The 111,911-nt window shown below is 33.8% G+C and overlaps 11 protein-coding genes, 1 long non-coding RNA gene and 1 pseudogene across 12 annotated transcripts; 2 read left to right on the top strand and 11 right to left on the bottom strand.

The window, feature by feature from the left end:
- Nucleotides 1–19,294: 19,294 nt before the first annotated feature.
- Nucleotides 19,295–21,074, bottom strand: LOC100257959 (1-aminocyclopropane-1-carboxylate oxidase homolog 1). The gene is made up of 3 exons (XM_010651758.2): nucleotides 20,487–21,074; nucleotides 20,064–20,385; nucleotides 19,295–19,806 (listed from the first exon to the last, which is right to left on the bottom strand). The coding sequence occupies exons 1-3, from the start codon at nucleotides 21,011–21,013 to the stop codon at nucleotides 19,636–19,638; spliced, it is 1,020 nt and encodes a 339-aa protein (XP_010650060.1). The 5' UTR covers nucleotides 21,014–21,074; the 3' UTR covers nucleotides 19,295–19,635.
- Nucleotides 21,075–22,814: 1,740 nt separating this feature from the next.
- Nucleotides 22,815–24,941, bottom strand: LOC104879285 (1-aminocyclopropane-1-carboxylate oxidase homolog 1-like; annotated as a pseudogene).
- Nucleotides 24,942–27,336: 2,395 nt separating this feature from the next.
- On the bottom strand, nucleotides 27,337–29,410 carry LOC100264824 (1-aminocyclopropane-1-carboxylate oxidase homolog 1). The gene is made up of 3 exons (XM_010651757.3): nucleotides 28,731–29,410; nucleotides 28,156–28,477; nucleotides 27,337–27,766 (listed from the first exon to the last, which is right to left on the bottom strand). The coding sequence occupies exons 1-3, from the start codon at nucleotides 29,255–29,257 to the stop codon at nucleotides 27,509–27,511; spliced, it is 1,107 nt and encodes a 368-aa protein (XP_010650059.1). The 5' UTR covers nucleotides 29,258–29,410; the 3' UTR covers nucleotides 27,337–27,508.
- Nucleotides 29,411–40,595: 11,185 nt separating this feature from the next.
- On the bottom strand, nucleotides 40,596–41,553 carry LOC109122589 (probable 2-oxoacid dependent dioxygenase). Its single transcript, XM_019219825.1, has 4 exons — nucleotides 41,350–41,553; nucleotides 41,165–41,245; nucleotides 41,015–41,092; nucleotides 40,596–40,601 (listed from the first exon to the last, which is right to left on the bottom strand). The coding sequence occupies exons 1-4, from the start codon at nucleotides 41,551–41,553 to the stop codon at nucleotides 40,596–40,598; spliced, it is 369 nt and encodes a 122-aa protein (XP_019075370.1).
- A 1,161-nt stretch (nucleotides 41,554–42,714) lies between these two features.
- Nucleotides 42,715–46,046, bottom strand: LOC100256229 (1-aminocyclopropane-1-carboxylate oxidase homolog 1). Its single transcript, XM_003635501.4, has 4 exons — nucleotides 45,654–46,046; nucleotides 44,126–44,675; nucleotides 43,715–44,036; nucleotides 42,715–43,332 (listed from the first exon to the last, which is right to left on the bottom strand). Exons 2-4 carry the CDS (start codon nucleotides 44,656–44,658, stop codon nucleotides 43,081–43,083), a joined length of 1,107 nt encoding a protein of 368 aa, XP_003635549.1. The 5' UTR covers nucleotides 44,659–44,675; nucleotides 45,654–46,046; the 3' UTR covers nucleotides 42,715–43,080.
- Nucleotides 45,754–50,811, bottom strand: LOC132253750 (1-aminocyclopropane-1-carboxylate oxidase homolog). The gene is made up of 5 exons (XM_059736677.1): nucleotides 50,608–50,811; nucleotides 50,423–50,503; nucleotides 50,273–50,350; nucleotides 49,828–49,868; nucleotides 45,754–45,886 (listed from the first exon to the last, which is right to left on the bottom strand). The coding sequence occupies exons 1-5, from the start codon at nucleotides 50,809–50,811 to the stop codon at nucleotides 45,754–45,756; spliced, it is 537 nt and encodes a 178-aa protein (XP_059592660.1).
- Nucleotides 50,812–51,984: 1,173 nt separating this feature from the next.
- LOC109121508 (1-aminocyclopropane-1-carboxylate oxidase homolog 1-like) lies at nucleotides 51,985–56,357 on the bottom strand. Its single transcript, XM_019219794.1, has 4 exons — nucleotides 56,171–56,357; nucleotides 53,385–53,932; nucleotides 52,974–53,295; nucleotides 51,985–52,589 (listed from the first exon to the last, which is right to left on the bottom strand). Exons 2-4 carry the CDS (start codon nucleotides 53,915–53,917, stop codon nucleotides 52,338–52,340), a joined length of 1,107 nt encoding a protein of 368 aa, XP_019075339.1. The 5' UTR covers nucleotides 53,918–53,932; nucleotides 56,171–56,357; the 3' UTR covers nucleotides 51,985–52,337.
- Nucleotides 56,358–59,750: 3,393 nt separating this feature from the next.
- Nucleotides 59,751–63,549, bottom strand: LOC100247670 (1-aminocyclopropane-1-carboxylate oxidase homolog 1). Its single transcript, XM_059736903.1, has 4 exons — nucleotides 63,381–63,549; nucleotides 61,029–61,582; nucleotides 60,618–60,939; nucleotides 59,751–60,234 (listed from the first exon to the last, which is right to left on the bottom strand). The coding sequence occupies exons 2-4, from the start codon at nucleotides 61,559–61,561 to the stop codon at nucleotides 59,983–59,985; spliced, it is 1,107 nt and encodes a 368-aa protein (XP_059592886.1). The 5' UTR covers nucleotides 61,562–61,582; nucleotides 63,381–63,549; the 3' UTR covers nucleotides 59,751–59,982.
- Nucleotides 63,550–73,883: 10,334 nt separating this feature from the next.
- LOC109122663 (1-aminocyclopropane-1-carboxylate oxidase homolog 1) lies at nucleotides 73,884–88,636 on the top strand. The gene is given in 6 exon segments (XM_019220094.2): nucleotides 73,884–74,669; nucleotides 75,067–75,388; nucleotides 75,572–75,827; nucleotides 86,974–87,349; nucleotides 87,727–88,048; nucleotides 88,227–88,636. Coding segments are annotated over 6 exon segments (2,046 nt in total). The 5' UTR covers nucleotides 73,884–74,151; the 3' UTR covers nucleotides 88,479–88,636.
- Nucleotides 81,378–83,194, bottom strand: LOC104879284 (1-aminocyclopropane-1-carboxylate oxidase homolog 1). The gene is made up of 3 exons (XM_010651755.3): nucleotides 82,388–83,194; nucleotides 81,942–82,263; nucleotides 81,378–81,796 (listed from the first exon to the last, which is right to left on the bottom strand). Exons 1-3 carry the CDS (start codon nucleotides 82,915–82,917, stop codon nucleotides 81,545–81,547), a joined length of 1,104 nt encoding a protein of 367 aa, XP_010650057.1. The 5' UTR covers nucleotides 82,918–83,194; the 3' UTR covers nucleotides 81,378–81,544.
- LOC132253802 (uncharacterized) lies at nucleotides 85,197–86,093 on the top strand. The gene is made up of 3 exons (XR_009465666.1): nucleotides 85,197–85,361; nucleotides 85,633–85,714; nucleotides 86,020–86,093. It is a non-coding gene; the product is annotated as an uncharacterized LOC132253802 (long non-coding RNA).
- A 10,722-nt stretch (nucleotides 88,637–99,358) lies between the features above and the next one.
- Nucleotides 99,359–101,383, bottom strand: LOC100244182 (1-aminocyclopropane-1-carboxylate oxidase homolog 1). Its single transcript, XM_059736901.1, has 3 exons — nucleotides 100,620–101,383; nucleotides 99,935–100,256; nucleotides 99,359–99,756 (listed from the first exon to the last, which is right to left on the bottom strand). Exons 1-3 carry the CDS (start codon nucleotides 101,141–101,143, stop codon nucleotides 99,505–99,507), a joined length of 1,098 nt encoding a protein of 365 aa, XP_059592884.1. The 5' UTR covers nucleotides 101,144–101,383; the 3' UTR covers nucleotides 99,359–99,504.
- Nucleotides 101,384–102,649: 1,266 nt separating this feature from the next.
- LOC132253801 (1-aminocyclopropane-1-carboxylate oxidase homolog 1-like) lies at nucleotides 102,650–109,387 on the bottom strand. Its single transcript, XM_059736902.1, has 4 exons — nucleotides 108,672–109,387; nucleotides 108,080–108,274; nucleotides 103,060–103,186; nucleotides 102,650–102,876 (listed from the first exon to the last, which is right to left on the bottom strand). Exons 1-4 carry the CDS (start codon nucleotides 109,184–109,186, stop codon nucleotides 102,754–102,756), a joined length of 960 nt encoding a protein of 319 aa, XP_059592885.1. The 5' UTR covers nucleotides 109,187–109,387; the 3' UTR covers nucleotides 102,650–102,753.
- Between the last annotated feature and the right edge of the window lie 2,524 nt (nucleotides 109,388–111,911).

The following is a 111,911-nucleotide window of genomic DNA, read 5'->3' as shown; positions in this document are numbered from 1 at the left end:
CTCATAAAATTTCTTTAATTTTAATTTTTTAATCTCTAATTTCTCCATATTTATTGATTTTAATTATTTTTTTGACATATTAAACTTAAAATGATAATATATAATAAATAGTTAATATAAAAAATTAAATAAAAACAAAATATATAATGGACAAAAATGAAAATATTATCCCACAAATAATATATTCTATGATTTTAATATTAATTATAATAATACATTTTATAAATTAAGGTTTAAATTTAAAAATTCTATTTTATTATTTATAAGTTTATGATAGAAGATTTTTTATATTAATACTAAACAAAAGATTTATTTATTTTGTAAATTATATCACATGTAAAAGTAAAAATATCTTTGTAATACAATTTTATTATTTACTTTATTTTTCTTTTAATTTTCATTTTAAATTTATCATATCAAAATCACAATAAGTGATGGTGCTTTTATCATTTTTCTTATGATTTTAACTTGATTGTGGATCTAACTTTTTTTTGGTTAAAATATTTAATTTTTAATTAAAATAAAATATATAAGAAAATATATTTTTCATAAAAAAAATGTTTGTAACCTTTTATATTAATTTCATAAAAAAATAGGTATATCCTTAAAAGAAATAGGTAAATTCATGCTTAGGGGAATCGAAAAAACTGTCATACTTATCATAGTGTATATATTCCTTTAGGACACTCGATAAGAAATTAGAGGTCCTCGCCCACCCCAAAAGGAACTTTGGAACCCTAAGTATATCCATTCTTAGAGGAACCAAAACCCCTATCTCCATTCTCATGGTTCATATATTCCTTTGGGGACCCTTGAGAAGGAATTGGAGGTTGTTCCCCACCCTAGAATGTACATTGAAACCCAAGGTACATCCTAAAGACAATTTGGTACATCCTTTACAAAATTTGGTATTTATTTCATAAAATTTGGCACATCTTTAAAACAAGTTGGTGCATCCAATCCATGAGCTACCGGGACCTCTATATTACTACCCATGGTTTGTTTATTTCTTTAGGGATCTTTAGGAAGTAATTAGAGGTCGTTCCCTACTCTGAAACAAACTTTGGAACCATAGGTACATCCTTAAGGAAATTTAGTACATCGTTAAGAAATTTTGGTACATCCAATCCTCGAGTTATCGAGACCCCTATCTATATTCTCATGGTCCATATTATCCTTTGAGGACCCTCAGGTAGTGATTGAAGGTCATTCTCCACCTCGAAATGAACTTTGGCACTCTTGGCATATCCTTTACAAAATTTGATATATCATTTACAAAATTTGATACATCATTCACAAAATTTGGTACATACAATTCTTGAACTATCGAAACCTCTATCTTATTACCCATGTCCATTTATTCTTTTAGGGATCTTTGGGAAGTGATTGGAGATCGTTCCCTACTCTGAAATGGACTTTGGAACCCTAGCTACATCATTGAGAAAATTTGATACATCAAATCTTGAGCTAATGAGACAATTATCTCCATTTCCATAGTCCATTTCTTCTTTTAGAGACCATCGAGAAGTTATTGAAGGTCATTCCCCACCTCATAATGGACTTTGGCAACATTGGTACATCCTTTACAATATTTGGAACATCCTTCACAAAATTTAGTACATTATGAAGGATGTACCAAATTTTGTGAATGATGTACCAAGGGTTCCAAAGTGTGTTTCGAGGTGGGAATTGACCCCCAATCACTTCCTTATGGGTTCCAAAATGAAATCATGTACCATCCATGTTCAGATGGGGGACTCGAAACAATAGGATTGGATGTACCAAATTTTGTGAAGAATGTACCAAGCGTTCCAAAGTGCGTTTCGAGGTGGGGATCGGCCCCAAATAACTTTCTTATGGGTTCCAAAATGAAATCATGGACCATCCATGTTCAGATGGGGGTCTCGAAAACAATAGGATCGAATGTACGAAATTTGATGAAGAATGTACTAAATTTTGTGAAGGATGTACCAAGGGTTCCAAACTACGTTTCAAGGTGGGGATCGGCCCCCAATCACTTCCTTATGGGTTCCAAAATGAAATCATGGACCATCCATGTTCAGATGGGGGATCCATAAGCAATAGGATCGGATGTACAAAATTTAATGAACGATGTACCAAAATTTGTGAAGGATGTACCAAATTTTGTGAAGAATGTACCAAATTTTATGAAAGTTGTACCAAGGTCTCCAAACTGCGTTCCAAGGTGGGGATCGGCCCCCAATCACTTCCTTATGGGTTGCTAAAGGAAATCATGGACTATTCATGTTCAGATGGGGATCCCGGAAGCAATAGGGATGGAGGTACCAAATTTTGTGAATGGTGTACCAAGCGTTCTAAAGTGTGTTCCGAAGCAGGGATCGGTCCCCAATCACTTCCCTATGGGTTCCAAAATGAAATCATGGACCATCCATGTTCAAATGGAGGTCCCGGAACAATAGGATTAAATGTACCAAATTTAATTAAGGATGTACCAAATTTTGTGAAGGATGTACCAATGGTTCCAAAGTGTGTTTTGAGGTGGGGATCAACCCCCAATCACATCCTTATGGGTTCCAAAATGAAATCATGGACCATCCATGTTCAGATGAAGGACCTGGAAGCAATAAAATCAGATGTACCAAATTTAATAAAGGATGTACCAAATTTTGTGAAGAATGTACCAAATTATATGAAGGATGTACCAAGGGTTCCAAATTGCGTTCCGAGGTGGGAATCGGCCCCCAATCACTTCTTTATGGGTTGCTAAAGGAAATCATGGATCATCCATGTTCAGATGGAGGTCCCAGAAGTAATAGGATTGGATGTACCAAATTTTGTGTAGGATGAACCAAGCGTTCCAAAGTGCATTTTGAGGTGGGGATTAGCCCCTAATCACTTTCTTAAGGGTTCTAAAATGAAATCATGGACCATCCATATTCAGATGGGGGACCCGGAAGCAACAGGATCGGATGTACCAAATTTAATGAAGGATGTACCAAATTTTGTGAAGGATGTACCATGGGTTCCAAACTACGTTCCGAGGTAGGGATCGGCCTCCAATCACTTCCTTATGGGTTCCAAAATGAAATCATGGACCATCCATTTTCAGATGGGACATTCGAAAGCAATAGGATCGGATGTACTAAATTTAATGAAGGATGTACCAATATTTATGAAGGATGTATAATATTTTGAGGCGGGGATTGGCTTCGTGTTATGTGAGGAGTCAATAAAAGGAAGGTTGACCCATTAACACCATGGAAAAGCATTTGAACATTTACACAGTACCCTTAGAATCAATGGAATTTCTTTTATACAATAAAATTAGTTTTGTATGTTATGTGCAGAAGGCAATTTAGGGGCACATCTTCCATTTGAAAGGCATGCCTATGTGTGAATGACATTATATTACTATCCTATATGTAGAAAGAAAAGTAAGGGTGCACCTTTAGTTGCATAGGCATGCCCATGGGTATGATAACATTATTTTTGTATACTATATGCAGTATGCAAACTAAGGGCACATCCTTGATTTTAGAGGCATGCCATTGCTAAAACCATTATATTAGTAGGCTATGTGCACTAGTCAACCTAAGAGCACAACCTTCATGAAAGACGCATGAATATGGGTGAAAAACTTATTTTTGTTAAGCTATGTGCAATAGGAAAAAGATAGGCATGACTCTCTGTCAAAGGCATGCCTTTAGGATCACTATATTTGAGGTATGGGTTGTGTAGTAAGGCAAATGGAGACATGTTGATAGCTTGAAAGGTTGGCCCTTGACATTCATATGAAATTAGCAATTGGAGGTCATTTCCCACCTCAAAACAGACTTTGGCACCCTTGGTATATCCTTTACAAAATTTGGTACATCCGATCCTATTGCTTCTAGGTTCCCCATCTGAACATGGATGGTCCATGATTTCATTTTGGAACCCATAAGGATGTGATTGGGGGCTGATCCCTACCTCGAAACACACTTTGGAACCTGTTAGGAATTTGAGGCTAATCCAAACTATGGTAATCACCCTAGAGGGGGGGGTAAATAGGGTGATGGTCTATTTTTCACAAATTTAAACTATGCAAAAATAAGAGACAATTATGTGCAAATATATAATAAACAAAATAAACACAATTGCATATAATTTAAAAGAGTTAGGGAAGAGAGAGTGCAAACACGAGAGTTTATAGTGGTTCGACACTTCCTTGCCTACGTCCACTCTCCTCAACCTCCTAACCGAGTGAGGGTTTCACTATCTTGAAGCTTCAACCAAGCTTCCAATCTCTTTACAATTGGATTATGGTTCCAATTCACCTTCTTGGACTTTTGGCTCCAAGCACCCTTTACACTTCTCAAGAGTTATCCCACTCTTGAACAACCATTCAAGTGATACCCCTCACTTGAGAAAATTCCTCTCTAAAGATATACAAAGATTGATCTCACAAAAATCCTAGTAATAGAACTTTAGGCTCAAATGATACAAGAAAAACTAGGATTGAATGATGCACTAAAGATATGCAAGTTTTGGAATAATGGTGCACTTAAAAACACTCTTCTAAGGCTCAAATATAATCAAGAAAGATTTGGGAAGGTTTAGCTTATGAAATAATGAAGTTTGGAGCCTTTTTATAGAAGAAAAAAAGTCATACTAGCCGTTGGGGGTTCGACCGGTCGAGCTAGGGGTCGATCGGTTGACTAGCGGTTAGGAAAAGTGACCGTTGGGCCTCAACCGGACCTCGACCGGACCTCGACCGGACCTCAACCGGTTGAGGTTCAACCTTGACCGGGAAGAGGAAGCCACTGGGAGAGAAACTTTTTGGCTCCCTCAACCGGTCCTCGACCGGACGAGCACAACTGGTCGACCGGTTGAACTGGTTAAGCCATTCTTTTGGCTCAACACTCAACCTTTTTCAACTTAAGACCTTTTAACACAAGTTTGAAAATCATTTAACACAAGGTTTTAGTTGAAAACATGAAATCATCCAATTCTTAAGATATTTAAAATAATATTACTCTTGGATGATTTTGGTGCATAAATAAAGAATGAAATGCATGAAAGTCCTAGTGCACCAACAACCTTACAAAGAGATCTTAAGAAGCTTTGGTCTTGAAAAACTCTTCTCTTTGAGGTGGTCTTATTCTTCATGATTTCTCCTTGGCTTGATTTGTCTTTGGATTGCCACTTTGGAAGTTGTCTTGCTTAATCACACTTAAAATGTAGTCATTAGTTCTAAACCTTGTTTTGTTATCATCAAAATCAAGATTAACCAAACCTTGGTTTCACAGAACCTTTGGTACATCTTTCACAAAATTTGGTACATCCTTCATTAAATTTGGTACATCCGATCCTATTCTTTTCGGGACTCCCATCTGAACATAGATGGTCCATGATTTCATTTTGGAACTCATAAGGAAGTGATTGGGGGGACCAATCCCTACTTCGGAACGCACTTTAGAACACTTGGTACACCCTTCACAAAATTTGGTATATCCGACCCTATTGCTTCCGGGATCCCCATCTAAACATGGATGGTCCATGATTTCTTTTAGCAATCCATAAGAAAGTTATTGGGGGCCAATCCCCACCTCGGAAGGCAATTTGGAGACCTTGGTACATCTTTCACAAAATTTGGTGCATCTTTAACAAAATTTGGTACATCCTTCATTAAATTTGGTACATCTGATCCTATTGCTTCCGAGTCCCCCATCTGAACATGGATGGTCCATGATTTCATTTTGGAACCCATATGGAAGTGATTGGGAGCCAATCCCCACCTCGAAACGCAATTTGGAACCCTTGGTACATCCTTCACAAAATTTGGTACATTATTCATCAAATTTGGTACATTCTATCCTATTCTTTCCGGGACCCCCATCTGAAAATGGATGGTCCATGATTTCATTTTGGAACCCATAAGGAAGTGATTGGGGGTCGATTCCCATCTCGAAACACACTTTGGAACGCTTGGTACGTCCTTCACAAAATTTGGTACATCCTTAATTAAATTTGGTACATCCAATCCTATTGTTTCGGGTCCCCCATTTCAACATGGATAGTACATGATTTCATTTTGGAACCCATAAGGAAGTGATTGGGGGTCGATCCCCACTTCGGAATGCACTTTGGAACCTTTGGTACATCCTTCACAAAATTTGGTACATCCTTCATAATGTACCGAATTTTGTGAAGGATGTTCCAAATTTTGTAAAGGATGTACCAATGTTGCCAAAGTCCATTATGAGGTGGGGAACGACCTTCAATAACTTCCCGAGGGTCTCTAAAGGAAAAAATGGACTATGGAAATGGAGATAATTGTCTAGTTAGCTCAATGATTGGATGTATCAAATTTTCTCAATGATGTACGTAGGGTTCCAAAGTCCATTTCAGAGTAGGGAACAATCTCCAATCACTTCCCAAATATTCCTAAAGGAATAAATGGACCATGGGTCATAAGATAGAGGTTTCGATAGTTCAAGGATTGTATGTACCAAATATTTTTAAGGATATACCAAATTTGTTGAATGATGTACCAAATTTTATGAATGATGTACCAAATTTTGTAAATGATGTATCAAATTTTGTAAATGATATGCCAAGAGTTCCAAAGTTCATTTTGAGGTGGAGAATGACCTTCAATCACTACCTGAGGGTCCTCAAATGATAATATGAACCATGAGAAGATAGATAGGGGTCTCGATAACCCGATAATTGGATGTACCAAAATTTCTTAACGATGTATCAAATTTCCTTAAGGATGTACCTATGGTTCCAAAGTTCGTTTTGGAGTAGGGAACAACCTCTAATTACTTCCTAAAGATCCCTAAAGAAATAAACAAACCATGGGTAGTAATATAGAGGTCCCGGTAGCTCATGGATTGGATGTACCAACTTGTTTTATGGATGTGCCAAATTTTATGAAATAAATACCAAATTTTGTAAAGGATGTACCAAATTGTCTTTAGGATGCACCTTGGGTTCCAATGTCCATTCCAGGGTTGGGAACAACCTCCAATTCCTTCTCGATGGTCCCCAAAGGAATATATGAACCATGATAATGGAGATAGGGGTTTTGGTTCCTCTAAGAATGGATATACTTAGGGTTCCAAAGTTTCTTTTGGGGTGGGCGAGGACCTCTAATTTCTTATCGAGTGTCCTAAAGGAACATATACACCATGATAAGTATGATAGTGTTTTCGGTTCCCCTAAGCATGAATTTACCTATTTCTTTTAAGGATGTACCTATTTTTTTTATGAAATTAATATAAAAGGTTACATACATTTTTTTATGAAAAATATATTTTCTCATATATTTTATTTTAATTAAAAATTAAAGATTTTAACCAAAAAAAAAATTAGATCCACAATCAAGTTAAAATCATAAGAAAAATGATAAAAGCACCATCCCTTATTGTGATTTCGATATGATAAATTTAAAATGAAAATTAAAAGAAAAATAATGTAAATAATAAAATTGTATTACAAATATATTTTTACTTTTACATGTTATATAATTTACAAAATAAATAAATCTTTTGTTTAGTATTAATATAAAAAATCTTATATCATAAACTTCTAAATAATAAAATAGAATTTTTAAATTTAAACCTTAATTTATAAAATGTATTTTTATAATTAATATTTAAAATCATAGAATATATTATTTTTGGGATAATATTTTCATTTTTGTCCATTATATATTTTGTTTTTATTTAATTTTTTTATATTAACTATTTATTATATATTATCATTTTAAGTTTAATATGTTAGAAAAAATAATTAAAATCAATAAATATGGAGAAATTAGAGAGTAAAAAATATTAAAATTAAAGAAGTTTTATGAGAAAATGCATGAGCATATTAAAAAGAATATAAAGGAAAAAAAGAAAAATAATAATAAAGACTATAAAATGTGACAATGGATTATGGTGGCAGGAAAGGAAAAAAGGAAAAAAAGAAAAAGAAAAAAGTGGAAACGTGACAAGTGGTAAGGGATATATATTGATGTGAGAGAAATAATAAAAATAAATGACACATGTACTTGTTAACATGTGATATTAAATTGATGTATACTTTGTCCTTTACTTTTGAGGGTAATTGTGGAACAAATTTAAAAGCACTATTGGAATGCATGAATAGATAATATTTTTCCCCATTTTACACTAAAATTAAAAGGGAAAAAGTAAAGTTCTAAAATCTCATATTTTTTGTAATTGGTGTATGATTACATGATTTTCCCAAAAAATTAATTCCCATGTACTTTATGGTTATGTTTGAACATTATTTTATTTTAAAATTTTATATTTATTAAATGATTATATTAAAAGGTAAAATCATATTTATTTTTTTAGAAAGTAGATAATATTAAACTTTATTCATTACTTTAAAATGTATATTTTTATTAATATTTAACGTTGTTCAAAATTAAAATTAACTCTTATAATAATTTAATAAATTTATTATTTATTTTATATATTTGCTCCTATATTTTTTTTCTTCTGATTATTAAATTCAAGAATGAACTCAAATATATAAGGATTGATTAAGGAATATCATATGTCTATGTGTATATTCTTATATTAATATTTTGAATAAAAAATTTAGATATTAAATAAAAATAATTAATTAATTTTATTAATTTAATTAATCATAAGGAATATAATTATAGTTAATTTAATTTATTCTTTAATATTTAATAAACAATGTATTTTCTTATTTGTTAAATTTTATATGGGCACCTGAAGAGGAAGACCCCTATTACTCTGGGAGAGTCTCAAGATGGTGGCACTTCGCCATTGGTCCTTGAAGTACATTAAGTTGGATTTTCTTGTGAGGATGGGTATGCCCATAATGGTGAGACAAAATATTAGCATATTCTACAAGTTTTTCTTCTTATGTGCTATACCATGTATGATGTATGCAAAAACAGATTCTCGTTTGAGCAACTTGAATATGAAGTGTGTTACATGAAATATTCTATTTCTTTGGAACCTAGTATCCATGCATCCCAAGCAATCTTCTTGGATATCTTCTTATCCAGCCACATTGTGTAGCCTTGGCCATTTTGCGTCACTGACCACTGAGACAACATCATCTTCCTCTGTTGGCCCTGGATGAGCCATAATGATTCTGAGGGTAGTAGATTAGTTGCAACACAATTGAAGAAGATCACTAACTAAAAAGTTTAAAAATGAATTGAGGAAAAGCCAAAATTGATGATTGATAAGCTAAAAAACACCATAGCTTGAAGGATGAGAGCACCTCAATTACAAGGGTGTTGTGCCCTGCAAGCATGGGCATATCAAGCCCTTCATTCCTAAGAATCTAACTTAATATGGTGAAAGTGAAACAAACTTGAAGTCAAGAATCCAGAAATTAGAAGCATTAATCCTAATAGGGGCTAAATAAGCCTAAATTATAATTTCACTCTATTTTCTCAGGAACCAAACAAAGGTTTAGGTCCGGATTTGATGCCCTAGGGATGTAGTTTAGTATGAGTGACCTTTGGCAATGAACCAGAGGTCCCAAGTTTGAGGCTCACAATATTCAAGTATTGTAAGGTAGAGAGGTGGCCTTACATCACTTAGGGTTTGCTTAATTAGCTAGAAGTCGGGATAAGTGCCTCATTGTCTAGGTGGATAGCTCATTATTAAAAACATAATTAATGAAATGTTTCTATGGTCTTGTATGGGATAAGTTCTTTTTTAAATCTTTTTTTTTTTTTGAGATTTTCTTACAAGTTTGAGTCTTAGGTGGTGTTTGTTTTTTTGGCTTTTTGCTAAAATCAATTTGTTTTCAGAATTTAGGTTGTTTGTTTTCTACTTTTTCATGACTTATTATAAACTTTTTACTAAATAGAAAAAGCCAAAATATGTAGCTTTTTCTAAATAGAAAAAATAACATATTGGTTTTTCTTTACTTTTGAATACTTAATAGAAATAAAATACTATAAAAACAAACAACCTAAGATTTAATACTATTAAGCATTAAGGTTCTATTTAGGGTTAAGTAAAAAAACAAAAACCACCTTAGAGTAAAACAATTTGTAAAAAATGGAAATGAAAAATAAAGCAAAGACGTTTTTTTCCCTTGGATTTATGCATTTCTGTAAATAATTTTTCTTAAATATTCCATCTAGTCTGATTTAATTTTCCATCTTGTAATAAAATGGTACAAGTAGAAACAAAAAAGAAACCTACTTTTAGTGGTTGGAAGATTATTTTCAGATTCTGCAACTTTTGCCTACGGGATTAATGAGTAATGATAAGAAATAAGCATAAAAGTAGACACATTCGTTTTCTCTCAGATTCTGTAATGGGATTTCGATAAATGCCTATTCATAGTTGTAGGCATATTGCATTAGTAAAATAACATTTAGTACAATGGTTGAGATTAATGCAAAGAAGAGAACTTCATGAAAGCTTTTAAGCAATTAGGTAAGAATGTGATGTTGAATGGAACTGTGCATGTTGTGCTAAAAGATGCACTATAGAAAAGGGTTAAAAAAAATTATGAGGTAGTAAGGTTACTTGATCAAATGGAAGAGCAAGGTCACAAGCTCAGTCTTGCTACTTGTAGAACTCTACTGCATGGATTTTACAAAGCAGGAAAAAATGACAAAGCAACTAGGGCTAAAGAGAGTATGGTAGGGTAGGGTTGGGTTATAGATTCCATTAGTCTAACTAACCTAGAAAATGAGCACCTAAATAATGCAAATTTTGAAAATCCTAGAAGTCTCTTAAAGTAAGAAATATTAGGGTTTGCTTAAGAGGTATAAGCCTATTACTTAGAAAGAGAAAGGGCATTGTTGCTCCTTTAACTTGTTTTCTATTTTTAGCTAAATGAACTGATCAATTACTATTAAGGCAACTTAGTTAAGGTTAGAGTTAGTTTAGCTTCATAGCTATAACCGCAAGTGTATATGTCAAGGGTTAGCTTTGAAATTAGTTAATTAAAGTTTGTTTTTGATGAAGGATCCATTTAAAGCAAGATTGTAATTTGTGCTTTCAATTGTATGAAATGTTCATTTTAGGTTCTTTTATGTGTTTTTTTTTTCTTTTCTAATACAACATCAAAGCCATTGATGGGAATAATGGAAAAATTTTCAACTTCTCTTCTATAAAGGAAGATGTGGTTGCAACCCCTCCCTGTCCTGCCAATCAAAGTCTTCCAAGTGAGGCATGTTAGATTTGAAATCTACTATTTACATGAATAAGGAGCTATATGAGGCATAAGGGGTGAAAAACAAACCACAAGACCAAAGCCTAGCCCCTACACTTTTCTAAAGTAAATTTTCATGTCTACTCTTTAGGATAATATCGGTGAAAAATGTGTGCATGCTTACTATTAATCCTTTGATAAAATTTGCATCATTACAATGGCATACTATACCCACATATTAGCCCCTGCCTTTTTTTATACTAATTGATGCTAGAATCTAGTCTAGCTTTGACTCATAAGATTATATTGATGGGAAGTAGCTTATGGAATAATGGTTTAACCATATTAGTTAAATTTTCAAAGAAATTAGAAAAAAAAAATTGACCCACTAGATTCAAACCAACAACTTAAGTATATCTATTAGGATAATCCCACTACAGTCCTCCACTCTACCAACTAAGCTAAGGTTGGAGATGTGAAGTATGATATTTGAAACAAAACTAGCTTAAAATTAATATGGATATCCGAAATCTTATCCACCATATATTTTTTCATTTGATCATCTTCTTATTCAATTTTAAACCATTTTTTTGTGCATATTATTAATTTCAAGTCAAGGTGAAGATGATCCAAATTGGAGAGAATCCATGCTTAAGAGACTTAAGTAGAGGAACAATTGACTTCACCCACCAACTTCAATCACTGCTTGTAAAACAAATATAAAGGTATGTAATTCATCTATTTTAATATTCAATGTTGAGTTAGTAGTGAAAATTGGAATATTGACAATGGTTTTATAAGTTGAGCTTACGAAGCTGCCCCCCAAAAACCCTTCTTGTGTTAGTTGTTTATAATGATTAATATTTTTATTATGCAAATAAATTGAGTTCATACACTATAATCTTTTAACTTGAAAGAAATATTTTAGACCTGTTGGATTCAAACTAACGACCTAAGGATATCTATTGGGTCAACCCCACTACGGTCCTCTGCTCTACCAATTGAGTTAAGATCGGATTTGAAGTCCACAATCAAATCTAAGATATATAAATTATGAACTGTTTGATTTTTGATGATTCTTAAGAATTCATTAATGTTTGTAAACTTAAAAATAAAACATAAAAAAATCATAAACTCTTTTGTTCAAGAGAAACTAAAACATAGAATACCAAGCCCTTATAGTAACCAGGGAGGAAAATGTCACGATATTTCGGTGATATATCGCCGAAATATCGAGTATCGGAGTATCTTGACAAGATATATGTTAGAGAAATATCGGTTCCACGATATTTTGTCAATTTATCGTGAATTTTACCTATTTCTCGTGATTTATTGGCATTTTATCATTTTATCTTTAATATATCGCATAATTTGGGCGGTCAAATGAGGATCAATGCGGTCAAACTTTTAAAAATGCCTCAGGATTTCCGTCGCGGGGGCTCGAACCCCAACCAAAAGGTTTGGTTGGCAACGAGCCAACACTGGGGCAAGTTTGCCCCTTGATATATAATGTGCACCAAATATATATAAAGTCAAATTCATCATATAAACATAATTTAAAAAAATTGTTTTAAAGAACAAATTAATTAAAATTATTTTATAATTAAATAAATTTTTTTCATCTATTTGAATACCAAAAATATAAAAATTATCGTGATAATTTTCTTCATAGTGTTTTTAATATTATTAATATATTAATTAAGTATTAAAAATTATACATATATCATCATTTATTTTATATCATTTAATACAATTAAATTAAATGAATTATAATTTTAATATTAAATATATTTTAAAATTAGACATATTATAATCAAATATCACAAATATTATTATGAATAATATTTGATATAATTTAATAATAAATATATACTTATGAAATTTATAGTTTTTTTTATTAACACATATAATATTATTATCAAATATGATAAATCATATTATACATATATCAAATTATTTAATAAAACAATTTAAAAATATTATTATGCTTCTAATTACATTTTTATGAAGTTTTTCTTATATTTTTATAAATTTTGATCAATTTTAGGCTTATCGATATTTTTTTCCAAAATATCCGTCGATATATCTCCGATATATCCGATATATTCGTAAAATCAAAGTACTGATATATCCATGATTACTGATATTTTCATCCTTGATAGTAACTAGCTATTTAGTATTGTTCATCAAAGGAAAATACATGGATTGGCCCCATCATCTCTATCCCATAGGCATTATGAGATCACCTAGGAAATGCTTTCATTGGGTTTCTTTTATTATTATTATTATTATTATTTCAACATTTATAGTAAATTCTAAAAAAGATCTTTAAAAGAAAGTTGAAAAAATATTGAGTTTTATTCACTTTGAAGTTATTTCTTTAATGTAAGCTTTATGTGCAAATAGGTTTATATTTTTAGAAATAAAAAATTATTTTTAAAAACAACTTTTAAACATGCTCGTAGTTTTTTTAACAAAAAAAAAAAATGATAAGACTCCAATGGCTCAAAGTGTTGTGTAGTTTTGCAATCATTGGTAAATTAAATAAAAGATGACGTTTACAAAACTACTCAGGGACCCTTGTACGTGTCTCTTCAAGTTAATGATTGGATATGTGTTCCAGTTGATGAGAAAGAAAAGAAATGGACCCTTGTTTTGGTATGTTTTCTTTCACATTAATATGAAATGAAATTATTCTTGTCTTACCTTTTGACTATTGTTTGAATCAATTCAGGAAAAGTTTGATGTTGAGGAGGATAAAAAAGATTATATATCATCCTTAGCCTCAAATAAATATAGAAGCTACATAAACAAAATGAAAGTAGCCTACCATAACGCCTAGGCTATAGATGAGGAAATGTTAAGACATAAGGCATCAATGGGTTTTTATGCTAATTTGAGATGACTTGTCCAGTTTTGGAGTTCAAAAGAGGCGTAAGTAAGATTCTAATAAGTATTTTTTTAATAATCATATATTTACTTTTATTCACTTCACATTTGTATTTGTATCAAATACAAGTCATCTCTAAAAGAAACAAGGAAAATAGAGCTAGACAAAAAGATAATCACACATCAGGATCTAAAAGTTTTGCATAACTCCATTATGAACAAGTTTGTACATCATTTTTAACAATATGTTATTTATGATGAGTTTATTATAATATAATAATTTAAATATCATTTTTTTTTTCAACATGACAAGCATGATTAAAAGAGGATAGCACACGACTAAATGGGGTAGAGATGTTTAAGCTCACACATACACACGAAAAGATGAAACCTCAGTTGACAATGCATCCCATGAAATTATGGTGAGTAATTAATATTTTTCATAATAATTATTAGAGAAATACAATGATATGCTTAGAGTGATTTTTCCTTAACCATCCTTGTAGGCCTAGTTTGAGGAGATTATAGTAGTACTTCAAACACAATCACAAATGGGAGACTCTTCATTATCCCCTCCATTATCAGTGGATGACATCTACATATAAGTAATGGGTTAAGAAAGACATGGTTGTCTGTGTGGTTTCAAGTCTTGTGCAACTCCTACATTAGTATTTGGAGACAAATAAAAAAAGAGACAAATGCAACCCTTGCATCAAAGCTTAAGGGAACACAAGAAGAAATAGTTCATTTTATATAACATGAAAATCAGATGCAACAATGAATTTAACATCAACAAGAGTAATTGCAACAACAAGGATAATTGCAGCAGCAATAGGGACAGTTACAATAACAACAACAAATGAAGATGATGCGATAACACATACAATAGATGCAAACTATGATGTAACAAATATTTCAATTTCAATAAGAGAAAGGCCAACAAGCTGGTCCATTTTCTACGTGCTGATTTTCTATAAAAGAAGTTTATTTTGGAGTTTTTAAAAGTATACTTTACTAATGATTGAATGCTTAGGAAGCAAATTAATTTTTTATTTATGTTGTTTTTCTTGAACAAATTATATCTCCTACTTATTAGATGTTATAGAGTGAAAAAGTAAAATTGATTTCCTTTTTCTTTAAATTAGGTATTAAGGGAGCTCTTTGTTGATGCGGTTATTGATTGGTTTACAATAGCTATATATAATAATCATGGTTTTACATGGTTGTGGTTTAAAAACTTTCATTTTTTATATACAGAGTTTATCAGTATAGACTCTAGAAGCACAAGCAATTTGGTTCCTTATAGTGGAACCTCTAAGGTTTTAAAGCAATCAAAAGAAGTAAATGCCTTTCTTGATGTTAGTTTTTATTTACATGTAATTACTCTTAGAAATCAGTACTACACACTTATTTTGTTCTATGATTGATACATGATGGTGCATCGTTGGCTACTCTTTTTATTTTCCAAGATAGAATGCATTCATTATGGGCATTTTAGAAATGATAATTGAAAGAAAACTCATATCTTTCTACACTTGTTTAACATTTTCAAGTATTGTTCTTGGTATCCAAAAGGAAAATTGCATGTCTTTAATCTAGGATTTGGTGTTAATTCTATTGATATTTCTCTGTTATTTCATAAACCTTGTTGATTATGCAAATTGGACTAGGAACTCACAACAATGTGTACAAAGCCCACAAATTTCCTATTAGCAAATTGAAAATTACCTTACTAACAAAGTATTTGATATACAATCATTGTGGAAGAATTGCAATGGTAGAATTAATTCTTTTGGTGTACACAGCTTTTCCCACTAGCTTTTGTTGTTTTTTATGGAATCAAAGTATTACGTATTTTTTAAACTAAAAAAATTACAAAAATCTAACTATTTGCCATGTATGGGAAACTTATATGAAACAGGAATCGCAAACCTCCATTACTCTGAAATTAAGTCAGAAAGGAAAGGTGCTAATAAATTTTTGTGATTCGAATTACAATTCAAATAATATGTTATGTGAATGTTTGTTTTTACTAACTGGGATTACTCCTCAGCAGACATTTGTTGTGACTTAATTTGATACTATGCTAGGTAGTTTATGGTGTTGCATGAATAGAATTAGAATCGTTTTTTATTTTTTAAAAAATTCTCTCTATTGTGGCATGCACAATTTGACTTGACTCTCTATGCATGGTGCTATGTTCGTGGTAATTAGAAAGTTGTTTTCACTTAGAAGCATATGTTCAAATCTCACAATGAAGGCAAGTTCTTTTCTTTTATGCATAATTAATTATTTAATTTACTTTTTTAACATCACATGTCAGTTTCTTTTTCTGTCACTATTTCTATGATTAAATCTTCTAACTTTTAACTTTGCTAGTAATTAGAAGTATTCTCATTATTTTTTATTCCATACTGGTATGAACAGTTTCTTAAATAATTATAATATATTCAGTAAATTAATTTACTTTGAGTGTAGGGTTCTATAGGTTTTATCTTTTACCTATAGTTTGAATTACTAGAGTTATCACATCAACCCAAAAAATCTTTATGGCATGGTATTTAGAATTCTAAAGAAAAAACAAAAACTTGATTTAAAAAAGAAAAAATTTAAATTTAAATTCTACACAATTCTAGCATTTTTTTTAAACATATTACAAAAAATATATATTTTTGCTCAATCTAAAAAATCTAAACACCACTTAATGTCATAATTTATCAACTTAGCTTTCATTGAATCTCTTTATACTTACATATGTTATTTCAGTTAATCACCCAACAATCTTGAATCTTTAATAGAAAGTGACACACAATTCATTAGAAAAGTTCTAAGTCATGATGAATAGAACAAGATGTTAACTTAAATTAAGCAATCTAATGCACCAACAATATCCTCGTTTTCAATTTTGTGACAAAATATAAATTACATAAACCCTTCAATACTTTCAAATGGAGTTACACATGTCTTAGTAACACTCATCTAAACCAAACATCCTTAAAAAGAGTATGCAATGGCAATAATGCATTCAATGAACAAACGTGATCTACACACACAAACCAAACAAATAACCAAGTAAAGTATTGTGTGGGGAAAATAATATAACAACAAACACAAGAGATCATGATAATATAAGTCAAGATAAATAAGGAAAATCAACATGCCTATCATATATATCAACATATTTCTCCCTTTTTGTCACAAAACTAACAAAAAAAAAAAAAAAAAATAGAGCAAGAAACACAAAAGAGACAAGATGAAGCATATCACAACGTGGATTGCTCACAAGCTAGCTCGAGTTCTACACTTCCACTACTTGCAAATCTCAATTACTATAACTTGTTGTGTTTTGGGGCCTTCATTCTTTTCAAATCATCCTTAAATTTGCATCATTTTATAGTAGATAAGGACAATGGTTGAAAACATGGCATGGGTATATTAAAATATGGTATGAGAAATTCCAATGGCACAAGTCCAGTATCAGTTTGGTATAAGATAATAGGTTAAGAAGATGAAATTTCATTTTAATTTTGATAGCAAATTTCTTTTATTTGGGTACTGGTTTTGATATCAAATGAAACTTCTATTTTCCAAAGAGATGTCAAAATTGATATTAGGATCTTATATCAATTCTTTGCTTGTTGAACCTTAGCTATCAAACCAATATTGGTTTTCTCTTTGTGTCTCGGTACAATCATTTTTGCAATCATATTTAATATCAAATTTGATATCAATTGTATGTCAACATTGAATTTGATATTAGGTCCAATGTTGAAATTTCCATTCGACTATTATCAAAATGTTATCAACTAATTTCTATGCTCCTGTCAAATTTGTCATGGGACTTGATATTAGTTTTGGCTTCATGGAAATTTGATATCAAATCTAACATTGCTTGTATCACTTCTTGGTATCAATTTGCTCATTGTTTGACATCAAAATTTAGATATCATAGCTTATGGTATCAATTTAAACTATTTCCACTACTTTTCATCTTCTTGCCACTTGCATGCTTTTCATTGATTTTGAGCTACAACTATCCATTCTTAAACAAAATTTTGAGACTATTCTATCCTTTGGAAAATCAAATGGTCCATCCCATGGTTGGATCTTAGGTCTCATTCATGCAATCCTTTCATTAAGTTCACATATTCTATTGTAGATTAGCAATCTACCTTGACAAAGTCACCTCAACTTCCTTAGTAGATACCAAATGTGTTTTAAACTTAATATCTTATTTAGTGTAGGTTTAGTGGATTAAAATTTTCCAAGCACACAAAAAGTCCTAATCCATGAGAAGGCCCTTACATTCTTGCATAGTCACTCAAGAAAGAAAGATATGTAAGCATTCTCCAAGGCATACCATATTGGTTTGCTTAGAGGAATAACATAAATTGGGAGTGATGACTATCTCCTTAAATAGTGCTAGATTGGCATTACTAAGCATTAAATTGCTCGTGTGCCAATAGATCAAACTAACTTAGTTGGACTCTAGTGTTACTCCCTATTGAAAGTTAAGAGATTTTCCCACGCACATACTTTTATACAGTAAATCTTTCATAGATCCTTCAATTTTGAGGCTTACTATCTCAAGATGCACTTAGAAAGCTTGTAGTTAAAGAATATTAACTAGATACATGCAAATATTCTTGAAAACTAGAAAAAAAAAAAAACAATTTAAATGTTATATATTGTAGTTTCTAAAAAGGGAAAAAGTGTTTCAAGTTCCCTTTTATAAGTTTTTATATTTTCCTATTATGATGTATTATTGAAAGAAAATTTCCTATTCTTACAAAGAAGTATTAATTTCTTTTATAATTACACAATTTGTTTCTTATATAATACATTCTTAATTATATAATAAAGAAAATTTATGAAAATTTTTTGCCTAAAAGATTTTTTTATATATGGGCCTTTGGGATATGAGAGATTGATAGTAATCTCCTTACACAATAGTGATATTTCCTTGTTGTCTTTATGTACCCTTAGAATCAAACGACATAAATTATTGTGTGCTTTGTGTTTCATGGTTTCATTTTCTTTGTTTATTCACCCTATCATTGGTTTTGATTGTGGCATCACAACAAAAGAAATGCAATCGTTCTATAATTTTGTTCTTACTTTGTGGGTCTAGTTGCATTATTATGATATTCAAATAATATTGCAGAATTATGAAATTAGGATTTTATTTATTAGATCAAAGTTCTATCCAATAACCTAAAAACTAAAGCAATTGGTCATAATTCAGATCATCCAGCCCATTCGATCAAGCTAAAAAATATCACACTTCAATATAACTGATCAAGTGTCGACATAATAGGCTATAATAATAAGGGGCTTCCACCCATAAAAACTACAACAGCAGAGGTTTCAAGCTTCAGAATATGCCAGCATAAATGATATTAAACACCCAGTTTCGACCTATGTTGCCATTTAAGATGACAACCAAACATTCACAAATACGATAAAGCATCCACTACCTTACTCATCCATAACGGTGACCCTTCTCCATCTCTATTGCCAAAGAGCTTGAATTGTACCAGGGCCGCCATACTCTCATCAAGCTCTTTTTGCTCTGAACTAGGTACCATTCTCTCCTACTGTGATTTATTTATCATTTGGAGGATTCTCTTCAGACAACAACTCCTTAATCGGTGTGTAAACTTTTGAGGATGGTGGGAAACATGAGTTGAAGAAGGACGCCACTGAAATTCTTGGACCTTCATGCTGTGCCAGTACTCTGTGTTCTACACTTTTAAACCTGCCGTTGGTTACAATCTGAAAAAGTCCAACAAAAAACAAAGTTGGTTTTAATCATGGATTAATAATCTGAAATATCATGTCCACTGATACTCCAACTAATTACAGATGAATGAATTTGTCTCTACTCTTCAATATGAAATATACCCTTATAAGAGAATACGTGCTGTCCTGCACAATTATTCGGTCAAAGAAGAAAGGTCCCAGTCTTTTATGACGGAGGAAGTGAACTAATAGAACAAGTAAATCAAGTGTAATATAATGGTTAGATTCACCTGCAGAACATCTCCGGTGTTTATTACTAGGGCCCCAGGTATGGGAGGAACATCCATCCAGTGATTCTCATGAAGAATTTGGAGACCACCTACTTGGTCTTGTAAAACAATAGTAAGAAAGTTAGGATCAGTATGGCGTTTGGTGCCCAGCGTCAATTCGGGTTCAGGACATGAAGGATAGTACTGAGCCAAGAAGAAACCCTGCTTAGCAAATTCCATGTTTTTAAAATGATTTGGTTCAAGTCCAAGAGCCTCAGATAGCAATTCTAACAGAGTATACCCCAAATGCTTTACTTGCTTCGAGTATTCCACCACTATATCTCTGCAAGGCGATCAAGCACATATAATTAGACATACAATTGCAGCATTTGGAAATAGGTCATTGACTTAGTTTTGCCAATGGTGCTGTGTTTTATGATGTACCTGCATACTAAAGGCAGTTGTATGGGATCAGGGGGATTAGGAGTGATGGTACTCAAAAGGGCATCCCTCCAGGAGGCTGATGATGCCTGAAATAGATCAAAATTTGACAAAAATATCACCTTTTTTGTAAAATCACGAGTATAATACTCTTTCTTCACTTCAGCATCTTGCTCATGAAATCTACGTATGCCTTCGATCATCTCCTCCAAAATCCCTTCTGAAATTCCATGATTGACTATCTGAAAGATGCCCCAGTTTTCACAAGCTTTTTGAACTTCGTTGATGATTTTAGCATGGAGAGTCACATCATTCTTGACACCTTCAAGGTCTATGATTGGAATATTAGAATGAGAGTCAATGGGGCCTGATTTCTCATAGAGATTATGTTGTGGATGGATAAACATCCGGGGGATCTTTGCCAGCCCAGCATCAACAAGCCCCTTCACACCAAGTTTCGAGTCATCAAAAGCTTTCAACTCAATAATTCGGTCATATTTAGATTCAATTTCTTCTTGCACAACGGCCATGCTTGTGAGCACAATCACTCCTTGGAGAGTCAAGAGGAGAAGGCTTAAAGAAAAGGTAGCGACATAGGGAATCTTAAGTACACACTAATTCGCTCAAAACATATGCCAGAACTGAAATGTCTTCAACTACTTGTTGGGGCCCTGCCATGTAATGAAGCGGTGACTTTTTATGAATACATAGTAAAGGTGGCGCCTACATTGACAATAACATCAAACTGCAGCCTCCACAGGCTGCATACCAATCTGGAAGAGAATTGAATCAATTGTCTCTTTCAATGCAGAACAAGATGCAATCTACATGCATAATGAAATGTAACCCACAATAAGCATACTGTAGCGTTCCTTTTGGTGACACAACACTGTACAATTTCATTGTCTAAGGTGTCACAAAGAAGAATTTTCTCTGCAAGGAAACTACCACCAGGTTTTTGGTGTAGAGATTTGGATGTATTTTAGATTCAATGCTTCAGTTCCAGGGATGGAAGTTCCTCTTTTGGATTCCAAATTCCAAATGAATAAACACTTACCATTTTCAGATCAAGTCCATGGTACAATCAACTCTAAATATTATGCAATGTTATTTTACAATGTTCCTATCCATAAATGAATGAACAAGACTTCGTCTACTACTTAGACATCAGTTTAACTAGCCCTTCAAAGTACAGGGTCAAAGAGGCTTTACCCAAATGATCGGGGAGCAACCAAAGCTACTCAGAATTTCTGCTAGGTACCAAATCCACTACTTTGAATGTGGTAGTGTGCAGCAACCTCTTTTCAATGATTTGTAGAAGTTTGGGGCCTACCCTGCGTTGAATTGTCCTCTTCATGAATACCAAATGCACCCTAAAGTTATTAGTAAGCCTGCACATGTTTGGTTTATATTTGAGTGACGGACATTTTTTAATTTGTTGTTTGATAACAGAGATCAGCTATACAACATAAAGAAATGGAGAAATGATATGTTCCAAACTAGTCATTATGCATGCTTGATGTTACACGGCCTTTTTAAAATAAGAAATTGAAATGGACATTTTGTTCTCAAGTGATTGACATTTTTCTACCAAAAATGATAAAAATCTTTCCTTGATGGGGATTGAAGATGACAATTTATTGAGGAGAAGCCTGTCTTTCTTTGTTGTATGGCCTCAGGACTAAATGGCAGAAGAGAGAGATTTAATGCCACAACACAAGAGAAGATCCAGTTGAAGGTGAATTGTGGATCTTATCATATATTCCTTTCCAAGCTTAGAAGCCTGAAGTACCAGGCTCCTTATATCAAACTTTTCATATAACCACTCACCCTAAGTGATTTCAATGAGCACACAACAGTGAAATGGAACTGAAATTGGGATATTATCGCAAACTTCTACTTGGTCAATCATGACAAACAAGAAAATGGAAGGCAATCCACAGAAACTCTTTGAAGATGCAAACACATCTAGTCCATAGATATTTGCAATTTTCTTTGATCAGTGCACTTGTTCATGGTAAAAATGCCAAACAACTATTTATCTAAAAATGATGGCAAGAAGCACAGGCTAAGTCGGTGGGCTCTGGCTTAGGCCTTCAGGCGACATTTAAGTTCTAGATAAAGCTTTTGTAAAACCAAGGTTTTAGTCCTCACTTCAGGTTTTCCTCCCAAACTCATATCATCCCATAAGTGAGTTGGAACATGCCAAAATGGGAGGTCAGGCTTTCGCCCATTTTACACTCCCTGGATGACTTAATTGTAGTTAGATTCAATGTCTGTGCATATGACTACCTCTCAAAATCTAACAGATTAAAGGAGAAAAAAGAAAAGTACACATGAAAATTAGAATTACATTATACTCGGTTTCTAAATCAAAGACAGGTTCCAGCCATAAACTCTAAATGCTAAGAGCATTTAATATTGAAATAAAAACCAAGTAAGCAAGAAAGAATGTTCAAATTTAACAAGCATGGAAGAGCTGGAAATTTGTTGGGGCACTACGCCCATATTTTTGACATACAGCAGCCAGTTTTTGGGCTACCAAAGCAAACCCCATGGCCAACTGATTCACAATTTCAAATGCAATAGTGAAGAAGTCCCAGACCCTTTTGAGTAGTAGTGCTTCAGATAGTCTTCGGCAGTGGTTTCCTTGTACACTGGAGGATTTTCCTCTGATAACAACTCTTGAATTGGTCCATAACATCTTAAGTTATTTCCTGTGTCAACATGTTTTGTTCTAAAGAAACATGCCACTGAAATTCTTGGGCCAGCTTGTTTTGCAATTACCCTGTGATTGACGCTTTTAAGCTTGTCGTTGGTGAGAAGCTGCATGAAAACAAACAAGAAATCTAGTAAAACAGTGATTTAATGTTACAGGAAAAAATTGAGATTATTCAAGAATAAGAAGGTTTGTACATATAATTGGTGTATATGAGCTAGAAATCTAAGATGTGTACAATCCATTGGAAGAAAAATCTTTAACTGCTTCCCAGGATCAACAATTGAAAATTTAGTATCCAAACAAAATAGTCAGTGGTTCCCATCCCAAGAACCATTGAATAGAGTGATCTCAATCCTTACAACACCAGCGGCACCCAAAATAGGATATTGATGTGACAAATAGTGAAGCATTCCTGATGTTGGATTTCATGTCACTTATAGTAAGACAGTATAATTAATATGTAACTCAAGATTAGTGAAATATAGACTTGCCTGGAGAAAATCTCCAACATTTACTATTAGTGCTCCAGGGATGGGGGGGACATCGACCCACTGATTCTCATGACAAACTTGGAGGCCACCCAGTTGGTCTTGTAAACGTACGGTCATGAAGTCAGCATCAGAGTGACTTCTGATGCCCAGTGTCAATTCAGGTTCAGGGCATGGTGGGTAATAGTGACCCAGAAGGGAAAGCCTTTCAGGACATTCCATCTCTTCCAGATGGTTTGGATCGAGTCCAAGACCCACTGACAGTAGCTCAAACGGAGTAATTCCCAATCTATGTACTTGCTTTGAGTATCCCATGGCTATTTCTCTGCAAGTTGATCAAGCACATATACACAATTGAGAGCATATGGTTCTAGAGTGGATATATGTGGAACCTAAAGAGAGGAATTATAGGAACGAAAAGAAGACAAAAGGAGCAAAACTACAGCATGGCAGTTTCTGTGGGCAACTTAATTCAGATCGCAACACATAGTTACTTGAATCAACCAAATGGAAAACCAGTTAAAATCAAACCACAATAACAAAAAAGCAAACATAATTAGCTTTGGTTTTAGTCGAAGTTAAGACCTACTAAACTGAGCAAGATTTGTGTTGTGCATGTCAATATAGTCCTGACATACCTGCATACTGCAGGCAATGTTTCCGGGTCTGGTGGAATAGAATCCATATTAAGACCCAAGGTATCCCTCCAGGTAACCGTCGGCGCTTGAAATAGGTCAAAATTGGATAGAAATACCACCTTTTTTGTAGATCACATGAGTATAACTCCTTCTTCACTTCAGCATCTTGCTCGTGAAACCTACGTATCCCAGCAAGCATATCTTCCAAATCACTCTTGTTAATTCCATGATTGACCACCTGAAAGAAGGCCCATTTTTCACAGGCATTTTGGATCTTCTCTATGGCTTTGGCCCTTAAAATTACATCACTATTGACACCCTGAAGATCTATGATTGAAATAGTAAACTGGGAATCCTTACAAGCTAACTTATCCTGGGGATTATGCTGTGGATGGATGAATATACGAGGTATCTTCATCACCCCTGCATCTACGAGTCCCTTTACACCAAGTTTGGTATCATCAAAAGCTTTTATTTCACTGTTCCAGTCATTTCGCGATCCGATTTCTGCCTCAACTTGGTTCATGCCGGTGATCATAAATTCTTCCGCAGTGAAATTAAAACTATGTTTGGAGTGAGAAACCCTCTGCTTATTCATTAAAGGCCTCTGAATCATCAAAAGCTTTAGGCTCGCCTTCCTATTCAAAATATTTTATTTACTCCATTGATTTCTTTTTCCTTTTCTGTCAGTGCTTTTGTTGTAAATATTTTAGTACAAATGTCAACTTTCTTCTTTTAGAAAAAGCGAAGTTGCCCTAAAAAATTTTTTTTAAAAAAAAAAAAAAAAGGAAGGCAAACTTCCTTTTCACTCCATGTTCGCCTAAGAGCAGGCCGAGTCACATGGGCTCAGGCCTTATCCATGAGTATGGATGAAATAATTATTTTTTAGAATAGTTTTCTAGTCTTCAAAATAAAAAAAATTAAATTTTTTTTTATAATTAGAATTTGTTTTATATTTTATATTTTTTAAGAACAAAAAATAGAGTGTTTCAAATAACATATTTTAGTTATTTTTACTTATTTTTATGGTTATTTTAAAAAATAATTATATAAGTATATAGAATTATTAAAAATAAAACACTCTATATAAAGATTATTTTTAAAAATATTAAAAATAAGTTAAAAATAATTCAAGTTTTCAAATAGATTTTTGTTTTATAAAACAACATAAAACAATTTCAAAACACTATTATCAAATATTATTTTTTTAAATTATTTTAAAAAATAATTATCAAATAGAGCCTTAATCTTTTCCTCATGGTTCATGCCTCTTTGGGATGGTAGGTTAGGCTCTGGGCCCATTTGAAACAGGTTACCAACTACACAATTCTAGATGCTAAATGCCTTTAAGGAGAATGAACATTGGGTGGAAATTCTGCAGTCCAGAATTTTGAGATGAAGAAGAACCATCAACCAGTTTTTGAGCCACTGGAGCGAACCTAATGGCCAAGTTTAAAATTACAGAACATGTACCAATCCCAGTTCTGGAGACGGTCCTTCGCAGCCTCAAAATGCAGTAGGGAAATGAGCCAGTGGCTTCCCAATACAAGAATGTAGAATTACCTATACAAGATCTCCAATGTATATTACCAGTGCTCCAGGCATAGGGGGAACATCGAGCTACTGTGCCATTTCTTTCTCCCCCTTTTTTTTTTTTTTTGGGTTTTCCTTATTTTTTTTCTTTTTATCTTATTTCTTGCAAATATTCCCCCAAATTTTAACATAAACTTACAGATTTCAAGGTTGCAATCAAAACATATTTCAAAATAAAATCAGCAGCTGTCTCCATTTTTCCAGCATCACAGCCTAAGATAAATAAATAAAGAGCCACATGAGAGCGTGAGGCTCGCCTTTCCTCCATCCTAAAATAAAAATAAAAATAAATTAATTAATTAAAAAAAAACAGAAAAAAAAAACAGAAAGGGAAAAATCCATTTTTTCTTATTTAAATCTTTTTCCTGTTATTATTAAAATCTTTTTCGTATTGACCAATTTTTATATTGTAACCACAATTATTTAGACTATGACGTAGCTACATGGCCTAGGTGGCACGGTTCCTCAAAAAATATTGGTTGGGTGCCCTAAAAATTTAATTCAATAGAGATTTGAATGTATTTTAGTTCATGCATACCGATGCCTACTAAAATTATTAGTAAACTTGCACGCATTTGACCGACATTTTTTAAGTTATTGTCAAATAAAAAAGATGAGCTATACAACATGAAAAAAATGGAGAAATGATACATTCCAAACCAGTCATTATGCATGCTTGATGTTATACGGATCCTTTTAAATGAGAAATTGAGATGGACATTTTGTTCTCAAGTGATTGACATTTTCTACCAAATAAGATACAAATCTGTCCTTGATGAGGATTGAAGATGATATGGAGGAGAAGTCTATCTTTGTGGTATGGCCTAAGGACTGAAAGGCAAAAGGGAGAGATTTAATGCCACAACACAAGAGAAGACCTAGTTGAGTCACATGCAATTTCCAAAGGATCCTTTGTAAAGATTATATGAAAGAAGTAATGGTGAATTATGGATCTTATCATATATTCATATCGGAGCTTAGAAGCCTGAAGTACCAGGCTCCTTGTATTGAACTTTCTATATAAGCACACATCCTAACGTGATTTCAATAAGCACGCATCCACGGATTGGAACTGCATTTGGGATGCTATAGCCAAATTCAACTTGGTCAATCATGAACAAGAAAATGGAATGCAGTCCTCAGAAACTCTTTGAAGATGCAAACACATCTAGTCCATAGATCTTTCCAATTTTCTTTGATCAGTGCACTTGCTCAGGGTAAGAATACCGTACAACTATTTGAGCTAAAAATGATGGCAAGAAAGCACAGGCTAAGTCGGAGGGCTTAGGCCTTCAGGCGACATTAACCTCTGGATAAAGCTTTTGTAAAACCCAGGGTTTAGGCCTCACTTCAGGTTTTCCTCCTAAGCTCATATCACTCGGTTGACAAATCAAAGACAGGTTCCAACCATAAATTCTAAATGCTGAGAGCATTTAATATTGAAACAAAAACCAGGTAAGCTGGAAAGAATGCTTAAATTTAATAAGCATGGAAGAGCTAGAAATTTGTTGAGGCACTACACCCATAATTTTTGACATGCAGCAGCCAGTTTTTGGGCTACCAAAGCAAACCCCATGGCCAACTTCACAATTTCAAATGCAATAGTGAAGAAGTCCCAGACCCTTTTGAGTAGTAGTGCTTCAGATAGTCATTGGCAGTGGTTTCCTTGTACACTGGAGGATTTTCCTCTGATAACAACTCTTGGATTGGTCCATAACTTCTTAAGTTATCTCCTGGCTCAAAAAATTCTGTTCTAAAGAAACATGCCACTGAAATTCTTGGGCCTTTTTGTTTTGCAATTACCCTGTGATGGACGCTTTTAAGCTTGTCGTTAGTGAGAAGCTGCATAAAAAACAAACAAGAAATCTGGTAAAACAGTGATTTACTGGAAAAAAAAATGAAATTTATTCAAGGTTAAAATGATTTCTACACATAATTGGTGTTTATGAGCTAGCTATTTCAGATGTGTGCAATCCATTGGAAGAAAAATCTTTAACTGCTTCCCAGGAGCAACAATTGAACAATTTGTATCCAAACAAAATAGTCAGTGGTTCCTATTTCAAGAACATGTTAATAGAGTGATCTCAATCCTTAAAATACCAATCGCACCCAATATAGGATATCCATGTGACAATTAGTGAAGCATTCAAACCTGATATTGGATTTCAAGTCACTTATAGTGAGGCAGTATAATTAATATATGACACAAGCTTAGTGAAATGTGGACTTGCCTGGAGAAAATCTCCAACATTTACTATTAGTGCTCCAGGGATGGGGGGAACGTCGACCCACTGATTCTCATGAAAAACTTGGAGGCCACCCAGTTGGTCTTGTAAAAGTATGGTCATGAAGTCAGCATCGGAGTGAATACTGGTGCCCAGTGTCAATTCAGGCTCAGGGCATGCTGGGTAATAGTGACCCAGAAAGGAAAGCCTTTCAGCACACTCCATGTCTTTCAGATGGTTTGGATTGAGTCCAAGACCCACTGACAGTAGTTCGAACAGAGTAATCCCCAATCTCTGTACTTGCTTTGAGTATGCCAGCGCTATGTCTCTGCAAGTTGTTCAAGCACATATAGTGACTCGATTTAGCGCACATGGTTCTAGAGTGGATATATGTAGAACCTAAAGAGAGGAATTATAGGAATGAAAAGAAGAAAAAAGGAGCAAAACTACAGCATGGCAGTTTCTGTGGGCAACTTAAGGCAGACCAGAAACAACTCATAGTCACTTGAGTCTTAAACCACAATAACCAGCTAAACTGAAAAAAGCAAACATAACATACTTTGGATTTGAGCTGTACATACCTGCATACTGTAGGCAATGATTCGGGTTCTGGTAGAATAGGATACATAACGAGAGCCAAGGTATCCCTCCAGGTAGCTGTCGGAGCTTGAAATAGGTCAAAATTGGATAGGAATAACACCTTTTTTCTGAGATCGCGTGTGTAGAACTCCTTCTTCACTTCCGCATCTTGCTCATGAAATCTCCGTACCCCAGCAAGCATCTCTTCCAAATCACTCTTGGGAATTCCATGATTGACTATCTGAAAGAAGCCCCATTTTTCACAAGCATTTTGAATCTTCTCTATGGCTTTGGCCCTTAAAATTGCATCACTAGTGACACCCTGAAGATCTATGGTTGGAATACTAAACTGGGAATCCTCACAAACTAACTTATCCTGGAGATAATGCTGTGGATGGATGAATATACGAGGGATCTTTGTCACCCCGGCATCCACGAGTCCCTTTACACCAAGTTTGGTATCATCAAAAGCTTTTGTTTCACTGTTCCAGTCATTTTGCGATCCGATTTCTGCCTCAACTTGATTCATACTGGTGATCACTAATTTCTCCTCAGTGGAATGAAAAAGATGAAGAGGCAGGGGCAGGGGAACATGTTTCTCCTCAGTGGAATGAAAAAGATGAAGAGGCAGGGGCAGGGGTACATGCCTTAATCTTTTAGGGGCAGGGCTTGGTTGACTTTTCTTTTCCTCATGGGTTCATGCCTCAAGGGATTTGGAACAGTTGGTTAGGCTCTGGGCCCATTTGAGACAGGTTACCAACTACACAATTCTAGATGCTAAAAGCTTTTTAACGAGAATAAACATTTGTCTTTTAAACTTGATTGGACTCAAAAATTAAGATTTGTCTCATAAAAATTATATAATTGATGGGGAGAATATAAAATATAAAGATATCAATATATCCTTTAAAACTATTTTCTATCATAATGTTTGAAAAACTTTTTTATCTTAATTTTTTTTAATAATTATTGCAAAAATTTATTATTTTTAGAAAACTGATTTTTTTAAAATATATTATTTAAAAAAAATAAATTTGACATATTTTTAATTATTTTTTATATACACAATTTTAAATATATATATTTTCCAAGATGTTTGATTTTTAAATAATAATAATAATTTATTTTTAGAAAATAGTGTAATTTTTTCCAAATCACTAAATTATATTAAATTTTATTGAGGTTTGTAAAAGGAATAAAATTTAAATTAATCTTTTTCTACTCTTTTTTTTCACAGTCAATAAAGGTCATTTTTGGAAAGATAAAAAATTCATATCCTTCTTCTCAATTTTCACACTTTCTCTAAGTCTTGAGCTTAAATAGTGAACTTATATGGACCAAATCTTAATTTTTGGATCCAACTAAATCCAAAACACAATTATCCTAATAAACATTGGGTAAGCAAGAAACTGTCCAAATATAACATCCATCCAATAGCCGGAAATTCTGTAGTATTTTGAGATGAAGAAGAACCATCAACCACTTTTTGAGCCACTCAAGGGAACCTAATGGACAAGTTTAAAATTACAGAACATGTACCAATCCCTTTCAACTAACGGTTCTCGAGATGGTCTTTTACAGCCTTAAAATGCAGTAGGGAAATGTGCCAGCGGCTTCCCTATACTTTGGAGGATTCTTTTCAGTTAACAACTCCTCAATCAACAAAGTCTGGAGGATGGCAAAAAGGATGTGCCAAGAGTAGTCTAGGGCCTACAGAGTTTGCCAATACTCTTTGTTCTATGCTTTTAAATCTTTTATTTGTTATAGCCTGAAAATCCAATGACAAACTGATGTTCGTGATGAATTCACAACGTAATTTGTGTTTCATCCTGGTTTGGTTAAATGGGTATGTCCATTTGATTGTGATTTGTATGAATGACACTGTGATGGACCATCCATTCCAAGCAAATACTTTAATGTAAATATCTGCATATTCCTTTGTTTATTACTAGTGCTCCAGGCATAGGGGGAACATCGATCTACTGAGTACACCATCAGATAGTAATTCAAACAAGGTTAGTCCCAATCTCTTTCTTGCTTTGAGAACACCATCACCCTGTTGCTACAAGTTGATCCGGAACATATAATGACGCAATTCTGAATGCCTCTATGGTGGATATATGTAGGTGCTAAGAATCATAGGGACCAAAAGAAGAAAAAGGTGCAAAATTGTGTCATAGTGATGCAGACTGTGATAAGCAATAGTTACTTGAGTAAATCAAATGGCAGACCATTTGAAATTAAAACCCAGTTAAACAAGAAATGTTCATACCCAGTTTTTGTTTTAGTAAAAAGTTAAGAGCTGCTAACCCTAAGCAATCTGCATCATGACCGCAAGTATTAGTGTTCACTGTGAGATAATCGATCAATGGGACATGAGTGCCAAATATGTTGTGGTAGAGGGAAGGTAGAACCATGCGACTCTTTAAAACAATAGCAAACGGTACGGGTGGGGGAAAGAGTCTGATTTCATGTCCCTGTCATGAACTACAATGTGTGGTCAAACATATTTATATTCGTACAACTTGAGTTATTTTTGAAATTTTGTATGATATTTGTGTATAAAAATAGTGAAATATGATGAAATATCTATACCCTTTTTATTTTAAAATTAAAAAAAGATTACCATTAAAAAATAAATACCAATAAATTTATAAATTTTTTTTTTCCTTTTTACTTTATTTCCTTCAATTTTTCTTCTAAACTCATATTTCAAAGTTGCAGCCAAAACTTATGTATCCAAATAATATCTGTAGCCTTGTCTCAATTCTTCCAATATGACCACCTACATCCATTTTAAAATAACCAAATATGGAACCACAAGGAAGCGTGGGCTCGTGCCTTCCCCCTGGATTCCTTCTTTCTTAATCATTTGTAAATTTGTAATTGTTTTAGTCTAGATGCTTTAAATTCTTTTTTCTTTTCCTCTATTGACCAATTTTTATATTTTAACCACAATCATTTAAACAGTGACGTAGCCACTTGGCCTACGAGGCTTAAGCGGCACGTTTCCATGCCCCTAAAAACTTATTAGATGGGCGGCCCTAAAAATTTAATTCATTAAATTTCATATATTATAAAAGTTCAAAAACTATATATCATGTAAGATTTAATTAATAACTATTTGATTACAAATAATTTTTCACTTTTATTATTTAAATATAAATTAATGTTTGAAATAAAAAGTTTCTTTATATTCATTTCTTTTACTTAATAATTTTTAATTCTACAAATTTAGATGATAAAATAAAAAATTAAACTTATTTTTTTATCTAACAATTTTTTTTACTTAAATTTAAATAGAACTTAATTTTAATTTAACTTTAAATACAATTTAATAATATTAAGTTGTTTTTTTCTATTATTTTATTTCTGGTAAGTATTAAATATTAATAGAGTAAGAGTATTGTGGGTACCTGAGCAATGAGCTATCCGGGTAATCCTACCTAAATGAACTCTTCAAGTAGTTTAGCACCCAGTTAAGTCAGATCACTCCAAAGCAACATCTACTCGAACAACCAATGTCATAAATGAGTCGATTATGCATTTCTCATAGGACAATCAAGCAACCGTTATATGTAATAAATAAATGACTGTTATTGACAGTCAATGATTAAGCATTATGCATTAAAACCATAAAAATAAAAAATAAAAAGACAGTCATGAAAGCAAGAGCAATGTTACCAGTCATCCCCTATAAAACCACCAAATAATTAGAACAAAAGTTACGGAATTTGATTCTTAAGTAAACTGTGTCAATAAATCTCCACAACTGAACTTAGCCATCAAATGGTTCTGCTCTGACAAACGTCTAGAGAGAGAATTGTTGACCACGGTCTAACAATTGGTGTCATATGTAGGAACACCGAGTAAAAGCCAACACTATAGAAGTTAAAAAATGGCAAACATGCCCTCCGGAACTAGTGCCAATAGACAATACTCCACTTGCGTCACAACCTGCTATAGACTTTGTTGTAAATTATCCTGGAGATTATGTTGTGGATGGATGAATATACGGGGGATCTTTGTCACCCATCCATCTATGAGTCCCTTTACACCAAGTTTGGTATCATCAAAAGCTTTTATTTCACTGTTCCAGTCATTTTGCGATTCGATTTCTGCCTCAACTTGGTTCTCACTAATTTTTCCTTAGGTTATGTTTAGTTATGCAAAGGAAAATGATTTTTTCATGTTTGGTTGTCCTATGAAAAATATATAAGATCAAATATAATTAAAATTAATTAGAAACTTATGTATTTTAAAATTATTTAATCTTTATATTAATGAGTTAAAATAAATAAAGTGACTTTGAAGTAAAAAATAAAAATAACTTATCAACTTTTAATCCATTTTTTATTTTTCTTCATCTTTTATTTCCTTCTATTTTTCCTTTGTATTTTCTTTCCCTTATATTTTTCCTCAAATTTTCTGAGAACCAAACATAGCCTTAGTGAAATGAAAACTGTGTTTGGAGTGAGAAACACTCTGCTTATTCGTTAAAGGCTTCTGAATCATCAAAAGCTTTAGGCTCACCTTCCTAATCAAAATCTTTTATTTACTCTATTGATTTCTTTTACCTTTCTGTAAGTGCATTTGTTGTAAATATTTTAGTACATAGGCCAACTTTCTTCTTTTTTCTTGAAAAAATAAATGTCCACTACCTTTGCTGGAAAAAAAATCCAAACTTCGTTTTCACTACATGTGCTAAAGGCCTAAGAAGGCTGAGTCAGGCGGGCTCAGACCTTATCCATGAATACAGATTGAGCTGGGGAAGTCTGGGGACCACGTGGGGAGAAGGAAAAGGATGAAGAGGCAGGGGACATCCTTAATCTTTGGGAGAATTATGTTTTCAACCCGACTAAATTGGGTAATTGAGGTAAAGTCCTCCTATCACTTATAATTAAATTTAAAACCCAATGAAAGAGTAAAAATTGAGAGGAAGAATATTGTCTTTAAAAAATTCTTAAAATACCCTTGACTATTAAATGAAAAAACTAACCAATCACCTCACATTTCTTATTCTCTCTTTGACTCTTTTACCATTTTCTCACCTATTTAATAGTGGAACTAAGTTGAATTTTTTTTTTCATCAAATTGAATATGAAAGATGGTTAAAAATTATTATTGTCAAATACATTTTTGAAGTGAATAACTTTTAAATACCTCATTAAATATTATTCTTTTTCAAATTTACATAATGTATAATAAACATTTTTTAAATATGTTGAAAAGTTACATAATATATAATAAATATTATTTCTCATACATATTAAATAATTTTTAAACACTTCATAAAATATTAGTATTATTTGTTTGTTCTAACTTATAAATTAGATATCATCAAATATTTTTTTTTTCAAATTTATAGAATATATAATAAATACTTTTTAAATGTCTCGTAAAATATTATTATTATTTTTTCTAACTTGCAAATTAAACATATGGTGTTTATTATTTCAAAAGTAATGTAAACACTCACATGTATATATATATATATAATATTAATCAAGAAAATAATATTTTTAAGACTAATTTACCAACCTTCCAATAATTTTGAAAGTGTAAATAGGGTAATTGGCCGAATTAAAGTCTTCAAAATATTCAAAATTTCTCCATTCCAAAATTACCTAATTTATCTCCACACTAATCCTAAATATTTTTTAATAAATATTTAAATATTTAAAACCATTAAAATAAATACTTTCTTATTAAAGCAATTTTTTCAAAGTAATAAGATAAAAATCATGAAATCTTCAAAACTATAATTACAACAAATATTTTTAATTTTAAAACTAATTTCATAATTTAAATTAATGATTTAAAAAAATAAAAATATTATAAAAATAATTTTGTTTATTTTTAATTCCATTTAAATATGATTTTTTTAATCTCTATTGATAACAATAAAATTATGTTTATAAAGGCAAAATAGTAAAAATATATATTTCATTTAATTTTGTTGAGATATTATGATATATTCTAGGAAAGTATATTAGGAAAGTAGTTGCTATTGTTTAGGATTGTTTCCTAAACTCACGATTGAGATATTATGATATATTCTAGGAAAGTATTCTAGGAAAGTAGTTGCTATTGTTTAGGATTGTTTCCTAAACTCACGGTTTTCCCTTAATTAGGTTTGCTTGATGTACTATATATTTACGTGGATGAATATCAATTAGGGTCAAGCTTTGACCCTTTAATCACACTTTACATGGTATCAGAGCGCTGACATGCACACACAATAAAACAATGGCCGGCGACGATGAACAACCACCATTGTCGCCACCTAAAAGGGAGATGAATTCACCTTTTTTGCCCAAACAATGGAAAGCTCTTGCGGGCTTAATTGGTAATGCTCAAGTTCTGGATGACAGGTTGAATGGTAAGTTTGACACGAAGTCATGGATCATTGACACCGGGGCAACTCATCACGTGACCGGTGATTTATCTTGGTTATTTGATACTATAGCGTTGTTTGAGTGTCCGGTTGGCCTTCCTAATGGTGAATCTGTTGTTGCGACCCAATCTGGTTCCGTTCGTTTGTCGAATAACATCACTCTTCAAAACGTTCTTTATGTGCCGAAACTCAATTGCAATTTACTTTCGGTTTCACAATTGACTGATGACTTACATTGTATTGTCCAATTTAACTCTTATATGTGTGCTATACAGGACCACACCAGGGAGCTGATTGGAACGGGAGTTAGGCGAGATGGACTTTACTACTTCGGTGGAGCTGAAGGTGATTCGGTACAACATGTTTCTGTCCACAACGCAGCATCCACTTTGGAGTTGTGGCACAAAAGGATGGGACATCCTTCAGAGAAAGTAGTGAAGTTACTTCCTCCAGTTAGCAATCTTAAGGGTAGTTTAAACAAAGCTTGTGAAATATGTTTTCGTGCTAAGCATCCTAGAGACAAATTTCCTTTAAGTGACAATAAGGCAACTAGAATTTTTGAGAAAATACATTGTGATTTGTGGGGCTCTTATAAACATGTCTCTTCTTGTGGAGCTCGTTATTTTTTAACTATTGTTGATGATTTCTCAAGAGCTGTGTGGATTTATTTGTTGGTCGACAAAACAGAAGTTTTTCGGATGTTTATGTCTTTTATTGCAATGGTAGATCGACAATTTTCTCAAACAGTGAAAGTTGTTCAAAGTGATAATGGTACGGAATTTAAATGCCTACTTGACTATTTTTCTGCAACTGGTATTTTATTCCAAACTTCTTGTGTGGGAACTCCGCAACAAAATGGGAGGGTTGAGAGAAAACACAAGCATATTTTAAATGTGGGGAGGGCATTACGCTTTCAAGCAAATTTGCCTATTTATTTTTGGGGCGAAAGTGTTCTTGCCGCTGCTCACTTAATAAACCGCACTCCCTCTCCTTTGTTACACAATAAAACACCATTTGAAATCCTATTTGGCACCCCTCCTTCATATGCGGCAATTCACACCTTTGGTTGTCTTAGTTTTGCTCATGATCAAAAATCCAAAGGTGACAAATTTGCAAGTAGAAGTAGAAAATGTGTGTTTTTGGGTTACCCATTTGGAAAGAAGGGGTGGAAGTTGTTTGATTTGGACACCAAGGAATTATTTGTTTCTCGTGATGTCAAGTTTTTTGAGGATGTTTTTCCGTTTGGTAACCCGGGTGCTGTGAATATTATTCCGGAAAACATTGTGCCTACGGTAAATGTTGAAATTGATAGTGATTTTGCTGATTTTGTCGATGATGATGCTGATTTGCCTAACCCACAAGCCCAAACACAAAATCCCGAGGCTTCTTCAGCGCCTCTTTCACCTGGGCCGGAAGTTGTTCCCACTGTTGGGCTTGATTCACTTGGACTTGACAATTCAAGCAATGGGCAGTCTGCTCCTATGGGAAAGGGAATGAGGGATAAATTTCCTTCGGTTCTATTACGAGATTTTGTTACTCATACGGTGGTTGCTGAAAGTCCATCTCCCGCCACTCCGTCTCCACAGCATCCCTCAGGTACTCCTTATCCCATAGCACATTATATAAATTGTGACAATTTTTCTGTACATTATCGAAAGTTTCTTGCAACTATTATTTCGAGCAATGATCCTAAGTCATTTAAAGAGGCTATGAAAGATGTCGGTTGGCAAAAGTCAATGCATGAGGAGATTCGGGCTTTGGAGGAAAATGGTACGTGGACTCTTGAACCTCTTCCAAAGGGTAAGCGTGCTTTGGGAAGTCAGTGGGTTTACAGAACCAAGTACTTCTCAAACGGTGATATTGAAAGGCTCAAATCCAGATTAGTAGTTTTGGGGAATCATCAAGAAGCTGGTATTGATTATCATGAGACATTTTCTCCAGTTGCCAAAATGACTACGGTGCGTGCTTTCTTGGCTATTGCGGCTTCGAAAAATTGGGAACTTCATCAGATGGATGTTCACAATGCCTTTTTGCATGGAGATCTAGAGGAGGAAGTGTATATGAAGCTACCCCCAGGATTTGAGCGTTCCGATCCGAACTTGGTTTGCAGGTTACGGAAATCACTTTATGGGTTGAAACAGGCTCCGAGATGTTGGTTTTCCAAGTTGGTCACGGCTCTTAAAGGATATGGTTTCTTACAATCCTACTCTGATTATTCTCTTTTTACTTACACTACGGGCAATGTTCAAATAAATGTGCTAGTGTATGTCGACGATCTTATTATCTCTGGGAATGATTCCGCTGCTCTTAAGACCTTTAAAGCCTATCTCAGTGATTGTTTTAAGATGAAAGATCTTGGTGTTTTGAAGTATTTCCTCGGAATCGAGGTGGCCAGGAGTTCGGCTGGTTTGTTCTTGTGTCAACGCAAGTACACACTTGACATTGTATCGGAGGCCGGATTACTGGGAGCCAAGCCGTGTGGCTTCCCGATCGAGCAAAATCACAGATTAGGACTCGCAAATGGGGAGCTCTTGTCGAACCCTGAGTCCTATCGCAGATTAGTAGGTCGACTCATTTATCTGGCAGTGACCCGTCCAGATTTGGCCTACTCGGTTCATATATTATCTCAATTTATGCATGAGCCTAGAATTGAGCATTGGGAGGCAGCTTTGAGAGTCGTTCGTTATTTGAAAGGTACTCCGGGTCAGGGTATCTTGTTACGTGCAGATAGTGATCTGTCCCTACAGGGTTGGTGTGATTCTGATTGGGCAGCATGTCCAGTCACTAGACGCTCTTTGTCCGGATGGCTTGTGTTTCTTGGGCAATCTCCTATTTCTTGGAAGACAAAGAAGCAACACACAGTTTCCCGCTCGTCTGCAGAAGCGGAATACCGAGCTATGGCAGCAGTTACTTGTGAGCTCAAATGGTTGAAGGGGTTGCTTCTGAGCCTGGGTGTGCACCACCCAAAGGCAATCAAGCTCTTTTGTGATAGTCAGTCAGCCCTTCATATGGCCAAAAATCCAGTATTTCATGAACGCACCAAACACATTGAGGTTGATTGTCACTTTGTCCGGGATGCGATAACAGATGGTTTGATTGCTCCGTCATATGTTCCTACTGTTACACAATTGGCAGATATTTTTACAAAGGCTCTTGGAAAGAAACAATTTGATTATCTTCTTGCCAAGTTGGGCATTTTTGAACCTCATGCTCCAACTTGAGGGAGGGTGTTGAGATATTATGATATATTCTAGGAAAGTATATTAGGAAAGTAGTTGCTATTGTTTAGGATTGTTTCCTAAACTCACGATTGAGATATTATGATATATTCTAGGAAAGTATTCTAGGAAAGTAGTTGCTATTGTTTAGGATTGTTTCCTAAACTCACGGTTTTCCCTTAATTAGGTTTGCTTGATGTACTATATATTTACGTGGATGAATATCAATTAGGGTCAAGCTTTGACCCTTTAATCACACTTTACAAATTTACTTATAATGAACAATTCAAACATGATTGATTTTAATTTTATTTCCTATGTGTTAATTTTTGTAGGGAATGTCTTAATGACATAATTTGGTAAAAAAAAAAAAAAAACTATCAATAATCGTCTTAATGTCAAACTCAAGTTGTTTAAAAATCGTACAAAACTTATTAGGAGTTTGTACACCCTTGTACATTTAACACATTTCCCTTGTACAGTTAGTGTAATACACTTGTATAATGACACAAATTTCATATCTCTTATAAGTTATATGTCCATGTAGGTGTATTAATCATATTTTTAATGATTTGGCTGAGAAAATGGTGGATGGCTTAAGGTCAAATTTTTTTCCCCAAATATCATTATTGGGGAAAATATTGAAATTTTCATGTGAGAGTTAAATAAAGTGCATGACATAGGTGTACAATCCTTGGGTGACAAGGAAAATAAAAAAGTGGTTTAAAATAGATTGAAATCATTCACAAAGGGTAATTTTGTACTCCTTTGTACAATTAATATATTTCCCTTGTGCCATTAGTGTAATACCCTTGTATAATGTCATAAATTTCATATCGCTCCTAAGTTATGTGTCCACGTAGGAGTGTTTAACTATATTTCCAATGGTTTAGTTGAAAAGATGGTGGATGACTTACGGTCAAATTTTTTTCCCCAAATATCATTATTGGGGAAAATATTGGAATTTCCATATGAGAATTAAATAAAGTGCATGACATATATGTAAAATTCATGAGTGATAAGAAAAATAAAGGAATGACTCATAATCGATTATAATCTTTCACAAAGGGTAGCCTTGTACACTTTTGTACACTTAGTATTTTTCTCTTATACAGTTAGTTTAATACAATTGTACAGTGTCACAATAAATGAATAAATAATTTTTTTTATTTTCATATAAAAACATAGTACTAAATAAGGTTTTCATTTTTAAAAATAGTTTTCATTTTTTAATTAAACATATTTTCAAAAAGAGACAATATAGAAAATAAAAATTATTTTTAAAAATAAAAAAATAAAAAATAAAAACTAGAAAAATATTTTAAAACCAAACTCAAATATAATCTATATAATTTTTAACTACTTGTTTTCATCTAAAATAAGTAAATTTACATTTCAACCCTTTTATATAAGAAAAATTCAATCTCTACTATGTATTAATATAATCTACTTCTAAAATTAAGTCATATGAAAACATTTTAATTAAATACTTAAAATAAAAAACTCTCAGTCTATCCTCTTTCTTTCTTTTTCTTTTTCTTATTTTAATAAATTTTCAATTAATTAAAATCATTAAAAAAATCCTTAATAAAAAAATTTGTAACATTTCATATAACTTATTACTAAAAATCATGTTCAAAAAGTTATTAAAATAAGGAAGGAAAAAGATTAAAAAATTATACTTTTTATTTTATAATAGTAAAAAAAAAACTTTAAAATACTTTTTAGTATAAAAGAAATTAAAATAGTGAATATATTTATTTTAAACAGTATTTTAATCATTAAATTATTTACTTCTAAAATGTAAAAGATAAAAATAAATGTAAAAGATAATTTTTATTTATTTGATTTAATATTTTTTAGAAAGTATTTTCCAAAATAGTCTTTGAATCGTTAATATAATTTTTTTATTTATAATTTAAAAATAAAAAATAATGTTGATTTTTCAATTATTTATAAAAGAGTTTTAAAAAATAATGAAAAATCCAAAAATAGTTAAATAATAAAGAATAGTGGCATATAAAGAGTGGTAGAATAAAGACAAAAATGAGTCAAGTGAGTATTTTTATCAATTACTATCTCATATCCTTATAATCAATTATGGGTGGTTGGAGGACCTTCTCTTAATTATCAAGCTTATGGGTTGAAAACATAATTGTCTCTTAGTCTTTTAAGGACAGGACTTGGCTGATTTTTCTTCACTTCAAACAAAAAATAACCCAATCTCTTCACTTCCTTCAAGTATTGGACCACTATACCTATGCAAGTGAATTAATCACTGTTTAACAGAAATACTTGAAAGCAGCTCGACTGTTGCTTGTTGAAAGTAGAGTTTATGGGAAATTTGTAACTTTTTTTTTTTTTTTTTTTTGCGAGTTTTGAGATTGCAGAAATCATTTGGGATTGGTTTTGAGAGAGTTAGAAACTGCTTCTTAATATTTGGAAGTACTTTCTTGCAAAAGTGAGGTGTTTGACAAACTTTTGAGAGCCGCTTCTAAAAACTTGAAGAACCATTTGGTATGTGTTTTTTCCAAAAATCACTTTTGAAAAGTATCATGATTACAAACTTAAAGCATTGTAATCAAAATCACTGCCAATTGGACTCTTAAGTATCATGATACCTTAGTCTTTCACATGTTAATAATATCAGGCTCGCACCATTCCTGCATACAGCAGGCAATTCTTCGTGGTCTGGAGGATTAGGAGCCATTGAACAAGCCAAGTTCTCCTCCCAAGTAGCTGCCGGTGCCTGAAATAATTCAAAATTGGAAAGAAATGGCAATTTCTTCTTGAAGTCCCTTATGTAGAACTGCTATTTCACTTCGGCGTCTTGCTCATGACATCCACGCATCCCATCTGTCATCTCCTCCAAAACACTTGTGGGAATTCCATGATTGACCACCTGAAAGAATCCCCAGGTTTCACAAGCATCCCGAACTTGGTCTACGATTTGAGCCTGTAGACTTCCCTTGCTATCAACCCCATCAAGGTCTATCAACGGAATACCCAACTACGACTACGAGTTGCTTGAACCTGATTCCGCTTGCAGATTAAACTTTGGTTGATGAATATGCGGGGGATCTTTGTTACCCCGGCATCTACAAGCCCCTTGACGCCAGTTTTTGAACCATCAAAAGCTTTTAATTCACTTTCACGATCATATTCAGATTGAATTCCTGCTTTAGAATTAGTTGAGCTTGTGAGCATCATTTTTAGATTCCTTTCTTTCTTCATATTTTAACCACAATTATTTAAACTACGATGCTTCCTCAAAAAATATATGTTGGGTGCCCTAAAAACAGAAAGGTTGAATTTTATATTAAAGTATTAATATTAAGTAAAATTTAATTAACAATTACTTATATTATAAATATTTTTTTATTACTTAAATATAAATAAGTGATTTTTAAAAAACATAATATGAATGTTGAAAATTTCAATTCAAATAATCCTTGGTGAGTATAAAATATTCACAACTGATCAATCATAAGTGAAACATGATTTTTACTTGAAAAATAATAAATAGGATCATTATTTGAAAAGTCACTTAATAAATTTTATTCCATTTAAAAAAGTATCAAAATAAATATCTCATTTAAGCAATGACGAGCCCAAATATTTTTAAGTAAGGTATTTATAAATCTAGGAACGTTATAATAAATAAAATTTAAAGAATTCCTAAACATAAAATCTTTTAAAAATAGAAAGATGAATCTCCAAAATTCTTGGAGAATTGTGTTATGAACACTTGAGTGCTCTCCTTAGCGCTTGAGTGCTGGAGAAGGTTTTTAAAAACATTTTAAAAATATTTTTAACTCAATTTTAAAAACCTTAGTCTACATTATGCCTTAACCGACATTAATTTATTTTTCTTAAACCTTTCTATGCTTATATGTGTTATCTCTATTAATCACTATATTTAAAGGAGAGTAAGACACGATTTAAAAAAACCATAAATCAAAACAAATGGAATAAAATTTCATCCTTAAATTGCATAGCCTAATTGTACTATCAGTTTTGGGACATGGTTTATTTTTATGATCATGAAAATTCGTAGTTTCATTCAATTACTACTGAAATTGTGGTTTCATTTTCTTCGTGGGAGTTCTCTCCAATGACTTGAAAATGTAAACAATTGTTCACAACTCACGCTGTTCATTCCTTTGTAAACAACCATCAATTCATCAGTTTTGAGTTCAAGCTTACTGACAGAGAAAAATATAAATAAATAAATAAATAAAAATTAAAAGCATAATCAAATGTACAAAATCATGCATATTTTTGTTGAGATAGCATGGGAGTTCAATGTAACCTCTAGACCCAAGAAACAAGAAGCCTAATAAATAATCGATGAATAAATAAAAAGAGAGGTGAAGAAACAAAGAAGAAAAGCCCACTAGAAACTTAGATTACATGGCATCAGAAAGTTTTGAAAGCTCAAATGTGCCTTGCACATATGTGGTATTTCAATACATGCTTGTTTGCATAACCTTTCCTGATGTGGATAGACCATAACAAGGCTTCTACTTCACATTCAAATCAATTACATAAGCAGATCAATGTTTCGAGTTTCAGCATGCCCACAAATATGATAGCAACTCCCAATTTATACCTACCTTACTAAGGAAACTACTATTAAAAGTTGAGACAATAGCCAACTCAATCACAAATAGGATAAACCCTTCCACTTCCTGGAGATTCAATTATTCCTAACCCTTCATCATCTCCATTGCCAAACTAAAGCATGAAATGCTGGAGAGCAGAAGTCCCATCAAGCCTTTCTGCTCTGTGGCAGGTACCATAGTCTCTTGCTGTGGTTTCCTTGTACTTTGGAGGATTATCTTCTGATAACAACTCCTTGATTGGTCCGTAGAGTTTTGAGGATGGCAGACTAAATGGAGAAAAAAAGCTGGCCACTGATACTCTTGGGCCTTTATGATTTGCCAATACCCTGTGTTTTGCACTCCTAAACATGTCGTTGGATACAAGCTAAAAAATCAAACAAAAAACGTCATTGGAGAAAGTTAATAGTTGATAAATCATGTCATCAGTACTCCATTTGGTTGATCAAATGCCTGTCTCTTTTAGTTATATTGTAATGCGCATTTCATTTTGGTGTGAATAAATGACCAGCAGGGTAAAACACTTAACCACGCAAAATTGGCAATTTTGATACTTACAGAATCTGAAACATAGTATGACCACTGGTATACTCCAACAATGAACTTATGAAAAGAGTTATTACTACATTAGCAATACACAAAGGACCCAATATTGGATTCATGGCCTGAAAATTATTCAGTCAAACAGTAGGAGTGGGAAAGTTGACCAATAGAGTAAGTAGATCAGAAGTAGTATAATGTAGAATTACCTGCAGAAGATCTCCAGTGTTTATCACTAGTGCTCCAGGCACCGGGTTCACATTGACCCATTGTTTCTCATGGAGAACTTGGAGACCACCCACTTGGTCTTGTAAAAGTACCGTGAGGAATGTTGGATCAGTATGAGTTTTGGTGCCCATAGTCAATTCTGGTTCTGGGCAAGCTGGGTAGTAATGAGACACAAGGAAAAGGCCCTCAGCACATTCCATGTCTTTCAAATGGTTAGAATTGAGGCCAAGAGCCTCTGCAACTAATTCAAACAGAGTATTAGCCAACATCTTTACTTGCTTCGAGTATTCCATGATTATATCTCTGCAAGTTGATCAAGCACATGTAATGGCAGCATTTGAAAGTAGGTTAGTTACTTAGTGTTGCACATGTTAATATGACTGACAACATACCTGCATACCGCAGGCATATCTGTTGGGTCTGGTGGATTAGGAGCAATAATACAAGAAAAGGAATCCTTCCAAGTAGCTGCTGGTGCCTGAAATAGATCAAAATTGGATACAAATGTCACCTTTTTGGAGAAATCACGAGTATAAAACTCTTTCTTCACTTCAGTGTCTTGCTCATTAAATCTACGTATTCCTTTGATCATCTCCTCCAAAACACATTTCAGAATTCCATGATTGACAATCTGAAAAATGCCCCAAATCTCACAAGCATTTCGAACTTTGTCAATGATTTTAGCACGTAGAATTGCATCACTGTTGACACCTTCTAGGTCTATGATTGGAATCCGAAGCTGGGCATTAGTGGAAACTGACTTCTCACGGAGATTATGTTGTGGATGGATGAACATACGTGGGATCTTTGCCACCCCAGCATCTACAAGCCCCTTCACACCAGCTTTTGAATCATCAAAAGCAATTAACTCACTTTTCCGGTCATATTCAGAGTCCATTCCTTCTCGAGTATTGCATGTGACCATATTTTTTATGTTTTTTTCTGTAGGATAATCAATGGGAAAAGAGTGAAATTCTGTATTTTGAACAAATCTTAAGGAAAAGGTAGGGAGAAAGGGATCTTGCATAGTACTTGGTCTAAAAAAGGTTAGTTTGGGACCAAAACTTCCACAATTAGTACCACATTATGAGTGCAATGAGTTTACGATAGCATGGAAGGGTGGTGCCAGCATTGTGATGTCCCACATTGGATAGGGGAGAATGTTCCTAGCGCTATATATGTAGAGGTTCCTCTTAACCAAGTAGACACGTTTTAAAGCTGTGAGGGCTCCTTTGGGTCCAAAGCGGATAATATCTACATGGTTAGTTGCGGGTTGTTATAAATGGTATCAGAGCCGATCCCCGACCCCGGTTTGGGGGTTTGTTTGGCTCCGTAAGGGGTGTTTGTTTATTTGGTCCTGCAATCCCATAGGACACAACGAGGACATTGTGTCTGCATGGGGGGGTGTTTATGATGTCTTATATCGAAGGGAGGTTCCTCTTAACCAAGTAGACGTGTTTTAAAACCGTGAGGGCTCATTTGGGTCCAAAACGGATAATATCTATATGGTTGGGCGTGGGTTGTTACAAGCATCAACAATAACTTTAAACTATATCCTCCACAAGTATAGTACCATTAGGGAAGAGGCTTCAACTTGACAGATTTGTTATCAAAACTGCCAATTACTTGCTCTGTGGAATCAATTTTCGTTTTCTATGCAGAACAAGTAAAAAAGACGAAAAATGCAAGTACTGTGTAAACTTTTTTTCTTAACAAGGACAAGACAGAAGTACATTTCTAAAGGAGAAAAAGGGGCTCGAATGGCAGAAAGCAGAGATTTCTCTAGAGGAAGTTTACCTTAAACTTCTCAGCATTGAAGTTGGGGTATATATGTGAATGCATCTAAATGATTGCTTCTTGTTTATTACAATTCTTTGAGAACTCTGTGGATCAGAAGAACGCTGACCTAATGAAGCTTACCTCTAGCTTATTGGAGTATGTAAAATCGGGTTTTTCCGCTTGTGCGAAATGTCCTGAAGACTTGCACTGTCAGGCCACAGAACTCAAATTGGAGACCACCCTACCCCACCGTCACATTCAACTTAAAGACTTCCTGATCTCCAGGGTTCTCCGGGAAGAATCCTTCAGAGTCTTCACGCTTGAGGCCACTGACCTTCTTTACTGTTAAAGACTCTTCTTCTGCACAGCCTTGACTGCAAGGATCTCAGCTACAAAATGTATATGTAGCACCACCACCTATATAAAGGAAGCTTGGCTCTCATTCTACATGGTCCTCTTCCTCAAACAATATCAGGGTAAGACATTGAGTAGAGGTTAAGGTTCAGGACTAGGTGCTGTTTGGCTGCAGGAATGTTGTTTTAGTTTGGGTATCTTGGTTTCTTTAATATTTGACTACAATTTTCCTAGGGTTGTTGGGTTACATGATTTGATTTGCATCACGGTAATAGTATAAATCCACTATGCCATGTGATGTTCAGAAAAAAAATTCAAATTTAATAATATAATTTTGTCGTACCTGTTCATCATTCAATTAATTAATTATCAAAAAAAATTTAACTTAGTACAGACAAATATACCAACCAAGTATGAAGGGGAATCTAACATATTTTAACTGTGTATCCACATAGACTTGTTCCTAGGAGTTTGCAAGCTTTTTCTTAGTTCACACCACCGATGGTACAGATTAAACCATATGGGAAGGTTTGTCAAGATTGACATGCTCAATTTCATATTTCCAGTCATTTTCACATCAACAAGAGCATATTAACTAACCAACACAAAGTTAAAATTACTGCCTTCAATAATCAATTACATTACCAGCTCAATCGCAAAATAACCAAGTGTTCATACAAATAGAAGGTGAATTTCCCTTCAATGGATTACTGAGTCAGCTATGTCAGTTCCAAAACAACTCCCAGGTCAGTAATGAGTCAATTGGAAACAGAACGGATCTGAAGGAAAACTGAGCAGACTCAATCACAGAGGAGAAACAAATGGTTAAAAAATTATAAACCGAGTCAGGAAATCAATTCCGAATATCCAAGCATCCTTACCCATTCAAAAAAAAAAAAAAAAACAAAGAATCGAAGCATTCCTCAGAGGAACTCAAATGTGGGCAGTGAAATGAAGGTCATACCAGAAAATTTGGGTTGCTGCAGCTGGTGGCGAAGTGGCACTGTTGCAGTTAAAAAAATGGCAAACATGCCCTCCGGAACTAGTGCCAATACTCCATTTGCGACACAACCTGCTAGACTTTGTTGTAAATTATCCTGGAGATTATGTTGTGGATGGATGAATATACGAGGGATCTTTGTCACCCATCCATCTACAAGTCCCTTTACACAAAGTTTGGTATCATCAAAAGCTTTTATTTCACTGTTCCAGTCATTTTGCGATTCGATTTCTGCCTCAACTTGGTTCTCACTAATTTTTCCTTAGTGAAATGAAAACTGTGTTTGGAGTGAAAAACACTCTGCTTATTCATTAAAGGCTTCTGAATCATCAAAAGCTTTAGGCTCACCTTCCTAAGCAAAATCTTTTATTTACTCTATTGATTTCTTTTACCTTTCTGTAAGTGCATTTGTTGTAAATATTTTAGTACATGGGCCAACTTTCTTCTTTTTTCTTGAAAAAATAAATGTCAACTACCTTTGCTGGAAAAAAAAAATCCAAACATCGTTTTCACTACATGTGCTAAAGGCCTAAGAGAAGGAAAAGGATAAAGAGGCAGGGAATATGCCTTAGGGAGAATTGTGTTTTTAACCCAACTAAGTTGGGTAATTGAGGTAAGGTCCTCCTATCAATCATAATTAAATTTAAAACCCAATGAAATAATAGAAATTACCTAATTTCTCTCCACACTAATCCTAAATATTTTTTTAATAAATATTTAAATATTTAAAACCATTAAAATTAATACTTTCTTATTAAAGCAATTTTTTCAAAGTAATAAAATAAAAATCATGAAATCTTTAAAACTATAATTACAACAAATATTTTTAATTTTAAAACTAATTTCAAATTTTAAATTAATGATTTAAAAAAATAAAAATATTATAAAAATAATTTTGTTTATTTTTAATTCCATTTAAATATGATTTTTTTAATCTCTATTGATAACAATAAAATTATATTTATAAAGGCAAAATAGTAAAAATATATATTTCATCTAGTTTACTTATAATGAACAATTCAAACATGATTGATTTTAATTTTATTTCCTATGTGTTAATTTTTGTAGGGAATGTCTTAATGACATAGTTTGGTAAAAAAAAAGAAAAAAAAACTATCAATAATCTTCTTAATGTCAAACTCAAGTTGTTTAAAAATCATACAAAACCTATTAGGAGTCTTGTACACCCTTGTATATTTAACACTTTTCCTTATACAATTGGTGTAATACGCTTATATAATGACACAAATTTAATATCTCTCATAAGTTATATGTCCATGTAGGTGTATTAATCATATTTTAAATGGTTTGGTTGAGAAAATAGTAGATGACTTAAGGTCATTTTTTTTCCCCAAATATCATTATTAAGGAAAATATTGGAATTTTCATGTGAGAGTTAAATAAAGTGCATGACATAGGTGTACAATCCTTGGGTGATAAGGAAAATAAAAAAGTGGTTTAGAATATATTGAAATCATTCACAAAGGGTAATCTTATACACTTTTGTACAATTAGTACATTTCTCTTGTATAGTTAATGTAATACCCTTATATAATGTCATAAATTTCATATCGCTCCTAAGTTATATGTCCACGTAGGAGTTTTTAACCATATTTTCAATGGTTTAGTTGAAAATATGGTGAATGATTTAAGGTCAAAATTTTTTCCCCAAATATCATTATTGGGGAAAATATTGGAATTTCCATGTGAAAATTAAATAAAGTGCATGACATATATGTATAATTCATGAGTGATGAGAAAAATAAAGGAATGACTCATAATCGATTATAATCTTTCACAAAGAGTAGCCTTGTACACCTTTGTATACTTAGTACATTTCCTTTGTACAGTTACTGTAATACAATTGTACAGTGGCACAATAAATGAATAAATAATTTTTTTATTTTCATATAAAAAAAATAGTACTAAACAAGTTTTTCAATTTTTGTTTTTAAAAATAGTTTTCATTTTTTAATTAAACATATTTTCAAAAAGAGACAATATAGAAAATAAAAATTATTTTTAAAAATAAAAAAATAAAAAATAAAAACTAGAAAAATATTTTAAAACCAAAATTAAATATAATCTATATAATTTTTAACTACTTGTTTTCATCTAAAATAAGTAAAATTACATTTCAACCCTTTTATATAAGAAAAATTCAATCTCTACAATGAATTGATATAATCCACTTCTAAAATTAAGTTATATGAAAACATTTTAATTGAGTACTTAAAATAAAAACTCTCAATCTATCATCTTTCTTTCTTTTTCTTTTTCTTATTTTAATAAATTTTCAATTAATTAAAATCATTAAAAAAATCATTAATAAAAAAATTTGTAACATTTCATATAACTTATTACTAAAAATCATTTTCAAAAAGTTATTAAAATAAGGAAGGAAAAAGATTAAAAAATTATACTTTTTATTTTATAATATTAAAAAAAAAACTTTAAAATACTTTTTAGTATAAAAGAAATTAAAATAGTGAATATATTTATTTTAAACAGTATTTTAATCATTAAATTATTTACTTCTAAAATGTAAAAGATAAAAATAAATGTAAAAGATAATTTTTATTTATTTGATTTAATATTTTTTAGAAAGTATTTTCCAAAATAGTCTTTAAATCGTTAATATAATTTTTTTATTTATAATTTAAAAATAAAAAATAATGTTGATTTTTCAATTATTTATAAAAGAGTTTTAAAAAATAATGAAAAATCCAAAAATAGTTAAATAATAAAGAATAGTGGCATATAAAGAGTGGTAGAATAAAGACAAAAATGAGTAAAGTGGGTATTTTTGTCAATTACTATCTCATATCCTTATAATCAATTATGGGTGGTTGGAGGACCTTCTCTTAATTATCAAGCCTATGGGTTGAAAACATAATTGTCCCTTAGTCTTTTAAGGACAGGACTTGGCTGACTTTTTCTTCACTTCAAACAAAAAATAACCCAATCTCTTCACTTCCTTCGAGTATTGGACCACTAAACCTCTGCAAGTGAATTAATCACTGTTTAACAGAAATACTTGAAAGCAGCTCGACTGTTGCTTGTTGAAAGTAGAGTTTATGGGAAATTTGTAACTTTTTTTTTTTTTGCGAGTTTTGAGATTGCAGAAATCATTTGGGATTGGTTTTGAGAGAGTTAGAAACTGCTTCTTAATATTTGGAAGTACTTTCTTGCAAAAGTGAGGTGTTTGACAAACTTTTGAGAGCCGCTTCTAAAAACTTGAAGAACCATTTGGTATGTGTTTTTTCCAAAAATCACTTTTGAAAAGTATCATGATTACAAACTTAAAGCATTGTAATCAAAATCACTGCCAATTGGACTCTTAAGTATCATGATACCTTAGTCTTTCACATGTTAATAATATCAGGCTCGCACCATTCCTGCATACAGCAGGCAATTCTTCGTGGTCTGGAGGATTAGGAGCCATTGAACAAGCCAAGTTCTCCTCCCAAGTAGCTGCCGGTGCCTGAAATAATTCAAAATTGGAAAGAAATGGCAATTTCTTCTTGAAGTCCCTTATGTAGAACTGCTATTTCACTTCGGCGTCTTGCTCATGACATCCACGCATCCCATCTGTCATCTCCTCCAAAACACTTGTGGGAATTCCATGATTGACCACCTGAAAGAATCCCCAGGTTTCACAAGCATCCCGAACTTGGTCTACGATTTGAGCCTGTAGACTTCCCTTGCTATCAACCCCATCAAGGTCTATCAACGGAATACCCAACTACGACTACGAGTTGCTTGAACCTGATTCCGCTTGCAGATTAAACTTTGGTTGATGAATATGCGGGGGATCTTTGTTACCCCGGCATCTACAAGCCCCTTGACGCCAGTTTTTGAACCATCAAAAGCTTTTAATTCACTTTCACGATCATATTCAGATTGAATTCCTGCTTTAGAATTAGTTGAGCTTGTGAGCATCATTTTTAGATTCCTTTCTTTCTTCATATTTTAACCACAATTATTTAAACTACGATGCTTCCTCAAAAAATATATGTTGGGTGCCCTAAAAACAGAAAGGTTGAATTTTATATTAAAGTATTAATATTAAGTAAAATTTAATTAACAATTACTTATATTATAAATATTTTTTTATTACTTAAATATAAATAAGTGATTTTTAAAAAACATAATATGAATGTTGAAAATTTCAATTCAAATAATCCTTGGTGAGTATAAAATATTCACAACTGATCAATCATAAGTGAAACATGATTTTTACTTGAAAAATAATAAATAGGATCATTATTTGAAAAGTCACTTAATAAATTTTATTCCATTTAAAAAAGTATCAAAATAAATATCTCATTTAAGCAATGACGAGCCCAAATATTTTTAAGTAAGGTATTTATAAATCTAGGAACGTTATAATAAATAAAATTTAAAGAATTCCTAAACATAAAATCTTTTAAAAATAGAAAGATGAATCTCCAAAATTCTTGGAGAATTGTGTTATGAACACTTGAGTGCTCTCCTTAGCGCTTGAGTGCTGGAGAAGGTTTTTAAAAACATTTTAAAAATATTTTTAACTCAATTTTAAAAACCTTAGTCTACATTATGCCTTAACCGACATTAATTTATTTTTCTTAAACCTTTCTATGCTTATATGTGTTATCTCTATTAATCACTATATTTAAAGGAGAGTAAGACACGATTTAAAAAAACCATAAATCAAAACAAATGGAATAAAATTTCATCCTTAAATTGCATAGCCTAATTGTACTATCAGTTTTGGGACATGGTTTATTTTTATGATCATGAAAATTCGTAGTTTCATTCAATTACTACTGAAATTGTGGTTTCATTTTCTCTGTGGGAGTTCTCTCCAATGACTTGAAAATGTAGATAACTGTTCACAACTCACCTTGTTCATTCCTTGGTAAATAACCATCAATTCATCAGTTTTGAGTTCAAGCTTACTAACAGAGAAAAATATAAATAAATAAATAAATAAAAATTAAAAGAATAATCAAATGTATAGAATCATGCATATTTTTGTTGAGGTAGCATGGGAGTTCAATGTAACCTCTAGACCCAAGAAACAAGAAGCCTAATAAATAATCGATAAATAAATAAAAAGAGAGGTGAAGAAACAGAGAAGAAAAGCCCACTAGAAACTTAGATTACATGGCATCAGAAAGTTTTGAAAGCTCAAATGTGCCTTGCACATATGTGGTATTTCAATACATGCCTGTTTGCATAACCTTTCCTGATGTGGATATACCATAACAAGGCTTCTACTTCACATTCAAATCAATTACATAAGCAGATCAATGTTTCGAGTTTTAGTAGGCCCACAAATATGATAGCAACTCCCAATTTATACATACCTTACTAAGGAACTACTATTAAAAGTTGAAACAATAGCCAACTCAATCACAAATAGGATAAACCCTTCCACTTCCTGGAGATTCAATTATTCCTAACCCTTCATCATCTCCATTGCCAAACTAAAGCTTGAAATGATGGAGAGCAGAAGTACCATCATGCCTTTCTGCTCTGTGGCAGGTACCATAGTCTCTTGCTGTGGTTTCCTTGTACTTTGGAGGATTCTCTTCTGATAACAACTCCTTGATTGGTCCGTAGAGTTTTGAGGGTGGCAGACTAAATGGAGAAAAAAAGCTGCCCACTGATACTCTTGGGCCTTTATGATTTGCCAACACCCTGTGTTTTGCACTCCTAAACATGTCGTTGGATACAAGCTAAAAAATCAAACAAAAAACGTCATTGGAGAAAGTGTTAATAGTTGATAAATCATGTCATCAGTACTCCATTTGGTTGATCAAATGGTTGTCTCTTTTAGTTATATTGTAATGCGCATTTCATTTTGGTTTGAATAAATGACCAGCAGGGTAAAACACATAAGCACGCAAAATTGGCAATTTTGATAATTACAGAAACTGAAACATAGGATGTCCACTGGTATACTCCAACAATGAACTTATGAAAAGAGTTATTACTACATTAGCAGTACACAAAGGACCCAATATTGGATTCATGGCCTGAAAATTATTCAGTCAAACAGTAGGAGTGGGAAAGTGGACCAATAGAGTAAGTAGATCAAGAGTAGTAGAATGTAGAATTACCTGCAGAAGATCTCCAGTGTTTATCACTAGTGCTCCAGGCACTGGGTTCACATTGACCCATTGTTTCTCATGGAGAACTTGGAGACCACCTACTTGGTCTTGTAAAAGTACAGTGAGGAATGTTGGATCAGTATGAGTTTTGGTGCCCATAGTCAATTCTGGTTCTGGGCAAGCTGGGTAGTAATGAGACACAAGGAAAAGGCCCTCAGCACATTCCATGTCTTTCAAATGGTTAGAATTGAGGCCAAGAGCCTCTGCAACTAATTCAAACAGAGTATTAGCCAACATCTTTACTTGCTTCGAGTATTCCATGATTATATCTCTGCAAGTTGATCAAGCACATGTAATGGCAGCATTTGAAAGTAGGTTAGTTACTTAGTGTTGCACATGTTAATATGACTGACAACATACCTGCATACCGCAGGCATATCTGTTGGGTCTGGTGGATTAGGAGTAATAATACAAGAAAAGGAATCCTTCCAAGTAGCTGCTGGTGCCTGAAATAGATCAGAATTGGATACAAATTTCACCTTTTTGGAGGAATCACGTGTATAAAACTCTTTCTTCACTTCAGTGTCTTGCTCATTAAATCTACGTATTCCTTTGATCATCTCCTCCAGAACACTTTTCAGAATTCCATGATTGACAATCTGAAAAATGCCCCAAATCTCACAAGCATTTCGAACTTTGTCAATGATTTTAGCACGTAGAATTGCATCACTGTTGACACCTTCTAGGTCTATGATTGGAATCCGAAGCTGGGCATTAGTGGAAACTGACTTCTCACGGAGATTATGTTGTGGATGGATGAACATACGTGGGATCTTTGCCACCCCAGCATCTACAAGCCCCTTCACACCAGCTTTTGAATCATCGAAAGCAATTAACTCACTTTTCCGGTCATATTCAGAGTCCATTCCTCCTCGAGTATTGCATGTGATCATATTTTGTGTTTTTTTCTGTAGGATAATCAATGGGAAAAGAGTGAAATTCTGTATTTTGAACAAATCTTAAGGAAAAGGTAGGGAGAAAGGGATCTTGCATAGTACTTGGTCTAAAAAAGGTTAGTTTGGGACCAAAACTTCCACAATTAGTGCCACATTATGAGTGCAGCGAGTTTATGACAGCATGGAAGGTGGTGCCAGCATTGTGATGTCTCACATCGGATAAGGGAGAATGTTCCTAGCGCTATATATGTAGAGGCTCCTCTTAACCAAGTAGACACGTTTTAAAGTCGTGAAGGCTCCTTTGGGTCCAAAGCGGACAATATCGACATGATTGGGTGCGGGTTGTTACAAATAGTATCAGAGCCGATCCCCAACCCTGGTTTGAGGGTTTGTTTGGCTCCGTAAGGGGTGTTTGTCTGTTTAGCCTAGTAATCCCATATGACACAACAAGGACGTTGTGTCTGCATGGGGGGTTGTTTGTGATGTCCTACATCAGATAGGGGAGAATGTTCCTGGTACTATATATGTAGAGGCTCCTCTTAACCAAGTAGACGCTTTTTAAAGTCGTGAGGGCTCCTTTAGATTCAAAGCGGACAATATCTACATGGTTGGGTGCAGATTATTACAAACATCAACAATAACTTTAAACTATAGCCTCCACAGGTATAGTACCATTAGGGAAGAGGCTTCAACTTGACAGATTTGTTATCAAAACTGCCAATTACTTGCTCAGTGGAATCAATTTTCGTTTTCCATGCAGAACAAGTAAAAAAGAAGAAAAATGCAAGTACTGTGTAACCTTTTTTTCTTAACAAGGACAAGACAGAAGTACATTTCTAAAGGAGAAAAAGGGGCTCAAATGGCAGAAAGCAGAGATTTCTCTAGAGGAAGTTACCATAAACTTCTCAGCATTGAAGTTGGGGTATGTATGTGAATGCATCTAAATGATTGCTTCTTGTTTATTACAATTCTTTGAGAACTATGTGGATCAGAAGAACGCTGACCTAATGAAGCTTACCTCTAGGTTATTCAAGTATGTAAAATCGGGTTTTTCCGCTTGTGCGAAATGTCCTGAAGACTTGCACTGTCAGGCCACAGAACTCAAATTGGAAACCACCCTACCCCACCATCACATTCAACTTAAAGACTTCCTGATCTCCAGGGTTCTCCGGGAAGAAATCTTCAGAGTCTTCACGCTTGAGGCCACTGACCTTCTTTACTGTTAAAGACTCTTCTGCACAGCCTTGACTGCAAGGATCTCAGCTACAAAATGTATATGTAGCACCACCACCTATATAAAGGAAGCTTGGCTCTCATTCTACATAGTCCTCTTCCTCAAACAATATCAGGGTAAGACATTGAGTAGAGGTTAAGGTTCAGGACTAGGTGCTGTTTGGCTGCAGGAATGTTGTTTTAGTTTGGGTACCTTGGTCTCTTTAATATTTGACTACAATTATCCTAAGGTTGTTGGGTTACATGATTTGATTTGCATCACGGTAATAGTATAAATCCACTATGCCATGTGATGTTCAGAAAAAAAATTCAAATTTAATAATATAATTTTGTCGTACCTGTTCATCATTCAATTAATTAATTATCAAAAAAAATTTAATTTAGTAGAGACAAATATACCAACCAAGTATGAAGGGGAATCTAACATATTTGAACTGTGTATCCAGATAGACTTGTTCCTAGGAGTTTGCGAGCTTTTTCTTAGTTCACACCACCTATGGTACAGATTAAACCGTATGGGAAGGTTTGTCAAGATTGACATGGGTATTTGTTTCTAAACTCAATTTCATATTTCCAGTCATTTTCACATCAACAAGACCATATTAACTAACCAACACAATGTTAAAATTGCTGCCTTCAATAATCAATTACACTATCAGCTCAATCGCAAAATAACTAAGTGTTCATACAAATAGAAGGTGGATTTCCCTTCAATGGATTACTGGGTCAGCTAAGTCAGTTCCAAAACAACTCCCAGATCAGTAATGAGTCAATTGGAAACAGAACGGATCTGAAGGAAAACTGAGCAGACTCAATCACAGAGGAGAAGCAAATGGTTAAAAAAATATGAACCGAGTCAGGAAATCAATTCCGAATATCCTAGCATCCTTACCCATTCAATCTCGATCATGAATACATAGTGAGTCTAGCCATACCCCCCAAAAAAAAAAAAAAAAAAAAAAGAATCGAAGCATTCCTCGAGGAACTCAAATGTGGGCAGTGAAATGAAGGTCATACCAGAAAATTTGGGTTGCTGCAGCTGGTGGCGAAGTGGCACTGTTGTAATGTTCGCTCACCGCTTCTTTGCTATCGCCGCTGAAGATGGAGAGCCGCCGGAAATAAGGGTAGAAGTTGTCTTCTTTGCTATGGCGAATACTTAAAAGGATCTGCCAAAAACAAAAAGTTGACAACCTGGAAGAAAGAAAGGGGAAAATGGACGAAGAAAGCTATGGCAAATATTTAGAAGGATCGGCCAAAAATAAAAAGTTGACAACGTGGAAGAAAGAAAATGGAAAATGGACAAAGAAAGCAAAGCTCAGCTCATTGGCAATGTTCAAAGCCAATTTTCAAAAACAGGTTAGAGAATAGTCATTGAAAATAGTTGTTAATTATTTTTTAAACTTAAATATGAAAAAGATTTTAAGCATAATTATTTTGGAAACTTAACTATGAAAAATATTTTTTTTTTTTAGTATTATCTTATATATAATATAAAAGTCTTTTAATTATTCTTCATATAAAAAATCATTGTTAAGAACATTATTTTAAAAAAAACAAATACCAAAAAAGAATTGCTTTTTATTTTAAGTTTATAAAATATATTTTCTAATTTCAAAAACCACTTTTATTCTAAAAAAATACACATAATTCTTTTCCAAAACAAAAAATCTTTCAAAAAAACTCAATGTCTATTACTTCATAATTTAAGTAAACTTTAAGTCAAATTATTATCAAGTTATTGACTTAAAATTTATTACCTGATTTTTATTTTAAGTATTAAAATTTTTTGATGAAGTTAACTTCAAATAATGTAGGTCGCTTCCAAATGCATGGGTAACATTCATATGCATGATAAAAAGGGGAAAATAATAACATCATCCTAAAGAAGTCTTGGTTTAAGAAATGTAAAAGTTTGACCAACACTTTCAATGTTAAGAAAAAAGGAAAATTCCTAAAGATTGTGACAATTCTTAAAGGGCCATCTTGAGGAAAAATAATGTAGAACTTAAAAAGGTATGTAATTCCCCATCTTCAAGTATTACCAAGTTGCTCTTTTCATCTTTTAAATACTTTTTTTTTCTTTTTCATTTTACTATTATAGTTGTTACTATTAATTATTCACATTTTTAATTACTATTATTTATGTTATTATAGCTTGAATTTTATACATGCAAAGTCTTGCACATTAATTAATATTGTGTCATATGTATGTTTGGATTAAACTCCTAAAAGCAAGACATTATTTGAAAGTGAAAAGGGGAGATTTAGAGTATTCATCTGCCAAGGTTAAAAATGCATCCACAATAATAACCACCACTCAATAATAATAACAACCTAGCAATAATAAACAATAATAATCCAAAGATATTCAAGCAAAAAAGGGACACTAAATATAACATGGAAAAACCCTCTAAATAAAGATAAAAAATCACAGAGAAAATTTCTTTTACTTCAATAAAATGGAGATACAAATAATCAAGTTTTCATTAGTTTCTTCACTTCGAAAACTTATATAAATATGTAAGGTGGAAATCCATCACCCCAAAAAACAATTGACAGAAAGAGATCAAGAAGAAATCATACTACAAGAACTTCCCTGAAAAGTTGATGAAAGTATTAAGATGTGTGAAGCCTAATTATTATCCTAAATAGTTAGAATATTTTAAGTTGGGGCATTTGGGGATTTTACACGTGATTAGGTTATCTTATTTATATTAAATTTAAGGTAGCCAACTTTGAGAGAGGTTTTTTTTTTGTGGTATTGGGAGAAATAGAAAAATGTAAAGAGAGAAAAACTTAGAGGGTAAGGCATTTTGGGATTCTCTTGTATTCTCTTTTTATCATAGTAAAAATCTATAGTGATTACAAGTGGATGTAACTCTCACATTGAAAATGAACCACTACAAATCTCGTGTGTTTTTTTACTTTAATTTTTTGCACTGGTTTATCATCACTTTCAGAAAATATGATTAAAGTGTTTTAATCCTAATAGAAAGAACTTGTAACTTCACCTTTTGAGCCCTAAAATAGTACCCACAAAGCAATCCTAATTTTCTTTCCTTTTTTCAATCAATTTTTTTCCCTAATATACTAAAGCCCTAATGTTATTTATATTTGGGCTTAAAGAATACCTAACTATAAAATAGCCTAATACATGGGCTCATGGGATGGACAAACTTGGCCTAACAATCTCTCCCCCCAGCACATGAGAGAGGACTGCCAATCTATATCCCCATCACATGGAGTTCAAACTTGCTATGCTAATGCACAACTAAAGCTTCTACTTGGGAACACCTTTGTCAACATGTTTAAGGCATTCTTGTTTGTGTGAATCTTCTTCAACTTGGATGCATTTTCATCAATTGTATCCCTCAACCACTTGAATACCCATTTTTTTTCAATGATTTTCTTCCTTTAGGAAGTTGTACTAACTCATAGGTTTCATTTTTCTACAAGGAATCCATCTCATCTTACATAACTCTCAACCAATTGCTACTATCCTCGTGAGACTCAACTTCCTAAAAAATTTATTAGCATGTACTCAAAGGAGGGATATCTAGTAGAGGGACCATGCTCTCTAGTAAACCTCCTAGCATGGTGTACCAAATCCTCCTAATGAAGTGACTACTCCCCCTACTCCTCATACTTAACTGGCTCATGTAGGTATGTCACTTGCATTATCATCTTAATTAAGCAATGACGGATCAAAATATTTTTAGGTAAGGAATTTATAAATCTAGGAACATTATAATAAATCAAATTTAAATAATTCCTAAAATAAAACCTTTTAAAAATAGAAAGATGAATCTCCAAAATTCTTGGAGAATTGTGTCATGAGCACTCAAGTGCTCTCCTTAGTGCTTGAGTGGTGGAGAAGGTTTTTAAAAACATTTTTAAAATATTTTTAACTCAATTTTAAAAACCTTAGCCTACATTATCCCTTAACCAACATTAATTTATTTTTCTTAAATCTTTCTATACTTACATGTGTTATCTCTATTAATCACAATATTCAAAGGAGAGTAAGACACAATTTAAAAAAAACCATAAATCAAAACAAATGGAATAAAATTTCATCCTTAAATTGCACAGCCTAATGTACCATCAGTTTTGGGGCATGGTTTATTTTTATTATCATGAAAATTCATAATTTCATTCAATTACTACCGAAATTTTGGTTTCATTTTCTTCGTGGGAGTTCTCTCCAATGACTTGAAAATGTAAACAATTGTTCACAACTCACGCTGTTCATTCCTTGGTAAACAATCATCAATTCATCAGTTTTTGAGTTCAAGCTTACTGACAGAGAAAAATATAAATAAATAAATAAATAAAAATTAAAAGAATAATCAAATGTATAGAATCATGCATATTTTTGTTGAGATAGCATGGGAGTTCAATGTAACCTCTAGACCCAAGAAACAAGAAGCCTAACAAATAATCGATAAATAAATAAAAAGAGAGGTGAAGAAATAGAGAAGAAAAGCCCACTAGAAACTTAGATTACATGGCATCAGAAAGTTTTGAAAGCTCAAATGTGCCTTGCACATGTGGTATTTCAATACATGCCTGTTTGCATAACCTCTCCTGATGTGGATAGACCATAACAAGGCTTCTACTTCACATTCAAATCAATTACATAAGCAGATCAATGTTTCGAGTTTCAGTATGCCCACAAATATGATAGCAACTCCCAATTTATACATACCTTACTAAGGAAACTACTATTAAAAGTTGAAACAATAGCCAACTCAATCACAAATAGGATAAACCCTTCCACTTCCTGGAGATTCAATTATTCCTAACCCTTCATCATCTCCATTGCCAAACTAAAGCTTGAAATGCTGGAGAGCAGAAGTTCCACCAAGCCTTTCTGCTCTGTGGTAGGTACCATAGTCTCTTGCTGTGGTTTCCTTGTACTTTGGAGGATTCTCTTCTGATAACAACTCCTTGATTGGTCCGTAGAGTTTTGAGGGTGGCAGACTAGATGGAGAAAAAAAGCTGGCCACTGATACTCTTGGGCCTTTATGATTTGCCAATACCCTGTGTTTTGCACTCCTAAACATGTCGTTGGATACAAGCTAAAAAATCAAACAAAAAACGTCATTGGAGAAAGTGTTAATAGTTGATAAATCATGTCATCAGTACTCCATTTGGTTGATCAAATGCCTGTCTCTTTTAGTTATATTGTAATGCGCATTTCATTTTGGTGTGAATAAATGACCAGCAGGGTAAAACACTTTACCACGCAAAATTGGCAATTTTGATACTTACAGAATCTGAAACATTGTATGACCACTGGTATACTCCAAGAATGAACTTATGAAAAGAGTTATTACTACATTAGCAATACACAAAGGACCCAATATTGGATTCATGGCCTGAAAATTATTCAGTCAAACATAGGAGTGGGAAAGTGGACCAATAGAGTAAGTAGATCAAGAGTAGTATAATGTAGAATTACCTGCAGAAGATCTCCAGTGTTTATCACTAGTGCTCCAGGCACCGGGTTCACATTGACCCATTGTTTCTCATGGAGAACTTGGAGACCACCCACTTGGTCTTGTAAAAGTACAGTGAGGAATGTTGGATCAGTATGAGTTTTGGTGCCCATAGTCAATTCTGGTTCTGGGCAAGCTGGGTAGTAATGAGACACAAGGAAAAGGCCCTCAGCACATTCCATGTCTTTCAAATGGTTTGAATTGAGGCCAAGAGCCTCTGCAACTAATTCAAACAGAGTATTAGCCAACATCTTTACTTGCTTCGAGTATTCCATGATTATATCTCTGCAAGTTGATCAAGCACATGTAATGGCAGCATTTGAAAGTAGGTTAGTTACTTAGTGTTGCACATGTTAATATGACTGACAACATACCTGCATACCGCAGGCATATCTGTTGGGTCTGGTGGATTAGGATTAATAATACAAGAAAAGGAATCCTTCCAAGTAGCTGCTGGTGCCTGAAATAGATCAAAATTGGATACAAATTTCACCTTTTTGGAGGAATCACGGGTATAAAACTCTTTCTTCACTTCAGTGTCTTGCTCATTAAATCTACGTATTCCTTTGATCATCTCCTCCAAAACACTTTTCAGAATTCCATGATTGACAATCTGAAAAATGCCCCAAATCTCACAAGCATTTCGAACTTTGTCAATGATTTTAGCACGTAGAATTGCATCACTGTTGACACCTTCTAGGTCTATGATTGGAATCCGAAGCTGGGCATTAGTGGAAACTGACTTCTCACGGAGATTATGTTGTGGATGGATGAACATACGTGGGATCTTTGCCACCCCAGCATCTACAAGCCCCTTCACACCAGCTTTTGAATCATCAAAAGCAATTAACTCACTTTTCCGGTCATATTCAGAGTCCATTCCTTCTCGAGTATTGCATGTCATCATATTTTTTGTGTTTTTTTTTTTCTGTAGGATTATCAATGGGAAAAGAGTGAAATTCTGTATTTTGAACAAATCTTAAGGAAAAGGTAGGGAGAAAGGGATCTTGCATAGTACTTGGTCTAAAAAAGGTTAGTTTGGGACCAAAACTTCCACAATTAGTACCACATTATGAGTGCAGTGAGTTCATGACAGCATGGAAGGGTGGTGCCAGCATCAACAATAACTTTAAACTATAGCTCCACAGGTATAGTACCATTAGGGAAGAGGCTTCAACTTGACAGATTTGTTATCAAAACTGCCAATTACTTGCTCTGTGGAATCAATTTTCGTTTTCCATGCAAAACAAGTAAAAAAGATGAAAAATGCAAGTACTGTGTAAACTTTTTTTCTTAACAAGGACTAGACAGAAGTACATTTCTAAAGGAGAAAAAGGCGCTCAAATGGCAGAAAGCAGAGTTTTCTCTAGAGGAAGTTACCATAAACTTCTCAGCATTGAAGTTGGGGTATGCATGTGAATGCATCAAAATGATTGCTTCTTGTTTATTACAATTCTTTGAGAACTCTGTGGATCAGAAGAAAACTGACCTAATGAAGCTTACTTCTAGCTTATTCAAGTATGTAAAATTGGGTTTTTCCGCTTGTGCGAAATGTCCTGAAGACTTGCACTGTCAGGCCACAGAACTCAAATTGGAAACCACCCTACCCCACCATCACATTCAACTTAAAGACTTCCTGATCTCCAGGGTTCTCCGGGAAGAAATCTTCAGAGTCTTCACGCTTGAGGCCACTGACCTTCTTTACTGTTAAAGACTCCTCTGCACAGCCTTGACTGCAAGGATCTCAGCTACAAAATGTATATGTAGCACCACCACCTATATAAAGGAAGCTTGGCTCTCATTCTACATAGTCCTCTTCCTCAAACAATATCAGGGTAAGACATTGAGTAGAGGTTAAGGTTCAGGACTAGGTGCTGTTTGGCTGCAGGAATGTTGTTTTAGTTTGGGTACCTTGGTCTCTTTAATATTTGACTACAATTATCCTAAGGTTGTTGGGTTACATGATTTGATTTGCATCACGGTAATAGTATAAATCCACTATGTTGTGTGATGTTCAGAAAAAAAATTCAAATTTAATAATATAATTTTGTCGTACCTGTTCATCATTCAATTAATTAATTATCAAAAAAAAATTAACTTAGCAGAGACAAATATACCAACCAAGTATGAAGGGGAATCTAACATATTTTAACCGTGTATCCACATAGACTTGTTCCTAGGAGTTTGCGAGCTTTTTCTTAGTTCACACCACCGATGGTACAGATTAAACCGTATGGGAAGGTTTGTCAAGATTGACATGGGTATTTGTTTCTAAACTCAATTTCATATTTCCAGTCATTTTCACATCAACAAGACCATATTAACTAACCAACACAATGTTAAAATTGCTGCCTTCAATAATCAATTACATTATCAGCTCAATCGCAAAATAACTAAGTGTTCAAACAAATAGAAGGTGAATTTCCCTTGAATGGATTACTGAGTCAGCTAAGTCAGTTCCAAAACAACTCCCAGATCAGTAATGAGTCAATTGGAAACAGAACGGATCTGAAGGAAAACTGAGCAGACTCAATCTAAGATGAGAAACAAATGGTTAAAAAAATATGAACCGAGTCAGGAAATCAATTCCGAATATCCAAGCATCCTTACCCATTCAATCTCGATCATGAATACATAGTGAATCTAGCCACACCCAAAAAAAAAAAACAAAGAACGAAGCATTCCTCAGAGGAACTCAAATGTGGGCAGTGAAACGAAGGTCATACCAGAAAATTTGGGTTGTTGCAGCTGGTGGCGAAGTGGCACTGTTGTAATGTTCGCGCAGCGCTTCTTTGCTATCGCCACAGAAGATGGAGAGCCGCCGGAAATAAAGGTAGAAGTTGTCTTCTTTGCTATGGCGAATATTTAAAAGGATCCGCCAAAAACAAAAAGTTGACAACGTGGGAGAAAGAAAAGGAAAAATGGACGAAGAAAGCTATGGCGAATACTTAAAAGGATCCGCCAAAAATTAAAAGTAGACAACGTGGAAGAAAGAAAAGGGAAAATGGACGAAGAAAGCAAAGCTCAGCTCATTGGCAATGTTCAAAGCCAGTTTTCAAAAACAGGTTACGAGAATAATCATTGAAAATAGTTGTTAATTATTTTTTAAACTTAAATATGAAAATGATTTTAAGCATAATTATTTTGGAAACTTAAATATGAAAAATGATTTTTTTTTTTTAGTATTATCTTATATATAATATAAAAGTCTTTAAATTATTCTTCATATAAAAAATTATTGTTAAGAACATTATAAAAAAAAACCGAAAAAGAATTGCTTTTTATTTTAAGTTTATAAAATATATTTTCTAATTTCAAAAACTACTTTTATTCAAAAAAAAAATACATAAGTCTTTTCCAAAACAAAAAATCTTTCAAGAAAACTCAATTTCTATTAGTTAAATAATTTAATTTAACTTTAAATCAAATTATTATCAAGTTATTAACTTAAAATTTATTATTTGATTTTTATTTTAAGTATTAAATTTTTTTTATAAAGTTAACTTCAAATAATGTAGGTCACTTCCATGTGCATGGGTAACATTCATATGCATGATAAAAGGGGGAAAAAGAATAACATCGTCCTAAATAAGTCTTGGTTTAAGAAATGTAAAAGTTTGGCCAACACTTTTAATGTTAAAAAAAAAATGAAAATTCCTAAAGATTGTGACAATTCTTAAAGGGTCATCTTGAGGGAAAAAAAATGTAGAACTTATAAAGGTATGTAATTCCCCATCTTCAAGTATTACCAATTTTCTCTTTTCATCTTCTATATACATTTTTTTCTTTTTTATTTTACTATTATAGTTGTTACTATTAATTATTCACATTATTAATTACTATTATTTATTTTATTATAGCTTGAATTTTATACATGCAAAGTCTTGCACATTAATTAATATTGTGTCATATATATGTTTGGATTAAACTCCTAAAAGCAAGACATTATTTGAAAGTGAAAGGGGGAGATTTAGAGTATTCACCTACCAAGGTTAAAAATGCATCCACAATAATAACCACCACTCAATAATAATAACAACCTAGCAATAATAAACAATAATAATCCAAAGATATTCAAGCAAAAAAGGGACACTAAATATAACATGGAAAAACCCTCTAAATAAAGATAAAAAATCACAGAGAAAATTTCTTTTACTTCAATAAAATGGAGATACAAATAATCAAGTTTTCATTAGTTTCTTCGTCTCGAAAACTTATATAAATATGTGAGGTGGAAATCCATCACCCCAAAAAACAATTAACAGAAAGAGATTAGGAAGAAATCATACTATAAGAACTTCCCTGAAAAGTTGATGAAAGTGTTAAGATGTGAAGCCTAATTATTATCCTAAATAGTTAGAATATTTTAAGTTGGGGCATTTGGGGATATTACACGTGATTGGGTTATCCTATTTATATTAAATTTAGGGTAGCCAACTTTGAGAGAGGTTTTTTTTTTTTTTTTTGTGTGGTATTGGGAGAAATAGAAAAATGTAAAGAGAGAAAAACTTAAAGAGTAAGGCATTTTGGGATTCTCTTGTATTCTCTTTTCATCATAGTAAAAATCTACAGTGACTACAAGTGGACATAACTCTCACATTGAAAATGAACCATTATAAATCTCATGTGTTTTTTTACTTTAATTTTTTGCATTGGTTTATCATTGCTTTCAAAAAATATGATTAAGGTGTTTTAATCCTAATAGAAAGAACTTGCAACTTCACCTTTTGAGCCCTAAAATAATAGCCACAAAGCAATCCTAATTTTCTTTCCTTTTCTCAATCAATTTTTTTCCCTAATATACTAAAGTCCTAATGTTATTTATATTTGGGCTTAAAGAATACCTAACTATAAAATAGCCTAATACATGGGCTCATGGGGTGGACAAACTTGGCCCAACAATCTCTCCCTCCAGCACATGAGAGAGGACTACCAATCTATATCCCCATCACATGGAGTTCAAACTTGCTACGCTAATGCACAACTAAAGCTTCTACTTGGGAACACCTTTGTCAACATGTTTAAGGCATTCTTGTTTGTGTGAATCTTCTTCAACTTGGATGCATTTTCATCAATTGTATCCCTCAACCACTTGAATACCCATTTTTTTTCAATGATTTTCTTCCTTTAGGAAGTTGTACTAACTCATAGGTTTCATTTTTCTACAAGGAATCCATCTCATCTTACATAACTCTCAACCAATTGCTACTATCCTCGTGAGACTCAGCTTCCTATAAAATTTATGGCTCCCCCACATCAATTATTAGCATGTACTCAAAGGAGGGATATCTAGTAGAGGGACCATGCTCTCTAGTAAACCTCCTAGCATGGTGTACCAAATCCTCCTAATGAAGTGACTACTCCTCCTACTCCTCATACTTAATTGGCTCATGCAGGTATGTCACTTGCATTATCATCTTTTGGTAGCTGACCAATTTCCTTCTCTTCATTACTGAATTGCTCTAATGATGGAGGAATAGGTACCAACTCAATGAAGTCATCATTTGTACCTTTGGATTGATTAGCTTTGGCCAAATCTCCTAAGGTTTGATCTTCTTGGAAAACCACATCTCTACTTCTCATCAATTTCTTATTGGTTGGATCCCATAATCTGAATCCAAACTCTTCATCACCATACCTAACAAAAACATGTGGAACCTCCTATTCATCAAGTTTGGATCTCTATTCTTTAGCAACATGCACAAAAGTTTTACACCCAAAGACCCTTAAGTGACTACTCCTGAAAATTCTATGGCTCCCACATATCAATTACTAACATGTACCCAAAGGCTGGATATCTAGTAGAGGGACCATGCTCTCTAGTAGACCTCATAGCCTGGTGTACCAAATCTTCCTTATGAAGTGAGTACTCCTCCTACTCCTCATGCTCAACTAGCTCCTATAGGTATGTTACTTGCTTTATCATCTTTTAGTAGTTCATCAATTTCCTCCTCTTCATTACTGGGTTGCTCTAATGATGGAGGAATAGGTACCAACTCAACGAAGTCATCATTTGTACCTTTGGATTGATTAGTTTTGGCCAAATCTCCCAAGGTTTGACCTTCTTGGAAGACCACATCTCTACTTCTCATCGATTTCTTATTGGTTGGATCCTATAATCTGAATCCAAACTCTTCATCACCATAGCCAACAAGAACATGTGGAACCATTCATCAAGTTTGGATCTCTTTTCTTTGGGAACATGCACAAAAGTTTTACACCCAAAGACCCTTAAGTGGAAATAGGAAACATCTTTTCATGTATATGCCTTCTTTGGAACCTCAAAGTTCAATGGACCTGATGGAGATCTATTTATCAAATAGTAGACAGTGTGAGCAGTTTCACCCTAAAACAACTTAAACAACTTTACAGTCTTCAGCATACACCTAACCCTCTCAATGATGGTGTGATTCATCCTTTTAGCCACACCATTATGTTGTGGAGTACCAGAGATTATTTTCTCATGCCTCATACCATACTTAGTGCAGTAAGTTTCAAACGCCCTTGAGGTGTACTCATATCCATTATTAGACTTGAGACACTTCAATTTCTTTTAAGTCTCTTTCTCAACCATGACATGAAATTGTAGAAATTATTAAAAGACTTAATCCTTTGATTTGAGCAAATAAATCAATACCTTCCTGATAGCATCATTAATAAAGGTAATGAAGTCTCTATTTCCTCTAAAGTTGCCATAAACATACGACCACAAACATTAGAGTATTCCAACTCCAATTTCTCTAACTTCTTAGATCTATTATTAAAGGAAACCCTATGTTGTTTTCCAACTAAACAATGATCACAAGAAAACAAAGATTCATATTTTGCCAAGGGAATTAAGAAGTTCCTTGCCAAAACTTGTAATACTTTCTCATTCATATGCCTTAACCTTTTATGCCACAACTCCAATAAAGTACCCTTTAAAGCATATAACTCATCCTTACAAACTTTACCTTGGGTCTTGTACAAAGTGCAATACGCTTCTCCTTTTGCAACAACCAGTGAGCCCTCAATGAGCTTCCATTTGCCTTTGCCAAAGTGGCTTTCATAACCTTGCTTGTCCAAGGTCAAACCTGACATCAAATTAAGGCGTAAATTTGAAACATGCCTTACATCTTTCAATGTCAACCTACACCCCATATTGGTTTCAAAGCAAACATCACCCATCCCTACAATCTTAGAGTGATTAAAGTTTCCCATCTTGACTATGTCAAAGTTGCCAACTCTATAATAAGAAAACAACACCAAGTGAGGAGTAGCATGGTAGGAGGTTGTAGTGTCTACAATCCACTCAACTTCATGTTCATCTACATACAAAATACGAGAGCATTAAAACTTCATCACTATTGGATATAAAGGTTGTGATATTATTGTCATCTTATTTTTCTTGATTCTGCCTATTATATTCCCTTTTCCAAATTGGACAATTTCTTTTCATTTCTCTCTTTTCCGCAATGAAAACATTTGATTTTATCCTTAGACTGGAACATCCTCTCGAACTTTTCATTACCTTTTTGTCCTCTATTCCTAATTCCTCATCTATTTTCTATGATGAGAGCCTGTGCATTTTTTGTGTCATAAGCCTTCCTTCTTTTCTCTTCATAAAATAAATTTCCCTTCACAAGCTCCATACAAAGGCCACCTTTCAAGAAAAGTAATCCTTCCAAGTAGCTACTGGTGTCTTAAATAGATCAAAATTGGATACAAATGTCACCTCTTTGGTGAAATCATGAGTATAAAACTCTTTCTTCACTACAGTATCTTGATCGTTAAATCTACATATTCCTTTGATCACCTCCTCCAAAACATATCTCAGAATTCCATGATTGACTATCCAAAAAATGCCTCAAATCTCACAAGCATTTCGAACCTTGTCAACGATTTTAGCACATAGAATTGCATCACTATTGACACCTTCTAGGTCTATGATTGGAATACTAAGCTGGGCGTTAGTGGAAACTGACTTCTCATGGAGATTATGTGGTGGATGGATGAACATACGTGGGATCTTTGCCATCCCAGCATCTACAAGCCCCTTCACGCCAGTTTTTAAATCATCAAAAGCTTTTAACTCACTTTTCCGATCATATTCAAAGTCCATTCCTTCTTGAGTATTACATGTGAGCATTTTTTTGTGCCCTTTTTTTCTGTAGGGTAATCAATGGGAAATGAATGTGAAATTCTATATTCTAAATAAACCTTAACGAAAGATAGGGAGAAAGGGATCTTGCATAGTACTTGGTTTAAGAAAACATTAGTTGGGACCAAAACTTCCAGAATTAATACCACATTATGAGTGTAGTGAGTTTATGAATACATGGAAGGGTGGTGTCAGTACCAACAAGAACTCTAAACTATAGTCCCTAGAGGTAGAATGCTAAAGGGAAGAGGATTTACCTTGACAGATTTGTGATCAAAACTACTAGTTGCTTGCACTGGGGAATCAATTTTCATTTTCCATGCAGAAAAAGTTAAAAAGAAGTAAGATGTCGATGCAAAATGAAATGTACCTCAAAATACGCGTACTGTGTCAACTTTTTTTCTTAACAAGGACAAGACAGAAGTACATTTCTAAAGAAAAAAAGGTGCACAAATGGCAGAAGTACAAAAATCTTAGCTGCAAAAGGTAGATATTTGTTTTAGTTTGGGTATCTTAGTATGTTTAATATTTGACTACGATTACCCTAAGATTGTTGGGTTACAAGATTTGATTTGTATCACACGAGATATTAGTTTAAATCCATTATGCCATGTGATGTTCAAAAAAAAAAAAAATTCAAATTTAACAATATAATTTTATTGCATTTGTTCATCATTCAATTAATTAATTACCAATATTTTCTTAACTTAGTAGAGACAAATATGCTTGGTTTTGTGTATCTACATATAAGAAAATTATTATTACTTCCTATTTTTAAAAACAAAAAATAAGAAATGCAAGATGCATCCAAAACAAGACTGGATTTGAAATCAATTGTTTTCTTTTTCACCCAAACCAGCGAGCCTAACTAACCCAGTGCATGAATCGGCACCAAATAATTTTAATCACTAAGTCAGATGACTCAGTATAAACACGTTAAGTGAATTTCCTTTCACTGGGTTACTGAGTCAGCTAAGTCAGCTCGAAAACAACTCCCACACCAACAATAAGTCAATTGGAAACATAACGAATCTGACGGGGAACTGACCAGACTCGATCACAGTGGAAGAACATAGGGTTAAAAAATATGGACCGAGTCTGGAAATCAATTCCAATATCCAAGCACATCCTTACCCATTCAATTTTGATCATAAATACATAGTAAATTTAGCCACACCAGAAAAGACAAAAAAAAAGTACCAGAAAATTTGGGTTGCCACAGCTGGTGGCAAAGTGGATTAATTGTTGTAATGGTAGCGCAACGTTTCTTTGCTAGAGCATTGCCGGAAATAACGATAAGGGTTGTCTTCTTCCTCCCACCAATATATAGGATAATTGATTAAGAGGGACAAAATTTTCTTGAAATTATAAAAGTAACCTCCCACTTTTAAAAGCTTTGAAAATGACTCATTTCAGACAAAAATATCCCTTAATGGTTGTCCCTTTTATTCAGTTACCCATTTCGACAACACCATCTTTTGCATTTTGGAAAATTCTAAGGTACCTCCGTCGGTACCATACCGAAATTTTTTTTAGCCATTGGATGTCCAAGATTACATCTTGGCCATTCATTTTAAATTTGAAAAAAAAAATCCACTTAACCTGTTAATGGAAGAACCGGTTATGACATTCCACTATTTTCTCCTTTTACCTTTTCTTCCTCCATTCTCAATAATTTGGGTTTAAATAAAATAAATATTGAGATACAAATAGAATGGAATAAAAATAAAAATGAAATTGATATAAAATTTGTAAAACATATTTAACAACTAAAAAAATTCATGACCTACTTAAAAGCTAAGGTTTTTTTTTTCATTTTTAAGAATTTTTTTTCACTTCAAAATGCAATAATATTAGTTATCCATATTAATTAAGCTTAGAATTGATGGAAAATAAACTCAAAAAATTTAAAATTTGAAAATACTAAATAATTGTCAGGGGATTCCTCACATTCTCAGTATCTTTCCTCACATTTTTCATACCCTCGAAATTTTACCTTTTTTATTTTTAAGAATTGTTTTCACTTCAAAATGCAATAACATTGGTTATCCATACTGATTAAGCTTAGAATTACTGTAAAATAAACTCAAAAAATTTAAAATTTTAAAACACTAAATAATTGTCAAGGGTACAAAGAATGTGAGGTAAGGTATGAAGAAAGTAAAGATTTCTCACATTCTTCGTATATTTCCTCACGTTCTTCATACATATCCTCACATTTTTCCTACCCTTAAAATTTTACCATTTTTTAAAAAAAAAATTCACTTTAAAATGCTATAAAATTGGTTATCCATACTAATTAAGCTTAGAATTGATGGAAATGAAACTCAAAAATTTTCCAAATTGAAACCACTAAATAATTGTCAGGGTACGAAGAATGTGAAGAAATATACGAAAAATGTGAGAAGTCCTCATATTTTTTGTATCCTTCCTCACATTCTTCATATCCTTAAAATTTTACTCTTTTTTCATTTTTAAGAATTTTTTTCACTTTAAAATGTAATAATATTGGTTATCCATACCAATTAAACTTGGAATTGGTGGAAATAAACTCAAAAAATTTAAAAATTTAAAACACTAAATAATTGTTGAGGGTACGAAGAAAGTGAGGATTCCTCACATTTTTTGTACACTTCCTCACAATCTTCATACCCTCAAAATTTTACTTTTTTTCATTTTTAATAAATTTTTTTTCACTCCAAAATTCAATAATATCGGTTCTCTATACTAATTAAGCTTAGTATTGATGGAAAATAAACTCAAAAAAAATTAAAAATTTAAAACACTAAATAATTGTCAAAAGTACAAAGAATGTGAGGCAAAGTATGAAAAAAAGTGAGGAATCATCAATCTCCACTTTCTTCGTACTCTACCTTACATTCTTCGTACTCTGCCTCACATTCTTCGTAACCTTGAAAATTTACTCTTTTTTTTCATTCTTAAGAATTTTTTTTTTCACTCCAAAATTCAATAATATTGGTTATCCTTACTAATTAAGCTTAGAATTAATGAAAAATAAACTCAAAAAATTTAAAATTTGAAAATACTAAATAATTGTTAGGGATACGAAAAACGTAAGGAATGGTATGAAGAATGTGAGGAATCCTCCCATTCTTCATATCCTTGAAATTTACTCTTTTTTTTTTTCATTTATAAGATTTTTTTCACTTCAAAATGCAATAATATTGGTTATCCATATTGATTAAGCTAAAATTTGGTAGAAAATAAACTCAAAATTTTTAAAAATTGAAAACACTAAATAATTGTCGAGAATACAAAGAATGTAAGGTAAGGTACGAAGAAAGTAAAGATTCATCACATTCTTCGTACATTTCCTCACATTCTTCGTACCATTCCTCACATTCTTCGTATCCTTAAAATTTTACTCTTTTTTTATTTTTAAGAATTTTTTTTTTCACTTCAAAATGCAATAATATTGGTTATCCATATTATTTAAGCTTAGAATTGATGGAAAATAAATTCAAAAATTTTAAAAATTGAAAGCACTAAATAATTACGGGTGTATGAAAAATGTGAGGTAAGGTATGAAGAAAGTGAGAATTCCTCACATTCTTCATACTCTCAAAATTTTACTTTTTTGTTTTTTTTTTCATTTTTAAGAATTTTTTTTCACTTCAAATTGCAATAATATTGATTATCCATACTAATTAAACTTAAAATTGATAGAAAATAAACTGAAAACTTTTAAAATTTGAAAACACTAAATAATTGTTGAAAGTATGAAGAATGTGAGGTAAGGTACGAAGAAAGTGAGGATTCCTCACATTCTTCATACTCTTCCTAACATTTTTCATGCCCTCGAAATTTTTTTGTTTTTTCATCTTTTAAGAAATTTTTTCACTTCAAAATGATATAATATTGGTTATCCAGACTAATTAAGCTTAGAATTGATGGAAAATAAACTCAAAAAATAAATTAAAATACTAAATAATTGTCGAAAATACGAAGAATGTGAGGCAAAGTACGAAGAAAGTGAGGATTTCTCACATTCTTCGTACCCTTCCTTACTTTCTTTGTACTCTCCTCATTCTCCATTTTTTTAAAATTTTTTTAATTTTTTTTTAAAATTTCATATGACTTGGATATTCTTTAGATGTGTTCATTACACTTAGGGGGTGTTCAATGGATGCCTGAAAAAAATCAAAATTGAAAAATGCTAAAAAAATTAGCAAAGTTATGAAATTCCATATTGTTACTAATTTTTTTTTTTTTTTTTGTATTTTCAATATTTCAATCAATATTTTATGTAATTAAATTTAAATTATAAGAATTATTTTATTAATACAATTTTCAAGTACATAACTATCTTAATGTTTGAACAATGTATACTTATTTAAATTTATTTCATTTTTTATTTTATTTTTTTATAAAATTCTAGTTATACTTACAATTCGTTGAAAGTATTCAATTTGTTTTTTTACTTCATAAATGTTTTTCACATTTTCAATATTCATCCAATTTTTTCCATAAATAATTTGAATTTAAAATAAAATAAATTAACTTATTCTCAATTTATAAATTATGTCATTGAATTATTTCTCTTACAATATTTAGTTTATTTTAAATGTAATTTTTTTCTTCACCTCTTTGGTTTATCACTTTATATTACAAAATAAAATAGATTCTAATTTCTTTTCTTTTAGAAAATTTATATTTTCACAAATTATTCAATATTTTTCAACTTTTATAAAATAAAATGTTGTAAAGAGTTAAAACTTTTGTGTTGCATTTGTTTCTTTTTTTTTTAACATTTTTTTTTTTTTTTTTTGTTTCGGTACCAAAGCATGACCCTGCTTCTTTGTTTTTTTTTTTTTTTTTTTTTGCCATTTCCTTCCCATATCGTAAGTCTCACATTGTCGGGGATTGGGCTTCTGTTAAGCGGGTGCCACCAGCCGCCGCCAACAACTTGCTAATAGGTGCTCCATTTTTCTCTCTTTTCTCTATTTTAATTATTTTTTATTTTTTATTTTATTGTTTTACAAGATAAGGATTGCATTCTGGAGGCCGTTTCGGAGGAAGGACCTCGCCTGCATATGTTAAAAATAAATAAATAAAATGGTAATTCACCATCCGTTGGATGCAACCGATGACTTTTTGGCTCCTTCATTTTCCCATTGACCATCTTCTTCAACCCTTACAGAGTTCTCACCTATTGAAGGCGGCGCTTTATTCAGTGCTCAATGGCCGGTACAATGATCTTTTATTTGTGCTTGTCATAACAAGATTAGAGTGATGGTCAGTGGTGGCTGGTTAAGTACTGCTAATTAGAGTTGCCTGCAACTAGTGTACTGTGGATTCAGTTAGGGGAAACCAATTTGGTGACATTATAGAACAAAATGGTAGGCACCAGCACCACAAAATTTTCAGAGGACTACGATCGAGCAAGTGAATTAAAGGCCTTCGATGAGTCTAAAGAGGGTGTCAAAGGTTTAGTTGATGCTGGGGTCTCCAAGGTTCCCCGGATGTTCATTCGACCACCAGATAACTCGAGAGACTGTAACACCCAATTCAAATTTCCGGTCATAGACCTCCATGGCATGGACAGCGATCCAATTCGGCGAAAGAAGATTGTTGAGATGGTCCGGGAAGCATCGGAGACGTGGGGTTTATTCACCGTGGTGAACCATGGGATCCCTGTTAGTGTGTTGGAGGAGATGATGGATGGGGTACACCGGTTTTATGAACAAGATAATGAAGTGAAGAAGGAGTTTTACACGCGTGATCTGACGAGAAAGGTGATATATAATAGCAATTTTGATCTCTACGTATCAAAAGCAGCTAATTGGAGGGACACCTTTTATTGCCTTATGGCTCCCCATCCTCTTAACCCACAAGAGTTGCCAGCGACATGCAGGTATGTGATAATCATTCTTCATCCCTGCAAGATTTTTTGTCATGCATATTATGGAATTGAAGAAGGATCTTGTTCTGCCAATTGCTTTCTGTGAGATAGAGTTGTGTTTTATTATCACACCATTTTGCAAAATAAGGAACATGGATACAAAGTAGATGTCTTTTTGGAGAGAAACAATTTTGCTTCCCATTATGTTCAATAATATTTTTAGCAATGTTTTGCAAAGTCAGGAACACTCCATTTTCTTGAGAAGCAATTTAATGAAACTATTCCTGGAATATATGGTGCTATTACTAAAGAAATGGAATTTCAGTTGGTGGGCATGTCCTAATGATTTGATTGGCTAAAATAATTTAATTACTAAAGTTATATGTTAAGCACTAAAGTAATTTTGTAGAGATATATTGATGGAGTACAAGGAGCAAGTCATGAGATTAGGACTTAAACTGTTGGAATTAATGTCTGAGGCTATTGGGCTCAATCCAAACCACCTAAAAGACATGGATTGTGCGGAAGGGCTTGCCATTTTGTGTCACTATTATCCAGCATGTCCACAGCCAGAGCTAACCATGGGCACCACAAAGCATTCTGACAATGACTTCCTTACTATACTACTACAAGACCAGATTGGAGGCCTCCAGGTTCTTCATCAGGATCAGTGGGTCGATGTTCCCCCAGAGCCTGGAGCCCTTGTAATTAATGTTGGTGATCTTCTACAGGTAAACTTTTCTGTATTATGAGAGAGTTTTAATCAAAGAAAATATTGCATTCTTCATATTTGTTGCATTGCATTTCTGTTACTTGCAGAAAGGGTAACACTCGTGCAACCCAAAGTTAGACACATATTATATCATTATAAGTTGATGTTTAAAACTGACTTCGTTTATTGCTGTACTCTCCAGCTTATCACCAACGACAGATTTAAGAGTGTAGAACACAGAGTACTGGCAAACCGACGAGGTCCAAGAGTCTCAGTGGCATGCTTTTTTAGCACATCTCATCTGCCATCCTCAAAATTATATGGACCTATCAAGGAATTGTTATCCAAAGAGAATCCACCAAAATACAGGGAAACCACAGTGAGAGACTATGTTCTCCATTTCCGCTCAAAAGGGCTTGACGGGACTTCTGCTCTACCACAGTTCAAGCTCTAAATTGGTTACCATATTTCTGAGTGTTGTGATTGTTGTCTCAAGCACTTACTGGATAGAATCCTTGCTTAGTAACATATGTAGAAATTTGGTGTTGAGGATAATATTTGTGGGCATATTGAAACTTGAAACCTCTGATGTGCTATTATTGTATTCAATTTAAGAAATTGTCATGCGACATCCTAGTAGATTTGCTGTATTGGTAGCTTACATGTAGTTAAACTAAAGTTTGTTGAGACTTGTACTAAAATATTGGCCAGAAATGCAATTAGGAAAGAACAGAGGAAAATTCTGCTACTCCAGATGTGTTCCTAGGTAAAGGAAGGAGTAGCATTAAAAAAATTTCCTCTAGATACTGAGGTGATACAGATCCAACTGACATTCATCAATGAAAGTAATTGCAATTTGTACCTCCCCTTATGTCGGCACTCCTGATGATGCACCTCTTCCACTGCAATTGCCTGCGCTATTCAGGTATCTAATAGTATCAAGCTGAGTGGATTTGGAACTTTTTTCATCAATCCAGATGACTGAAGTGGTGAAGATAATTTTTAAACTTCAATTGCTATTGGCCGGTTGATATATTACTGTGATAGATGGTTAAGAATTTCAGTCAGAGGACAAGAAATCTCCACCCAGCCCCAATGGTACGACTCCCGCCAACATAAATTTTATGTGGTTGCCCGAATTAGAGTTCGAAGAAGGCATGGTTTTGCCGATAACCAAATCGATATGATCCCAGTTAATACTTGAATCAAAACCGAATCCATCTCCTAGTAGTGAAAAATTTGAGGTAAGCCAAACTTATTTAATGTATTTGATTTAATATAGATGATCAATTAGATATAAGTTAGTTTAGGTCTAAATCCAATTTATTTTTGAAAGAAATTAAATCTAATTTAGATTTGAAGTTCAAAATATATTTGAAATTCCTAACTCAAAATATAAAGAATGCATAAAATTAATTTGATCATAACCTTATATCAATAAATTATTTTAATTGAGTCTACAAAATACATATAATTATAAAAATAAAAAAATCCATCAAACATTGAACAATTATTAATTATAAGAAATGAAAGTGAATGTTAGTTTTTTAGTTTTTAATCTTTCATTAGAAGACAAGAAAACCCAAAAATTGAAAACTAAATAGATAAAATCGGTTTTCAAATGTTATGATTTGCCTCTACAAGTTCCCTTAGGAAAAGAGTTATACTTTTTCTAGAGTTAATCCATTCTTGTGGATAGTGCGGACGGAAACTTTGAGGTAAATTTTCTAAAAAGAAATGCTAGTTATTGAATGAGATCTAAACAAATGTAGGTAAAATTGTCAAAAATTACTCTTAAATGCATTATGTAATCCAAATCTAGAGTATATCTACAAGAAAATTTATTGTATTATTTGGAGATGATAGATTTTTTTATGCGATTTAGAAATGGTAGAATGAGTACAAGAGAAGGAGAAGGATAATTTTTTGAATAAACCTCCTTATTGATGGATATACCGAGAAAGGTACAAGAGAAGACTCCAACAGTGGAATACAAGGGAGATCTTAATATAAGAGGGAAACTTGGTTTCTTTCAATTGGAAGGAGATATTTATAAGCTTCTTGATCATGGATTTTTTACGAAATTGTTTTTTTTTTTTTTTTCTTTTGTAGGCTTTGATGCAGAGTAACAACTTTATGGTATATAATTTTTTATTCTTTCTTGAGATTATATCAACTCTTTATGAGTTTGTATGCATATTTTGTCAAGTGTTAGGTTTTCCCTCAAGCTGTGTGGATGTTGCGGTTTGGAGATACTTCTATTTATATGACAAGAATCAAATTTTTAGCCCTTTCATTCCTAAACGAGGAGGTTATATAATAAATTACTCAAAAAAAATTCTCTAAAACCTAATTTTCTAAATATGAAAAATCAAACAATTGCATTGGCCAAATTCTATTCTAGAGCAAACTTGAGAAATTGCATACCATGGGTGGCATCCTCCATCATTGATGTAGTTGTCAAAACCTAAAATGCAGCTGAGTGGGTTAAACTAAAGTGCATCTAAGTGAGTTAAACTAATGCACATTTAAGTGAGCTAAACCTAAATGCATTTAAGTGAACTAAGTGAGTTATACTAAGCATGCAACTAAGTGAGTTGAAATGGAGTTAAAGTATAACTAAGTGAGTTAAACCTAAGGTGTCACTAAGAGAACTAGACCTAAGGTGCCACTAAGTGAGTTGAGTCTGGGCGAAAGTGTAACTTAGTGAGTTGAAACTAAGATGCAACTAAGTGAACTAAGTTAAAGTGCAATCAAGTGAATTGAATGTGAGTTAAAGTGTAACTAAGTGAGCCGAATTTAAGGTGCACCTAAGTAAACTAGACCTAAGAAATGCATCTAAGTGAACTAAATCTATAAATGCAGCTAAATGTACTAAAGTAAGGTGTAACTAAGGTCATATATGGGATCCATTAAAATCCTTCGACAAAGAATCTTCAAAGGTGGCTCAAAAATAGTACCAAATGAGTAATGGACCACCATGAGATGGTCATAGGGCAACAAGAAGTAAAGGAGAACACATAGAGTAACATGTGCTACTATGACAAAATGGAGGGCCTACAGCCTATCTTAGGCTTAGGCCACTTAAACTAGCCCACATGGGTCTTAATTCATTAATTAACCTACTATACTTCAATTCATCAATTAGTTCAATCTAGAGAGACCATTCGCAAGCTTTTGTGCAATATTATGCAATTACCAATTAAACACCCTTATGCGCACGAGTAAATAAAGAACTCAATCAACCTTCATATATTGTGTCATTAAGGAGTATAAACTCGAATGGGACCCATTAGGACCCATAGGCGAATAATAACTCCCTGAAAATCAAATTTTGAAGTTGAATCAACATCCATTGCACATAATTAACCGCACTCCAACATCCTATGTAATTACAATGAGACAAAAGATAAGGTCCATGACCTACTATCCACTATATGAAAGCTCCCCGTAAACTAGTGTTTGTAATATAATAAGGTGAATGTTATCAACTTTTCAAAATTACGTTTATAACCCTTGAGCACGTAGGTCAAAGTCACTACAAAATTTGGCATAAACTTAATATTTTCTCAAGATTGAGATACCAGACAGTATAGCAACTTAGTAAGGTAATGACTACCCAATAGTCTTAGATCATGATTTACCATATATCTTGCACAAAGCATAACTATACACAAGTACACTCACCATGGAAACTCATCCTAATAACCAAGACCAATCATCTTTCCAATTAGGAAGTAATGCGCTACAGCCTCAAATGGATTGCCTAAATCCATGAACCAACTGTGAACAAAACATCTATTTGCATGGAACCTATGATTTAGATCTTCCATACAACTCCTACTACACTCAAGTTTTGTATAATGTAGAAGATTCAAGGCCAAAATGCTTACAAATTGTATTGCATGGAATACGATAAACAGAATGGGAAACAAGAAGCTTATTAAATAAATAATAAATCCAAATATGTTACATCACGTCAGGCTTTTAGGGGCTCTATCTTAACAAAGTTTAGTGATGCAAGTCTCATACTTATGATATGGTCAATAGATACCCTTAAGAAAGTTCTTGAGGCTTTGAGATATGGAGGCTCTAGCTTAATGAATGGCTATATTCTCTAAGGTTTTAAAAATTCAACAAAACAATCCTTTTAATACTTGAAAAAACTTTGGGCTAGTTTTGGAAAACAATTAAACATTCAATTTTACCTAATTACCCCCCAAAACATGAAGTTGAAATGAAATTACATGAAAAAATCAACCAACATTCAATCACCCCGTAAGGAGCATTTGAACGTTGGGCTCAATGTTTGATCCTACTAGACGTTTGAACACTCCTTATTGGGCATTCAAGCACTACCACTAAAAATCTTGTATTTTCCTTAATTTCTATCTTAATTTTTTTTCTTTTTTTTTTGTTATTTCATAAGTTTTACCAAACTTAAATACACATTTACCTTGAAAATGACAACTATAGAATGGTCTAATATCAAACTTGATGAGATTAGAAGTCGTCTTCTAACCAATAAGATCCAAGGAAGTATATCGCATTCTAATCAATGAGAAATGGAACAAAATTGTCAATTAAACCTAATACATCAATAGTGTTCTTAAGTAAGGGATTTTTGGTAACCCCTACTAAATGTTTATGATTATAACTTATTTTTCTTATAATTGTAATTATTTCTAAAAAGAAAAAACATAAGAAATTTATTTCAAGAAGCTCAATTTTAATAAAGTTTCAAACTTTAACTTAGTAATGAGCACCTTCAATAATATTTTATTTTTATGTATGCCCACCCTAGGCTTCAAACCCCTCTCTTATTTGGCTCCTCTTTAAATCTACAGAGTCTTGAGTTAGACCCATCCCCTTGTAATGTTTTATTTTTATTCTTCAAGGGCTACATTACATGTCATCTTTAAACCTCATAGAACCATAGTAAAGGCTTGCATTATAATATGGGAGTCCAAAGAAATAGCATTCAATTGTGAGATCTCAAGTACCTTAAAAATTATTGTGAGCCTAAGGTTCTTCTAATCAAATTTTAGCGATAACAAAACAAGGTTTATTGGAACTAAAGATTTAATTAAGTTCATATTTCAAGTTTTCAAGGAGATGAGATAAAATCAAGTACAAATCACTTGATGATCTCATTTAAGAAAGATATAATCATGTCGATTCATTTCAAATCTTTCAGACACTTAAAAGTTTATAAGCTTATTAAAAGTCATCCTTTGCATGCTTTAAATTGAGTGTACATTTTCAAAATTGGATCATTTCATATTTTTCTCTGCACCTAAGCTTAAATTCCTTCAAAAATATGTTTAAAAGGGTCCATGAGGTGTATTTGAAGATTATTTTAGAGAATGGAAATAAGGTGTACACAGAACATAATGAAACTAACAAACCAGTCTCACTTCTTTCTAATTAATTGCTAAAATAGATCTAGAAGTTTTCTTCAGCAATTGAGATGGAGCGCAAGAAATGCAATGCATAAAGGATAGAATACAAGGTTGTAAAATAGGGCAGAATTATACAATTTTGGGTTTTCATTTTGATGACCATCCACCAAAAATTTAGTTTTTTGGTCTAGAAAGGAAGGTTCCACATTAATTGAATTATACATGGGATTGAGAGTAAAAGTTTCAAAAATTGACTGTTTTGGACTCTACCAACATATAAGAATTGCATATAAAATTGTCAATGCACCTGTACCAACAATAACAGCCAACTCTAAAGACTCCAAAAGCAAGCACATGTGCCATAAGGTCAGGGTTTTATCTCGAAAGATCTATAATCCTACCAGTACAAGCATTCGTGGTTGGCCCTGAAGGCATGAGGATCTGCCCATTGAGTCATTGACTCGAAATTAGTTACGCTCATTAGTTTTTCCTGCTCTATAAGTCTGTGGTGGGTAGCACATCCGCATCAATAACGCAACATAATGTAGGGGCTCCACAGAACAGAGGCCATTCAATGTGAGGCTTATCTCAGAAGTTTGGAAATCCTTACCCAAGATGTCACACACATTAAATATGAAACTCAACAGTTCATATGTATATATGCTGCCAATCAGGATCTTTTCTAGCCACACAAAAAGAGAAAAAAAAAAAAAAAACCAAGTATGGTAAACAACCGTCCATCGCATAAAGGCTTCTTCATCTCCACTGCCAGTCTAGAGTTTGAAATGCTCCAGGGCAGAAGTCCCGTCAAGTCCTTTTGCATTGAAGTAGGCAACAAAATCTCTCACCGTAATTTCCCTGTACTTGGGCGGATTCTCTTCAGATAACAATTCCTTGATAGGTCCGTAAAGTTTCAAGGATGGAAGAAGAGCAGTGCTAAAAAAGCATGCCACAGAAACTCTTGGGCCCTTGTGGCTTGCCAGCACTCGGTGTTCAACACTTTTAAACCTGTCATTTGTTATAAGCTGCAAAGTACAACCATAAAAAAGTTTATTCTTAATCATTGATTATTAACATAATTTATATTTCACTCTGGTTTGCATATGTGACTGCATTTCTATCACGACTCCCTTAAACAAAATAATGAAGTACATAATACAGTAAATTTACCTGTAAAAGGTCTCCAATATTAATAACAAGGGCTCCAGGCATTGGGGGAACATCAACCCACTGATCCTGATGAAGAACTTGGAGGCCTCCAATCTCGTCTTGTAGTAGGACGGTAAGAAAGTCGTTGTCAGCGTGCTTGGTGGTGCCCATGGTTAGTTCTGGCTGAGGGCATGCAGGATAGTAGTGACACAGCATGGCCAGTCCCTCCGCACAATCCATATCTTTTAGGTGGTTTGCTTTCAGCCCCAGAGCCTCAGAGATCAACTCCAACAATTTAAAGCCTAGTTTCATAACTTCATCCTTGTACTCTATCAATATATCCCTACAAAATCACTTGGGCACTTAGGTATTCTGTATAGCATCCATGGCAAAAAATGTTGCAGTTGATGATGAACAATTTTTGTCCTAGCACCAAATTAATTTTGGGCTACTGTCATAGGACATACCTGAAAGCCGGTGGCAACTCTTGAGGGTCGGGGGGTTGAGGAGCCATAAGAAAATAAAAGGTATCCCTCCAATTAGCTGCTGGTGCTTTGTACAGATCAAAATTGCTGTTATACACGACCTTCCTCTCCAAATCACGCGAGTAATACTGCTTCTTGACCTCTGTATCTTGTTCATAAAACCTGCGTACACCATCCTTCATCTCCTCCAAAACAGTGACGGAGATTCCATGGTTCACCACGTTGAAGAAACCCCACGTCTCCGATGCGTCTCGGACCATGTCCACGATCTCCTTCCGTCGAGCTGGATCTGTGTTCATGTCTTGAAGGTCTATGACTGGAAAACTGAATTTGGTGTCACCAGTTGTGAAGTCATCGGGGGGTTGAATGAAAATCCGGGGAACTTGGGAGACCCCGGCATCAACCAGTCCTTTGACACCTGCTTTGGTCTCATCAAAAGCCTTTAATTCACCTAATCGATCGCAGTCAGCTTGAGTCGCCATTGGAGATTCACTGAAGCTGGTGACAACCATCTTGTTCTAAATGTCACAAAATTGATCTCCTTCAATGCAATTCACCCCTAAAAACACTCCCATTCAACACACCACTAGTGCAGTTATATTCTCACTTGCTTTTAAAATAATACTATTTATAAAAAAATAAAAAATAAAAAATCCAACTACGTATTAGCCTTATCTACGACATTCATGGACGATGAACTGTGAAATTCTGAATAGATACACGTGGTGTGCTGGGTGGTCATTCTTGGGCTTTTTTAACTTACAAGGCTATTTTAAAAAATAATACTTAAAAAATGGTGCTTTGAAAAAAAAAATTTAAATATGTAGTTATTAAACTATTGATAAATTTATGGTATTTTTTGTCACTTTGAAATGTGTTTTTTGAAAAGATACTTTTTATGTTTTTTATATCAACAATATATATTAAAAAAAATTGAATTTATATTAAAAGTATATTTTTAAGACACACCTTCTATAATTCTATAAAATTAAATTTATGTTAAAGGTATTTTTTTAAAAGAAATTTTTTCATAATTTTTTTATTAGTCATACACATTAAAAAAAATTGAATTTATATTAAAGAAATATCATTTTCACAATACCCTAAAATCAAATTTATACTAAAAGTATTTCTTAAAAAGATATCTCCCACAATTTTCATATCAGTTATACAGTAAAAAAAAAATGAATTTACATTAAAGGTGTTTGTACAATTCCATAAAATTGAATTTATACTAAATGTGTCTTTTAAAGAAACACTTTCCACGATTTTTATATTAATCATCTATCACAAAAATTAAATTTATACTAAAAGTGTCTCTTAAAGGAAAATATTTTAATATAAATTTAATTTTATAAAATTGTAAAATGTGTCTTTTAAAAAGATATTTCTAGTATAAATTCAATCATTTCAATAGATGACTGATACAAGAATTGTTGACACCTTTAATATAAATTTTATTTTATGAAATCGTAGAAAATGTCTCTTAAGGAGACATCTTTAGCATAAATTCAATTTTTTTACTATGCAATTGATATGAAATTTGTGAAAAATGTCTCTTTAATATATATTTTTAAAATAAATTTGATTTTATAGAATTATAAAAGGTGTCTCTTGAAGAGATACTTTTAATATAAATTCAAATTTTTTAATGTGTATTATTAATATAAAATTATGAAAGGTATTTCTTGAAAAAATATATTTAATATAAATTTAATTTTTTTTAATATGTATAATTAATATAAAAATAATGAAAGATGTGTGAAATAATTTTTAAAGTGATAAAAAAAGGTCATAGATTTAGAAATATTTTTCAACGTATCCTATTTTTAAAAATTAATTTTAAATTCACCGTACAATTATAAAAAATCCGGTCATTCCTCTCGAGTTCCCGACCCCACGAGTCGGTTGTTGCATTCGGTGGATTGTGAATTGCCAAGTGTCTTCATAAAGGCCACAAAGGCAACATCTTGGAGGCCTCTATCTTCTGTACAAGTCAATTCTAAGATTTTGCTAGATTTTTTACCAATTACAGTCCGTAGTTTTTTCGAAATAGGAGAAGAACGTTATTTCCTTTTTAAAATGTTCTCTTTTCTCAAAAAAGTAATAATTGGTTGGGAGAAATTATTTTCACCAAAAAATATATATATACATTTTTAACAACAATAATATTTATAAAGATATAAATTATATTTAATATTTAGATATTAATTTAAAAAATATTTTCTTCTTAATTTTCAATTTTTTCTTTAAATTAATTTAATTGATTATAACTAATAAAATTAATTTAATGTGATATTGTTTTGAATAAAAAAAAATTATTATCAATTTTATATGAAAAGTGAGTTTATTAAAAATAAATTGTTATTAATTTATTAAATAATTATTTATAAAATAAATAATTTTGTTTTATTTTAATTTTAAAGAGAAGAAAATTTTTATGGAGAAAATAGTCTCTTAAAGATACAATTTTTCTCAATTTTTAAGAAATCATCTTTTTAAGAGGAAAAAAAGATTGAGATATTAAATTATTTTAGTTAATTTACAGAGGTTTTAGCGTGATGGAAAGAAGATAAATATTTATATTTTTGGAAATAGTAAAAGATAGTGACGGTTAAAGATAATTCACATTCCCTCCCTAAATGTTACCGTTACCGCCACAAACTGTAAAAAAACCTTAAAATCCTCAAAATTAAGAGAGCGCGTGAGTTGTGTGATTCTAGGTTCGCGTGGGCAAGGCTACAGAGAATAGCTAGAAAAGCAAATGGGCCCACGAAGGTCATTGAAAATGAGAGTGAGCTAAAGCGAAGTCCACTCGCAGCTGCCTCGCCTCTTCACTTCCACTGTACTCTCTCTCTCTCTCCCTCTCCTTCCCCCTCCCCCGCTCTCTCTCTCTCTCAGTCGAAATTCTCAAATGTACAAAATCAAAAACCCTAAATCCACACTTCCTCACACGGTAAACCTAAACATTCCTGCTTGTTTTTTATTTTTTTGATTTTTAAATTTTTTTTTTCTCTCCGGTTCCGTTTGGATGCCTAGAAATTGTGGGAAAATCTCGGAAAATTTGCAAGGTTTCTTTTTCGGTTTATTTTTCCAAGGTTTTCTCGGGGGCCAAAAGGGGAAAGTGGGTTTTGATGGATTTTTTGTTCTGCTAGTGTAATTCGATCTCAATTTGGGGTTTTTTTTTTTTTGATTGTGAATCGGGGGGTTGGGGTTTGGGGATTTAGGTTTTTCTGTGAGTGCTGATTTTGGGAGATGAACAAAGAACACCCACCGGAGCCGCTTGATTTCTTTATTTGGACTGTGGAGGTACGGATATATTGCTTTGTTTTTGGTGGTTTTGTTTGGATCTTATGTGATGTGGGCGTAGATCTTGTTGATCAGATGTGTGATTGAATTTTCCCTCGTGTTGCTTAAAATTATTAGTGAATTTCTTGTTAGAAAATTTTCTTTTCCCTGTTTGGGGATCTGAGTATCATGATTAATGCTTTTAAAAAGGTAATTTTTTTAATACAGACGTTGATACTCATCTGGGTTTATTTGGATTGGGTAGATGGTTATTGAAATATCAATTGTTATATAATGTCTTTTTATTGATTGTTCAATGGAATCAGTGTAAATTGGGAAGTTTGTACTGTTGATGATTGGAGATTAGAAGGGCTAATTGAATGAACAAACCAACAAGAGGTGTGATTTTGTTAAATTCCCTTGCCAATTTATGTAAATTTTAAGGTGTAAATTTTAAAAGACGATTTTAAGGTGTAAATTTTTTAAATAATGAATTTTAAAAATCGTATTTAAAGATAATTTTTTTTTTCATATTTTTAAAATGAAATAAATCACCTTTAGAATAAACGATTTTAAAAGTTATCTTTACTTTTAGAATATTTCTTTTATAACTTTATAGTCTTGTCAAAAATCCCCTAGTCTGGCTACCTTTTTGAATTTCTACCAGCCGCCCTAAATTGACTTTTAAAACAACTACAATGAGAAAAGGTGGTTCAACTTAGGGTAAGATCCGCATAAAAACATAAATTATTAGCAAAAATTATCAAACTCTAAAAACTGCATACCATGAGTGACATCCTCCGTTATTGATGTGTTTGAAGGAAAAGACATGTGCATACAAAGAGAAGCCCAGCGGGATACGCGCTACAAATGTAAATAGCATTTTTGAGTTTCATGTCAAGACTCTCACTTTACACGGTTTCGGTATAACTTCCAAGGTACCCAAGTCAATCAATAATTCATAGGCTTGCTTATCTCACCATAGTGGAGAACTTCAGATTCATTGGTGGACTTCATTCATTTTCTTCTCATCAGCACAGAGCTCTCACTTGTTCCAGTAGGTCTCGTGTCGATAGAGTTGCTTGTGGAAATTAATTTGGGGGAAATCAAGCTGGTGACGCTGTAGAACAAGATGGTAATCACCAGCATCAGTCATGAATTTCCGGAGGACTATGATCGAGCTAGTGAATTAAAGGCTTTCGATGAGTCTAAAACTGGTGTTAAAGGTCTAGTTGATGCCGGGGTCTCCAAAGTTCCTCGGATGTTCATTCAACCACCAGATAACTTGAGAACCTATACTACCCAGTTCAATTTTCCCGTCGTAGACCTACAAGGCATGGACAATGATCCAATTCGCCGGAACAAGATTGTTGACATGGTCAAGGATGCATCAGAGACATGGGGTTTCTTCAACGTGGTGAACCATGGGATCCCTGTTAGCGTGTTGGAGGAGATGATGGAAGGAGTACTCCGGTTTTACGAACAAGATACTGAGGTGAAGAAGCAGTTTTACACACGTGATGCGTCGAGGAAAAAGATGGTGTACAATAGCAATTTTGATCTGTATACAGCACCAGCAGCTAATTGGAGGGACACCTTTTATTGCCTTATGGCTCCTCATCCTCCCAACCCAGAAGAATTGCCAGCAGCATGCAGGTATGTTATAAACATCGATCATTCATCCACTCACTGCAAGATTTTCTCTCTTTCGTATTATATATATACATATATATATAGCAGTTGGTACACATTATTTTATCCCCACATTATGACTTAAAATATGCTAGACCTTTGTTCCTTGAGCTTTTGAATCCAAACCTCTCTATCAGTCTGATGGAGGAAAATATCCTAAAAGAAAATATTGAGAAGAAACTTTTGAGTGTCCTTCGATCCGGCCAATTCCCGTGTCATCTTACTTTCTTCTGTATTTTTTTTTTTCTGGTTTTAATTCAGGACTTGTATATTGACAAAATAACTTCTTCTTTTTTAAATCAATAAATTCCTCCTTTTAAATGCTTGAGTTAATTTTGTAGGGACATACTGATGGAGTATAAGGATCAAATTATGAGATTAGGATTTAAATTGTTTGAGTTAATATCCGAGGCTCTGGGGCTTAATCCAAACCACCTAAAAGACATGGACTGCACAGAGGGGCTGTCAATTTTATGTCACTACTATCCGTCATGCCCACAGCCAGAACTAACTATGGGCACCACCAAACACGCTGACAATGACTTCCTCACTGTACTACTACAAGACCAGATTGGAGGCCTCCAAGTTCTTCATCAAGGTCAGTGGATTGATGTCCCCCCAATGCCTGGAGCGCTTGTAATTAATGTTGGAGATCTTCTACAGGTAAAGTTTTTCTGTATTATAAAAGCACTTTATTTTGTTTAAGGTAGTTTTATTCTGTATGACTACTACATTCTTCTTCATTGTCGCATTGGAATTATATGATTATTAAAATGCAATGACATAGATCATGTCATTAATCAATCTCTAAATAACCTTTGTTTGTTCTTGTGTTCTTCAGCTTATTACGAATGACAGGTTTAAAAGTGTAGAACACAGGGTACTGGCAAACCATATAGGCCCCAGAGTCTCAGTGGCATGCTTTTTTAGCACATCTATTCAGCCATCCTCCAAACTTTATGGGCCTATCAAGGAATTGTTATCTGAAGAGAATCCGCCTAAGTACAAGGAAACCACAGTGGGAGACTATGTTGCCTATTTCAATTCAAAAGGGCTTGATGGAACTTCTGCCCTACCTCATTTCAGGCTCTAGATTGGAATGGATAGGAGAAAGGATTATCATGATGGATGGTTTACCGTATTTGCTAGTGTTATGATTGTGCCTACTTCAGTTAATAGAAAAGATTCTTGAGTAGCAGCATTTGTAGAGACGTGGTGTTCAATATCAATAACGGATCAATATTTCCTCCATGCCTAGAGCGATACTGACTTCTAAACATTGGCAATCTTCTTCAGGTAATTGTTCATTGTCTTAAGTGTTAGGGTGAATTCACAATATTCCAACAAACATCATAATTTTTCTACCTTTTATTTGTGCAAAATTAAATAGGTAATAGCAACTAGCATCAATAAATAAATAAACTCATGCAATAGAAAAATAAATCAGACACCAGAATTTTTACGTGGAAAACCCCCCAATAAGAAGGAAAAAACCACAAGACCTAATCTAGTTCAAAATTCCACTATCAACAATAATGGGTTACACCTGTCTTCTCTAAAATAATCTCTAGAGGTTGTCAAATACATCAAAAGTACATATAGCCTTAGATTATACAATCTCTCTTGGCAAAAGAAAGAAAGGAAATTCGAGAAAGTATACCCAAAATATGTCATTACCGTTCACGGGAACTAACACTAGTTCCCTAGCTCAAAATCTGATCTCCACTATTCAGATTGTAGCTACTCAAGTTTTAAATCTCTCCTCCAAATTTCAACTCGATCGAACCATAGATGAAGTGGGATCAGCTTGTTGATCAAATCTGGGCAGATGCGTTTTTCCTCTCTTCTCTTCTCTCTATTTTTTTCTTTTTTCCCAATCTCCTCTTTTATAAAAAAAAAAAATGTAACTGACTTGGACCCTAAGCATATGGGGCCCACTCCCTCACATACGAGGGAGCCCAACAAATCTCTCCCTCCCGACTATGTGAGAGGCTCTACCAAGCCCACTTGTTTTCTACAGAATTGTAGCTTCTCTATAGGTATTGGTTTTGTCATCATATCTGATCCATTCTCATCAGTATGGATTTTCTCAAGGCAAAACAATTTCATCTCTAGTGCATCACGAATCCAATGATATCTCACATCAATGTGCTTGGTTCTAGAGTAAAAAGTTTGATTCTTATTGCGATGAATAGCACTCTGACTATCACAGTAGAGTAGATACTTTTTTTTGTTGTAAACCCAATTCTTGTAGGAACTTCTTCATCCATAGTAACTCCTTGCTAGCTTCAATGATAGCAATATACTCAGCCTCTATGGTCGACAAAGCAACACATTTTTGCAACTTTGATTTCCATGACACTGCTCTCCCTAAAAAAATGATCAAATAACCAAAAGTAAACTTTCTGGAATCAACATCCCAAACCATATCTGCATTTGTGCATCCTACAAGAACAGGTTTGTCAGTTCCAAAACATAAACATGTCTTAGAAGTACCCCTCAGATACTTGAGAATCCATTTCACTACAACCCAATGTTCTTTGTCAGGATTAGAAAGGAACCTGCTAACAACTCCAACAGCATGAGCAATATCATACCTCGTGCACACTATGGCATACATCAAGCTACCCACGACTGATGCATAGGGCACCTTTCGCATTTCTTCTTTTTCTTTCTCACTTGAAGGGTTTTGTTTGGAACTTAGCTTTAGATGACTTCCAAGTGGAGAACTCATTGGTTTTGTTTGCCCATGTTGAACTTGTCTAAAACCTTCTCAATATAGCTTTCTTGAGATAGCCACAATTTTCCATTCATCCTATCTCGAGAAATCTTTATACCAAGAATTTGATTTGCAAACCCCAAGTCCTTCATTTTAAATGATTTGCTCAACTCCTTTTTCAGTTTATCAATTTTACTAGTATCACGACCAACAATCAACATGTCATCCATATATAGCAAGAGAATAATAAATTCTCCATCAAAGAATTTATTCACAAACACACAAAGGTCAGAAGCAGTTCTATCATACCTATGCTCAACCATGAAGGAATCAAACTTCTTGTACCACTGTCTCAGTACCTGCTTGAGACCATACAAGCTCTTCTTCAATCGACACACTAAGTGTTCCTTGCCTTTAATTGTAAACTATTCTGGTTGCTCCATATATATTTCGTCATCTAAGTCACCATGGAGGAAAGCAATCTTCACATCAAGTTATTCAATTTCTAGATTCATACTGACAGCCAAGCCTAACACAACTTGGATCGAAGACATCTTAACCACGGGTGAGAAAATCTCTTCAAAGTCAATGCCTTTTTTCTGACTAAAACCCTTCACAACCAATCTTGCCTTGTACCTTAGCTATGATCTGTTTGGTTCAGGTTTCCTTTTCAGTACCCATTTATTCTTCGATGCTCTCTTACCCTTAGACAACTTCATCAATTCATAAGTGTTGTTTTTATGCAAGGATTTCATATCTTCATGCATAGCTCTCAACCACTCTTTTTTCTCATCACGCAGCAGAACCTCTTAATAATTTTATGGCTCTCCCTCATTAGAAAGCAACAAATACTCATCACTAGTATACCTTATGGAAGGTTGATGCTCTCTAGTAGATCTTCTTAACTGTGTTTCAGTAGGTAACTCTGAAGTAGCTCGTTCTTACTGTTGTTCTAGGCCATCATTCTCAATTGTAGGATTTTCTTCTACATCATCAACTTCAGACTCATCATTTTTGTCAACTGTATCAACCTGTTCTTCTTGCACAACTTCCCTGTGTTCATTATATCCCATAGATTTAGGAAAGACTGAATCCAAATCAACCTGTTCTTCACTAAAAGGCTTTAGCTTCTTAACCTGATCCAAGTCTTCAATAGTTTGATCTTCAAATAAGATAACATCTCTGTTTCTTATAATCTTTTTAGTAGTCGGATCTCATAACCTGTACCCAAACTCTTCATTTGAATAACCCAAGAAAATACACTGTTTAGTCTTGCTATCAAGCTTGGACCGTTCGTCTCTAGGAACATGAAAAAATGTCTTGCAGCCAAATACTCTCAAGTGCTCAAAGAAAACAAATTTTCCTGTCCAAACTCTCTTTGGAATATCACCCTCTAAAGGATATGATGGAGACAGATTAATCAAATCAACGGTTGTCCACATGGCCTCACCCAAAAAGACTTAGGCAATTTTGCATGGGAGAGCATACATCTGATTCTATCACAGATGATTCTATTCATTCTCTTAGCTACACCATTTTGTTGCGGGGTCTTAGGAACCGTCTTCTCAAGCCTGATGCCATGACTTCTGCAGTATTGCTCAAATGGCCCCCTATATTCACCACCATTATCTGCTCTGACAGATTTTAATTGCTTGCTAGTTTGCCTCTCAACCTTCACATGAAAACCTTTGAATACATCAAGTACCTAGTCTTTGGATTTCAAAGCATATGCCCACACCTTTCTTCAATGATCATCAATAAAAGTCACATAATAAAGTGCACCACCAAGAGTATTACTTTGCATAGTACAAACATCAATGTGAACTAAATCAAGAATATCTTGTTTTCTATGTGAAAGAAATCTACGAAATGCAACTCTACTTTGCTTTCCAAATAGACAATGTGTACAAGGTAATAATGACGTACCTTTAACTGGTAGAAACTTCTTTCTGGCAAGAACTTGAAGTCCATTTTCACTTATATGACCAAGTTGCTTATGTCATAGCTCAGTAGAGGCTTCATTCTCAATAATGTTCACCTCTCTCTTGACTAGTCTCACTTTTGTCTTATAGAGAGTATTGTTTTTCTTCCCCCTAGCTAAAACAAGAGAACCCTTAGTAAGTTTCCACTTACCCTCTCTAAGGTGACTATGGTAGCCCTCATCATCAAGTTTCCCAACAGAGATTAAACTAAAGCACATTTCAGGAACATGTCTAACATCTTTCAGAACTAATTTGCACCCAATGCTAGTTTCTAGCTCTACATCTCTCATGCCAACAATTTCACATTTTGCTTCATTTCCCATCCTAACCCAACCAAAACTGCCATTGGTGTAGGAAGAGAAGAAATCTTTACGTGCAGTGATATGAAATGACGCTGCTGTATCAACCACCCAAGTGGAATCCTGGCATGCAAGGTTTACACACGCATCATCATAAACAATGATTATATCACCATCAGATGCAATTTCTGCAATGTCTTTATCTTCTTTCTGTTATTCACATTTTCCTTTAAACTGTTCTTTTCTGAATTTTTTGCACTTTCTCTTAATGTGACATGGCTTGCCACAATAAAAACATTTTATATCTTTTCTGGACTTTGACTTTCCTCTTGACTTGTCACGATTATAATCATTGGAAGGTTTTATTACTTTTACTTCTCACTTGCCTCTCTATAATAAGTGCTTCTGTATTAGAGGAAATACCTAACTCTTTTCTTATTATCTCTTCATTAAACATAGTATTTTACCATGTTGATAGTTACCACACCATTTGGGGCTGAATTACTCAATGATACCACCAAAGTTACCCCCAACTGTCTGGTAAGGAACTCAACAAAAATAAAGTCTATACCTCATCATCTAGCTCAAGCTTCATGGTAGATAACTCATTAAACAGTCCCTGACAATTACTAAATGCTCTACAACACTATTACCATCCTTATACTTTAAATTCACAAGTCTTTTTATCATAAAGGTTTTGTTCTATGTAGTCTTTATCTCATAAAGACTCTAATTTCTGCCAAAGGTTATATGCATCAACTTTCTTGGCTTCATGATGGAAGACACTCTGATCAACCCATCGTCTAATATATCCAATGGTTTTCCTATTTAATTTCTTCTATTCATCCTCAGTTGTAGTAACTAGCTTATAACCCCTACATTCAATGAGCTCAAACAACTCTTTGCAATATAGAATATCCTCTATCCTAGTCTTCCAAATTGAATAATTGGAAGCTATGAGTTTAATCATTCCACTGTCAGTCTCCTCCATTTAATTCACTCAAGAGATCCCAGTACTAATCAACTTGGCTCTAATACCACTTGTTAGGGTGAATTCACAATATTCCAACAAACACCAGAATTTTTCTACCATTTATTTGTGCAAAATTAAATAGGTAATAGCAACTAGCAACAATAAATAAATAAACTCATGTAATAGAAAAATAAATCAAACACCAAAATTTTTACAAAGAAAACCCCTCAATGTGAAGGGAAAAACCACGGGACCTAATCCAGTTTAAACTTTCACTATCAACAATAATGGGTTACACTTGTCTTCTCTATAATAATCTCTAGAGGCTATCAAATACATCAAGAGCATATATAGTCTTGGATTATACAATCTCTCTTGGCAAAAGAAACAAAGAAAATTTGAGAAAGTACACCCAAAAAACGTCGTTACTGTTCATGGGCACTAACACCATTTCTCAAGCTCAAAATCTGATCTCCACCATTCAGATTGTAGCTACTCGAGTTTCAAACCTCTCCTCCAAATTTCAACTCGATCAGACCACAGATGAAGCAGGATTGACTTGTTGATGAAATATGGGCAGATACGTTTTTCCTCTCTCTTCTCTTCTCTCTATTTCCCAATCTCCTCTCTTTCTTTTTTTAATGTAACTAACTTGGGCCCCAAGAATATGGGGCCCACTTCCTCACATACAAGAGAGCCCAACATTAAGTTTATAATATTCTATTGATTCAGTTTGACACTCATAAAAGGGTGTCCATTCATGCTCTTTGACCAAATCTTTTCAGCACATGAATCGCCCATAGCAACAATAACTCTATTTATACATTCCATGTTGGAGTACACCTATGGGAATGTCATTTGCATGCTTATGGTTCAAACCTTATTTTTGGGATTTAGAATTTCAAAGTGAATATTTGTCCTAAATAAGTGTTGCCCACTGTGATCTTCAATCCAAAATAATTGTTTTCTAAAATAACCTTCTATAAAAATAAAAAATAAAAAAAGTGTTTTCAGAAAACATCTTTTAAGTTGTTCGGAATTGTTTGTACTTGTTTTGTAAAAATTATTTTAAAATATATATATATATAAATATGAAAAATGATTAAAAATAAAACACTATATAAAAGTTATTTTTAAGACATTTAAAAATATAGAAAATAGGTTTAAAATATTTTAGGTTTCAAATATATTTTTGTTTTACAAAATTTCTAGTCAAGGGAGAAGGGTCCTCGTCCTCTTAGAAAAGGTAGGTTGGTGCTCAAGTTTTGTGATTGCTGACTCTAATATAGATTAGTTCTGCCTTCAAACAGAAGGAAGCAAGTCGGTGCGCTCATTCAGTTCTTTTCTATAGTTCCTATCGGTCAATGAAAATAAATTCTATTTTTAAACACTACACCCGGGAACTCTATTATAATAGAACATTAAATAGGGCCGATAGCGAACGAAACTAAGTCAAGGTTTGGTCTTTAATAATTGATCTCTACAATCCAAATTGTTGTGGCATTGAATTCATCTTATGTTTTAGCACACAGATCACAATGAACTACACCAACCAAGGGTAGCTTTCTCTCATGTAACACCACTCTCTTAATTTAATCTTCAAAAGGCCATGTTAATTATAACATGAAGCAAGATGGCTCTTCTGAGAGAATATGGTTGTGTTTTACTGTATGCTAAGATAATGGGGTTGCCTTGATGGCACTGCTTGGAACCCCAAACCAATTCTTTGAAAAAGAATAGAGTGTAATGAAGGGCACATTCTTGCAGGGCTACTACTTGGCAAGCAATTTGAGAATTACTACTTCAGTGTGTTACTAAAACATCAAGCAGGTGGCTTCCAAGTTGTGCCCCAAATACCTGGAAACACACATATGTTGAACTTCATTGGTGTCAAGGACAAAGCAACATAAGAACTCACACAAGAGTGTTCACGGCTTGGTTTTCCTCATTGGAGTTCCTAGCACTACAAAAAATATGGTTTTTTTTATATAAATTAATTTGTGAATAAAATAGTGTATTTTGTTATAAAATATGTTTTTCCACGAAAAATTATTTGTGGGATTTTATTGTTATAAGTTTATGAACAATTATTTTTAATCATAAAATTTAATTTTTATAGCAAAATAAATAATTTTTCTACAAAATAAAATTTGTGGCAATATATATATATTTTTTTTTGTCATAAAGCAAGTTTATAGTAATATGCCATTTTTTTTTATGAAAATAATCATGGTAAAAGGTCTTTTTTTTTATTGTGAAAAAAAATCATGGTAAAATATCATCTTTTTACTGTGAAATAAAATATATGATGAAATATGTTTTGCTATAAAAAAAATAAAACTCTCTATCAAAGTTGACAGTGCCAAGTTGAAGTTTAATGATGTTGGAGATCATATTCTTATTGAGGAGGTTAATAGAATTGATTTGGGAGACATATCAACATTGAGTTCTGCCCTAAATCTCAAAAGTAAGGGTAGAAGGAATGAAAAAATTCTAACTAGAATAAAGGTAGATTGAAGTCGAGGAATGGAAGAAGTAATTTTAGATATGGATGGAATGTGGAATGTTGGAATTATGGGAAAACAAGTCACATAAAGAAGCACTATAGAGCACCAAAAACGAAGGAAGAAAACAAAGGTGATGTTGTGAATGCAGTCATTGAGGAGATACATGATATGCTACTTCTGTCAGTTGATAGTCCTATTGATTCTTGGGTTTTGGACTCAGGAGCATCTTTCCACACAACTGCACACTGAGAAATTATGGAGAACTATGTTTTTGGGAATTATGGGAAGATGTATTTAAGAGATGGTGAACCATTGGATATTGTGGGTGTTGGAGACATTCGTCTGAAAATGTCAAATGGTTCTATGTGGAAGATTCATAAGGTGAGCCATGTAGCAAAATTAATGTGTAATCTTATTTCGATAGGGCAGCTTGATAATGAAAAACATAATGTGACCTTCATCGGTGGTGCATGGAAGATTACAAAAGGTGCCATAGTTGTTGCGTGAGGGAATAAAACTGGAACATGCACTATACATGACATCTAGTTGCAGAGATATGGTTTATGTTGTTGACGGTAACATTAATTCAAATTTGTGACATTATAGACTTGAACACATGAGTGAGAAATGAATGAAAGTACTCATATCATGAGTATCATTGTTTTTTTATACGCCGTGGTTTTTTTATTTCTTCAGAGATTTTCCATATTAAATTTTGGTGTCATTGTTTCATTCTATGTATCTCTTTATTAATTAATTTTCTTTATATTTATCTTTGCTAAAAAATTTACCATGTTTTAATGAGTAATTTTATAGAGAATTTGAACTAAAATTTCATTGTGTAATCCTTGAAATGGCTTGATAATTTCCAACTTATTTTTATTTGAAGTAAATGGTATTTGGATTTGTGTTTAAAATAGTTAGAAGTTAATGAACTTTCTATTGAGTGTTGCTACATTTATATGTGAATTGTATTGTTTTCTTAGGAGGTGGTTTATCTTGTTTTTTATAAAAAAATTAAATTGGAAAAATATTATCAATGAAAACTTCTAAGGATGGAGAGTCATTCTTAGGGACCTTTTCAAATTATTAAAAAAGACGTATTCATCCACTCTAGCTATAATCCATATTTGAGATTCATCCACATGTTTTGAAGTACGGTAACTGATCTTCTATATGAATTGAAATTGAGATGACATAAATTATTTAACAAATGTTGATGAATTTGATAAAGTCGAAATTGCCAAATTTAAATATACTCATACCCATTAAATCAATTGACACTTCTTAACAACTCATTTTTTTTAACTTTAATATGGGGTTGTTTGTTTATTTATTTTGTTTGTTTCTTAATTTAATTCTTAAAGCAAATTATTTAAGATTAAGATAAAAAAAAATACTAATTTTTTATTAAAACAAAATTTGTCTTAGAAACAATGATGAATTAAAAAAAAAATTAAAAATGACTTAAATCTAAAAATAAGTTGCTTTAAGACTCCAAATAAAAAAAGGCAACTTCATACAATACTATTTGGGGGAATGCAATTGTTTGATTGTTCATATTTAAAAAATTAGGTTTTAGGGAAAAAATTTTGAATAATTTATCATATAACCTCATTTAGGAATGAAAGGGCTAAAAATTTTATTCTTATTATATAAATAAAAGTATCTTCCAATCGTACCATCCACACAGCTCAAGGAAAAACCTAACACTTGAAAAAAGATGTGTACAAGCTCATAAAATGTTGACACAATCTCAAGAAGAAATAAAAAAATTACATGTCATAAAGTTGTTACTCTACATCAAAGTATGTAAAAGGAAAAAAAACCATGATCAAGAAGCTTATAAATATACATTCCAATCAAGAGAAGAGCACATCTTCCTCTTACATCAAATTCTCCCTTGTATTGATACTATTTAAACGTTCTCATGTATCTTTCTCGGTATATCCATCAATAAAGAGGTTTATTCAAAAAATTATACTTCTTTTTCTCGTGCCTTCATTCTACACCTTTTTGAATCATATGAAAAATCCATCATCTTCAAATAATATAATAAATTTTCTTGTACATATACTCTACATTTGGATTACATAATGCATTTAAGAATAATTTTTGACAATTTTACCTACATTTATTTAAATCTCATTCAATAACTAGCATTTCTTTTTAGAAAATTTACCCCAAAGTTGTTGTGAGCATTATCCATAAGAATAGAATAACTCTAGAAAAAGTATAACTCTTTTCCTAGGGGAACTTGTAAAGGCAAATCATAACATTTGAAAACCGATTTTATCTATTTAGTTTTCAATTTTGGGTTTTCTTGTCTTTTAATGCTTGAATTAAAGACTTAAAAAGACTAACATTCACCTTCATTTCTTATAATTAATGATTGTTCAATGTTAGATGAATCTTTTTATATTTATTATTACATATATTTTGCAAACTGTATCAAAATAATCGATTGATATTAGGTTATAATCAAATTAATTTTATCCGTTCATTATATTTTTGAGCTAGGAATTTCAAATATATTTTGAACTTCAAATCTAAATTGGATTTAATTTCTTTTAAAAATAAGTTGAATTAAGACCTAAATTAACTTATAGCTAATTGATCATATAAATCGAACTAAATACATCAAACAAGTTCGGTTTGGCTCAATTTTTTCATTAATAAAAGATAGGTTCAGCTTTGATTCAAGTATTAACTGGGATCATATCAATTTGGTTAATTTTTTATCAAAAAACTGACCAAACCACACCTTTTTCCAACTCTATTTGGGGCATCCCCTCCACATAAAATTTATGTTGACGGGCTCCATACCTTACTAGAGTTGGGTGGAGATTTCTATCGCAATAATATATCAACCGGCCAATAGCAATTGAAGTTTAAAAATTATCTTCACCACTTCAGTGATCTGGATTGATGAAAAAAGTTCCAAATCCACTCAACTTGATATTATTAGATACCTGTAGACTGCGGGTGATTGTAGTGGAAGAGGTGCATCAAGTGCTTGTAGATGAATTGTCATTCTAACAGCCTAAGTTTCATAATTGTCTCCATCAAGAATTGATGGTGCATCAGTGAGACTTGACTCCTCCATTGCTAGATGGTTTTAGAAGGTGTTTGGGTTCACTCATGGTGTTTTAGGTTCACTCACCTCACGGGTCTTTAGGTGTTTAGGCACTCTCAAGGTATTCAGGCTCACTCAACTCACTGGGCCCTCAAGATAACTTCTGCTCTAATACCACAATGTTGATCTTAGATTAAACATTTATGCAGAATATATATTTTGGGCTGCTAGAACACACATTTATTGATGAAGAGTGCTGAATTTATACATGAGCTTGTAACTGAAATGACATTAGAATAGCATAAAATCAAGCTACTAGATGATGAACAACTACTTCCTATAAAATAGAAACCAAATCTTGACCAAATAAAAACAAGAAAATATTTGGATATTGTAGATTTTGTGCAAGACTCCAGATGCAATATTTAACTTCAAAATTCAAATTTCAGCATATACTAAGGCAAAATTCAAAATTCAACATTAACTGAAAGAGGCACAATCATAACACTAGCAAATACGGTAAAGCATCCATCATGATAATCCTTTCTCCTATCCATTCCAATCTAGAGCCTGAAATGTGGTAGGGCAGAAGTTCCATCAAGCCCTTTTGAATTGAAATAGGCAACATAGTCTCCCACTGTGGTTTCCCTGTACTTTGGCGGATTCTCTTCAGATGACAATTCCTTGATAGGCCCATAAAGTTTGGAGGATGGCTGAATAGATGTTCTAAAAAAGCATGCCACTGAGACTCTGGGGCCTATATGGTTTGCCGGTACCCTGTGTTTTACACTTTTAAACCTGTCATTCGTAATAAGCTGAAGAACACAAGAACAAACAAAGGTTATTTAGAGATTGATTAATGACATGATCTATGTCATTGCATTTTAATAATCATGTAACTCCAATGCAACAATGAAGAAGAATGTAGTAGTCATACAGAATAAAACTACCTTAAACAAAATAAAGTGCTTTTATAATACAGAAAAACTTTACCTGTAGAAGATCTCCAACATTAATTACAAGCGCTCCAAGCCTTGGGGGGACATCAATCCACTGACCTTGATGAAGAACTTGGAGGCCTCCAATCTGGTCTTGTAGTAGTACAGTGAGGAAGTCATTGTCAGCGTGTTTGGTGGTGCCCATAGTTAGTTCTGGCTGTGGGCACGACGGATAGTAGTGACATAAAATTGACAGCCCCTCTGCGCAGTCCATGTCTTTTAGGTGGTTTGGATTAAGCCCCAGAGCCTCGGATATTAACTCAAACAATTTAAATCCTAATCTCATAACTTGATCCTTATACTCCATCAGTATGTCCCTACAAAATTAACTCAAGCATTTAAAAGGAGGAATTTAGTGATTTAAAAAAAAAATTATTTTGTCAACATACAAGTCCTGAATTAAAACCAGAAAAAAAAAAATTACAGAAGAAAGTAAGATGACACGGGAATTGGCCGGATCAAAGGACGCTCAAAAGTATCTTCTCAACATTTTCTTTTAGGATATTTTCTTCCATCAGACTGGTAGAGAGGTTTGGATTCAAAAGCTCAAGGAACAAAGGTCTAGCATATTTTAAGTCATAATGTGGGGATAAAATAATGTGTACCAACTGCTATATATATATAAAATATGAAAGAGAGAAAATCTTGCAGTGAGTGGATGAATGATGATTATAACATACCTGCATGATGCTGGCAATTCTTCTGGGTTGGGAGGATGAGGAGCCATAAGGCAATAAAAGGTGTCCCTCCAATTAGCTGCTGGTGCTGTGTACAGATCAAAATTGCTATTGTACATCACCTTTTTCCTCGACGCATCACGTGTGTAAAACTGCTTCTTCACCTCAGTATCTTGTTCATGAAACCGGCGTACTCCTTCCATCATCTCCTCCAACACGCTAACAGGGATCCCATGGTTCACCACGTTGAAGAAACCCCACGTCTCTGATGCATCCCTGACCATGTCAACGATCTTGTTCCGGCGAATTGGATCATTGTCCATGCCTTGTAGGTCTACGACGGGAAAATTGAACTGGGTAGTATAGGTTCTCAAGTTATCTGGTGGTTGAATGAACATCCGAGGAACTTTGGAGACCCCGGCATCAGCTAGACCTTTAACACCAGTTTTAGACTCATCGAAAGCCTTTAATTCACTAGCTCGATCATAGTCCTCCGGAAATTCATGACTGATGCTGGTGATTACCATCTTGTTCTACAGCGTCACCAGATTGATTTCCCCCAAATTAATTTACACAAGCAACTGTATCGACATGAGACCTGCTGGAACAAGTGAGACCTCTGTTTTGGGTTGATGATAAAAAAATGAATGAAGTCCACCAATGAATCTGAAGTTACAGCTGGTCCCTCCACTATGGTGAGATAAGCAAACCTAAGAATTATTGATTGACATGGGTACCTTGGAAGTTATACCAAAACCGTATAAAGTGAGAGTTGACATGAAACTCAAAAATGCTATTTACCTTTGTAGCGCGTATCCCGCTGGGCTTCTCTTTGTATGCACATGTCTTTTCCTTTTTCTAGTTCCTCGGCTAACAAATACATCAATGACGGAGGATGTCACTCATGGTATGCAGTTTTTAGGGTTTGGTCTAGAATGGTATTTGGGGAATGCAATTGTTTGATTGTTCATATTTAGAAAATTAGGTTTCAGGGGAAAAATTTTGAATAATTTATCAAATAACCTCATCTAGGAATGAAAGGGCTAAAAAATTTATTCTTATCATATAAATAGAAGTATCTTCCAACCGTATCATCCACAGCTCAAGAAAAAACCTAATACTTGAAAAAAAAAAAAGTGTACAAACTTTTAAAATGTTGACACAATCTCAAGAAGGAATACAAAATTATATGTCATAAAGTTGTTACTTAGCATGAAAGCATGCAAAAGGAAAAAATTATGATCAAGAAGCTTATAAATATACATTCCAATCAAGAGAAGAGCAAATCTTCCTCTTATATCAAATTCTCCCTTATATTGATACTATTTAAACGTTCTCTTGTATCTTTCTCGGTATATCCATCAATAAAGAGGTTTATTCAAAAAATTATCCTTCTTTTTCTCGTGCCTTCATTCTATCCCTTTTTGAATCACATGAAAAATCCATCATCTTCAAATAATATAATAAATTTTCTTGTACATATACTCTACATTTGGATTACATAATGCATTTAAGAATAATTTTTGACAATTTTACCTACATTTATTTAAATCTCATTCAATAACTAGCATTTCTTTTTAGAAAATTTACCCTAAAGTTCTGTGAGCACTATCCATAAGAATAGAATAACTCTAAAAAAAGTATAACTCTTTTCCTAGGGGAACTTGTAAAGGCAAATCATAACATTTGAAAACCGATTTTATCTATTTAGTTTTCAATTTTGGGTTTTCTTGTCTTTTAATCCTTGAATTAAAGACTTAAAAAAACTAACATTCACCTTCATTTCTTATAATTAATGATTGTTCAATGTTAGATGAATATTTTTATATTTATTATTACATATATTTTGCAAACTGTATCAAAACAATTGATTGATATTAGGTTATAATCAAATTAATTTTATCCATTCATTATATTTTTGAGCTAGGAATTTCAAATGCATTTTGAACTTCAAATCTAAATTGGATTTAATTTCTTTTAAAAATAAGTTGAATTAAGACCCAAATTAACTTATAGCTAATTGATCATATAAATCGAACTAAATACATCAAACAAATTCGGTTTGGCTCAATTTTTTCATTAATAAAAGATAGGTTCAGTTTTAATTCAAGTATTAACTGGGATCATATCAATTTGGTTAATTTTTAATAGAAAAACTGATCAAACCACACCTAAAAAAGCATGCCACTGAGACTCTTGGACCTCGTCGGTTTGCCAGTACTCTGTGTTCTACACTCTTAAACCTGTCGTTGGTGATAAGCTAGAGAGTACAGCAATAAACGAAGTCAGTTTTAAACATCGACTTATAATGACATAATATGTGTCTAACTTTGGGTTGCACGATTGTTACCCTTTCTGCAAGTAACAGAAATGCAATGCAACAAATATGAAGAATGCAATATTTTCTTTGATTAAAACTCTCTCATAATATAGAAAAGTTTACCTGTAGAAGCTCACCAACATTAATTACAAGGGCTCCAGGCTCTGGGGGAACATCGACACACTGATCCTGATGAAGAACCTGGAGGCCTCCAATCTGGTCTTGTAGTAGTATGGTAAGGAAGTTATTAAAATTGATTACTGTGAAAACTTGCCTTCCTTGTTGAGATATGCAGAGTTTGTTAGGTTGTTACAAGTTAGTGGAATTTTTTATTTTGTTATTTTTCATTTTCTGGATGAGCTGGACTCTTCTCGATTGTTCCAAGCCTTCCTATATATGTTGCTACTGTACAATCAGTGGGGAGGTGGAATCAATGAATTAGTTTTATTTCTCTCTCAGGCCTTTGTTTGCCTTTCTTGTCATTTACCTTTTGTTTTTCTATTATGGTATCAGAGCATATTCATTCCGTTTTTCCTTCCTTCTGAGCATGGCTAAGGGCAAACCTCCTCAGCATCCTTTTCAGTCTCCCATGGAAGATCATAGTAGTCCCTATTTTCTTCACAATGGTGATCATCCAAGTCTCTCTCTGGTTTCTCTTTCACTTGCTGGATCTGGTTCAAACTATCATTCTTGGCGCCGATCAATGGTTACAGCTCTAAATGCTAAGAACAAACTTGGGTTTATCGATGGAACCATCTCACGTCCTGCTGCAACAGATCTCCTTGCTAGTCCTTGGTCTCGCTGCAATAGCATGGTCATATCTTGGCTCTCTAACTCGGTTTGCAAAGAAATTGCAGAGAGCATCCTCTATCATGAAACAGCCATCGAAATATGGAATGATCTATACGAACGATTTCATCAGGGCAGTGGTCCTCGAATTTTTGAACTCAAGCAAAAAATTCTTGCTCACACTCAGGGATCGGCTGATGTCAATACCTACTATACTCGACTGAAATCCTTATGGGATGAGCTTCGAGAATTCAAAGCGATACCAGTTTGCAATTGCGGTGGCATGCGTGTTTATATGGAGGATCAATAACGAGAATCTGTGATGCAATTTTTGCTGGGTTTGAACAAATCCTTCGCTCCAATTCGAGCTCAGATCCTGTTGATGGAACCGACTCCTCCGCTGAACAAAGTTTTCTCCCTGGTTGTTCAAGAAGAACGGCAACGATCTCTTACCACCTCCAACTCTCCGGCATTCACTGCTCCTGTTTCCTCCAGATTTCAAGCGGCATCCAGAGCTTCTTCTCCTACTAATGCCTCTCGATCAAGAAAGGATCGCCCACTCTGTACCCATTGCAACATCTTGGGTCACACCGTTGATCGGTGCTACAAAATACATGGGTATCCACCTGGATTCAGAAATAGGCCCAACTTCAGGCCCAATGGTTCTCGCCCAAATCAGATGCTACCCAATAGTCTTCACACGAATCAGTTGACTCTCACAGATGGCTCCACTGCCTCTGCATCTCCACCGCCTCTCACTCATGACCAGCACAATCAGTTATTGGCTCTCTTGAGTTTGCACAGCTCGAGTGGCTCCTCTGCCTCATTCGGTGATAGCAACCCGCTTCAGCAATCCATTTCCAACTTCACTGGTATCCTTTCTCTTTCTCCTTCATCATCTACTCTCAACCCTAGCATTTGGATTTTAGATTCAGGGGCAACCCACCATGTTTGCACTAATTCCTCCATGTTTCACTCTATTCATTCATTTTCTTCCAATACTGTCACTTTACCCACTGGTACAAAAATACCAATCACCGGAATAGGCACCATTCATCTGTCACCTCATCTCGTGCTTGAACATGTTCTCTACATTCCAACATTTCAATTTAATCTTATCTCCATTAGTGCCTTAACTCAAACCAATTGTTTTTCCTTTGATTTTACTGCTCGTTTTTGCTTCATTCAGGACCATTCACAGGGGAAGCTGATTGGGATGGGTAGACGTTAAGGCAACCTTTACCTCTTAGATAGCTCAGTCTTTCGTTCTATTTCCTCTGTATTCGTTGTTGATAACAACACTTCTGCTCATGTAAACAAATTGTGGCATTTCAGATTAGGTCACCCATCCAATGTCAAACTCAGTGTATTGAAACCTCATTTACAGTTGCAAAGTAATGGCAATACCAATCTTTCTTGTTCAATCTGCCCTCTGGAAAAACAGAAACGTTTGCCATTTGATTGCCATAATAATTTATCTCCTTCTCCCTTTGATCTCATACACTATGATATTTGGGGTCCATTTCATATTCCCACACATGATGGATTTCTTTATTTTTTGACAATCGTTGATGATTGTACAAGGAATACATGGGTTCATCTTCTACGTGCTAAATCTGATGTCAAGACCATTTTTCCACAATTTTTCTCCATGGTTAAAACCTAATTTGGTCTCACAATTAAAGCAGTTCGCGGTGACAATGCCCCTGAATTAAACCTGTCCAATCTCTTTACCCAACTTGGTGTGCTCCATTTTTTCTCTTGTGTTGAAACTCCTCAACAAAACTCGGTTGTTGAGCGTAAACACCAACACATCCTAAACGTAGCTCGAGCCTTATATTTCCAATCCAACATACCTATAGGATATTGGGGGGATTGTGTGCTTACTTCGGTTTACCTTATAAATCGAATTCCATCACCATTATTGAACAACAAAACTCCTTTTGAGCTACTTCGTCATAAATCACCATCTTACTCTCATCTCAAATCTTTCGGATGTCTTTGTTATAGTTCAACTATTCCTAGCACCCGCCACAAATTCTCTCCTCGAGCCTTACCTTGTGTCTTTTTAGGATATCCTTTTGGTTACAAAGGTTACAAAATTCTAGACTTAGAGACCAACCGAATATCTGTCTCCCGGAATGTTATCTTCCAAGAATTTGTGTTTCCTTTCAAGTTATCTCATAATAATAACTCTGTTGCTTCAGATTTCTTTTTTGAAAAGGTGCTGCCTGTTGTACCAGTTTCTACCCCTTCCCCTTCTTTTGATAATTCGACTTCACGTCCTAACAGCCCTGACTCTTCCTCCAATGACACTTCACCTCATACCACCTCCCACACAACCACCAGATCTTCTAGAGTATCCCAGCCACCCAAATATCTCTCTGATTATCACTGTTGTTTAGCTTCTTCTACTCCTCATTTCGATATATCCAACTCCACTCCTTACCCCTTATTCGATGTCATCTCCTACAATAAACTTTCCTCTTCTTTTCGTGCATTTTCTATTTCCATTTCCACCATCACAGAACCAACAACATATGCTGAGGCAGTCGTTGTACCCGAGTGGCAGCATGTTATGCGAGCTGAATTGCAAGCTTTAGAGTCCAATAATACCTGGTCTTTGTGCACTCTACCCCCTGGAAAAACAGCAGTTGGTTGCAAATGGCTTTATCGTGTTAAATATCATGCTGATGGTTCTATTGAAAGGTACAAAGCACGACTTGTTGCCAAAGGGTTCACACAGCAAGAAGGTGTTGATTTTTTTTATACTTTTTCACCTGTTGCCAAGATGGTTACTGTCAAGGTATTACTCTCTCTTGCTTCTATTTACAATTGGCATCTGACTCACCTTGATGTCAATAATGCATTTTTGCACGGTGATCTGTCTGAAGAAGTTTTCATGCATCTTCCTCCTGGTTATCACCGTGAGGGGGAGCCTTTATTACCTTCCAACACAGTTTGTAAGTTACACAAATCCATCTATGGCTTGAGACAAGCATCTAGGCAGTGGTTTGCAAAATTCTCTGGTGTTCTAATCTCTGAAGGCTTTCAGCAATCTCATTCAAATTATTCTCTATTTATCAAGACAGCAGGAAATGATTTTATTGCTTTGTTAGTGTATGTTGATGACATAATAGTTGCTAGTAACAACAAGATTGCTGCTGATAATTTGAAGAATTCTCTCAACAAAAGCTTCAAATTAAAGGATCTAGGAAATCTCAAGTATTTTCTTGGACTTGAAGTAGCTAGATCAGCTAAAGGGATCCTGATAAACCAGAGAAAATATGCTCTGGAACTCCTATCTGAAACAGGCTACTTAGGATGCAAACCTGCCAAAACTCCAATGCAACCGAATATACAACTTTCTCAAGATGATGGAGAGCTGCTAACAGATCCCAGCATGTACAGAAGGCTCATAGGGAAGCTTATATACCTTACTATCACCAGGCCAGACCTAACTTACTCGGTGAACAAGTTGAGCCAATTCCTAAGTCAACCGAGGAGACCACATTTGCAAGCAGTCTACAGGATTCTTCAATATATCAAAGGATCACCAGGCAAAGGTATTTTCTTCTCAACTTCCTCATCTCTTCAATTAAAGGCCTTCTCAGATTCTGATTGGGCAGCATGCCCAGATTCTAGAAAATCAGTCACTGGATTTTGTATATTTCTTGGAGATTCTTTTATATCATGGAAATCAAAAAAGCAAAGGACAGTTTCAAGATCCTCAGCTGAAGCAGAGTATAGAGCAATGGCTCATGTGACTTGTGAGCTAACATGGTTGATTGCCTTACTCAAGGACTTAGGAGTTCCACACACACAACCTGCTTTGTTGTACTGTGACAACCAAGCCGCTCTACACATTGCTGCAAACTCGGTCTTCCATGAGCGTACTAAACACATAGAGATAGATTGTCATATTGTAAGAGAGAAGATTCAAACAGGTATGCTCAAAACTCTGCATGTTGCTTCACAACATCAATTGGCTGATATACTTACCAAACCTCTCTTTCCTGATCAATTCAATTCTCTCATAGACAAGATGGGAATGTATAACATATACATTCCATCTTGAGGGGGAGTATTAAAATTGATTACTGTGAAAACTTGCCTTCCTTGTTGAGATATGCAGAGTTTGTTAGGTTGTTACAAGTTAGTGGAATTTTTTATTTTGTTATTTTTCATTTTCTGGATGAGCTGGACTCTTCTCGATTGTTCCAAGCCTTCCTATATATGTTGCTACTGTACAATCAGTGGGGAGGTGGAATCAATGAATTAGTTTTATTTCTCTCTCAGGCCTTTGTTTGCCTTTCTTGTCATTTACCTTTTGTTTTTCTATTAGAAGTCATTGTCAGAATGCTTTGTGGTGCCCATGGTTAGCTCTGGTTGTGGACATGCTGGATAATAGTGACACAAAATGGCAAGCCCTTCCGCACAATCCCTGTCTTTTAGGTGGTTTGGATTGAGCCCAATAGCCTCAGACATTAATTCCAACAGTTTAAGTCCTAATCTCATGACTTGCTCCTTGTACTCCATCAATATATCTCTACAAAATTACTTTAGTGCTTAACATATAACTTTAGTAATTAAATTATTTTAGCCAATCAAATCATTAGGACATGCCCACCAACTGAAATTCCATATCTTTAGTAATAGCACCATATATTCCAAGAATAGTTTCATTAAATTGCTTCTCAAGAAAACCGAGTGTTCCTGACTTTGCAAAACATTGCTAAAAATATTATTGAACATAATGGGAAGCAAAATTGTTTCTCTCCAAAAAGACATCTACTTTGTATCCATGTTCCTTATTTTGCAAAATAGTGTGATAATAAAACACAGCTCTATCTCACAGAAAGCAATTGGCAAAACAAGATCCTTCTTCAATTCCATAATATCCATGACAAAAAATCTAGCAGGGATGAAGAATGATTATCACATACCTGCATGTCGCTGGCAACTCTTGTGGGTTAAGAGGATGGGGAGCCATAACGCAATAAAAGGTGTCCCTCCAATTAGTTGCTTTTGATACGTAGAGATCAAAATTGCTATTATATACCACCTTTCTCGTCCGATCACGCGTGTAAAACTCCTTCACCTCATTGTCTTGTTCATAAAACCGGCGTGCGCCATCCATCATCTCCTCCAAGACGCTAACAGGGATCCCATGGTTCACCACGGTGAAGAAACACCACGTCTCCGATGCTTCCCTGACCATCTCAACAATCTCCTTTCGCCGAATTGGATCGTTGTCCATGCCATGGAGATCTATGACTGGAAAATTGAATTGGGTGTTACAAGTTCTCAAGTTATCTGGTGGTTGAATGAACATCCGGGGAACCTTGGAGACCCCAGCATCAACTAAACCTTTGACACCCGCTTTAGACTCATCGAAGGCCTTTAATTCACTTGCTCGATCGTAGTCCTCTGAAAATTTTGTGGTGCTGGTGACTACCATTTTGTTCTATAATGTCACCAAATTGGTTTCCCCTAACTGAATCCACAGTACACTAGTTGCAGGCAACTCCAATTAGCAGTACTTAACCAGCCACCACTGACCATCACTCTCATCTTGTTATGGCGAGCACAAATAAAAGATCGATGTACCGGCCATTGAGCAGTGAATAAAGCGCCGCCTTCAATAGGTGAGAACTGTTGAGGAGAAGAAAAAATGGTATTCTTCTATATATTTCAAAGATACAGCAGATGAGGGCTATATATAACCTGTACATGAAGTTAATTTGGAAGAAACTAATCATACTAATCTAGGCTACAATCTTGGATGATTTACAATCAAATAAAACTAACTTGGTAATGAAACTAACTTGGTAACTAGAATATTTTTATTTCTATAATTGCTCCTTCAACAACTCACGTCAATACTCCCCCTCAAGTTGGTGCATAGATATCATCAATGCCCAATTTGTCAAGTGAGTTGTGAAATATTTTGCTAGAGACAGCCTTTGTAAGAACATCTGCTAGTTGATCTTCTGACTTCACAAAAGGAAATTGAATGACCTTGTCTTCGAGCTTCTGCTTGATAAAATGCCGATCCACTTCAACATGTTTGGTGCGGTCATGTTGAACTGGGTTGTGCGCGATTGCTATGGCTGCCTTATTATCACAAAACAGGTTCATTGTATCTTGAGATGAACACTCAATTTCCTCTAATAATCTTTTTAACCAAAGTAGCTCACACAATCCTTTAGCCATGCCTCTAAACTCAGCCTCTGCACTAGATAAAGAAACTACCTTCTGTTTTTTACTCCTCCAAGTGACCAGATTGCCTCCCACAAATGTGAAGTAGCCCGATGTAGATTTTCTGTCAGTAATGTTCCCTGCCCAGTCTGCGTCCGTATAGCCGTCAATGTGCAAATGTTGGTTTTTCGTGAACATCAGTCCTCTTCCTGGAGAAGACTTCAAGTACCGTAAAATACGAACCACTGCACTCATATGATCTTCGCTAGGACAATGCATGAATTGACTCACCAAGCTCACCGCATAAGCAATATCAGGTCGTGTGTGAGATAAGTATATCAGCTTTCCCACAAGGCGTTGATACCTTTCTTTATTGGTAGGGGTCTGGTTAGGAAATTCTCCCAAGCCATGGTTTTGAACAACTGGTGTATCAGCAGGTCTACAATCAAGCATTCCTGTTTCAGACAACAAGTCAAGCACGTACTTCCTTTGGGATAGAAATATGCCTCGTTTTGATCGAGCTACTTCAATCCCCAAAAAATACTTCAACCCTCCAAGATTTTTCATCTCAAATTCAGTTGCTAAATGCTCTTGTAATTTAGAGATTTCTTCCTCGTCATTTCCTGTAATTATCATATCATCAACATAGATTATTAGAGCTGTTACCTTTCCCCGTTGGTGCTTCAAGAAGAGAGTATGATCTGAATTACTTTGCTTGAAACCGTTCTTTCTCATGGCAAGGCTAAATCGTCCAAACCATGCTCTAGGAGACTGTTTCAATCCGTATAACGCCTTTTGTAACTTACAAACTTTCTTCCCCTGTGTCGAAGAAACAAAACCCGGTGGAATGTCCATGTACACCTCCTCTTCAAGATCCCCATGGAGAAAGGCATTTTTGACGTCAAATTGGTGCAACGGCCAGTCCAAGTTTGCAGCAAGAGAGATTAGTACTCTCACAGTATTTAATTTTGCTACAGGTGAGAAAGTTTCTTGATAATCTACCCCGTATGTCTGAGTATATCCCTTCGCAACGAGCCTTGCTTTATATCTTTCAACTGATCCATCTGCTTTGTATTTGACAGAGAACACCCATCGACATCCCACAGTTTTCTTCCCCTTAGGCAATGGCACAAGCGCCCAAGTATCATTTTTCTGTAATGCTTTCATCTCTTCCTCTATCGCTTGGATCCATTTGGGATTATTCATGGCTTCGCTCACTGTATCAGGGACACCATCTGCAGATAATTTATGAACCAATGCCTTGAGAGGTTCAGACAATTTTTGAGTTGAGATATGGTTGGCAATTGGGTACTTTGACTTGCTCGTTCCATGATCGGGTGAATAGCGGTTTGGTGGTTGCCCACGGTTATGCCTGAAAGGTAGTTTATAGCTAGCAAAAATATTGTGAGGAGAGTTTAGAACTTGTACCTCAGGAATATTCTCAGGAGATTGGTCTAATTGTGGTACTGTCAAGTCATGGAAGGGTTGTTCACTTTCAATTTCTGTAACTTCTCCATTTTGATCTACTCTTGTTGGTTGTTGTTCGATCTCTGCTTCGACATGCTCAACATTTTCAACTTCTCCTTTTTGATCTATCAGTATTGCCATTGGTTCTCTTGGCTGAACCTCCCTTATATCATTTGAAGTTTCTTCGAAGCTTGGCCAATTTTCCCAATTCTGCTCTTCACTCATCATCTCCCCCTGAAGAGAAGAGCAGGAAGATTGAGAAGTGAAGAAATTCTCCGATTCAATAAAGGTGACATCCATGGTGGTATAGAGTCGCCTTGTAGTTGGATCATAACATCGGTATCCTTTCTTGTGAGCTGCATAGCCAAGAAAAACACAACGGACAGCACATGGATCAAGCTTTGTCCGTTGATTCTTGTGTAGATGAACATATGTAACACAACCAAACTTTCTTGGAGGAAGCATTAGAACTGATGGTAATGTCACATGGTGTGCGAGAACTTGAAGAGGGGTTTTGT

Source organism: Vitis vinifera, chromosome 5, assembly GCF_030704535.1.
Source record: "Vitis vinifera cultivar Pinot Noir 40024 chromosome 5, ASM3070453v1".
NCBI classification, from domain to species: domain Eukaryota; kingdom Viridiplantae; phylum Streptophyta; class Magnoliopsida; order Vitales; family Vitaceae; genus Vitis; species Vitis vinifera.
Note: the sequence above shows the minus strand (reverse complement) of the source record. Positions and strands in the feature narration are given on the sequence as shown.

What these genes read in the sequence shown, in the direction of transcription:
- LOC100257959 (XM_010651758.2), bottom strand. Translation starts at nt 21,013, where the DNA reads ATGGCCGTTGTGCAAGAAGAAATTGAATCTAAATATGACCGAATTATT. An exon ending in CAACTGCCTTTAGTATGCAG is followed by an intron (nt 20,386 to 20,486) that starts GTACATCATAAA and finishes ATCGCCTTGCAG; the next exon opens with AGATATAGTGGTGGAATACT. An exon ending in ACACCGGAGATGTTCTGCAG is followed by an intron (nt 19,807 to 20,063) that starts GTGAATCTAACC and finishes GGACTTTTTCAG; the next exon opens with ATTGTAACCAACGGCAGGTT.
- LOC100264824 (XM_010651757.3), bottom strand. Translation starts at nt 29,257, where the DNA reads ATGAATCAAGTTGAGGCAGAAATCGGATCGCAAAATGACTGGAACAGT. An exon ending in TCATTGCCTACAGTATGCAG is followed by an intron (nt 28,478 to 28,730) that starts GTATGTACAGCT and finishes AACAACTTGCAG; the next exon opens with AGACATAGCGCTGGCATACT. An exon ending in ATGTTGGAGATTTTCTCCAG is followed by an intron (nt 27,767 to 28,155) that starts GCAAGTCCACAT and finishes TTTTTTATGCAG; the next exon opens with CTTCTCACTAACGACAAGCT.
- LOC109122589 (XM_019219825.1), bottom strand. Translation starts at nt 41,553, where the DNA reads ATGATGCTCACAAGCTCAACTAATTCTAAAGCAGGAATTCAATCTGAA. An exon ending in CAACTCGTAGTCGTAGTTGG is followed by an intron (nt 41,246 to 41,349) that starts GTATTCCGTTGA and finishes GGATTCTTTCAG; the next exon opens with GTGGTCAATCATGGAATTCC. An exon ending in GTCATGAGCAAGACGCCGAA is followed by an intron (nt 41,093 to 41,164) that starts GTGAAATAGCAG and finishes GAATTATTTCAG; the next exon opens with GCACCGGCAGCTACTTGGGA.
- LOC100256229 (XM_003635501.4), bottom strand. Translation starts at nt 44,658, where the DNA reads ATGGTCACATGCAATACTCGAGAAGGAATGGACTCTGAATATGACCGG. An exon ending in GATATGCCTGCGGTATGCAG is followed by an intron (nt 44,037 to 44,125) that starts GTATGTTGTCAG and finishes ATCAACTTGCAG; the next exon opens with AGATATAATCATGGAATACT. An exon ending in ACACTGGAGATCTTCTGCAG is followed by an intron (nt 43,333 to 43,714) that starts GTAATTCTACAT and finishes TTGATTTTTTAG; the next exon opens with CTTGTATCCAACGACATGTT.
- LOC132253750 (XM_059736677.1), bottom strand. Translation starts at nt 50,811, where the DNA reads ATGATGCTCACAAGCTCAACTAATTCTAAAGCAGGAATTCAATCTGAA. An exon ending in CAACTCGTAGTCGTAGTTGG is followed by an intron (nt 50,504 to 50,607) that starts GTATTCCGTTGA and finishes GGATTCTTTCAG; the next exon opens with GTGGTCAATCATGGAATTCC. An exon ending in GTCATGAGCAAGACGCCGAA is followed by an intron (nt 50,351 to 50,422) that starts GTGAAATAGCAG and finishes GAATTATTTCAG; the next exon opens with GCACCGGCAGCTACTTGGGA.
- LOC109121508 (XM_019219794.1), bottom strand. Translation starts at nt 53,917, where the DNA reads ATGATCACATGCAATACTCGAGGAGGAATGGACTCTGAATATGACCGG. An exon ending in GATATGCCTGCGGTATGCAG is followed by an intron (nt 53,296 to 53,384) that starts GTATGTTGTCAG and finishes ATCAACTTGCAG; the next exon opens with AGATATAATCATGGAATACT. An exon ending in ACACTGGAGATCTTCTGCAG is followed by an intron (nt 52,590 to 52,973) that starts GTAATTCTACAT and finishes TTGATTTTTTAG; the next exon opens with CTTGTATCCAACGACATGTT.
- LOC100247670 (XM_059736903.1), bottom strand. Translation starts at nt 61,561, where the DNA reads ATGATGACATGCAATACTCGAGAAGGAATGGACTCTGAATATGACCGG. An exon ending in GATATGCCTGCGGTATGCAG is followed by an intron (nt 60,940 to 61,028) that starts GTATGTTGTCAG and finishes ATCAACTTGCAG; the next exon opens with AGATATAATCATGGAATACT. An exon ending in ACACTGGAGATCTTCTGCAG is followed by an intron (nt 60,235 to 60,617) that starts GTAATTCTACAT and finishes TTGATTTTTTAG; the next exon opens with CTTGTATCCAACGACATGTT.
- LOC104879284 (XM_010651755.3), bottom strand. Translation starts at nt 82,917, where the DNA reads ATGGTTGTCACCAGCTTCAGTGAATCTCCAATGGCGACTCAAGCTGAC. An exon ending in GAGTTGCCACCGGCTTTCAG is followed by an intron (nt 82,264 to 82,387) that starts GTATGTCCTATG and finishes GTGATTTTGTAG; the next exon opens with GGATATATTGATAGAGTACA. An exon ending in ATATTGGAGACCTTTTACAG is followed by an intron (nt 81,797 to 81,941) that starts GTAAATTTACTG and finishes TGTACTTTGCAG; the next exon opens with CTTATAACAAATGACAGGTT.
- LOC100244182 (XM_059736901.1), bottom strand. Translation starts at nt 101,143, where the DNA reads ATGGTAATCACCAGCATCAGTCATGAATTTCCGGAGGACTATGATCGA. An exon ending in GAATTGCCAGCATCATGCAG is followed by an intron (nt 100,257 to 100,619) that starts GTATGTTATAAT and finishes TTAATTTTGTAG; the next exon opens with GGACATACTGATGGAGTATA. An exon ending in ATGTTGGAGATCTTCTACAG is followed by an intron (nt 99,757 to 99,934) that starts GTAAAGTTTTTC and finishes TGTGTTCTTCAG; the next exon opens with CTTATTACGAATGACAGGTT.
- LOC132253801 (XM_059736902.1), bottom strand. Translation starts at nt 109,186, where the DNA reads ATGGTAGTCACCAGCACCACAAAATTTTCAGAGGACTACGATCGAGCA. An exon ending in GAGTTGCCAGCGACATGCAG is followed by an intron (nt 108,275 to 108,671) that starts GTATGTGATAAT and finishes GTAATTTTGTAG; the next exon opens with AGATATATTGATGGAGTACA. An exon ending in GGCACCACAAAGCATTCTGA is followed by an intron (nt 103,187 to 108,079) that starts CAATGACTTCTA and finishes AGTAATCAATTT; the next exon opens with TAATAACTTCCTTACCATAC.